Source organism: Sphaerodactylus townsendi, linkage group LG06 (assembly GCF_021028975.2).
Source record: "Sphaerodactylus townsendi isolate TG3544 linkage group LG06, MPM_Stown_v2.3, whole genome shotgun sequence".
Lineage (NCBI taxonomy): Eukaryota > Metazoa > Chordata > Lepidosauria > Squamata > Sphaerodactylidae > Sphaerodactylus > Sphaerodactylus townsendi.
In genome coordinates, this window is record NC_059430.1 from 61,762,574 (window position 1) to 61,906,752 (window position 144,179).

Genomic DNA, 144,179 nt, shown 5'->3' on the forward strand with positions numbered 1-144,179 from the left:
GAGAAAGGCTTGGGGTTGGCCTGCTCGGGCAACATGTCCCTGTGGCCAGTACATCCCTGTTTAAATGTTTATGTGGATAAAAGAAAGTCTGTTGGTAAGTGATAGCAACTAACATTTTGACCCTTTAAAATGAATTGGGAACTATCAAAAAGGTCTATCAAAATAATCAAAATCAAAATTGTGATTGCCTCACAAAAAGTGTGGAAAAGATTGTGAAGGCAGAATTGAAGATTATTAAGGCTGTAAGCCAAAGAAGGGCTGAAACTGCACTGGAAGCAGTCAGAGGGTTGCACCACCACCAGTGCCACCAGCACCACACAAAATGACACGGATGCTAACTTTGAGGACTTGCCACAATGGCAAGGTGCTGCATGTCTCTGTGGTGCAGGAACTTGGACATTTTCCTCCATGTCATTGGTTTTACACCACAGGGGGCTGTGCTATTGGGAGGGGGGCATTCCAGGGACATTCCTGGGATCAGCTGCCCAAGTATTTTTTCCCCCTTCAGCAGTGCTCAGGGTTAGAATCACTGCATGGCAATGTAAAGGATTGGAAAAAGTGAAGACTGTATCCAGGCTACAATCCCTTCCCTAACAGGAGACAGGTGCACATTACATTTTTGTTTATAATAAATACTCTATATTTCAATTCTCTGCTGATCTCTGTTGGCATCAAAGATTTGTTTGTATTGTGCACAGATTGAAAAATTTAACACATCATTTGTAAGTGTATTTAAACCCTAATTCCTATATAAATTCATTTGTGTGTATATATAATGTATAATGCTCATTTACTAGCATACAACTAATGAATCATCTTATGGAAAAAATGGTGCAAGGATACAAGAATGGTGCAAAATGAAAGAATTAGAGTATGATTTACATAAAGAAGAAGCAAAACCAAAATAGGAATTTTCAGATCAAAAAAAGAGGGATAAGGAATTCATTGCTTTTCCTATTTTGTTTGTTCAGATGAGATCTCCTACGTCAAGGAAGTTAATGCGTACTACTGTGTGAGCATAGAGGCTTTAAAAGGGGCTTGGACAGTTTTATGGAGGAGAAGTCGATCTATGGCTACCAATCTTGATCTGAGATTGAAAATGCCTTAGCAGACCAGGTGCTTGGGAGCAGCAGCAGCAGCAGGCCATTGCTTTCACATCCTGCATGTGAGCTCTCAAAGGTATCTGGTGGGCCACTGCGAGTAGCAGAATGCTGGACTAGATGGACTCTGGTCTGATACAGCAGGCTCTTTCTTATGTTCTTATGTTTTTATAGTGAGTGCTTTGGGCCAGTGCGTTAATTTTATACAACACAGATTATATGAAGCTAAAATAATTTTTGTTGGTGGTAAGATTTGTTTTTATAGACAAGCATTGATTATCTATAGTATAGTTTTATTCCTTCAATAAGCTCACATGATGTAAGAGTTCCCAGAATGGCTGTATAACAATGCATGCAACTGCAAAGAAGCCAGAGAATAATCTTGCCAAAACACTCTAATGAACCATGAGGCATTTAGAAGGTCACCCATTTTATATTGCTCCTAGATTGCTTGTGGTTATCATATCATAATAAAAATAAAGGCAATGTCCATGCAGTCCTTAATTTGACCATTGAGGAGGCACACCCTGTCACAATATTCTTTTAACATTATTGTCTTGTATTAGCAACATCATATTATGGCAGACATAATATTTAAAATGGTTCAAATTGCTCCAGGTGTGTATCTAACATGCAATTCCCTAAAGATGTAGCTGTCATACTTAATTCAGGTCCCCATTAACAGTGAATGCTTCTTCCACTATTCTCCCAGATCTGTAAGTTTTTTTTAGCACGAGCATATTTTGTTGCTGAAATAAATTTAATCAGGAAATGATCTAATGAGTAACACCTCCAGGGGATCCATTTCATATTCATATTTTATATCCTGAAGGTGAGAGAGAATTTTAATTGTAAATAGTCTGAAACCTTTCATTATACCTCTCATCCTACTCAGTCATTCTTCTAATATTGTATGATTTTGCTTTTATTTCCAGAGGATAATGAAAGAGGAATCATCTAACATGAATCCAGAAGACTGAATAAATATCCATTATTGCTAGTATTAATTTGGTATTATATATGTTTATTTTTTTACCTGTGAAATTATAAGTAGTAAAGTGACCCTGCATGTCAACTTCTAGAAATGTGCCTTGCCCATCTGTGAAGTGGACAAAATATATACCCCATCCCACAATCTCTCCACACCAGGGCAGAGTGAAGGGAACTGTGCCCCTACCCATCCCGCCCCAGAATGCCCCCGGAATGTCCCCACCACATCCCCGCACTGGCGCGTGCCCGGTGCATTGCACCCTACCCAGCCTCCTTGGCGCTATGCCACTACTGCACACTGTGTCACAAAGAGAAACATACCTTATCATGACATGCCTGTGAAAATGTTAGCCCTAGATACAGGTGAAACATTAGGAGCAAAAACTACCAGACCATGGCCACATAGCATGGACAACCCACAACAGCCAGTTGATTCCAGCAGTGAAAGCCTTCAACAATATAGTGGAAGGGAAGTACCTTTCTACACTTGGGAAATCACAAGAGCTGCTGCAGAAAAAGTTCCTTCAGTAAACGTAAGAAGCTTCTAAGAAAAGTCTACCTATTGCATCTGTATAAGGCACAATGTTTTCTCCAAGAACCAGCCACTGATTAAACACTACACCTGACAGTGACAGCACAAGCAGTTCTGTGGAATGAGCTGTCTAACATGGGAAGGCCTTTGGTCAGCCAGATTGATGAGGCCAATAGTGATGGCAATATTTGTCCTGAACAAAAAGGAGGGTCTGCCGGTAAGGATGGAAGATGTAGGAAGGTCACCACATGATTTTGGCAGTCACAAATCTAACAATATAGTGTGAGGAACATGGTTCATATAGGGCCGTGGTGGCGAACCTTTGGCACTCCAGATGTTATGGACTACAATTCCCATCAGCCCCTTCCAGCATGGCCAATTGGCTATGCTGGCAGGGGCTGATGGGAATTGTAGTCCATAACATCTGGAGTGCCAAAGGTTCGCTACCACTGATATAGGGAAAGATGGTCCTTCTGTTAGAATTCTCTTTTTCATATTTCCAGAACTTTTTTGTGAACACATATTCTTTAGTCATATTTTGGTTATGCCCACAGCTAACTTCTGTTCTTCTTTTCCTATCTGATCCTAAAAATAGTTGATGTAGACGAACAGTTCAATGCCCTGCACACTTGCATTTGTTAATTTTATTGGTATTCCTTGTACAGATCCATATTGCTGTAGAGTGTATGAATCCCCTAATTATTCTAATTTTATGACACACTTATTTAAAATTTAAGAATGCCATTGTGGTGTGGGAATAGGACCACTACATTCCCACTAGTCTTCCCATTCCTATTCAATCCATTCTCACTAGTCTTCCCATTCCTATTCAATCCATAAAATTCAATCCATCTTTAATCTAATGAAAAGTAGCAATCCTGTTACCTTTGGAAAGCCACAGGGAACTGGTTTTGGGAGACATTTTAACAATTTTATTAAAGAATGATACACAGACAGTTCTTGGCAAACACACACACACACAAGAGAGAGGGGGAGGGAGAGAGGGGGAGAGAGAGGGGAGAGAGTGTGTGTTTCAAGAAGCCTAGAGTTTAGACAGAGGTTAAAGATAGGTTTGGAATAGCACGTTGAAGGGAGGGTGATATTTTCCTAATCTAGAAGAGGAAGATTCAAGGAGACAGAGTACAATGCCTGTGTGGGTTCAGAGAAGAAGAGGGCAACATCAGGCACACCATACAACCAAACCAAAGGCACTTCAGAAAAAACTGGGCAAGGGACATTTTCACTGTCTGGAAATGCTAAGAGAGGTGTAACAAACTGAGTCCATACAATTCCATTCCAATCCCCTCTTTACAAGAGGCAATCTTCCTGTCCAAAGCAGAGTTCCATTCTCAGGAGAGAACAATACAGTGGACAATAGTTTAGATGAGTCAGAACTGGAGATGGCCCAGCTTTTGATTAGATTTAATTACAGCTGATGAACCTACAACTCAGGATATTCCAATTCAGAATTTATTTATTAATTTATTATTTAAATTTGGTAGACCACCCACTGCCGAAAGGGTCATATATAGATGTTAAATAACAGGGGGGATAGCAGAGCCCCTTGTGGCACTCCACAAACAAGTGGGCACCATTCAGAGGCCTCACTTACTGACTCTGGTCTCGAAGGAACAAGGTGACCCACTGTAAGGCCACACCTCAAACCCCAGAAACAGCCAGGCAGTGGATCAAAAGATCGTGATCGACCATATCAAATGCTGCAGTAAGGTCTAATAATACCAGCAGTGCCAATCCGCCCTGGTCAAGATGCTTGTGGAGTGTATCTGTGACAGCAGTTAGGACAGTCTCCATCCCATGCCCAGCATGAAAGTTGGACTGGAAGGGATCGAAAGCTGTTGTGTCATCCAGAAAGCCCTGAAGCTGCTCCAACACCACTCTCTCAATTACCTTCCTCAGAAATGAAAGGTTCGAAGCAGGGCAGTAACTGGCCAGATCACCAGGATCTGAACTTGGGTCTTTTCAAGAGTGGGCGAACCACCACCTTCTTCAACCCATCCGGAAACACTCCTTGTTCAAGGAAGCAATTGATGATATTCAACAGATGGGGTCGTAACTCTCCCTGGCAAGCTCGAATCAACCGGGAAGGGCATAGATCCAGAGGACAGGTCATAGGTCTAACAGCAGCTAGGATTCTGTCAACATCAGCTTTAGCAATCAGGAAAAACTGGTCCAAAACAGGACCCAAAGACAGCAACGTTCACTTATTGTTCACTTATTGTTTCAATTGTGGCAGGAAGGTTGTGGCGGAGCGACGTGACTTTCTCCATATAAAAGTTCATAAAAGCCTCACAACTATAAGCCAATTGAGTATTTTTGAACCCACATTCAGTGAGGACAAGGACCGAATAACATGAAATAATTGTGCTGGGCGAGAGCTAGCAGATGCAAGAGAAGATGAAAAGTAATCTCTTTTCACCCTCTTCATCACCACCTCATAGGCTTTCATAAACATCCTGTAAGGTGTTCACGTAGCCTTGTCACGAAACTTCCTTCACATTTGCTCTAGACCTCTGAGCTCCCATTTCATTCGGCGCAGCTTCTCGGTATACAAAGAAGTCAGCCGAGAATGAGGGCACAGAGGACGCCGGGGAGCAATCACCTCGATGGCATCAGAGAGCCTGGAGTTCTAGTCCTCCACTTACTCATCAAAGATGCCAGTGGGTTCGAATCCCACAGAGCATTCAGGAATCCCACAGGATCCATAAGTCTCCATGGGCGGGCAAAAATCAGCCAGTCACCTAGACAAGGTTAGTGCGGCAAGTCCATCCAAACTTTCAGGGCATGATGGTCAGACCATGGCACTCTGTCCACAGAGGATATGACCATATCAACTCCTGACCCAAAGACCACATCCTCATGGGTGGGGTCAGAATTTAAAAAGTGTCATGGATGACACTAGATCCACGGCCGCTGAACTTGAGGCGACTTCCACATTGAAATCCCCCAAGACAATAAGCCTGGGGAATCACAACGCCCAGTTGGCCATTGCCTCCAGCAGCTGTGGCAGGTTGTCCCCTGGTGTGCTATGTGACCGGTACACCGGGAACACAGCCAACCTCTCTAAGGTCTCCCACTCTAGCCCAGCACACTCAGTGATCCTTGGGATAGGGACAGCCCTGAAAGGGATCAGATCTCGGATGAACATTGCTAAGGTGCCCCCCCCCCGCTGGCCCTGTGTTTGAGATTGGTGGATACATGCAAAACCTGGGGACAAGACCTCACCCAGAGTAACCATCTCACCTTCATTAACCCAGGTTTTGGTGATGCATGCCAGGTTCATCTGTTGAGCTCCGAGATAGTCCCGGAGTGTCGCACTCTTGTTATTGATGGACCTGGCATTAATCAACACCAATGACAAAGCAGAGTATATTCTGAGCCCGCAACCCTCATCTTTAGGATGGAGGTCAGAGGAGGGCTGAGCAAACCCATTTCTCCATCCTCCTCTCTCATATGGCTGCCGCCTACCGTCATACATTCCCCGCCCCAACAAAACTGGGTTTTGAATAAGGTTTGATGGTCCTCTGGTAGTACGGGAAGGATGTGAAAGGATCAGATAGAGAAGAGAGGACTCAGGAAAGCTGATTGTGTTAAGGCTGAGTAGTGTTTGCATAATTTTTGTGGCTAGAGAATATGTGTATCTTTTTCAGGTCTGGGCTTTTGTTATCCAGATGGCAATGGGCAAAGTTGCAGGAATCGGTAGCTGCTATGCATATTGAATGGGGATGGAAATGCATGTTTAGGTAAAGCCTTACTCTTGGTATCAAAGTTCAAAATTAAGACTTGGCATCCATCTTAGTCTAAACTGTCTATGACACCAACAGAGGTGACTGTAAGGCATAGTTCAGAAAACACCCTTCCCCCATCTTCCCCCAGGAAATTGTGCATTTTCTAATGTCCTGTGCACATTGGTACCATTTTTCTTCCATCACCCCTCTGAGGCTGCAGTTTTTCCTGCTATGCCATTGAGAGGCTTTTTAAAGGATTTTTTTTAAAAAAATCTGTATTTGCTACAGTGCTATAATGCTATAGCAATTATCAATTCATTTTTTTAAGTCCTCAAAAAGCTTCCAGTAATGTGGCGGAGAAAAATGAAAATAGGTAAGCAGGAAAAAAGCACCTGAAACAATGGAGTGAATAAAGGGCAATGTTTAAGTCACTTTAAAGACCAATAATATTTCCAGTATGCAAGCTTTCAAGAGTTAAAGCTCTCTTCATCAGACACCAGTGAATAAAGCAGGACTTTATAGGATATAAAGGATATACTCTAAGAACTGAAAGTAGAAAACAATCTTTACAGGCCTGAAGCATCAGGTTAACAGTACAATCCTGAACAAATGTGGACCTTTCATTTTCTCAGTCCACTGGCTTGTGCTGACAAAAAATTTACACTGTAAGGAAGCTTTTTTTCTTTAAAAAATAACCATTGGGAAAAGATGACTCACGGGGATTTATTCCAATCAGAACTTTTAATGTTGTAATTTAATGGAATTTGAATGTCCACAGGTGAACTACACCTATTTATCACTTAGACAGAATGCTTAACAGGGAAGGGATTAACTACCTAATCCAGATGGGGGGACTGAACACTCACAGGGAGCAGTGTAAAATGGTGAAGTGTTTGGCCCCTCTGCCGGCACAAGGGACACCACCTGCCAGCAGAGGGGGGCAAAGATGCTAGTAGACAGTCACCCCTCAGTTCTGTGGCAGTGAAACCTGGGCGTCATGGTGGCCAAAGAATAGTGTCAACTTCTGCTTGAACACTGGCATGGGGGAGGGGCAGATTGGGGCATTCCAGTGGGGGGGGGGGGTAGCCAATGTTAGCTTCCACCAGCATTCCAGTCTGGGAACACCAGCTCTTGGACCTGCAGATAAATGTGCAGTGTAAGCCTATTTGACCTATAAGACAATTTGTGTGTGTGGTGGGGTTGTTTTTCCTCCCTTCTGCACTGCCTGAAGCCCCTTGGGCGCAGCCCAGTGCTGCCTTTGCCATGCCACCGCCAGCCAACATAGTGCTCCCCTGCAACTGGGTTGTCCTGTAAGCATTTGAGCCACTCCCCTGCTGACACTGTGACTGTATAAAACACAGAGATTTAGTTTTAAATGTGGCAGGTTTCTACATAGCCTGGTGGCCAGGATGGAAGGTGGATTTGCAGTCACATGCCACTCTTCCTGTGAGTTTTACTTGCAAATTGAAGGAACTAGCTATGATTTAGTAGTAACTTGGCATTCAGAAAGTCCCAGATGTAATCCCTGGAATTTTAAACTTAAAGGAGTAGTAGGTGATGTGAAAAACCTCTACCCGACAGAGCTGCTGCCAGCCTGAGTAGACAATACTGATTATAATTGACTAGTGGTCTGATTAAATATAGAGTAGATCACTCATTCAGTTTTCCCTGCAGCATTGTACACATTTAAAAATTATTTTTTATCTATTAGTCTTTTGTGGCTATAGGGAAACAGCCCTACTGTAATAATTATACAACATCATTACCAACTTTCTACTCTTTTATGCATGGTTATGAACATCAGCCAGAAACCCACTCATATAATTGTTTCTTCATCTGGCCTTTAACAAAACTGAAATTTGCACCAACAGTTTATTTCACTGTCTCCCTTCACACAGTTTTTGCCCATGTCCACAGAATAGCAAGGTTTCTTCCACACAACAAGGGGCCTCTCACTGCTGCTGTGAATTGTGAGTTTTTCCAGTATGCCACATCTGCCACTCTCCCTCTTTTCCTAGATGGCTTTGGAGGGGAGGAATTCTGAATCAGTCATTGAAACCATTATAGATCAATTAACATTTTTTAAAAAACCTAAAACAAAGGTAGAGAGTGGCAAGAGAGAAGAGCAGCCATAAGGGATTTGGATAGGGAAAATGGGGTTGATGCAGGTGCGGCCAGAAAAGACCTGAACTTTCCTTATGCGTAGCATCCATTCCAGCTTTGTTGGAATTTCTCCAAAACTATTGTAATAAAGCAGGTTTGGGAAAGATTGTAACAAAACTGAGGGGAAGCCAGAAGGTACACAAAATACAACATGATGCTGTGTAGCAGCAGGAGAGGAAAAAAAGACTTCAGATTCATAGTCAACCCAAACCAAAAACCTGGTGTGAAAGTAAGGTAGCCAACTTCTGGGCGGTAGATGGAGATCTCCTGGGATTACAATTGATCTCTAGGCAAGAGAGATCAGTTTGCCTGAGAAAATGGCCACTTTGGAAGGTGGACTCTGGCATAACTGTTCAGGCAGAGAAACATTAATAATCGTAATGGAAATAAGTTTAATTTACTGGAAACTTTTGAAAGAAACTGCTTTCATTCTATCTACAGATTCACCACATGTTAGGTACTTGTGGCTTGAAATATACTATCATTCTTTTCCCATGTTGTGACTTAGGCCCCTTCTGCACAGGCCAATAAACATGGGTGTAGGATGCAAAAAAAACCCGCACGGGGGGGGGGGATTTCACACAGATCCCGCCCCTAAAACGAGTCTGCCCCATGTTATTTCCCCTAAACTGGGTTTTTTGAGAATCGCATTATTAGCGAATCTTTTAAAAAATCCCACGTTGCAATCGCTTGCAAGCGAATGGCCAGGCAGGAGGAGCTTTATTTGATTCCATTTTCTTTTTTTTGTGTGTGTGGCTTACATCTGTATAACTATGCAGGTGCAGATGGTCATATTATGAGACATCAGCATACCTGTGTGGGTTCATTTGGGCATGCCTCCATGCGTAGGCGCGACAGCAACCCGAATTGTTTCTGTGGGCTCCAATCACTGCCTGCATGGATGCATATAAACACAAAAACAGGAAAATGGGTTACTTTATCCCGACTGCAACCCATTATACATTTGCTGTGCAGAAGGGCTCTTAAATTACCCATGACAGCCTGATCTCTTCAGATCTTGGAAGCTAAACAGGAACAGCCATGATTAATAATTGGATGGGAGACCACCAAGTGGATCTAGGTTTGCCACACAGAAAGGCAATGGCACACCACCTCCATTTGTCTCTAGCAAAAAACTATGGAGATGCCAGAAGTCAAGTGTGACTTGATTGCACTTCATCATCCATAGGACCGTATTTCTTCTACTACAATCTCCCAATGAGGAGTTTTTAAAATATGAATAGTAATATTGAAGAAAATTCCTATGCCAAAAAAATGTGGCACTGAGAACATTGACAGGATATCAGCTGTGATACAACTTGTCTATTTGTGGAGGATCCATTCCTAGGATCAGCATGAATGTGAAATCTACAAATACTGAGAGACAGGAAGTCTGCTGCCTTCTAGTAACAAAACAAGCATATGTTGACAAAATTCAGCAATATCAGATTATGATGATGGTGCAGTAGAAATAAGAGCAGGCAAGAGACCACATTGTGTGATCAGACTGTGGACCATGAACAATGAAAACACTTCTCATGAATCCAAGAATAGAAATGTGCAGGCTGGGTGGGGCTGGTTGCTGCCACAGCAACATACAATACTGAGGAGGCTCAGGGCTGGGCTGCTGGCAGTTCAGCAAAAAATAAAGTTCAAGGTTACCAAGTCCTTGGGAGACTCCAAAGAGAAGTCAACCAGGCCAGGAGTCAATTGCCAGGAATACATACAACAACCAGGAGAATCCAGGAATCAAAGTCAGAAACTGGTCTGTTGTCAGTCAGGTCTGAAGACAGCAGTGGTGTACAGATAAAGTCAGGTAAAATCCACTTTGCAACCACAACTACAGTTCCCGCCAAAGGCCTTTTATTCTCCAGAGCTACTTGTCTGGGACTGCTCCTGCAAAAGCTCTGGGTAATCCCTAGCCTGCAGTCTTGATGAGCGGGGCCTCTCCTTTAAGGCCACTCTCAATCATTGTCTGCGATGCCGACTTACATCTGGAGACCCAGAGCTCCTAGAACAGGGGTAGGGAACCTGCGGCTCGAGAGCTGCATGCGGCTCTTCTGCCCTTGCACTGTGGCTCCACAAGCCAAGCCACTGGCCCCATCCTTGCCCGCCCTGCAGGCAGCAGGGCAGGCACACCAACTGCCCACAGCCGGCTGGGCCACGCCGCGGGCTTCCCCTCTTGCCGGCCCCGTTGGAGCGGGGCGGGCGTTTTCCCAGCGGCCGGCGAGACCGAGCCACTGGCCCCATCGTTGCCCGCCCTGCAGGCAGCAGGGCAGACGCATCCATGCGCTTCTCAGAATGAGCGGAGTAAAAGGTAAAAAAACCCAATATATACAGTGTTATCTTTATTTTAAATGTCAAAAATTATTTGCGGCGCCAAGTGTTTTCTTTTCCCATTGAAAACGGGTCCAAATGGCTCTTTGAGTGTTAAAGGTTCCCTACCCCTGTCCTAGAATCTTCCTTAGCCCTGCTAATTTGCTCTGAGCCAGAAGCCTGTGCTGGTTCAAGCTCTGCTGATTCAGCTGGCATCTCTCTGCGAGGCTCAGTTAACTCTTCCTGGGATCAGCTGTCAGCTACAGCAGGAGGGGCCATGACAGGCAAAGCTTTCAGATAGAATTGTTACACTGAATCAAAATGTCACCTTGATATATTGGAATTTAAACACAGACTTCCCTTTGGTGCTCTCAAAAAGTTACCTGATGATATACTACGCCTCTTAAGATTGAAAGTGAAGCAGCTTTTTTCCATGTGACTCTTTTTTGTGACAGCATTTTCCTTTTCCTTGCTAAGATATATGATCATCCCACTGTCCTAATGGAAACTTTAATAGAGTAGTGTTAGTGTTGTTGTTCCCTATGTATTGTAGTTTAGTTATTAGAGTGTACTGTGTATTTTTTTTCAGTTAAAGTTAGCTTAGAAAATTGTTAGGAGGGGGTTAGGATGTTAGTTGTTAGGGTTTCAGTGGTGCTACCTAGGTTAGTAGTTAAACTGACTGGGTTACTATGATTAATTTGGACCATGCCCATCAGGAGGCCGAGAGCGGGTTGGGGATCCCCGTGTTACTGGGGCGTGGGAGATATGATGGTAGGTCCAGGCCATATCATAGACATCGAGTGAGATACGGGTATGTTTGCTCTTTGTCTGGTATTCCTTGTACAGATCCAGGGCTTTTACGGCCTTGGCCCCCGCGTGGTGGAACAGGCTCCCTAAGGAGGTTAGGGCCCTGCGGGACCTACAGGAATTTCGCAGGGCCTGTAAGACAACCTTGTTCCATCAAGCGTTTTCACCTGGCCAGCCGGGAAGATAAATAAGGTGGGGTCAGCTGTGGGAGTTGGTGCCGAGCGGTCGCTCTTCATTGAGCTCCTCCACCTTTTAAAGATAAGTTTTAAATTTCTCCTACCCATTGTAGTTTTATCTCTTAGTATTTAGCATTTTCTTTTAATTTAGAGTTTTCTGTTGCAATTTTGTTGAGACAGACTATAATAAAGAACCTTCTGAGTTGATATTTTAAAACCAGGCTAAAATCTACAATATTTTAATAATAGCAGTGCTGACTAATGAGTCTGTTTCCTTTTTGTTTTTAAAACAAGTTGTGTACTTCTGAAGCCTGGAGCTTCCCTATCATCAGGTGTGGTTGAACTGCTGGTTTTATTTTTATTTTCTTGGCTCAACCAGAGAGTTTGAGGGTTTTTTGCTGGCTCATTCCCTGACCAGCTGGTGTGGAGACGCCACAGCCCCAATTCTCAACTAAAAGCCCTGAGACTTCTACTAAAGTTTTTTTTTTTCAATTTACACATTAGCTGTTAAGGTTCTGTTTTATATTATATATTTTCAATGAACTTCTGAAGTTTAATGAACTTTTGAAGTTTGCTCTCAAGCCTTTTAGCTACTTAGTATTTTTTACCAGCCTTTGGTGTTTTAAGCGTCTGTTCTTAGCTTAGTGTAAATAATTGCTCCTGTGTGAATATTTTACTCATTGTCTGATTGTTTTACGGCTGCTATCTAAAATGAAGAACGGGAGGAAACGGTACCTTTCATCCCCACACTCTCCATGCCAGAAGTCTAGTAAACAGACTAAAATTGACCAGTTTTTAACCGACAATTCTCCAGTGGAGGCACTAATTGAGGGCTTAACACTATCAAATAGATTTGCTCCATTGGAAGCTAACCTGGAGCTGGAGGATATGTTTCCTAGCCCTGCAGAAGAAGTTTTTGCAACAAGCCCATCTCCAACTGGTTTAGGAAAACAGGATGCTTTAATTCCAAGTTTACAAAAGCCTCCAAATAAGAATAAAGAATTAACAACACATGACAATTTATACATTCGACAGGAACTTTTCTCTAATGAGTTGATTTTAATTTCAAAAACTCTTGACTTACTTTTAACAAATTTTACCACCCTGGGGGCTAAATTAGATTTGATCTCCCATCAAATTTTAAAGACACAAGCTTCAGGAAATGGATCTGACGTGGTAGCTCCCTTTTATTCAGACACTGCCTATTGGCCTTCAAGGCCTACGCCCACCTGGCAGCTAAAGCTAGATAATATGAATTCGTTAATTTTGCAAAAAGAGCGAGTGGTGTTGTATATTGGACATTCCAAGCTAAACCAAAATAGGTGGTCAAATTATAGTGCAATTAGGTTCTCTTTGAGCCAGTTGTTAAAGTGTGCTCCAAACAAGATTCAGTTGATTTCATATGAATACTTGCCCCCTGTGGATTACTATAAAAGAATTGCCCTAACTTTTAGTACATCTAAAATGCCTTCACTATTGTTGAAACATCGCCATTTTTTTTCCAGAAGGTATGATATTAAAATTATGCGTTTCTTTAGGAATACTACTATCCACACTCATTGAGGACACTCATGCTACACCTGACAAGAGGAATGCAAATTTAAAGGAGTTCAACAAATCGACTGCTGTTGGAAACCCTAACAAAACTGGACACTCTTCAGAAGCTTTTACCAAAGGAATCAAAGAACTAGTGGATGAGTGGAAGCAACTTGAGATGTCCCTGAATGAAATCCACTCTTCTCACCAACATATCCTTGAGGAAGTGGAGGATGTTTTGCAACTCAATTCTGCTCCCAATTCTGTTCCAGAGGCCTTGGGGGATGTATTATGCTCTGGAAATTCCCCTTCTTGCCCAACCTTACTTGCCTATAATCCTGTAATTCAAAGTTACTGTTCTCCAGATAACTCTCCTAATGAAGCAATTTGTGTGCCCATAAGTAAAGGGGGGAAAAAGTTGTCTGATAAGATGGGCACAATTGAGTTTGAAATTGACTTAAGATCTACTAAAGTGCTTCAAACTGACTCAACCACAAAGCCCAAAGAGAAAACGTGGGCGCAGGAGCTGGCTGAACTTTCAGCTCCAATGGATAATAATTGCCCCTCTGTGGATAGTTACAGTAAAGATCTTCAGGACTCTCCGGTGACCATGTCTCCTTCACTGATGCCACTGTCTCCTTCACTGATGCCAGCTAATTTAGTACAAGAGGCCCTTGCTGACTTCAGATTACTATCATCGGAGGAACAGAAAAATGTGGTTGACAGACTGGAAGGAACTAGATTACAATTCATTAATATCATGAAGGCTCCTGATGGGCTGAACTTAGATAAGGAAGTGTCTTGTTCAAACGCAAACCGGTCTCCAAGTTCATCAAATCCTCCTGCTGTCTCTCCAGATACTGTATTTAAGCTTCCAACAAAGGCTAGTGTCCACCATATGAGTAATGCTAGGCTTAACTCAGGGTATGCTGTTACTGACACCAACTGCTGCGTGTTCCATGATGTCACTCACTCTTTTGAGCTGGTCACAAAGCTGGACTGACGCCAGAAGCCTGGCAACTTCTCTTCTCAGCCCTTGAAGCTTTTATCCTGGAATGTGGCAGGTTGGAATCACAAGGCAAAAAATCCAGACTTTTCTGGATACCTTGCTCAGTTTGACATCATACTAGCACAGGAGACTTGGTCTCTATCTCCTCCCCAACTCCGTGGCTACAACACCCACTTTTTGCCTGCCTATAGAACGAGTACTATGGGACGTCATAAAGCTGGCCTGGCCATATTAATCCGCTCTAGTCTGAGATTCTCAGTCAAAGCCCTCCCGTCCTGTGATAATTTAGAACAAGCACTCATTTTGAACTGGGACTCCTATAGTTTAATGGTGATAAACGTGTATTTCCCCTTTTGTTCCCAACGTGAGTCACGCGATCTCTATCTGTCTCAACTGACGAAATTTATCACTGACCTCAAGACAGCGCTGGCAGCCCAGTGCACTGATGTTAGCTGGTGACTTTAATGCAAGGATTGGTAAAGATGAGTGCACCCTCCAGTCTTTGACTAATCTGGAGGCAGAATCTCTTCCATGGTATTTCTGCCTCCCAAGAGAACTTAAAGACAGCCAATCCAATCACGCTGGTGCCGATATTGCCAGGCTTTGTCTCCAGTTTGATCTCATTTTGCTCACTGTTTTGACGCACTTTCAAATCGCTGATGACTCCAACTACATCTCCCCACGTGGCTGTAGCACCATAGACTTTATGATGATCTCCCATTCCTGCCTTTCTAACATCAAAGCTTTCAAGATTGATTTTCAACCCTGGAGCGACCACCTGCCCCTCTCAATGTGTTTTGACAGGGGGAAGCCACGCTCAACTATGCATTCTCCACCCTCTCTATCCACTCCAAAAATTCTGTGGAACGATCGGTCTAGAACCAAGGCAACTGCACTATTTTCGGGGCCCACCTTACTTGAAATGAGATCAAAACTATTAGGAATCTCTCCGTCTGAAGAACTCATCAACAAATTTGAGATACTCTCTCAGGAGATTGTTGAGAACCTAGCTACCAGCCCTGAAGATCTTTCCTCTTTTAGAGTGAGTAAGGCTGACAAATGTTTTACAATAGACTGTAGACTCCTCAAAAGGCAAATGAGACAGATCTTCGCCAACTCCAGAAGCAACAATCTCCCCCACCTGCCACAAAGCTATTTTATTTTGAAACAAAACTTAATGCAAGCTCTCCAAGCAAATCAGAAAAAAGTCATCGAATCCAACTGGAAACCCTTGATTCAGACTGTCCTGAAAAATGACTCAAGGGGTTTCTGGCAGATTGTGGCTGGTGGTATGCGTACTTCTCCCACACCAACAACCACCATAGACCAACATCTATGGTTCTCTTACTTTCAAGAGGTGTTTGGTGACAACAGCAGAACTTCTGCCCCTGACACCTCACCCTCCACCTTCACCTTCCCTACATGGCCTCCAGTGCTCGCTGAAGAAATTAAACCTTTGATTGAACAAGTGAAGTCCCATAAAGCCCCCGGCCCAGACGTCCTTCCGCCTGATTTATTTAAAACATTCATTGACTGGTGGTCTCCGCTTCTAGCTTTGCTGTTTACTTCGGTTAATAACACTGGCATAGCCCCCTCTTCGTGGACCAATGCCATAGTAACACCAATATTTAAAAAAGGAGACCCTAATCAGCCAGTCAATTACAGGCCCATTAGCCTCCTATCAATAACTGGTAAGCTTTATGCTAAATACTTATTGAACAAACTCTCATCCTGGATTGACAGCAATAGGATATTGGGCTTAGAACAAATTGGTTTCAAAAAAGGGCATACTACAATAGATCACTGTATGGTTTTAAATATGGTCATCTCTAAATACACCAAGAGAAGTAAAGTTAACCTCTATACTGCCTTTATCGATCTAAAAGGGGCTTTTGATTCAGTCGTAAGAGAGCTCCTCTGGCAAAAACTGGAGGCACTGGAAATCGATCCCAAACTTTTAGCGCTTATAAAAGCCCTGCATACCAACAACACTTGTCAAGTGAAATGCCCGCCTCTTGGCCTATTGACCCCTAAAATTAGAGTAACCAAAGGAGTCAAACAAGGTTGCGTTATGGCCCCCTTCCTGTTCAATCTGTTTTTAAATGACCTTGCCCCTACTTTGAGAACAATTGACTCACACTGTCCCTTGTTAGGGAACGTGCCACTGCCAATTCTGCTTTATGCTGATGATGCGCTCTTACTATCTCGCTCCAAGGTTGGCCTATCTCGCCTCCTACATAAATGCAGTGAATATTGCAATAACAACCTGCTGTCAATTAACCCTCTCAAATCTAGGATCATGGTCTTTTCAAGTACCTTCAAGATTTCTAACTGGCACTTAGATAATGACTCTATTGAACAGGTTAAGTTCTTCAAATATTTGGGAATCAATTTCCATCACAAATCTAGTTGGGTCAAACATAGGGAAACTGTTGTCAAGAGCTGTCAAATCACCTCTGCTGCCATTGAAAGGTTTTTCTTTACTAAAGGTGGCAGATTTATTCCGGCTGCTCTAAGGGTATTTAATGCCAAGGTGTCCCAACAACTTCTCTATGGGGTTTCCCTATGGATCGAAGCCTGGCATATATCCTTGGAGCGAATACAATCTAAATTTTTATATAAGCTTTTCAGGGTTCCCCATTGTGTAACCCTATGTTGCCCTCTGCCTCGAGGCAGGATTACACCTCTTGGAAACAAAAGCATGGTGGGCCACCTTTAAATTTTGGATTCGGTTATGTTTCCTTAACAACCCTAATAGTCTCATTTACTGCACCCTCCACGAACTTCAATCTTCTACCTGGTGGGCTCATATCAAATCAAAGATTTCCTCCCTGGGTCTTTCTTGGGACCAGCTCCTTATGCTTTCTCCTAGTGAGATACAACGTTGTATCAAGGTACAGCTATTCGATCAGGAACACCAACATCTAGTTAGTAAAGCAAGGAGCTTGTTCTCTCCCCTCCATTTTAACATCATGCCCGGGAAATGCAAGACAGCTGCATATTTAAACATCTTGTCTGACCCTAAGCTGAGGTGGCTATTGACCAGAGCGAGAACCAACACATTTCCACTAACCTTTTCCCCAGAGAGATTCACGGTACCTTCACAGCAAAAGCGTACCTGTGAATACTGTCAAACCTCTGAGGAGTCATTGGAGCACATTTTATTAGTCTGTCCAAAATTTAACGATTTTAGACCAAACCTGTTTTTAGGGGATCCCTTACTGGTCCATCCAAGCCTTTTTAATCTTAAATTGAACTATCTTCTGAATACAGAGAACCCCAAGCAACTGGACATAGTGGCCAAATTCTTGCTCACTATTACGAAATGATTTCCTGGTCTCCTCTTTCGCTCTGATGTATGCATTTTTGAAACAGGAGTACCTGTTTTATCTTGTAAAACTGTATTTGGATTACTTAGTTCTGCTATGTTTTAATGCCTAATAAGGGTCTTTGAACTTGAACTTGAAATAAGATCACCTTGACTTTCCTATGGGTATGGAGGGGAGGTTTTGCCATCTGTTTTACTAATTGGAATGCTTTACTGGTTTTATGATTTTATGCTGTTTTAAAATGTTGTATGCTGCCCTGCGCCCTTCGGGGGAGGGCAGGTTATAAATAGAATGAATGAATGAATGAATAAAAATACAAAGATGGTTGTGCATCTCTTACAAAAGCAGCCTCCAAGTTTCTGAATAAATTTTTTCAACAGCAACTCTCTCTGCTTTGAACAGCAGCCATTCTGAAACACCACTTCAACGGCTTCTGCATGTTTGCCTCTTTTGTTGACATTCAAATAGATTCTGCCTTTTATTGTTCTCATTAATGAATTCTAAGTACAGTTTGCCAGCATGGCTTTATACTTACAACTGAGCTGTTTCACAGTGAACCTCAGCCTAGAGGTTACAGTTACCCATAAAACCAGGAATGTTGACATTCATGAATGATGAATTGCACCAACTTTTCATGTAGATAGCAAACACTTGTAGAGGAGAAATTAGATGAAATTATATATTAGATGAAGGATATTAGATGAAGGCAGAGAAAAATGAATGCAGTTGTTTACCAGGACTGGATTTTAAGAAATGAACCAGCTAAAAAGTCTGAATCCTTGACAAGCCTACACCACTAATTTCACCAATTGGCCATGCTGGCAGGGGCTGATGGGAATTGTAGTCCATAACATCTGGAGTGCCAAAGGTTTGCCGCACATCTGTGCCTTTCCTTGGGCTACAGATTCTGAGGCATTTGAATATTCATTCTAAGAGAGCTGATGGGAACATGGCTAGCAAGTTGCATTGAAATCATACAGTTGTTCCACTCTCTGCTTTAAGTATTGTTCAGTATCTGAACTATTAATGGAATTAAAACATTCAAAAAGACACAAAGACCTGGAGACAAAGCCTTGTAAAATGCTGAGCTAGTACAACATATGGCACATGTTAGTTGCCAAAGCAATGATTAGTAGGACCTGGAAATCGAAAAATAAAAATATCCAAAAATACTTGCAGAGACAACAGGACAAGAACTTTGTCTGGTTGAAATGGATGACTGCTGTCTAAGAACCACTTGGAAACAACATACTGGTAATCCACTAATTGTGAAACTCTAATATGAAAACTAAAATCAAATGCTTGCCCCTTTAATCAAAGAGAATACTATAAGTTTAAAAAAACTTAATTCAGTGGGATTCTGTATGCAGACTGGTTGATTGAAACATGGATTGAGATAAAAATGTGAGTTACAGAACCTCTTCATATTCTAACAAATTATAGTATTAGACTTGGAATATAAAAAAAATTAAAGGCTTCTGGGAAGTTTGGTTGGTAAATATTATTTTGCATAACTTGCTTTTGGGTAAACAGCAGCACAAGGAGATTAATTCAACTTATGTCCGGTTCTGCCTGTTTGCTTAGCCAGTCTCCAAGCATTTCAGCTGTCATATTAGAATTATATGTGTCTGGCAACTGGTGATATATATCACCTATACTCCCACTGGCTTTGACAAAACTTGTTTCTGTTCTAAAATACTGTGTAAATCTTTTAATAAAGCAAAAGAGTGTAAATGCCAGCAACTAGAAAGAGCCCAAAACCCACTGAAAGCAACATCACTTAAGATCACATCTCTGATTATTTAATTAACATATGATAGTAGATATATAGCTGGGTATATAAATATATTTGTTGAAAAACTATCAGTTTATGGTGTATCTGAATGAGAAATTTATGGAAAATGTAATTTAAAAAAATTGTGATAAGAAACTCTATAATGGAAAAAACACACAAAAGTCTAGCAAAGGCTTAAGTATATCCCTAGTGTCAGCATACATGTTTTTAAAAAGAGTAATGGATGTTGTTGAACAGACCTTGCTGTTCTGTGGGATCCTAAGAGAAGGAATTTCCTATTTCTGACTTGCAAACAAGGGAACATCATATTGTGTCAGAAGTGTCAGGTGGCATGCTATTTAAACAAAAATGAAACTACTCAGTACTCTGCACAAGAAAGGCAAACTCCTAGCAACTTGCCACTACAAGCAACTGCTCCAGCAAACACAAACAAGATTTGCAGTAAATGTAGAACTACAGACAGCCACACACAGCGTCCAGCTTTTGAAGCAATATGCTATAATTGTTCCGGGAAAAATCATTTTGCAAATGAATGCAGGCTGAAACAATGCAAAGACAGGGAAATAGCATGCTATTTATAAGTTATGAACATGCTGAGTTCTATTCTCTGTCTACTCAATAGCTTTCCAAGGACAGTGATCATTATAATCTATGATCCAGCACCATAACAGTTGCAGCCCTACCAATTTCTTCTAAATTGGACAGGGAAGCAGAAGCAAACATTATTCCAGCTGCAGCAGCCAAAACCCTGAAGGGTCAAGTGTGCTGTAATCAGAAGCAGGAGGTGCTTGCATCCAACCAAAGGGGACAGTTCTGGAAGATTGCACATCAGACCTTAAAGAAGCTGAACTGACCTGAAAATGACGTTTTCCCATTACTCAGGAGCAATGGATGTATTGCTCTAGATCAGTGATGGCGAACCTTTTCGAGACCGAGTGCTCAAACTGCAACCCAAAACCCACTTATTTATCACAAAGTGCCAACACGGCAATTTAACCTGAATACTGAGGTTTTAATTTAGAAAAAATGGTTGGCTCCGAGGTGCGCGTTACTCGGGAATAAGCTCAGTGGTAGTCGGTGACTTTGCTTTGAAGCAACCGTGCAACGTTTCGAATGAGTGAATCACAACCCTAGGAGAGTTTACTCAGAAGCAAGCCCCATTGCCAGCAACCGAGCTTACTTCCAGGTAAACGATTGCACTTTAGTTCTTCCCATGAAAATCAGTGGGGTTTAACAGCGCTTAACAGGGTTACCTACACTGCTTCCCCAAAACTTGGTCTTAGGTTTAATGCTAATAATCTCCCTGAAATAATTACACTATTATTACACTGGGGGCCTGGCGGGGGAAGGGGGAGGGGTGTGGGGGGAGAGGGAAGTAAAACTTTCACTTTCCGAAACCCAATAAACCTCCCATCACAAAATAGAAGTAAAAAGGCAGTCAAGGAAGGAATCCTAAACAAGAATGCCGTGCAAGGGGTGAGATAACTTCAGAAAAGCTGAATTGGTGGAGCAGCCATCTGATCTGCAGTTTTTTCTTCACATATCATCACGGCACTTGACTTACCACAAAAATGCAACAGGAACAGAAAAATAAAAGCAGTTCTAGCAAAGTGTGCTTTTAAAAAAATCCTAAATGCATCTCGGTTCCTCCTCCCTAGGCTTGAGCCCTCAGGGGGAGGGCGGTATATAAAACTAATAATAAATAAATAAATAAATTTGCCCAGGCGAGCGGCAAAAAACTTGGGTCTGAGCACTTCCCCGGTGTTTGGAAAGGCACATATTTTGTTTGTTCAACCCCTCAAGCAGCAGCAGCCAGCCTGCTCCAGCCCTCCAGCAGGTACTGCGTGCATCCGCAGCTCTACCCTGTGCTGCTCCAGCATCTCTGCCCCGCCCCACCCCTCTGCCTCCTCCCCATCCTCTCGAGCAGGAGCCAGCCTGCTCTAGCCTCCAGCAAGTCCCACACGCATCGCTCTGTGCCTCTCTAGCATCTCCACCTCCTCTGCCCCCCTCGGATAGCAGCCACCCGGAGCACAGGCCCGCCAGCCGAGTCTTCCCTGTTCGCTGTGGTGCGCGCACGTCATGCCCAGTGGCCCAGGCCAGCCTAGATGTGTATGTGTGTGGGGAGGGATTTTCCGCCCCCCCCACATGACGAACTCTGTGCACGCATGCCCACAGAGAGGACTCTGAGTGCCACCTCTGGCACGCATGCCATAGGTTCGCCACCACTGCTCTAGATTTACTTCAGTGATTCCATATGGTACATCTCATAGTACCTGCCAAGAGATGCAATTTTAAAACATTATGAAAATGTTTTTGAAGGATTGGGTCAGTTTCCTGGTACTTGCAGTATTTATGTGAACACAACAATATCCCTAATTGTCAATGAGTATAGGAAGATTCCCTACTCTTAACTGAAAAAAATAGTGATATTATTATTGAAGACATTGCAGATGTAACCACAATACAATAAACCATGCAATGTATGTGTTTAACTAGAAAAAATCTGCGCGTTGCACATCAGACCGCATTTATACAGTTTAATAAATATCATATAAATAAGCAATATTAACTCTCAGTTTGCATGACTTACAGTAATATACATATCAATGGGTATCAACTCAACCAATAATAAACTGCAAAGTCTCACAGTGCTGGTGGGTCGTCACCCTGCTCTGACACTAATGGCAAGTACAGTCCCAAACCTCATAAGAGTCCTGTAAGTAACACAATAGTTGTTGTTGTTGTTGTTGTTGTTGTTGTTGTTGTTGTTGTTGTTGTTATTATTATTATTATTATTATTATTATTATTATTATTATTATTATTATTATTAATTCAATTTCTATGCCGCCCGATCCCCAAAGGGCTCCGGGCGGTGAACAACATAATATATAAACAATAAGCAGGAGCAAATCCGGTACAATACAAACATAGGCTCCGTCAATAAAACATCTTAAAATACATAAAAACAGCGGCTAACAGTTAGTTGTTCTGCCTTGAACCCTCCGTCAGAGATCAAAAATACAGCAACAGAACAGGCTCACGTAACCTCAGTTTTCACAACTTCATCAGTGTGATGCACTCTTTACCAGCACTGTGAGACTTTGCAGTTTATTATTGGTTGAGTTGATACCCATTGATATGTATATTACTGTAAGTCATGCAAACTGAGAGTTAATATTGCTTATTTATAAGACATTGCAGATATCCCAATCATCACAAGTGACATGTTCATTAAGCAGCACCCAAAGAAAGACACTCTGCCATCTTGAAGTGTGTTCTTGACAAAGCATGATAAAGGGGTATTTACTAAGGACAAGATCCAGTTCTTCATGGAAAGTATCAAACATGTGGGCCATGCTTTCACCAAAAATGGTATCAGGCCTGATAAACAGAAAATGGAGACTACCAATCAGATGCCACCCCCACCCAAGGACAAGAAAGGTCTTCAGAGACTCCAGGGCACTATACAGTACCTGGCACAGTACATTCCAAGTGGATCAAGTGTGAGTGCACCCTTGTTTTCCCTGTTAAGAAATGACACTCTCTGGCCATGGGAACTGCAGAAAACCTGAACCTCTAACAGCCTATCAGAAGTGTTCCTTGCGACATTTTAATCCAGGAGATCAGCTGGAAATATTGGCAGACTCATTCAGAGCTTGATCAGGAGCATGCCTGTGACATCAGAAACAACCTATTGCTTATGCTGTAAGAGCAATGATGCAGGCTGAGCCTATGTGTAGATCAAAAAAGGAACTTTTAGCAATTGTGATTACTGTGATTAAATTCCACCATTATGTGTTTGGCAGTCAAGCGATAGTTCTGGTCAGACTATAAACCCTTCCAGGCAATCTTTTTTAATCCCAATGGAAAACATGTTGCTTACCTTCAAGGAAGACCTAAAGAAGGCTCGCATCTCATAGGACTCTATGTGCCCAGTTGCACAGGAAAAATTAAGTTTAAGTAAGTAAGCCTATGAAGAATGCTCCCACAACTTCATGAATATTTGGATTGTTTACACTAAGGGCAAGGATATGATAGTGGCAAATATACTTTACAGAGCTGCACCATATCCTATCATGACAAGGAAATAATTGACAATCTGCTGCACATGGAGCTTCTCAGTGTCTCATTATTAAAACAGCTGCAAGACCACACGAGGGATGATCATGAAAATCCTTAGAAGCCCTGCATGTCCCAGAATGCCCATGCAGAGGAAACAGGTTAAACTAGATCTTAGACTTTAACAGCCCTTCAGAGAACAAATCAGGATTTAAAATGAATTGCTTATGATTAAGTTCTAAAACGATTTTTCCTAAAGGGGCATGGTCTTACATACTGACCCTGCTTTACTCTGCCCTGACAAGTCATGTAGAGGTCAAAAGTATTCCCTTGAACTGAACACTGAGTACCATGCCAGGAACTTTGGCCTAGCAGCTGTAGAGAGCCAACACGTTTACACAAGATCCTAGGCTTGCCTTGGTTGAAACTGGCAGCTGATATTTTTAAACTCAGTGGCCAATCTTGTTTTAAAGTTGATGATTATAATATCCTACAGTTGCATTATTGTTGTATAAGACAAATACTTATTGGATATACCTCTGTATAGCTCCTGATGGAAAAGCTTTTACACCACTGTGCAACTCATGTTCCAATGAATATCAACTGGTAATCCAGGTGTCATGTTAGAAACAATGACACCTGGATTACCAGTTGATATTCATTGGAAGTTAATGAATCTCCAGTGTCAACAAAAGGATTTCTATGATAATATTGGCATATTTGGTTAATATAGCAGAGTTTGCCAAGTCATAGAAGCAGGATATTAAGTGCAGTGAAATAAATATCCCAAAAATTATATTGCAAAAGTCAAATTTCCATTTATTCAGTTCACATTCAAATTGCAGTCTAAAGAGTTCTTCCCTTCCCATAAGTGGGCAGTTAAATTCAACATCAGGGAAGTACAAGGGCATCTTTGGCTCTGGGTTCTAGATGGGAACTCTTTTCTTTTGGTGTATGAGCACAGGTCTTGGATCCAAATACTCTAAATACTCTAATGTGTCTGCACTTGGCTTCTTTTTTTTTTGCCATAACCCATAAGGGGTTTTCTCTGTGGCTTTGATTGGAAATCTGTTTTGCGAGTAAACTGTGGTTATTGCAGATTCTTCTTAGCGCCTGTAGGAAAGATCTGATTCAGTTAGCATGCATCTGACCTTATCCATTGCACTCAGCAACCCGATTTTTTCCTGGTGTGTAGGGTACAGGAAGTTTGTGTTGATTCCACACTCCTTTAGGAATGCCTGTGCTGATTTAGACTTGTCCTTACTCCCACAATCAGACTAGATGATTTTTCTATTGAACTTGTTAGAAACTATGGCAATATAGTCTGTCAGCGTCCGTTCAGTTGGCAATTTTTTTCCATCAAAAATAATATACTTTATATCTTGAAAAATCAACAAAAGGTAAGTGTTATCAAATAACAGGTGTTATTTCCAGTTGAAGCTAGTTTGATAAGCCCACATAAGTTAGTGTGAGTTGCTTAGAGCATCTTTGACTTCATTTGAGAATAGAAGGCTGAGTTTACTTTTCCTTTATATAATTTATACCTAATTAATTATCATTGGCACATTCACTTATATTGATACAGATTACTGTTAAACAAAAAGCTAAATCATGGACCATCAAAAGTTCCAGAAACAAAGCTTTATTGTTTGCCAGCAAGAGAAACATGGCTTGTGCCCACTAGGGCCCTTCCGCATGGGCCAATAAACAATGGTAAAAAAAATCTGTTTGGGGGGGAACTTTGCATGGATCTCGCCCCTACAGCGAGTTTACCCCATGTTATTTCCCCCAAACTGGCTTTGGTGGGAGGTAAATTAAAAAAAAGACACGCTTCCATGCGAAGATACGCCAGCAACCTGCATTGTTTCCGTGGGCTCCAATCGCTGCCTGCACAGAGGCATACGAACGTGAAAACAGGCAAGTGGGTTACTTTATCCTGACTGCAACCTGCTGTACATGCAGGGTTGGAGCGAGGGGGAACTGCGCCCAGGGGCACCCGTGCACCCTGTGCCCCTGCCATGCCTGCCATACCCCCACACAGACGCACCCCCACCTTCTTGGCGCTACATGTACTGTGCAGAAAGGGCCTAGATGTTTCTCTGTAGAACTCTGCCAAAAGCAAGGTGTTTTTAAAAAATGAAACAAACAAAAATCAGTCTATTCCAAATCAGCTTTCATATTGCCATACCCTAAATTCGTTAGTTCATTCACATTCCTATTGTACTGGACATGTCCAGTTCTTCTTGCAAGTTTTACAATCTTTTACTACATGTGTGCAGACATGACTGTCCAGCTTTGCATTTATAGATTCTTTAGCAAGCAAAGATTACAGAAGCTAAAGCCTTAATATATATTCATTAACTTTGATCCACATTATAAAATCCTTTGTGCTTGTAGTTTCAAGGTGGCTTCCAAGTTATAATGAGCAACTCTCCTATGCCACAGTTCCAGGGACTTCTGGTCAGTGATTGTCTTGGCTGTATAGGTCTTTCATTACTGGCAGTCCAGTTCAAAGACTCAATTTCTGACAGCTCCTGTGGAATATAGCTCACCTTGGCATGAGATGGAACATACATTATCCTCAAATCATTTTTCTGAGAGCGTGGGCATATTAGCAAACTTGCCTTCAAATTAAAAATGTATCAAATATCATCTGCAGTAGTCTGATATAATTTTTCATTTTATGTCTACTAGATCTCCATTGACTAGGTGAATTTTTCTTGCAGCATTTGTGTCCAGTTATGATTTCCATTAGTTTGTGCTGCATGAGAAACATGAAAATTAAATTGTTTTTATTGGGACAAATTCCTCTGTCATTGTGTTTAAGAATGAGATTGCTTGCTGGTACTGGTATTTCCATTTCTATTGGGCAAGCACTCCCTCTGAATGTTGCCTGGCTTGTTAGAACTGAACTAGTGAGAGACATTTCTTTAGTCCTTGAGTTTTCTGTGGTCAATTAGCTTAGTTCCTGCCTCCCTTTACCAGGCCTTGTGGATCATGTAATTTGAATCAGTTTTGCTTTACTTCTGCTCACAATATCTTACTTGTTTGCAAAACTCAGCTTTGATTAGCTCTAGAATAGCTTCCAATTTATAATATTTTGCATTAAACGTTGAAATGAGATGAGGAAGAAAGTAGGGTACTTAGGTACATTCTAATTACTCATCTAGCACTTTACAAGCAGTTGCAAGCTTGCCAGTTAGGTTTAATAATGTTTCTGTGTGGGTCTCTACATTTCCACTTTCTCTAAACAAATATTGCACTTCTTTCTCTGTTTCCCCCACCCCCCACCCCACCCCCACCCCCAGAGGTGGATGCAGACACATGCAGGATAGGTACTAGCATCAGTCATGGAGCACTGGATATACCAAGCCCCAGAGTATAATGCAGATGTAAAAGATATCTGAGAAAATATTGTTTCCTGGCACCAGCAGTACTTGTGACAACACCTGATGAGGCACGTCATAGGACTGGTTTCTGATGAAGTTCTGGATCAGCAAGAATACAGTCCAGGTATTCTTCCAAGTTCAAAGACTATAACGGAGTAGCAGTAGTTATATATTTATTTGTTTAAGTAAAGGCAAACTCCAATATTGAACCAAGTGCTAATAACATCTGGTTCTCTATCTTTGTAACGTTTGAACTATGCTGAGTCAGTATCCCAAAGTAAAGAAGGGAGATGTTGTATTGTGGAGATGGATCAGAATGTCTATAAATTGTATTTAATCAAGAAACATGGAAGTTGTCTGGACCTATTAATGCCTTATCTATTTCTGATTTCTGTTTATTAATACCCCATTTTTGAATATCTGATTTGAAGTAGCTTTCAATCTGGCAATAAGTATACCAGTGGCATTGTTGATTTTCCCAAATAATCTGTTCCCTTTTTTTTAATATAGGTTTGTCATTGTTCCACAAGATTATGTCTTGGTACCTTGGCCAAACATCTGTTGTCGCTCTAGTACCACCAAATTGTGATTCCAGTCTGGATACCCAGGTTGGAAGCTTGTTATAAAATATATTTCTGTATCTATTCCAAATCTTGATCAACGTATATCGAATAAAGTGGTTTTAATGACTCTCTGTCTCATTGTGAGTGGTTTTTTCTTTGTTCAGCCATAGGTATCAGCATGCCAGCCTCCCTTGGGCAGATTATATCCTTTCAAGTTCTAGCAGCTTATGATTTTTCCCAGTTTAGCCCATTCCTTAACCCAACCCAGTGCTGCTGCGTGGTGGTAGATCTGTAGGTCTGGCACAGCTAGACCCCCCTATGGTTCTTGTGTTGTATAAGATCTTTATATCGGACTCTGGGCTTTTTTCCCTCCCATATAAATTTATTTCTATTTTCTTTCCTCCATAATGTAAAGGTTAGATTTAGCTAGGCATCAAAAGGAATGTTCTTCCAAAAAGAAACATGAATTCTAGGAAGAATATTCATTTACCTAATTATGCTTATTCACCTTAGTAGTGAGGTTTGCTTTTCCCTGTTCAGTCCTGTAGTTTACTAAGTGGACCCACGTTAGACCATAGTTGATCATAGATTATTTTTACTAGGGTTTTTTTTATTATTATCTTCAAGGGTGAGATTCCCCAAATATTTTATTTTATTTTTCTACTTCTATATTTGTTATTTCTTGAAGTTTTCTTTTTTCTTTTTTGTTAAGTTGAATGCTAGCATCTTTGGGTTTTGTGAATATTAATGGTTTAATCCTGCCAAGAGCCCCCCATAACGCTCTTCTATGTACCTCTAGGACTTTGTTACCAATTTGTAATTGGGTCTTCGATAAAAAAAGGGACTAAGTCGCCTGCAAAATCCAAAATTTTTAAAGGAATATTTTTTTATTTTTTATACCTTTAAAAAAGTTCTGTTTTATGATGTCTCTTATTAATATCTCTAACGTATTTATAAATAACAGGGGTGATATTGGACATCCCTGCGCTTGTCCCTTTTTCTCGATCTTGAATTTTTTGGAATAGCTTCCGTTTATTATTTTACAATTGCAGCCTCTTTGATGTTTTATATATTTCGCTAATGGCATTGTTATAACTTTGATCTTGTATTCCCACTTTTCTTAATACGGCCAACATAGAATTCCCAATTAACCCCTATCGAAGGCTCTTTTACCGGCATCTAAAATATCATTGCAAATTGGAAGGTCGGGTCTACCATCATTAGAATGTATTCAATTAAATTTATGATTTTTTCTTAATGTTATGACTTGTCTGTCAGTCCTGGAAAAGAAATCCTGATTGTTTCTTCCTTTATATAATTGTTTAAAATTGGTTTTAGGCCTAGTTGCCTGATATATCTGGTAAAAATTTTATAATCAATATTCAAAAGGGATATTAGCGATAAAGTCTGTAAGATCCTAATATTGCCTTGGAAGTTTTTTTTGGAATCAGGAGTTATCGTGAGCTCATTGCTGCCAAGATCTGTGGTACAATACCACCCTTCAAGATCCTCAAGTTATATAATCTTTTCAGATGTTCTTTCCTAATTCCAATATGAAGGTTTTATAATAACATGCTGTGTTATGCCACTCAATACCTGGTGTGGATTTGATTTTGAGCATCTTTGATGGCATTCTCTATCCTCGGCTAGGGATATTTCTCTAAAGTTTTAGTTCTTTTGAATTGTTCTTGTTTTTACCATTGTTCTATTCCTTTGGTCTTTAAGGTATGGACTCTAGTCTCAATCTTCATCTATTTCCTTGTCTTCTTTTATATAGATCTGTGTAGAATTTCTCCAGGCTTCTCTTATCTTGATTGTCTCTGTTAACGTATTTTTTGTCCCTCTCTTTGGTACCTATTTGGTTTATGAATCTGTTTTGTTTCTCCTACTTTGCTCGCTTTTAGATCTATTAAGGCTAATCCACCTGCCAACTTCTTAGTTATCGAGGGTTACGTAGTATTTTGTTGTAAGTGGCATCCAACTCTTCGCTATTTGATCCTGTTACATAAATCTTTCTCTTAGGTTTGTTCTTTTTTATTAGCTTCTAATTTCTTTTAAGAGCTTTTTTATTATCTTTCCTTTTTTTGTAGTTTTTTTTCCATTTCCCCTAGTTTTTAACTTCCTAGATCTTGTTTTTTTTCTCTTTTCAATTTTTTTTGGTAGATTTCTTGACTTTGGATATGCCCCCTCATTTACACACGGCCTTTGTATGGAAGCATCCCATAGTGTAACTTTCTTTATCCACTTTGAACCATAATTTATTTCCCCAGTATCTCTCTTTAACTTCCCCTCTAACTCTTTTTTTTTCGGTAGTTTGGGGATTCCCCGTAGAACCCAATCTTTCATTCTCCATTGGGCTCTAGATTTTCCTGTTGTCATAATCCCATCTCTATGGGGTTAAGCCATGGTCCCAGACCACCCTTGGTTTTAATTTTCTTGAGACTTTTGTTGTATTTATTCCTAGAATTGCTTTGATACCCAAACTCATATCTATCCTGGTATGGGAGTGGAAACCTGTTGGAATAAAAAGAGTATGAAATCTTTGAGGGTTCCCTCCTTCATCTCTCCATACACTCATATAATTCTCAGGTCTTTCATTATTCTCAAAAAAACGTTCTTTGGCAATTTCCGTCTTTGCCTCATTTTATTCTTGTGTTTTTCTTTATTTTTTTTGTTAAGTTTTTACTTGTCAAGATTAGTATCCACTACTACCCCATTAAAGTTTCTCACCCATTATTAGTCCAGTTTTTGTGACTGGAATCCTGAGAGGTCTCCTGTTTTAAGTTCCTTGTGTGATAAAAAACCTTAAGCTTCATGTATAGAGTTAGTGCATAAATTCCTGTCACTATCATTATAAGTCTATGCTTGTCCACTGTTATTTCTACTCCCAGGAATCTCCCTTCTTTTGTCCTTAATTTTTTCCCTGGGTCTTCCATTTTTCTGGGATGCTTATAATGCCACTCCCTCTTCCTTCTTCTTTTTTATGTCCTCAAGATGAAATAATTAAATCCTCCAATTTCTTATTTGTAATCAACCTCTCCTCCCCACACTTGGGGTGTGGGGAGTGCAGAAAATGTTTTATATAATTACAAGCCAAATTGTGCCCCATTCTTAAGTGTGCCATAAACATGTGTAACCAATGCCATTTTAGCATTTTTGTTTTGTTTGGATCTTAGGGCCCAGGGGATAAGAGCTCACTGAGCATGTGCAATTGGTAAGCTTGCTTACTTATTACCAACTGCAAGAGCTCCACCCTCCTCAGTTGATCTGGCCTGCAGTAGAAGGAAGGCCTACATTTAAATTGAGAGAATTATTTATTTTGTTTACAGGCCCAAATTGAGGAAAGATCTGCAGCAGCTACATCAGATGCAGAAGGCCAGAGGAGAGAAAGAAGCCCTGCTTTATTGATAGTTTGGACTTTCTTGCTATTCTTTCATTATTGGACATTGTTAGTGGCAACTGTTCTGAGTGTTTTTTTTTCTTTAAAAAGCACTGAAGATTTTGTACAATTGAGTTGTGCTGCATATATATGTGTTCACTATGTGTTCACTATTATTTATCCTTAAATGATAGAAAGTTGTGTTAAGATTAAAGGTTTGTTAATTTGTTCAAGCAACTTCATGTTTGTTTGTTAAGCCACAGGGTGCTGTCATATATTATTTCCTAGGTCTCCAATGGAGATTGATGTGGCCAAAGTAGGCTACACATGCACCAAAGGAACAACCTTATCCATAAAACTGCATTTTCCCATTGTTAAATGTCACCATTTGTCCTAAAATATGAAATCAAATTGCATTTGTTGAGCTCATCTGAGAAGAATTATTCTTAGTTTATGGCCTTGAGTCCAAATAGTCCATTTCCAGTATTCACCTGTGTTGAATCACAGGACTGATGTGTTGTTTTTAAACTTCAGTCCCCAAGTACAAGCTCCTTGAGATGGTAGGGCTTTCTGGCAGCTACTTTTTGTTACCTTGGCAAGGTTCCAGGGGTCAACTTGGTGTTTCTGGAACCCTGGGTAAAGGCAAACATGAGGCCCCAGAATTCTCTTGCTCCAGAGCTAAGCAACAACTGGCCCTCTCCCTGTGCAAGTTGGCCAGGAGCTGCTGTTGCTGTCACAGGCCAGCTGCCTAAGCTGCCAAATTGGGCAAGTGCAAATGACGTCAGGAGCCTGCCTTTCCCTTCTTCCCATTCCTGAGTAAACAGGCTGCTGGCAGTAGGAAGCCTGGGGTTAAGACTGCCTGGGGTTAAGACTGCCACTGAAAAATTAAGAAATTGCAGAGGAAAAGTCCTCCTGCTTTTAGTCCAGTTACAGTACCCAGCCTGTGATCTGTGTATGTCAACAACTGAGAGGAAAAATTCATATAGAGTCTAAAAAGCACTGCTGCTTTGCAGCAGCTTTCACTGACAATCTAATTTTGTTAATGTTTTGAATATGCACAAGATGACAGAATTGGCCACATTGTGGTTTGACTATGCAGCCAATGAATATGATAGGAATGGCAGATAAAATAAGTAACTTAGGCCTAGCCTCTTTACCCCTTTCATAGAGTTGTTTTTATTTATAGAAAAGAAATGACAATATAGCCTCAAGCTGCAGCCATCTTGAATAGCATAAGCCAACTGTGATAGGTCTACAAGAATGATTTCGTACTGTAAGAAACAGGCAGAGGTTTCCTAAGGAGTCATTCCTCTCCTGCTTCTCCCCACGATTCACTGCACTATGACAGCTAGTGAGCCACTGCTCTTCTTTTGTATCTAAGACCCTGTGCAGCAAACACCTCTTGACACTTATGAGAATTCAAGGATTATTTTAGAATATCTGTAACCTCCTAAGAAAGAACTGGAAATTTCAGTATAGGAGCCTTTTAAAAATCAGGTGTTGGGCAAGGAACATCTGAAGACTAGTAAAAGTTGAAAGTAGTGGGAAAAGAGGGAGACCCAATATGACAGACCTGGGCATTATACGGCCCGCGGGCCACATCTGGCCCGCCGGATGACCCTCACTGGCCCGTATTCGCGGTGGCTACGTCTCAATATGATTAGCGTCGAAAGCTGTCGATCAAACCCACGGCTCCGTCGATTGGTAAGAATAGCTGAAGAAAGGCAGGCCCAACTCTTAGTTCCCGTGGTGGCTTCCAGCCAGGCAGACGACTCAGTTGGTTGGTGGCGGCTGATGGGCTGAGTGGGGCGTGCGCGCTTTCGCTCTCTCCCTCGGGGGTGTGGAGGGCCTGAGGCCTTGCGCTGCCGTTCCTGCTGGGAGGGGGTGGATTTGAGTCCTCTCCATGGCCAGACGTTTGAGCGCAGGGCAATAGACCTCCTTCTCGAGTCTCTCCCCTGTGGAGTTCTCGGCGCCGCATAAGGGGTGCATGCCTATGAGCCGAGTGTGGGACCCCCGGCGCCTCCTCTCGGAGGAAGGTAAATAAAGGGGAGCGGTGGGGTGGGGGGTGAGTGGCCGCGAGGGGAGGGGCGTTGGACCACAAGCCCCTTGGTGTGCATAAGGCAAGAGTTGTAGGAGGATTAGTTGCGACAGGATTAAGTGGATGGTCGTGTTCTGGGGGGGTCAAGTTCTGGGGGGATCAAGACCGTGTGCTGGTGTTGGGCAGCCTGGGGGCCAGGGTAACTTCCTGGGAATGAAAAATGTGAGACTGGAAAATTGAGCTTTTTGAGGAGTACAGACTGTCATGGAAGGGCATGGTCGCTAGGGTGAGGGAATCTTTTTTTTAGCTTGGTAACACTTGGGGTAAATTATTTCTCCCGTGTAATACTTATGCCAAGTGAAACTAATACCGTATCCTTTACAATAGGCATTGTCAAAGATGGACACATTGCTTGGGGGCTTAGGAGAAAGAGTGAGACAGCAGGAAGGAGGGGGATAATTTCTGTGTCTTACCTTTGCACCTCTTCCTCCTGCCCAAACCCTATTACTATCACCATTGCTGGGGCAAATAACACCATCTTACTGCTGACACATATCAAGCGGGAGGTACAACTGAGAATGCTGAACTTTTTCATTGCCTAACTTTAACATATACTAGTCTTGCCCGCTTGTCAAAACAATGCTATTTACTGCTTTTTTATATAAAGAAATACAATAAATATTATGCAGAATTGAGTTCAGCCTTTTGGCCTGGCCCTCCACAATATTTTCTGTTTCTTATGCGGCCCCGTGGAAAAAATAATTGCCCACCCCTGCAATATGAGATAGACTGACTTAATAAAGGAAGCCACAACCCCTGGTTTGCAAGACAAGGCTTTTAATGATATGATGTTTTGAGGTCATTAATTCACACTGTTGCTATAAGTTGGAAGCTCATTATTTCACACTATTGCTATAAGTTGGAAGCAACCTGACAGCACTTAACACATACATCCCAGGAGAAGCCAGGAATGAAAGAGATCAACAGACATAAGCATCACTACGTTGATACGATTTGGTATTAGAACATATAAGCAGGAACTGGCAAAAAGATCTCTTTTACCCTTCATCACAATTTATTCTTTCCCTTTCCTGAATTCCCCATATCATTTCCCCTTTTCCTGCTTCCACCTCTCCTTCCTACCCACCAGCCAATCTACCTTTGTCTTCATTAATATTTCGCCTCCTAGCCCTTTTCAGTCATTATGCTTTTGACACTCCCACTTCGCATACCAGGGGATACCAACAGAACATTTGATCCTTTTGATGCTCACAGTCACCATTTTGATTAGAGCAGCACACATATTGGTATAGTAATCAGACATGTATTCATGTGTACTAAAGCTGGAAAATATGCATGTATGTGTTCATGTGTATTAAAGTATGTGTTCATGTGTACTAAAGCTGGAAAATATGCATGTTATAAATATGCACATATAAAGTGGCAACTGCACATATTGAGAAGATCAAATGTAGTGTACGCTCCCATTTTGTGAAAGTAGGAGCAGCAAAATCATGACTGAAAAATGCTGTGAAAGTAAGTAAGCAAAAGTAAGTAAAAACTTCATCTATTGCCATCAGTTATTTGTGAACGCCCGAGATTCAGATCTCACTCCAACACATTAAGTTTGTCAGGTTTGTTCAACTCTGCAAAGCCTCCAGTAGGCTCCAATCTTTAGCCAATGATAGAATTGGTAAATGCAACACAGGGCAGAACTGGATGCTACTTTCCCTAGTCTCACCCCAGTGTCTAGATTGACAGACACAAAGAATTAGATTGTGGAGGCAGTCTTCTTCTTTTGATTTTTTTTCAGTCCGTTGTACTTTGACACCAGAAATTTAACAAATCTGTACAAGTAGAAATTTGCCTGGACAATTAGAAAACCAAGAATATACTGCAGTTATTGTTCAGAGCGTAGTTTGTCTTGGATTGAATCCAAGAGAATTTCAGAAAGTAAATGTCAAGGTAGCGGAGCTCATTTTTTGTATATGAATTTGTATAAGAAGTGATGCTAAAGAGTCCATCTTGGTTGGGACTGATTAACACAAACAGTTGTTAGATTCCTTTTCATTGTTTATACAGAAGTTTTCCTAGATTGAGTGCAAACATTATAAACTATTGTCTGACTGTTCACCAAAAGCTTATGTTGACCTTGTGAGATATCTGGAGTCATCGTGGGTCATTCAGCTGTTTTAAAAGCAACCCCCCCCCCCAAATATGAAAATACCACAGATACTTTATCAATGGACCATTATGCGTAATCATTAATAATAGTAAGCAATTGAATATCTCTTTCTGGTTGTGGACTGTTCAGGTAGTCATTCTGCAGTGGAAAGCATCAATACAGATTTAAACATGATCATATATGCACATAACAGTACAGCTGGGTCAGAGTAATGGTCTATCTAGCCCAAAAACCTGCCTCCACAGTGGCAAACCAGATGCCACATGGGTGGATTCTGCACGGGCCGTATACAGTGGTGTGCGGCCAGTAAAAACGCCATTGTGGGGGAGGACTTTGTGCAGCTGCCGCTGCTGGTGCAAAGCTGCAATGGTCTATTTTCCCCACAACGGCATTTTTGTGACTCGCTAAAAAAGTGAGTCTTTTTTAAAACAGCAACGTCCACCCAGTGCTGAGCAAATGGCACTGGGTGTAAGGTGCTGTTTTTTGGGCCATCATGCTTTTTTTCACTTACCTCCTTTTTCCTGCATAGCTCCGTGGGGACATGCCTCCAGCCGTCTGACTCCCGGGGCATTGCCAGGGCCACGGGGGCATGTCCCCTCATTCGGACACAGCTATGCAGGGAAGAGAAGGTACATTTTTTTAAAAAGCGGGCCATGGCAGATTCAGGGCCACCCGCACACAAGTGTGCGAAGGGCCTTGGGCCTGCACCAGTGTCAGGTACACTGGTGCCCTGCTGCTCCCTGGGCCCATGCAAAATCTGCCATGGACACACAAACATGAGCACAGAGGCCAAAGCCTTCATTTGTTACTCTTAAAAACTACAGGATCTTGTTTCAAATATCCTTGATCACCAGAAGATAAAAAATGAAATGTCAGAACTTTTTGGATGGGTAAAGGGAGCCATCTGCCTCAAAGAATATAGAAGAAGAGTTGGGTTCATATCCCCCTTTCTCTCCTGTAAGGAGACTCAAAGGGGCTGACAATCTTCTTTCCCTCCCCCCCGCCCACAACAAACACCCTGTGAGGTAGGTGGGGCTGAGAGAGCTCAGAAGAACTAGCCTAAGGTCACCCAGCTGGTGTGTGTTGGAGTGCACAGGTTAATCTGAATTCCCCAGATAAGCCTCCACAGCTCAAGTGGCAGAGTGGGGAATCAAACCCGGTTCCTCAAGATTAGAGTGCACCTGCTCTTAACCACCAAGCCACTGCTGCTCTCTACTGCAACATGAGTCTGGGATGCACCTGTTCTTATTCAATGCTCCTTTTAGGCAATCTATGTTTACAGTCTTCCATGTTTCAGGGATACAGTGGGCTTAAACTGGATATTTTATCTCCTAAAATATGTATATGCAGGTGGCATGGGAATAAGAGTCCCCCCACAAATTCTTACAATGCATATATTTTATTTGTTATATTGTATCACTTTCCCCCATCACAGACCTAGTAGCACATGTAGGGCTCCCAGGCCCAGAGGTATCCCATCCACCAATAAGTAGCTTCAGACACATTATCCAGGCTGCTATTTCACATATGCTCATGCCAGACTTCAGGAAAGTTGCTGCATCATGCAATATATCATAGCACTACTGGGTCTGTGGGGTCATTTTGGGTGAATTGCTTATTTAAAAGAGTCTGGCTTAAGTGAAACCCAGGCCTTTCCGCACGGGCCAATAACAGCGCCCTAGGGATGGTAAAAACGCTGTACCTAGGGAGCTGTTTTAATGGGGGGCGCAGCTGCATCGCAGCCGCGCCACACTCACTCCCCCCCAGCGGCGCGAAGCCGCTGTTTTCCAACCTCGCTCCCTGAGCGAGGTTTTTGGGAAACAGCAGCTTCCAACCCTGCCCTGCGACTTCCGAGCTGTCGCACAGGGCAGGGGGGGGCGTGTCCCCTGCCCTGTGCGACGCGCCGAAGGCTGGAGGACACGGTAAGGCGTTTGGGGGACAGCGCAGCCTGCGTGGAGGCTGCGCTGTCTTCCCCACCGCAACTGGGACAGTTCGTGCGAACGGTCCCGGAGGGGTTGGGTTGGCGTCATGTACGCTGACCCAACCCCCAGTGTGGCCGTGCGGAAACGGCCCCAGTTACACAAAAAAGTTCTACTGGCCCATTATGCATGGAATGCTTACCTCAGGGCTTTTCACTGTCCAGTGGGAACTGTAGTGGGGTCTCCTCACATTTCTCAGTTTACAAACAAGGAGGTCCACAGCCTGCCATGCTGCCACCAGATAAGAGAGAAGGGCTTGTTTTAAATAGGGTCTTGACTGAAATAAAGTCTGAAAAAACTCTCCCAATAATTGGAGAGGGCAGTAGAGTCAACTCTCTGTTGTTATTATTATGTTTTAAAACTGTTGTTCACCACCCTGAGCCCTTAGGGGGAGGGCAGTATTCAAAACTAATAATAAAAAATGTATATTGATACATCAGTATGAGAGCATTTAGAGAAGCACGAAGAACCTGGCAACATGGAAGAGGGGCTGGAATGGATGGCAATGTGAGGGAGTGGGAAGGCTGGCCCTGGGCAAAGGGATTATGTCCGGGCAAAGCTGTGCTCATTGGGAAAACTGCCCACTCTGACAGCAAAGCAAATTAAAAGTTGTGCTAGAAGTGGTCTTTCTTGCCATGGAGAGAACTGAAAGTAAAAGCAGGGCTCCAGAAAATACATCCGTACACGAAATCTTGCTCTGATTGACATTCGTCCCCATCGCGCACCAGACACCTTGTGTACAGCCACTGTTAGCCTCCCCAAAACCATGTAAAATAGATTAGACTGAGGCCTAGTGATGTGCACCACAACATCCAAAACTGCTTTATGGCTAAGCAGAGATGTTTCACCATATCCAGACCAAATATTATTAAAATCCCATATGGATATCTTCTGCTGTTTCTCCATACAAGTAAACAATTTTTTAAAAAGTATTTTGGTAAGCTGAAAAATCCATGCACTGTTAATACATTTAATTCTTGCTTTTTTGCAAGGTGTTATTAAAAACTGTTCAATTTATAGACGTCTTTTACAGCTTTTAGCTGGAGAAACTGTCAGCTTACTATTTATTTTTATAACCTAATTTTGCAATCATAAAATTAACAAAAATAACAGTTAACTATTTTATTTGAGAATTACAGAATCAAGAGAAATGCTGAGAGCAAAACAACAACTGAAGATCTAAGTTTTCCATGGGAATTTTATATTTCTTCAAAGCCAAACTCTTTATTAAGGGAACCCATTCCAGCCCTGAAACACAGGTCCTGAATCCTACTTGAAGGTATTCTGTAAAGACTCAGTATGGTCAAGGAACAATTATGGAGGAAGAGTTCAAATTCCAATTTGTGCCTTGAAGCTCAGTGCTGACCATAGGCCAGTTTCATCTTATCTTAACTCACGGGATTGCTGTGAAGATAAAAAGGGGAGAATATGAGTGCTGTGCTCATCTGTTTGGAGGACAGAGAGGATTCAAAACTGCACAAGAGTACAACCCTAAACTGTGCTACTCGAGTCTGTTCAGTGGGGCAGGAGTGACAGTATTTTTAGAACTTCAAAGTAACTTATTCAAAAAGTTATCTTCCCTATTTTTAGATTTGTTAGTGTAGTTTATAATCTTACCAGTCAAGGTCCATCTCTCTTCAGTTTCCTGCTCAGCCTAGTACACAGATGTTACCACTGTTACAGTGAAATCCTAGATAGATTTGTTCTAGACTTAAACCTATGCACATCATTGAGCTTAGAACAGGTATAGGACAAAAGAGCAATTACTGGATCAGAATAGTGGTCTGGAATAGATGTACTCCAGCATCCTCTTTCACACAATGGCCAGTCAGTTGCCTTGGAAAGTAAAACAAACAGGGCACAGAGTCCAAGGAATTCCCCTGATGCTGCCTCCTACCACTAGTATTTGGAGGTTTTCTGCTTCTGTAGATAGAAGGTGCCTTGAGTCACTATAACTAGCAGCTATTAATGGACTTCTTGTCCATGAATCCATCCTGTCCATGAATCCATTTAAAACTTTTTAAAACCATCTATGTTCATGGCTAAAACAACTATACTAAGGCTGTCATACTTTGGTCACATAATGAAAAGACAAGAGTCACTGGAAAAGACAATTCTGCTAGAGAAGGTTGAAGGCAGCAGGAAAAGAGGAAGACCCAATATGAGATGGATTGGTTCTATAGAAGAAGCCACAGTCCTCAGTTTCTATAAAAGAAGCCAAAGCCTGAGCAAGACTATTTTAGGTCCGTTCCACACAGAACAAATAAGACATCTGTGGGACATCTCAAAAAGAGGCGAATATCTCTTTTCACACCGCACACCCAAAATAAGACATCCGGGGGATGTCTTAAAAAGAGGTGGCTTCTGGGTGCTTTCCAGATAGCAAAGGTGTCGGAGGGGAAAAGAGGCTGTTTCCCGCCTGACCATTTCGCTCTCTGGTCAGTTTCACCTTCACCCTCAGCTCTGGTCAGTTTCACCTTCAGCTTGACATTTTGTGTGCAGCTGAAGAAATTCTCCCTGCTGCCATTTGCTGAAGGTTGTCCCAGGATGTTTGCTCTGCAGGTTCCAATCCTGGGTGCCTTTTCAGCCCCCAGAGTACATAGTTGTAGTCAGCTGGTCCTGCAAATTATGGCAACATATAGTTTTTCTTTTGGAGGATCTATCTTCTAAAAAAGCAGACACGCATTAGAGAATCTTGGCCATTTAGAGGAGTTCCACTGAAAAGCATTGGGATTGTGAAAGACAGGTCTAACGCCCATTGAAAAGCAATGCTTCTCAATGGGCAGTAGACCTGTTCTCTGCAGTCTCTCCAATGCTTTTCTCTCCAATGTTCTCTCCAATGCTTTTCAACGGGAGTCTTCCGAGCAGCTATGATTCTCTTATGTGCGTCTGCGTATCTTTGAAGATAGCTCCTCCAAAAGCAAAAAAAGAGAGGAAAACTATATATTGCCATAACTGGAAGGACCAGCTGAATACAACTATGTACTCTTTGGGCTGAAAAGGTACCCAGGATCGGAGCCTGCAGAGCAAACATCCTGGGGCAACCTTCAGCAAATGGTGGCAGGGACAATCCCTTCAGCTGCACATAAAATGTCGGGGGCAAGCTGAGGATGAAACTGACCAGAGGGCGAAATGGTTGGGTGTGAAAAATAAGATGCTTCCGCATTCTGCACAGCCAGAGGATGTCTTGCAGGCGGCTTAGGGAGAAAAGGTGCACTTTGAAGCATTCTCCCAGAAAGATGCCTTGAGCTAAAATAAGGCATCCTGAGGACATCTTGGGAAGAAAATTGTGCAGAGTGCCTTGCCAGGACACCTTTTTTTAGCATCCCCAGGATGCCTTATTTAGGCAGTGCACAATGGAGGAGGACATTGATTCATAGGGTCAACATGAGTTGGAAGCGACTTGGTGGCACTTAACACACACTTACATGCTCATGGCAATCTCCACCACTGGAACTGAATTCTGGAAAGTAGTATTTCCATTTGTATGTCCTGTATCTATCTTCCAGCAATCCTCTTGAACATCTCTGAGTTCTGGTACGATGCGAGAAGGATTAAAAAAACTCCCCAAATCCACTTTTTCTGCTTCATGCATCATTTTATAAACCTATATCATGTTTCCCCTTAGCTGTCTTTTTCTGAACTGAAAAGCCTCAGGCTTATAGGAAAGGTGCTCTAGGCTCCTAACCATTTATGTTGCTCGGCTTTGTACTTTTTCCAGCTCTGCAATATCCTTTTTGAGATATGATGGTCAGAGCTGCATACAGCATTGCAAATTAGGCCACACAGGGGGCATCATATTATACTAATATTGGCCAATTTATTTTCAGTCTCTTTCCTAATAATTCCTACCAAGGGATTTGCCTATTTCAACATTGCTGTACATTGGGTCCACATTTTCATAGAGCTTTCCACGACAACTCTATGATCTTTTACACTCTCATTTGGTTCAGATCCCATCAGCATATAATTTATGTATTACCTTGCCAATAAGCATCACCCTACAGTTATCCACACTGAACTTCATTAGCCATGTTGTGTCTCATGAACCCAATTTAGACATATTTTCCTGTAGCTTTTCATAGAATACCTTGTGATAGAATCTGCAAACTTGGTTATTACACTGCTGATCTACAACTCCATTCCTTTATGAACAAATTAAGTAGCAGCGGTCACAATACTGATCTTAAGAAACTCCATTGCTCACTTCCCACCATTAAGAAAACTGTTCATTTTTTCCTGCTGTCTGCTTTCTGCCATTAGCCAACTTTTAATCCATAAGAGGACACTATTTATATATACCACTATATTTACCACTATGAAGCTTACTTAGGAGTCTTTGGTGAGGTATCTTGTCCAAAGAAGCCTTTGGTGAGGTATCTTGTACCAAAGAAGCCTTTGGAAAGTCCAGTTACATGATGCCCATTAGATTGCCCTTATACGAAACACAAAACTAACAGAGGTTGGTGAAGTAGGACTTGCCTTTGCAGAAACCCTATTGATTTTCCCTCATCAGACTTGGTTCCTCAATATTTATTTATTTAATAACCACTTTTACTGATTTACTTGGAATAAATATTAGGCCAGCTGGCTTGTTATTTCTTAGATCTTCTCTGAACCCCGTCTTAAATACTGGGGTGACATTTGCTATTTTCCAATCATCTGGAATTAAGACCAATTTTAGGGACAATTTAATGTAGCAGTTAGTAGATGAACATTTCCACATTTGAGTTCTTTGAGAAACCTTGGGTATAGGGCATTTGGACCTGCAGACTTGTTAGTTATTAGTAGGCATAGAACTTCATCTCTCATCATCTCAATTTGATTTTCTGTTACCATTCCTTTTTTGCCATTCCTAACTTTGCCATCTCCCTAGCTTCCTTAAGGAATCCTTTTATTCCCAACGGCCTCCCTGGTTGGTTTCCTGTTTCTGAGAGACTTGAAGAAATACTTATTGTTTTCCATTTACTTTAAGTCACTCTGCACTAGAGGAATGCATGGTTAATATGCCTTGCAGAGTAAAAGTTATACAAGATACACCATCCCTAACCAGAAATCTTTGAATCTTATTTAGTTTTCCTTCTTTTTTTTACTGGACATATCCCGAAAGCTAGTAGAGATAAGGGTAAATAATATTCAACATTTGGCCAGAAGTCTAATGGAGGAACCAGGTGAAGCTGACCAAATGGGAGGTGCCACCACTGAAAAAGCCTCCTTTCTGGTTGCAACACATCTCACCTCTGGGGGGTGGGCACAGAAAGCAGAAAAAAATCTTAACCAGCAGGCTGGGCCATATAGCAAGAGGCAGTCCTTGACAAGCTGTACAGAGCTGTACAGATAAGAACTAATATTTAAAATTGTACCTAGAAACAAATGGGCAGCCAGTGCAAATATTTCAGTACATGGGTAATGTCATCTTTGTATTGAGCCCCATTTAGCCCCATCCCACCCAGCCCTCCCCAGCCTGGCAAATTTTAAATCAGTTACTCCAACTTGGTTGAGATCAGACCATTGATCTCCATGGACAGAGCACTTTTCACGGCTATTAGCTGGTGAACCTGGGAATGCAGATAAAAGGTACCAGGTGAGGTACCAAAAGGTACCAAAGAGGCCTAAGCTTCTAACCTCCCCAAGATCCAGCAACTTTGAGCAGTTTTGTCATTGGCCAATTCCATCTTCAGTTTACTGGCCCTTATTCCATTAATTATCTTCTCCAGGAGAGCAAAACACGACCATCTTACAGGAACAACTACTGAAAACATGGCAGGAGGAATACCCAGTCATCCAAAGAACTGCCTTCAAACTGGACCTTTTGAGATTTTTCCTAGTCCATCTATCTATCCATCCATCCACCTCTACTCATGAATTTCGGTGATGGGCAGGGAAAAAAATACATATATACATACATCACTTCCCGTCCCTTTTAAGCCTAAGGCTAAGCACACACCTATGTTATTGAAAAGGAACTAGTTATCTCTCCGGAAAAAAGGCAGACTCTGAAAACCTTCCTCCAAGGGGCGGTTCCTTTTTTCCTTCCTCCCCTTCCTCTCACGCCCCGCCCCTTGCTAGTTTCTTTTCGAAACGTTGCCACAATGACCATCCCCGCCGGGGACGAAGAAAGGTGAGTCCCTGCCGCAAGATCCTCGGGGCTGATCCCACTGGCAGGCCGGCCGGCCGCTGCAGGACGTTCTATGGCAGGCGGAGAGCCGAGCCTGATCAGTATCACATGATGCAACGGCAGTGGCCGCAGCAGTAAGAGCCGCGCAAGGCTGGGTCGAACTGGAGGGAGGGAAAGAGAAGCCAGGCAGGCTGGTGCGCCGCTGCCGCAGCATGCGCAATGAGCGCGCCACGGTAGCAGAAGCCCCAGCTCGTGGCTCCAGGGATCGGCCGCTGCTCCTGTCGGTGCCCGTGCCGGCCGCTCGCTCCATGTCTCCCCTTCCCTGCGGAAGTGTGCTTGCTCGAGGGGCAGCCTCCCACTGAACCGTCGCCCTGTGCGCCTGCTTGCCCTCCCGCCGCGCCCTGGATGGTGCTTCTCCCGCTGGTGGTGCCGGCAGCGGCGGGGGCAGTAATATGCTCACGCGGGTGAAGTCTGCCGTGGCCAATTTCATGGGCGGCATCATGGCTGGCAACTCGGGCTCGGAGCACAGCGGCGGCGCCTCGGATCTGCCCCTGCGCTTTCCCTACGGCAGACCCGAGTTCTTGGGGCTCTCTCCGGACGAGGTCGAGTGCTCCGCCGACCACATCGCCCGGCCCATCCTTATCCTCAACAAGGAGACCAAGCGCCTGCCTTGGACCACAGGATACGCCGAGTGAGTAGCCTGGCCCGCAGCGGAGGAGGGGGCGGCGGGCGGGCCGGGGTTGGGGTACGGTGGGGAATCTGGCCTTGCGTGTGACCGACTTGGGCAGGAGGGGCTCGACAGCAACGCTGCTGCAGGAGCGGCGATGAGGGCCGGGTCACCTGCGAAAGACGACCGGGAGAAGTTGCAGGGAGCTTAGGGGGAAGGGCTGTCAGCGAGCGCTCTCGAGTGCTCAACTTCCAGGCTATTTGCTCTGGAGGCGGGATTTGAACGGCAAGTAGGACGACGGATGGAGTTTGACAGCAGGTAACTAGGTATCTGAGCATATGCAGGATGCCTTCCGGGAACTCTAAGCAGTTAAGTAATTTTCAAGGGAAGAACTTACTGGCTGCCTTATTGAAAGGTATTTGCTGCCAACCAGTAATTTTTTTCCATAGGAGAATGCTTTCCTACTTTGAATTACAGGGGTGTACTCTGTACATGCTCAGATACATATTTGCTAAATTCTGCAGCTAAACATTGGCTCTTGTTAGCCTTTATTTCCCTCCCGTCTTAAAGTTTCTTCCAGAATGGATTGTCGACATCAACTAGATGTAGTTAGCCCATAGTTAAGCTGACTTAGCGTATAACATAGTAAACTCATGCCCAACTTGTCCACTTCAACTGGTGGGACCTACCTCCTGTTCCTGTTCTTATTTCTTCAGAAGTCAGCTATGCTGTGTTCAGTGGCCATACTCCCTGAGTGTGTAGTGTTAAAGCTTCGTATCTTGATCCTATGCATGTTTGTTTGGAAGTAAGCCTCCTGGAATTCAGTGAAGCACATGCAAACACAGTGAAGCACATTCAAACACTATAGTTATAAAGCATGTACTTTTGTGCATGAACCAGCCAGGTCTGTTTTGTAACTCCATGTCTGCCAACCTGGGTAAATCTGCTGATTCAGGTCTAGAAATGCTATTGGGGTTCAGAAAGTGAAGGGCAAGGAAGTCTGGCCGTTGTATCATGGAAATGGGATCCTTCAGGTGAAGGGCCTTTTGCTTTTTGAATTCCCCTTTCCCATGCTGTTGATCACCCACCATTTTCTGCCAGTTTAATCCCTTATTCTTCCTCTGGATTGGCTTGAGGGAGAAGGGGAGACTCTGGATTGTGTCTTGTTAACGATGAATGGAGGAAGAGGTTGGGTAACAATTATGAAACTCTTTGGGGATTTTTAGCCAATTCTAGAAGCCTACATCTCCTTGAGTTATTTGGAATAGCCAAGGTCTTTCCTCTTACTGTTAATAGGGAACTGAGCTTGAGAACACCCCCCTCCCCCCCCTCCCCGGCCTTGTGCTGCAAACCTGGCTGCCGGAGTGCTTCCATGGATCAATCCCCTTCTCCAATTTTTTCAATGCTTTCAGCAAGCTTACTCACTGTGAAAGGTGGAATGAAGGAGACTACAGTAGTTTTGTGGTGCCTTTCCCTGCACCGCTGACTTCCCTCTTAATACCCTCTTTATTGCTTTTGCTACGTTTAATACTTGCCTGAACTGAAGGTTTCAAGTGATGAAGTTCTTCACTAGATTCAGTCTTTGTAATGATCACTGGTGTGGATGTTTAACAACATGGAGTGATGTACCGCTTTAGAAATAGAAGGAAATGCTCCCCTCCCCTCATGTTTTGACCATATTAAGTTTACTGCAGTTCTGAAGCAAGTTCTGATCTACTGCAGTTCTGATCCTAAACTCTTCTCAATATCTGTGGCTTGAGGTTTTGTAAGGCGCTGGTAACAAGGAAGCATCTCTGGCCAACTGTCCTGTAGCTCTGGTTACACCATCTAGATTTCACTGAATCTACATGATATGTGCCTGTGCATTTTTATATTCATAAGAGAAATGAGGCTTTTGAATGAAAAGCTAGTGGTAAGCAGAATATATCATCATAGTCCATTCAGCAATTTAAGAGGAGTGCAATAACTAATGAAATTAACAGTCATGCATTGATGCAGGCTAAGGACCCAACCGTTTTTTGACCACCTTGGAAGCTGCTTGAAGCTAATTACATTGTGTCATGTCACTGCTGTTTACTTTGAAGCATTTAATTGTGGCTGCTGGCTGAAAGCTGCTAGCAGCATTATTTAAGGTTGGGCAACTTCTTAAGCTCCATTTTGTTAAAATATCTTATTTATTTATGAAGGTTTTGTTTCCATTTTTATATAGGATTGCAGATTTAAACATTAAAAAGGCAGTAATTTGATCTCTTAAGGGAATCAGTTATGTGCTACAAGTTGTGTGCTGCAAGTGTACATGTGTTAACTCTGGAAAAGCCTTGGTCCAGTTCCTTCCTGACTACACTGCGGAGTGACAATTCTTAAGGACACTTAACGTAGAAGTCTAGCCCCACTTTAGTGCACTGTAGATATTTTTCCACTGTTCTGTGTGTTGATTTGATATCACAGGGAACCAGTGAGCATTCATCTTTAACCCAGGTTATACATGTAGCTGCTTTACATTTCATACCCCTGGTTTATCAAGACCCATATGAACAACACTCATGTTTACTGTGACTAGCAATCACTGGATCTTTGGGCTCTTAGGTGGAGTTGTCTGATCTTTAACTGATCTCTCTGTCTTTATCTTTTTAACTGGAGACACTGGGGATTGAACCTGCAACCTTTGTTTTATATATTAGTTTAAAACATTTTTATGCCGCTTTCCACCCAGGGCCCCCAAAGTGATAAACAATTATGTGTAACAATTAGTTTTTCTCAAAAATAAAAATAAAGATACAACTTTTCTTTGTAGCGTATGTATAACTTGGCTTAAACTTTCTTCACTGGTGGCACCAATGGAAAAGCTTGTAAGGTCCAACCTTAGAAGATGTCACAGCATGAAATAGGTTTTTTTTTCCGGAACAGGAGCAGGGCTCAATACAGGGATGTAGTTTTCATTAGCATCAACCCTACATTACCCCCAGCTAGAATAGTTCTATTCATTAGGATTGATTCCTCTCTAGCATGGTGATTTATTCTAAAATTGCTTAATGTTTTCAGACTTACCATTCCTTTATGTATTTTGGTGCAGTTAATGACTTTAATATATTTTGTTCATTTAGCTATGCAAATATTTGTTTGAGCTGATGTCTTTGAACAAACCTTCTGTCCTTCTTATTTTCAAATCAAGTTTTTTGAGAAATGAGCAAAATAAAATTATTTAATGTGCATAGCCGCTTGATTTATCTTTGTTGATTGAACACCCAATATTTTTTTACAAGATTTTTTTTACCAAGAATGTACATTCTGTGTGCATTCATATTTCAAGGTCTGCTGAGTGGGTACCATCATTCATATACAAGTGAAATCTGCTGTCACTTGTCTTGCTAACTTTTAACAAGAAACTGTTATCTTGCATTAGGCATAAGAAATTTGTACATGCTACTTCATTATATACTGAAGATTTTTGTCTTAGAGACCCTGTTCTACTTGTTATGTCAGCCAGATGAACTGAAGTCTGTTGAGCTTTGACAGGCTGTCCACCCCTTTCTGTACAGTCACACAAAGCAAAGGTTATTACCTGCTGCCAGACACTGTTTTTGTTTAAAAGATAATTTATAATGTTTATCCAATTTTGTATATCAGAAATTTGAAAAAGCTTTGTTCCAAATCCATGCTGTTGTCTTGGGAAGGTGTCCATTTAAACAGGATAACTAATTTTTGGAAGACTCCTTCCAAATGCCTTCCTTTTGAAGGTCATCTGATTATTTTCTTATCCTGAAGACTATGCTCGTTTCTTGCTACATGAGTATATTTTTGTCCTGGGTCTTAAGTGAATGCCATTGCTAATAGGGTTTTTTTGTTTTTGTTTTTTTTAACCTCTTAGGACTTAGTCTGAGGCATGCTTACTGAGTGGTAAATCCAATTAAAATCGGTGAGACCTACTTGAGACCTACTGTACTTTTAGGATTATCACATCAATGTATACTTGATGCCCATCATATATTATTCACTGACATTGGGCATCTTGCATTGGTCTCTAAAACATGCTATCATCTATCTGCTACATTAAAAAATTGCTAGTGAAGAATGATGTGGGCAGTGGCGTAACTAGGCAAACTGGAGCCCTGGGCAAAACCTGAGTTTGATGCCCCCCCCCGGCGCGTGCCCAATGCAACGCGCACCCCCCCCCTTGTAGCTATGCCCAGTGGCGTATCTAGGCAAACTGGAGTTTGGTGCCCCCCATGGGCAGCCACCCTCCCCCACTGTGACCAAGCAATGATTTTTTACACCAGGTTGTTTCAAAGTCACCATCACATTATAGAACATGCCCCAACTCACAAATCTGAGTAGCACAGCAATGGCCATGCCACACAGCAGAAATAATTTTTTGAGAAACATTCTTTATGGTGCTTGTGTCCAGTCCCCCCTTAAATTGGGAAACAGCACTCACCTTTCAATTGTTTTCCAGTAAGGGCTCTGTTAAACACCATTGAAAATGATGGTGTTTGGGGGTGGATTCCAGCATCACTTGTTTAAACTAGGGAGCCCAGATTCTCCATTTAAATCTACCTTAAAGGGAGAATCTGGGGTTCCCAGTTTAAACTAACATACTGGAGAGTGATGCTATTTTGGGGTTGATTCTCCCCCCACCCTGGAAAACAGCATCACTTGAAATGTTTAAACTGGGGACCTCAGATTCTCCCTTTAAATCCCATAAGTCAAAGAGGCCAGGGGGGGAGTTAAAAGGGAAAATCTAGAAATTTGGGAGGTGCCTGGCTGTCAGGAGATTTTGCAATTGTTAAGCTATGCAGCACCAAACTTTCCAGGGTATATTTAGGGAGACTCCCCTAATGAGTACCACCCAGGTTTGGTGAAGTTTGAGTTCCTAGGGGGGGGGTCTTTTCAGTTATGGACTCCTCAAAGGTGTAGTCCCCTATCTTCTGTTAGCTCCCATTTGGAAACAATGGATTGATGGGGCAACCTTTGGGAGTCCATAGCTTTGGAATCCCCTGGACCCAACTCCCTTCTTTACAAAACCTGGGTGGTATCAGTAAAAGATTCTCACTGATGATACCTCCCAGGATTGGTGAAGTTTGGTTCAGGGGGGTCCAAAGTTATCGACCCTCAAAGGTGTAGCCTCATCTCCTATTAGCTCCCATTGGAAACAATGGGGGATGGGGCACCCCCTTTGGGAGTCCATAACTTTGGACTCCCTGAACTAAACCTCACCAAACCTGGGTCATATCATCAGGAGAGTCCCCCAAACAATCCCTGGTGCTGCTAGCCTAAAAACTGCGCCCTCTGCAGGCCAAAAATGGAAAAACACTGAAAAAACAAAAAATCCCACAAACAAACCCATAAGCCCCCCACAGGGCTGGGCGCCATAGGCAATCTGCACCCACTTTCGGCCTAAATGTGGGAGGGAAATCAGCATCTGGATGTGGAGGCAGCCCATTAGTGCATCCTGATTAACTCCTGAGTGGCCAGAGTTGATGATCCCCATCTGAATTCATATAAGGACAGTGCCTTTTTGTGTCTCTTAGGAAGTTACTGTTACTTGGTACTGTGGTTGTCTTGTTGAGGCATTTGGAGGTACAAAATTGGGATTATGAGACATGCAATTTGAATGAGTTTAAATAATTCCTTGTGGGCAGGGCTCACAAGGGTTGTTCTTAGAAACCAATTTAATTGGTGTGGACCTTATCTGGTGGAGTCGTATCTTCCATACATGTTGTATGTAATATCCTCAGGGGATATCATTTCTCATTTTGGAGCACGCCATCATCAATATACTGTTGACACCCAACTGTCTGCTTTTTTATTGAAGTTCAAGTTCAACCTTTATTAGGCATAGATTTCAAAACAATTGACAGAACAATGTCACATTTGACAAAGGCATCTTAAAATTCTCTGGATGAGAGCACCTGCAATAAATAATGTGCTGTATTCCCTAAAATCTCAACATCATTACTATTTAGTAATTTTATTATACAATCTTTGGGGGAGATGATGCACATAAATTGTGATAACAGAGCTTCTCTCAAAAGGTTATAATTTGGACAAGAACATAAAATATGTTCCAGTGTTTCAACCTGGGATGGACAATGTGGACATACCCTATCTGAAAGGGACAGATTCCTGAATCGCCCTTGAATAAGCGCAGGGGAAAAGACATTACATCTGGCTCTTGTAAGAACCCAACGTTGCCTGGGCTCATCAATCAGTAATAAATATGAGGCCATCTTTCCAGCCACAAGATTGATGCCAAGGGATAAGAGGGAACATACCGATCTTGCTTGACTAATTAAATATTGCTGTTCTTTGTCAAGCAATCTGGTTTTAATTGTCCAAAATATTTCTTTTGATTCCCTCATCACTAGGTCCTCTAGGGCTAGACCCAATGAAGCAATTTTTCCTATAATTATGTTCCACCATTCAGAACCGCTTTTATTTAAGTTTTCAGATGATGATGCAGAGGTCATGAGCCAATACTTTACTGCCGTGTTACATAACTTAGGTTGAACCAGTCGAAACTGAATTTCGACAAGATGGAGGTAGTGTCTGTTGGCAAGTCCAAGGTCTTGAAGAACGTTTGTCCCATTTTTGATGGGGTCCAGCTGATACTCGCTTCTCCAGCAATATCTAGTATAACTCCTAGGCTCTTAGCTGAGTCTGCAAGTTAAAGCCGCTGCAAAGAATGCATTCTTAAAGCTTCATTTAGCCTATAAAATGGTCCTTACATTTACTTGGCTGATATGTCCACATGGACCCATTCTAATATAATGCACTCTCAATCTGCCCTGACAATTTGGAAATTCCAGTTGGTACTAAACAGCCTTAGGCCAACTGCTGTTGTGTTCCATATGGAACATGCACGTTACACAATTCTGCAGACACTTCACTGGGTACTGTTAATTTGCCAGGTTCAATTCAAGGTTCTGGTAATCACTTAAAAGCCCCTGATGGCCTTGAAACCATACAGACCTGTAGGAATGCTTCTCTTGGTATGCACTGATGTGATAGCTTCACTCTTCTGAATTAAGCCTTCTGAAGGTACAATGCTGTAAACGTCTAAGATGGGCAGCTATCTGTTTACCTATGGTTTCTCCTCTCTTGTGGAATAGCCTTGTGGAATAGGAAGGCTCGCACATTTCTATTATTTCACAGGATGTGTAAAACAGGAGGGCATTTTTATTGGATCACTAGCTTTGGAGCCTTTTCAATCTGACTTTAAGTCATCTTCTGAAAATAAGACAAAGTAGAGGTTTTGCTGAAGTGCTAAATATAAGGCCTCCCCCGAAAGTAAGACATAGCAACATTTTTGTTTGGAAGCATGCCTGGCGAACAGAACACCACGAAAAATAAGTCATCCCCTGAAAATAAGACAAAGCGCCTCTTTGGGGGCAAAAATTGATATAAGACACTGTCTTATTTTCGGGGAAACACGGTAACTACAAAACTGGTAAACGATACTTCTGGTTACAGCTATCACCTACTTATCCAGCAGTAAGCCTGGATCTAAGAGCACCCCAGACTACAAACCTGCTCTTTGAAGAGGAGTGAGGGTATTTGTCTGTCATGTATCCGATTATGCACTTGTGATTTGTCCCGCAGAAAGCACATATTTCTGTAGGGGCAAAGTTTTGTTTGCAGGCAGCTTTCCCCCTCTCCTGGATTCACTGAACCACAAATTTCATAAGCCCTGGATTTTGCGACAGTGGGCAAAGGGGGCAGGAAGAGCATAGCAGTGAGCATCTGTTAAGCTTCCTTTGGGTCTTCCAATCCTCCCCAATTCCTCCCATCTCCTCTTCTGTAGGCAGGCCACTGCAGTGCAAGCTTGGAGGTTGGTCCTGGCCAGGACATGGAGCAAAACTAGAGAGAAGGTAACTAGAGAGAAGGTTACCCAAAGTGAGTGAGAGAGAAAAAGGCTGCTTAGGCATCAGCACTGGCAACTCTCGTCTGCTGCCACAGGTTCCAGCCTCTCTCTCTCTCCCACTCTCTCTCTGACACAGAGGAGTTGTTGGACAGAGTGGGAGGTGAGGGGGACACTGTCTTATCTCAAGATTGAAAGAAGGAAGTGGTGGGCTGTAGTTATATCTCTGGAGCAACAGACTCTCTAATCTCATGATCTATTACTATATTTAACACAGAAGCATCCAAAAGGGATCAAAATGGTGGCTCAGGACCCTTCACAGTGGGCTGGCTGATCAGGTAAGAATAGAAAGCCACAGGGAAATCCCACTGCAAAGCAACCAGCTACGGGTCAAGTAGAGCCTGCATAATAGGCTTGGTCTGTTTATTTGATAATGAGCATATCTAGAGCAAACCAAAGAGGCTTTCTCAGTGTCTTTGCAAGGCCAAAGATGTTTATTCAGTGAGTGTAGAAGGATGGCTGAGAACTTGAGAGACAGGAGTTGAAACCTACAGACGTTTCTGAAAGCTTTTCTTCATAGTAATCTGAAAGTGACTTTTCTTAACACAGGCGATTGCATCAGTGAAACTGTCTTGAGTATTATTTATAATCGAAAGATAGATTATCAGTCTTAACAAATAGGTTAGTTCAGTGGTTGGCAACATTTTTGGCTTTCTTACAACATCTACCAGAATGTGGGCGTGCTAGCAAACAAAATGGCGGGGAGCTGATAGTTATCCTTTGCCAGATACACTGAGAGAAAGTTGACCCTCAGTGGCTCTGCTGGTGCTTGACATAGTCCTTTGCAAAGGAAACTGGCCTTGTATGGGAAGCCTTATTTAGACTTACCTTAAATAGAACTGCTTGTTGCATGTGTCTATAAAATTGTGGTAATATACCTATGGAAGTGATATTATAAGAAAAACAAATATTACTCTCTGAACTTTGATTTTTGTATGATATATACTGGCCCGTAAAGCATCAAGATGTTAAAAATATATCCTAGATTTGTAGCATACTGCTTTTTTTTAATGGCCACTTAAGCAATGCTTTAAGATGGGAAGGGCTACCTTGCCAGCAATGCTGCTTTGTCATTCTCTCTCTGCTATAATGTATGTTACACAAGGATAGCTCTACCATCTGTCAGCTAGGGGAGGTTATGTAAGTGTGGCTGCTGAATTTGATTAACTCAGGAAGATCTTCCACTGAATTCCCTTTGCTAAAATGTGCAGAAGACCAATTTAATGCCACCTCATTAAGGAAGTAGGATAAAAGTAATCAATATAATTTGAAGAAAGCCAGATATCACTTGCTTCCAAGTACTTAAGTTAAGATTAGGTTGCAATTTTTTTTGCCACATAGTAAATATTCATATAAATGATCACTTATGAAGCACCATAGTTTGCCAAGATTGTGCTTAACAGAAGATTGTGCTTAGTAAGATTCTTCTCTGGTTTTGCCAACTTTGGCTTTGAAGAACATACAGCACATCTAAGCTTCAGGTGACTCAGGAGAAACCTTTACAAAATAACTGATATTTGAAACTTATTATTGTGGAAAAAATTGGGTATGTCCACAGAAAAATATTCTTATGTGAACAGTAGATCCTGCATTGTACTTTCAGTCACAAATTGCCATTTGAAATATTTTTCTGCAGCACAAACACTGGAAGGATGGAATAAAAAATTACAATTATGCATGTGCAGTCCTGTGTGTTCATCTTTGTGGTTCATCAGGACCCTATTGTAAGTATTTTGAAGATAAAATTGTACAGCCTCTTCAAAATACCATATGGAAAAAAGAAAAGATTCCAGAGTCATGGAAAGAGGCCAGTATAACTTTATTACCAAAAGTAGAAGACTTAACTTTGACTTAACGCTATACTCTGTTCACATAAAGCTGATAGTAGATTGTATATTCCTCCGCCACAGAACAAAGCATTCTGAGCCTTCTTTGTTGTAGAATGCTCCACCTAGGTCCTAGTGCCTACCTAGTCCTGCTCCCCCATCTGTTTGAAAGGAAAAAGTATATTTTGGCATAAATGCTTTTGTATCAAAGTACCGTGTACATTAATGCACAAAATAATGGTTTTGACACAGGCAGTGTGTAAAAATGAATGATAATTCTCATATTCATTCAGAACTATATTCTAATGTGGAAAGATATAATTTTCTCAATCACTGTACCAAAGCTGCCCATACTAACATTTTTCTGTGGAACAATATCATTGTTGAATAACACCTATTAATTTGTTTACAACTATTTTAGTACATGGATTGTACTAAAATTCGTTAAGATCAGTGTAGATTTTGTCCTAGAAGACTGCTAAAGAACATTGTTAGACCTGTATTGGATACTTTGGAACATTTGGAGAAAAACAATGAAAACAAGTTGCTTTGATTTTTTTAGATTCAGCGAAAGTGTTGGACAATTTGAACTGGCTTAAGGTTTTATAAATTAAGTTTAAGGTTTTAGAAATTATGGACTTTGGAGAGAATTTAATAAAATGGGTGAAATTGATTTATACTTCAGTTGACCTAAATAGTTTTATAATTAATAAAACCACATACGATACAGAAAGGAACAAGTCAAGGATGTCTACCATATCCTCTCTTGTTTATACTAGCTCTTGTAATATTAGATAAAGATATAAGACAAGATGAGAAGATTAGTGGCATAAAAATTAAAGAGCAATAAATTAAGAGCCTTTGCAGATGACTTGGTGCTGGTTTGGAAATTTTTAATGTCAAAACTGAAAGGGTTTGATGCATTACTAGGTTTTAAAGTTAATAAACGAAAAATAAAGGTTTTAACAAAAATATGGATTTATAGGATCAAATAGAGTTGATGGGGAAAACTCAAATAGAGTTGATGAATACAACAGGATTTAAGGTTAAAAAAAATAAAATATCTGGGCATTATTCTGCTAAATGTGAATTGTGTGTTACTTCAAAATAATGTAGTCAAAAAGATATATTAAGGTGGAACAAACTTCAGCTATTATTGTTGAAGAGAATTTCTGTGATTAAGTTGAACGTTTTACCCAGAATGTAATCTGCGTTTCAAATAATATTGGTGTTAGCAAACGATATCCCATTTAAACAATGGCAAAAGGATATGCTAAACTTTGTTTCGGCATGGGAAGAAACCTTGGATTAATTATAAAATTCTCCAAGAGGCAAGGTAAAGAGGAGGATTAGGTTTTTCTGACTTGAAATTTTATTTTTCACCTTGTTGCCTGGTTTGGTTGAAAGAATTATACTTTGTCCAAGGGAAAGATGACAGTGTGGTTGTTCATTGCATGGCGGAAGTGAAAGGAACCTGTTTCCTCTGGGGAAAATGGTGCAGATTCTCTTTTAGCATTAGAGAATCTTATTTAAGAACCACTTTTTTCAAATCATTATTGCCTGCACTGATAAACATCAACCTTTGATAAAAGAGCATTTATATTGCCCCAGATGGCTATTAGCAAGACTTGCCTTTTTGTATGCTGGCACAACTTTATAAAAAGACAGGTCTTGCTAATGGCCGTCCTGTGCAATATAAATGCTCTTTTTTCAAAGTTCAATGTTTAGCAGTGCAGGCAATAATGGTTTTGGTGAAAATGGTGCTTAAATAAGTCTTTCTAAGACCAAAACAGAATCAGAAGGCTGGAAGGCAGTCAATAGAACCTCACGGATCATTTAAACACAAGGAAGGTTCGAGAATATGTAGCAGATTAATTAACACATCTCCTGGCAGAGGCAGGAATATAGTTTTGTTGAGAAATAGGGCGCTGTTGGAATTAGAGGGATGTGATATGAGATTCAGATGGCATACCTGTTTATGATTAAGCAAAGTCAAAATTAATAAGGATTAAAAAAATTATTCTATTAGATATGCCATTCAGATCATAGGGAAAAACAAGCCAGGTAGCCCAATCCTATGGGAAAAGGGCTAAATGGTCTCTTGGAGCCAACATGGAGCCGTGCTGGTATGTGCCTACCCCATCAGCATTAGCAGTACTTTGGATGGCAGAGAGGGCAAACTGGGAGGCTGAGGATGTTGACTGCAGCCAACCCCGAAGAGAGCCCAGCCCTCAGAACTGCGTCCAGGAGGATACTGGTGTAGCTGGGGACTTTCTGGGGTGTTCCTGGGGATGGAGCTGACTTCAGTCAGCTTTCACCCAAGTTTGAAGCCAGGACTGCTACAGAGGACTTTCAAGCAGCCAGGGAGTTTCAGATGTTTCAGTTCAAATAGAACTACAGCCAATATTGAGATGTTATCCTCTGAGAATAGCAGCATTCAGGAAAGGATGAAATATATTTAAAAATCTGTCTGTTAATGCTTTGGTTTGAAATGACAGCAGGCAGTATTGTATTCAATTAGAGGCTTGTGCCAGTGAATGTCGGCAGTTGTTGATTATTGCTTTTCACACAGCTATGGAATTGCTAGCTTGCAGTCTATCAATCAATGCAGTGATGGACAGGACAGCTGTGTTTATGTCTAGGTCTTTGCACAGCATGGCTGTTGGGACTTAGTCAGTGAAACATTTATAATTAGCTACAGAGATGTTCTGTATGTTCAGTCTTTTTTAAAAAAATCACTCTAAATGGGGCTATATTTAAATATGAAACTTATTTGATTGAAAGTAGTGCAAGAAAAATGCCTATTCTTTAAAAATGAGGCTATATTACCTAGATGACAACTGTTTTTATAACTTAAGCTGAAAACCATTATTGAGGCATTGATTGTGATGCTCAAATCTATCCTGCCCTGACTTGTGAGGGATCTCAAGAGTGGCATTAGTCTTCCATTTTCAAATGTGACAACTATTAGATTGTCCTACACTGTTTTTAGAAATATGTAGGTGACTTGAAGTCTAGGGACTCTTGAATATCCCAGAGTTTGCTTCACTGCTCTGAGCTGAAGTCTTTTTTATTTGACATATTTAAGCATCCACTTCAAAATGCAAAAATGTTATTGCAACAAACATGTTTGTCATGTATGTTAATCTTGCCATCAAACTAGCATATACTGACTGAATACAAACAGAGGCAATGGACTTTCTATTACCAACTTACTTGGAGTTCAGTCAGTAGGACATAGTCTTTCATGTTTAAAGTTTCCTTCTGTTGCTTTATCTAGACCAGCAGTTCTCAACTTTTTTGCAATAGTGATACACAAATCCAAATTTACTTGTTATGGTTTCCCACTTAAAAAACAAAACAAAAAAAGAACATGTATAAATCAAGAAAACTGCAAAAGTTTCTGACCCACTTTCACAGCCTTTGCAACCCATTTTTGGATCAAAACCCGCAGGTTGGGAAACACGGATAGTTTATCATTACACAGTGAAGATGCTTGTGTGGCGATGGCAGCCGCTGCCCCAAAGCAAGTCTTTTTTGCAGGTCTGCAAGCTCAGCTGGACAGAAGTCCCACCTGCTTTCCAAAAACACGGGTGGGGGCTGAGAAAGGTGCTGGCAGTGACTGCACCCCAGGGCACCCTGTGTGTGTGTGTGGGGTGGGGTGGAATTCCTGCCACCATGGACTCCAATGGTGCGGATTTCCCAATGAGTATGGCTCCCTAGCATTCATGGAGTATTCTGGCCTGAACAAAAATTCTGTAACATATACATTTAACATTCACAACTATTCACTGATTATTCACTGTGAATGAAGCTACTGGCCACCTGTAATGCGAAGCAACAGCCCAAGGCTTACCTGGGAGCTGCCTTTGTGTCCACATAGCAGGGAGCAGGTGCAGAAAAACACCCTCAGCTCCCAGTCTTTTTTCGCTCGCCACCCGTTCCCCCCACCCGCTCACCACCTGTTCACTCGTGTATTAATGTGCTGAAAAAGTAGACTTCTAAGCGAGTATATAAGGTAGTTACTTCTGATGTATTAAGAGTAATATTTTTAGTAAAACTAAGTCACTGTGGAGCAAGGTTTAGATTCTGGGAAATCCAGCTTTGTTCAAATTCCTAGCCTGCAACTGGTGCTCATTGGGCGACCTTGGGGCCAGCCACACTTTCTCAGCATCACTAGATTGCTGTAAGGTTAAAATGAAGGAGGCAGATTTATGCCACCCTGAGCTTTTTGGAGGGAAGGCAGGCTAACAAATACACTAAACAAATAAATTGTAGGATTCAGCTGTTTCTCATGTTCTGTGCATCTTTCTGTGGATAATGCTCTTGACTTTCCATTTGTTAACATTTAGTAAAGGTTTTTTTTTTAAAAAAATTAAGCTGGATTGTAGAAATGATTACTCTCTTTCAAATGCATTCCCTCTGCCTGTCTCTCATGGCATCACTGTATGGCTATAAATCTATTTCCCTTCATTTGTATGAATTCTGGAGGATTAAATGAAGGTTTTGTAATCATAAATGTGAGTAGGAAGGGAACTGGATTCCATTCTGACGAGCTATCTGTAGATTGCAGTAAAGGAGGATGACAAAACACGCACACATACCTTTTGTACTTTGAGTGTTATGATGCTTCAATTAATGGGGTATTCTGGTTATGACAGTGACATATTGCACAGGTACCAGAATGATCATTTAAGTCCTGCAAATGACAGCATCGTGATAGCTCGAGGGGAGGCATATGTACTCTCTTACTTTCTGGCCATTGTCCTAAAATGTGATGGTAAAAATCTTTCAGGACTATGCTTTTAATTATTTATTTACGCCTTAATTTTTTAGATGTTTCTCAAAGTAATATTGCATCCATGCTCACCTTTTCGAAGGCTGTTGTTACTAGTATGTGTAAAGCCAGGTGGCTTTCGATTTTCCTTTCAAAATTTTACCTGCACCTTCTAATCTTCAGCAGTTGATGACTGACAGCTCTGGTTCCTGAAAAAGGATTAAGATTTGCTTTGTGCTATCTTTGCTGGCAGGCATGGAGTCCTCTCTGCATTTGGCATGGGCAGGTCGGCTGGCTCTTAGTATCTGCAGAATCAATGGGAAGTGCTTTTCCTTTTGGAGTAATGTTCATAGTGTGTTCTGTGCATGCAGAGTTTTTTTTAAAAAAAACAACAAAGCACAATCAGGATTCTAGTAACTTGATATGCAGAGTTGTCCTGGAGAAGATTACACAGTGGGGCAGTGGATTAAGAAGTACAATCATAACACAAAGTGTTATGACACAGATTTTCTTCTGCACAGCAAATTTATTTTTCATGGTTCAGTTGTTGCTCATCCTATTTTGTGTCCCTTGGCTATTGATGCCAAAGCCTTTCCTCATAAAGCAAAATCTTAACTACTGGCAGTTCACTAAGGAAATAGAAACAGAACTTCAAAGCATTTAGTGGAGAGCAGTAAAAATTAATAAATTATATGGAATTATGAAAATTGTCTGCCCAAGGAAGTGCACATGACTCAAGCTAAATTTCAGATTCACTTTCTTTGCATGCATACATTTGGATGCATAAAAGCTGATCTGAATATAAGGGTATGTTTCCTAAAAAGAAAAACAGTATAGATTAATCAATGACCCTGAATTTAAAAAAAAAATCAGCTGCAAGTCAGCTGATAGAGAAAGGCGTCTGTATCATTGCCTGTTCTTCTTTTGGCTGAGCCAGAAGATGTGGAGGCAGAGTGCTACCAGCCTAGCAATCTAGCTGATGTGTTCAGGGTGCTTACATCTCTGCCTCCATGCCTGCTGGCTTTTCCCCTTTAGCCTCTCTTGTTATGCATACTTGCAAATAAGTCCCCTTGAACACAATGGAACTTGCAAAAAATGTAAATAGAAATTGGATGTAAATGTGCAATGTAAAATTCTCTTTGTCTTTGTAATGGTTTATTTGTTTTCTGCCAGTACAGTCAGGTAGCCTGTCATAATTTTGAGAGGAGGAAAGTGGAGGAACAATTTGGCATTTATAGGAGACTGTAGTGTGCCAACTTGGATTCTTGGCTGTCCTTACTGATTATACCCCATGATCTCATTGTGTCGCATAATGTGGGTGAAAGAGCCTGACAGTGTTGGTAATGCTTTTTGTGCATTTTGAAAATAAGTCTTCCTCATATTGGGCAATGTGACAAAAACAGTACAGAGTTTGACTAGTAAGGTAGGTGGAGGTACATGCAGCGTAATACAAATTTAATTTAAAGACGATCAACATGTTCAATAAAAATATGTGGAACAGTAACCCTGTAGAATACAGGCATCATTTCAATAATAGTAGGTAACTGTGTAGCGCAAATTTGACCCTGAGATGCTCCATTCAGAACTCATATTTGTCTGGCAGGAATCCTTGTTTTTTTTCTGGATTGGGTGGAGAATGGGTCACTTGGTATTGGTTACTGAAATGTTTATACAATCTTCTGAGGTCAATTGTATATGTTAGCTGGAACTGTCAAAGGCCAGCCTTGTTTTCCAGGAAGAATGTGTGTCTGGCTACCATAGCAGCAGGGATTGGGTACCACCATAGTTTGTGGGTCATCATGAAACGTCTACCTGGCCATTATAGCTAGTCAGGCTGTTAAGGAACCCTGAGAGAAGTGAGACTGAAGAATGTGTCAAACAGTCTGGCCAGGAATTCCAAACAAAATATGTATTTAATTTTTTTGCTTTTTTAAAAAAAGGGTGATCAATGCAGGGAAAAGTACGCACAATGAAGACCAGGCCAGTTGTGAAGTGATTTCTGTAAAGAAGAAAACAGGAGTAACGAATTCTACGCCAAACAAAAATGTATCTACCAAGCGCCGGTCATCATTGCCAAACGGGGAAGGGTTGCAACTAAAAGAGAATTCAGTAAGTAACCTTTTCCTTTTGTAATCATCTGTCCAGAAGGCTGGTTCAGTCCTAGCACACTTGTTATGTACAGGCAGTCAATTCTAATGGTAATGTTCACTATTGAAGCATAAATGTTTGTACTGTAGCTGTGGGCAATGATTTCCACAGTTTGAGTAGCTGTCCTTCCAGCATTTGTGTCTTGCAGTTGATTATATCTGGGATTACCTAGTTTGCTGATTATATTTGTCTGTAACCAAAAAGAAACTGAACTGGAGACAAGTGCAAAAATAAGACTACACTTGCTGTTCTTAAAAATAAAAATTTGGATGGAAAAAATCATTGTAGAAATAGCAGGCTTCAAGGGCTGTTACATTCTTTGCATCTACTGGGTAATTGAGATGTCTAGCTTGTTTTGGCTAATTTGCCACAAGCAGAAGTTTGAAATTCTGCATGCCTTTACAGGTTACTGTAATTTTCATTAAGTAGCAGTATTTGAAATTGCAGCTTTTGCTCCTGGTAAAGGAGTCATAAAGACCCTTGGTCAAAGAGGCATCACAGCTAATTAACTTAATTTAAACCCACCTTTCTCGCCAGTGGGTTGTTTATTCTTTCATAATGCTCTTCTCCTATATTTTATCCCCACAACAAGTTAGGTTCAGCTAAGTATCTGTAACAGGGTGAAGTTGACGTTGGACCTCCCAGATTCTGGTACAACTACTAAACCACACTGGCTCTCAGAAGCTGCTTTGTTGGTGTTGATCTTAAGCCATTTGATTATTTCTCTTTGGCCTTTTTTTGGAAGGAGCCATTGTCTCTGAAGGAAAGAGTAGTAGTGGTGGTGGGGATGGGATGGTTTTATACCCCACTTTTATCTACCTTTGAGGGGTCTCAAAGCAACTTACATCGCCTTCCTCTCCCCACAACAGGCACCTTGTGAGGTAGGTGAGAGAGTTCTGAGAGAACTTTGACTAGCCCAAGGTCACCAAGCAGGCTTCATTTGGAGAAATGGGGTAACAAACCCCCACTGCTCATGTGAAGGAGTGCGAAATTCAACCCAGTTCTCCATTAGAGTTCGTCACTCTTATGCTATGATACTATGATGTATTTCTGTTACTGTGTTTCTGATATTTTTGTTTTGTGAGAGCTGTGTCTGAAACCTGGGCAGTGGTTCAGTACGCAGTTGAAGCACACCTGATCTATATGTCTCAATTCATTTAGCATTCATATATCCAAAAAGATTTTTTTTAAACCAAAATATGGAAAATATTGATAGAAAACATTTGCTACTAGAGGGCACTCTTACTCTAGAAGCAATACTGAAATTATGGCTGAAACTATTAAGCAAGATAAAATATACTGCCTATTGTTACGTAGCACCAAGCTAATTCTAGTAAGTTCCTTCCCCCCTCCCCCCTCACTTCACAAAAGCATTATTGTCTCCAATAGACACGATGATCAGGACCTTTCTGTGTGCCACACTAATAAGGACAGATGGTTTTGGACATATGCTTTGCTGAGGAATTATTACAGGAAAGGGATTAAATGACAGCATTGTAGTCAATCATGGGTAATTTCCCAGTATTCTCTAAAATCGTTGAAAAACACTCTGAGAGCACTTCAAAGGGAGCTATATTACTTATTAAATAACTACTAATTATGTAATGCTATGTACTATTAATATATTTTTAAAAGCCACTCATACCAAAGGGGGAAAAACAGAAAACTGTGACATTTTAAAGACAAATTAACTTACTAGAAATTTAGTGAAAATCTGCTTGACCTATGAGACTTTTAGTATTCTGAATTTTGTTTTGTTAAGGTGTTTTTAAAATGTTTGTTGTAATAAATTGTAGTTCATGTTTTATAAATCAGTATATTGTTGAAAGGGATTTGAAGGGAAAGCAGCACATAAATTTATCAATATAAAATAAATAAAATTATGAAACGGACTGTCATAGTCAAGAATGTACTTGGTATATGAAATTGACAGAAATGCTGGTATTAGCTCTGTTCAAGTTACAGTGAGCGCATATAAAATCTGTATTTATAGTGCACACTTTATTGTCCTTTGAATGTGCGTTGACTAATTCTCATGTTATAGCAAACAAATATATAGCTGAACATGAGCTACAACCTCCACATTTATCCAGCTACTAGTCCCCACTTCATTCATTCATAATGTGTACAGGTATTAACTTTTTTTTACACATAAGCATATTTAGGCTGGATGTAGTGGTAGCTTTGTGGATTGTCCCTAAATGAAAACAGTCCATTTTCTCCAGCTTAAAGGTGAGGAATACCAAGGAATACCAAATAACTAGATTTGTGATTTTCAGGTACATTGGCCTTAAAAGCTTCAACAAGAGATAAGTCTTTTCAGCTAATGGGAAATAGGATTTATTTATTTATATAAGTTTTGTATGGCCTCAAATGCTATACTTTTTAAAAATGTTCCATACATTTGCGCTAATGTTCCATGCACTTGCACTTTGCTCTCTTTCAGCTTGAACCTGGCATTTGGAAGTGCATTGAAACCAAAATTAAACAAGTGCAGCCCTGGCAAAAGCTTGCTCTAATACAGTTCTATAGTTCCTGCCCCTCACAAAAAGTTGGCCATTGATGTTCAATCTAGTGTTCGTGCGGATCCTTAATCCGGTACCATGCTAAGCCAGATTGAACCAAGGCCCTTTTAAAATCTTGGTCGTTAATGTTGTATGATCACTGGGAATCAGTCTGGCACCATGCCAAAACAACAAAAACATCACTAGCTGCTGGTTAAAATCCATGGCACAACAGTTAAAAATGCCTTTAAAATTGTAGAGCAACATGGTCTTGGGCCAGTCCAGTGCCCTAGTGCTGTGGAGCTACAACATAAACGATAATGGGTTCAGAAACTGTGATTGGGCTTTTCAATAGTGACAGTTATTATTGTTAGTTGCCAGCTATTTTTCTTTTCTACAAACCTCCCATGGAAAAGTGTTCAGGAGGGTATGCATATTGTTCTGCAGTAGAAGAGCTAGCTATGAGTCCAGTAGCACTTGAGAGAACAACATTTTGAGAGTCAAATCTAGCTAGTTACTTCTAGTTCATATTTCAAATGAAACCTGATCAAAGAAGTATTCAGTGCATTCAAAGCAAAAATGCCACAGCAGATACAGTTATTACAGTGTTGTCCCAGAATACATCAACTCTGTTTTTGTGCTAGAAATGATAGCATCCACCGACATGGTAACTGCTTTACTGTCTGGAATTTGAACAGGTTTCTTCCTCAGCAGGTGGATTCTTCGGCAAATGACAAACGGATTGGATAAATTGCCTGGATTTTATGAGGAATAGAATTTTCAGAAACCATAATGTTAGGCTGCATGCTTTCTTGTTTGGTTTCAATTGTGGAGAGGCTTCTGCTGCTCCATTATGGTTTATTTATTTATTTATTTATTTGTTCCACTTATATACCGCCCTCCCCCGAGGGGTTGTAAGTCTGATTGTAAGAAGGAAGAAAGCTCACTTTTAAATCTTCTGTTATTGGTGGGGTGAAGGTGGGGGTGTTAGGTATTCTGAGTAAATTATTATAGAATGAAAAAATTGTCTTCGAGCTATTCTCAGTTAGGCATACTGATTAGACCATAGAATCTTTATTTGAGGATTCTATGTTGAGAAATGTATTTCTTTGGAAATGTGTTGATTTATTTGTTTATATATAAATACTTCCTTAATCAGGAATCAGACGGCCTCTCTTTCTACTACTGGTCATTATTTGATGGACACGCAGGATCTGGAGCAGCTGTTGTAGCATCGAAGGTGCTTCAGCACCACATTGCGGAACAACTCCAGGAAATTGTGGACATTTTAAAAAACTCTGCTGTCTTGCCCCCAACCTGCTTGGGGGAGGAGCCAGAGAACATGAATACTAACAGCAGAACTCTAACTAGAGCTGCCTCCTTACGTGGGAACGTTGGAGCTCCAGGCTCACCTGGCACCCCACCAACACGTTTCTTTACAGAAAAGAAAATCTCTCACGAGTGCCTCATTATAGGAGCCATTGAAACAGCATTCAGGGAAATGGTAGGTATTTTCTCTCTCTTATAAAAGAAGAAGAAATCAGATGTGTTTTGGGTTTTTGTTGTCAGACTGTTAGCAGAAACCATGTCATGGATTACATATTAAGAATGAGACAGGGAAGTATTTTTGGCCACCTAAAATGTCTCTCTGCAACTTGTATCATAGATAAGTTCCAGACATACAGAAGGGAGCACACAATACTAGTTCAGTTTTTGCTCTTCACATGTTATCAGTGATGTGGGTTTTCTGAGAAGAAACTAGAATTGGAAAATTTTCTAGCAAAGTTTCTGAAAAATTATCTCATGACCTTGGTACAATGTGATCTGGTATAACATGTTTATTTTGACTTATTTACTAAACAGAATATAAGAAGTATCCCTTGTTAATTTTATGTTTGAATAGCAACAACTATTTGAGCAGAAATATTTTGAGTGAAATCACTGTGGTTTTAAATGTTATATTCAGACAACTTTCAGGATTTATGTAGAAATATTTTTATTGCAATAACACTTAAAGATATCTGAAGGGGTGTGTGTGTCTTAGTGTTTAAGTTAAGGAAAAAAGAATGGCATTGGAAACTGGACACAATTATTTTAGTCCATTCAAAGAATCCTGCAGGACACACCATGGGTGTTTTAACTTTTCCACGGAGGTCACTGGGACACCTTGTTTTTTCTGTCACACTCATTACTGATGCATCAGGTTGGGGATTTGACCAGCTTAATCTACCTGATTAATTCATAACTTGCTTTTATAAATTAGTATTTTTATATGTTTTTATATGTTTTTATCCTTCACCACTTGTTTAAAAATAAATAAAATATACATGCACTTGTCACAAGTCATTGGCGATAATCCACTGAACAACTTTCACTTTGAAACTGCCAAAATTGTTTAATATGCTGTTGGAATTGGCATCTGACCAACAGCGACCCTGGTAGGGTTTTTGAAGCAAGAGATGTTCAGAGGTGATTCGTCATTGCCTGCTTTTGTGTTTTCAGTCCAGTATTCCTTAGAGGTCTCCCATCCAAATACTTGAAAGGGTCAACCTTGCTTAACTTCTGAGATCTGACCAGGTTAGATTAGCTTGAGCTATCCAGGTCAGGGTAATGGTATGTGCTTATCACTAATTTTGTGAAATAATGAATGTTTAGAATTTGATAAAAGATTGTGGAAAAACCAAAGCACTGGAAGTGTTTCCTAATTTTTATCCCCGTATCTCTAGAGAGCATACAGATGTCATAATAATATTGTATTCTGGTGTATGATTGTAAATGTGTGTTATTTCTGACCTATAATGGACATCACCTTCAGAGATCCTATCTTAGTAACAGAACAGCAGTAGTGCTTGTAGAGCAGAACTTTACCAATCCCACTGTTTGAAATGCAACATGGGGGGGGGGTGCAGAGGCGAAGCTAGGGAAAATGGAGCCTGGGTTTTGCGCCCCCCCCCCTTATGGGCGGCCACCCCCCCCCCCACAACTAAAGAATTATTTTTTTACCAGGTCATCTCAAAGCCACCATCACATTATTGAACATGCCCCAACTCACAAATCCGAACACACCCAGGGCTCCTTGGTTAAACAACATTGAAAGTGATGCTGGTTTTTTGGGGGGGAGGGGAATCCACCTTAGACTAGAGACCTCTGATTCTCCTTTTAAATCCACCTTAAAGGGAGCCTCTGGGCTCCCTAGTTTAAACAACATTGAAAGTGATGCTGTTGGGAGGGGGGGTCCACCCCGAAACAGCATCATTTTCAATGTTGTTTAAACTAGGGAGCCCAGATTCTTCTTTCAGATCCCCCTTAAAGGGAGAATCCACCCTGAAACAGCATCACTTTCAATGTTTTTTATACTAGAGAGCCCAGATTCTCCTTTTAAATCCACCATAAAGGGAGAAGCTGGGCTCTCTAGTTTAAACAACATTGAAAGTGATGCTATTTTAGGGTGGATTCCTCCCACCGCACCCACCCCAAACAGCATCACCTTCAATGTTGTTTAAACTAGAGAGCCCAGGTTCTCCTTTTAAATCCACATTAAAGGGAGAATCTTGGCTCCCTAGTTTAAACAGCATTGAAAATGATGCTGTTTCAGGGTAGATTCCCCCTCCCCAACCCCAAACAGCATCACTTTCAATGTTGGTTGTTGTGGGTTTTCCGGGCTGCGTGGCTGTGGTCTGGTAGATCTTGTTCCTAAAGTTTCGCCTGCATCTGTGACTGGAATCTTCAGAGGTGTATCACAGAGAGAAGTTCATAACTTTGGACCCCCAAACCAAACTTCACCAAACCTGGGAGACTGTCCTGATGATACCACTCAGGTTTGGTGAAGTTTGGTTCAGGCGGTCTAAAGTTAAGGACCCTCAAAAGGGTAGCCCCAGCTACTATTAGCTCCCATTGGAAACAATGGAGGATAGGATCACCCCCTTTGGGGGTCCATAACTTTGGATCCCCCAAACCAAACTTCACCAAACCTGGGTGGTATCATCAGGAGTGTCACTTGAGGATAGCCTTAAAACTCTGCCCCCTGCTGGCCGACAAAGTAAAAACACTAAAATATTTTGAAAAATACAAACTAGCCCAAGCTTTTCTGTGCCTCCCACATGATCAAATTGGGGGGGGCGCCCCTGGGGGGGTTGAAATTAGGATTCTTTGGGATTTGGTGGTGAAGGATAATTGATAGAAACCACATGTCTGCACATGAATGGAAGTACAGCTAGTGAATAGGAGCTAGGATTTGATCCAGTAATGCCAAAGTTTCTGTCAGGCAACAAATACATTCTCTTTTCTGACCCAGTCTTAGCCCACAAATTGGCAGACAGCCCTGTGAATATGTGTTCTCTCTCCTTAGTATCTCATCTAGAGCTATTTTCACCATTCTTCCCTTCCTGATATTTGTGATTTTGCATTATGTGTGCACTGATACAAACCTTGATTCTTTTGTAAACTTATTCTTTGAAGGATATGTGTGAGCCAGGATTATGAGGGAGGTTTTTTTTTTTTTTTTTTTAAAACCTTTGTAAGCACCTCTATTAATATTGATAAATCACTGACACTTTCTGAGTACTATTTGAAGTAGGTTACCAAGTGGAAGAAAATCTACATGCTGAGGAGAGATCGGGGTTGTATTTATGAAAAATACATTAATTAAGTGGAGACTAGTGATAGGGTGGGAACTAACTTCTGTCTATACAGACTTGGCATTCTTCCTCCTCTGTGGGCTCAGATTTCAGTCTGCTGAGGACAGAAGATTATCAGATAGAGGTGATCCCCATCTCTGTAGATGACATCCTTTGTGGTGCTATCATCTTTGATATTACTGCAGTGCCCTCAAGGAGGCCCTGTTAAAAATAATTGAGGCCAAAAGCATTGATTTATCCTATATGATTAAAGTTTGTTTTAAATAATGTATATTAATTGGTAGCCCTTGACTTGAATAGGCAAGTCACAATAATTTAGAGACATAGTGGAGTTTTCGAGTACTTGTCAGTTTCCTTATAGAGTCTAATATCCTTCCTCATCCATTTGGTGGCTTTACAGAGGATAAATAATAAAAACTTAAAAGTAAGATTAAAAATAAACTAAGCAGTGCCTGAATGTCTGTGAAAAATTTCTAATTTGTTTAAAAAATAATTCGGTATATATATATTTGAGTATAGGCAGATTTTTACAGCTAGGCATAGAACAATGCCTAGCTGTAAAAATCTGCCTATACTCAAATATGTATACCATAGAACAAGTTAACCAGTTCAAATATTTGGGCATAACTCTTATTAGCAACCTTAATTGGGCAGTACATAGGAAATTAGCACTCGCTGCAGCTAACAACAGTGCCCTAGCAATTCAGCGTTTCTTTTTCACTGTGGGCCACCAGTATATACCATCCGCATTGAAGGTGTTCAATGCTAACAAAGTGCTCTCAGCTCCTCTATGGAGCACCTATTTGGATCGGAGCTATAAACAAAATATAAACACAGCCCAGTCCCGCTTCTTCCACAAAATTATGGGCTTACCAAATTGTAAGCTTCATATGCAGCCCTATGTTTAGAACTCGGGCAAATATCATATGCCACAATGGCCTGGCTGAGAACTGTCAGATACTGGCTAATGTGATCCACTCATTTGCAGGATCACTCCAGTTTGTTACACCTCATGCTTTCTCCGACTATGCAAATTCTAGGTGGCTGAAACTAGTTGAGGGAAAAATCAACACTCTTGGCTTTTCATTAGAGCTCTAGTCCCTCTTTCCTATCAGAAGCATATAGCTGCTTGAAAAACTAAGTTTATTATAACAAGAGTATCGGGATATGATAACAGCTGCAAGGAAAACGTGTTCCACCCTGACCCTGTTTATTCCAATTGAACAAGGACACATGGCCAATTATTTACAGTGGATCACCAACCCTAAATTAAGAAGAGCTTTAACACTGGCCAGATTCAATCTAATGCCTTCTATGCTGCTCTATGGCAGATATCAACAAATTGATAAACAGAGGAGGCTATGTCCATGCAATATGGGTCAGGTGGAGACACCTCGATCATACCCTCTTTCATTGTGTAAGGTTTGCAAAATCAGAATGTCACAATCTGCACTTATCCCATTTCTGTATAACAATCTAACTGATGCTCTTAAGATACCTATGCTTTTGAACAACATGGATCCCACAGTGTGTGAGAATGTAGCAAAATTTCTGCTAACAATAATAGAGACGTAAGTCTAGATGAATACCAACCAATGTCTATGTATTATGACCACATATAGCCAGCAGTAATTTTTTCTAGCTTCTGTCAGTATCCCGATGACGTTTAAGTGAGTTAACTTAGCTGGAAGGAATGTCCTATAGTTACAGAAGGACCATGTATATATCTTAGTATTTAGTATTTTAGTACCAGTGTCTATAATTGTGAGCAATAATGGGCAAATTTTGTATGCTGATTTTGTATGTTTATTTTATGCCAAAGGCTGTGATTTCTGATACAGCTAGGCATGAAATATTCACAACTATAAAATTTTTTTTGAACAGTTAGTATATAAACTGTGTACAGAAGAGGAATTGGCTTCCAAATCAGTATATGATCTGCTACTTAATGCAGTCTCTTCTGTAATCCAGTCCAAATTTAATAATATGGGCCAAATATGTTCAGTTATAAATGGTACATGCACTTAGCAAACTCTGCCTTATCAAAGTTACTTAGGATAATTTGGGCATAGATTTGAGAGCATTCTTTATATAACTCTTGAGTGCAAATGCCAACATTCAGATAGGATAGAATGGATATTATTATTCTTTTGAAGAATTATTCTAAAACTAGCCAGCCAGTGACATCCACCATTTGGGAGACCCATTTTTCAAATCTATACCCTAAACTATCAATACTAGAAATGATTAGCAGCTGTGTGATTCATGCATGAGCCAGAAGGTGGCCTCATTGGGCAGGTCAGCACTTGCTTTAGCTGAATGAGAAACTATCGGTAAGTAGTCAGAGCTGGAATAGATTGAGAACACAGTATTGAGCTGTGTAGAACCTTATTTACAGTGGACACAATTACTATTGAAATGTATATCCTGGCCTCAGTTCACCAAGGAAATACTGCCAAGTCCTTTTGAAACTTCCTGTTTCTCCATTTTCCTTTCTATAGGATTTTAAAATTGATTGCAGAGCTTGACTGTTAATAGAAATTGGGTGTCTAATTCTCTTAGTTTCTATTTCTACAGACTTTTGTCTTAGATGAATTTAATTGTGATAAGAGTAAAAAATATGTATAAAAGGGAAAATTAGAGCTGATTCTTATAGGGTAACTAAAATGAATATATTAACAGACAGGGAACAAGATTTTTAGACTGCTCTGTATTATGTGTCTGAAGTTGATTACAATTGTTAATTGGCTAATGATTCAGTCTTCCATAAATTACATAAAGCAAGGGACCCACAAGGGCTTGAGGGGTTGGAGGCATCTCATTTAATTTTTGTAGACTGTTTCATCTTTCCCTTTCCTGCTTCTTTCCCCTTTTCCTGCTTCCTTTCTTCTTCATTTACTTCAAAAACCTGCTTTTAACTGATCTCATCTTCTATTTTCTCTCCTTCCTTCCCAGTTCCACATTAGGAAACCTGCATCTCCTCCTGTATCTTCCCACATTGTTTTCTTTTCTCCTAGCAACGTCCATATTGTCACATTTCCCTCTTCCTTTCTCTCCTCTCACCCACCAACTAACTTGCCTTTTATTTTGTTCCCTATTTTTATCCATGCTTCCTTATCTCCTCCTGGCAGCTTCCCTTCTAGGAAAATGACTGGCCAAGATGTATTATGTGCTGATTTGCATGGTGGAGAGCCTGCAAGGACATGTGTGGGACACCTCATTCTGTATTACCCTTCCCATATTATTTCCTCCTCTTTCTTGGCAGACCCATATCTTCAATGTTAATTGCTTCCTTTTCTCCTTCCTATTCATACAGCCTCTTCATCTCAAGCTATATTTTATTTTACAATCACACCAGTGAACTTCCACAAAAGAATATGGATTCATACTCTGCTTCTAGCATCCTAATCTGAACCTGTCATCATTTAACCACTATGGTTATTAGGGAATGGGTAACTGTTGAACAGTAGCAAGCAGTGAGGCTTGGGTGAATCATAGTTGCAAATTGCCCAGTGGTTGCTGCTAGGCCTGGTCCCAATAGGATCATTAAAGGCCAAAACATCATCGTTAAGAAACCAGGATTTGAAGACTGGCACATTGTTCCTGTTGCCTAGCAAAGGCCACTGAGGGAATTTGTTTCTTAAAGCTACAAGCACAACTTCTGTCATGTTAAGCATTTTAACACTGCAGTGTATTTTTTAAACATTTCAGTTTTTCTGTGAACCTGTAGCTTTTATCTGGTTTGTGTATAAAGATCTGTTTTGGCTTGTCCACGCACAAGTCTCTTGATTTTATCATTGAAAATTAGATGTATTGATTGTGTATAAAATGCACATAAGCTGTGTTTAATTGAAATCAGCATGACTAAACACAGTAATTTTTTCAAGAAGCTAAGAAAAAAGTCTTCCTACGGCCAATTCCTAGTCCCTTCTTTTCATAGTGAACCATTTGGCTTGTTCATTTCTGCCCCATTAACATTTATCTTAATTAACGAAAGTGTTTACAGCTGGTCTTGGCTTATTTTATTTTAAATACTCAGGTTCCTGCAGTTAATAATGCACAGTGTGGCAAACAGGACTGTAAAATGTATCAGTGAAAAGACCAGCAAACAAACACAACAATTTAATCAGCAATGTACAATATAAACAGCCTTATCTATATAATGAAATAGCAAATAATATATTTTAAGATCAAAATGAGAGCACACTGAAGAACAGAAGATAGAATAAATTGGTAGGAAAGGAGGAAATATTCACATTTGTGACTTTGTCTTCAACAAAATATCTAGATAAATAACGCTTTTATGTGGTGCATTAAGTTCTATAAGAACATAAGAGCCTGCTGGATCAGACCAGAGTCCATCTATCCAGCTTCTGCTACTGCGAGTGGCTCCAATTAGATACCTTTGGGAGCTCACATGCAGGATTTGAAAGCAATGACCTCCTCCTGCTGCTGCTGCCCTGGGAGCACCTGGTCTGCTAAGGCATTTGCAATCTGAGATCAAGGAGGATCAAGATTGGTAGCCATAGATCGACTTCTCCCCATCAATCTGTCCAAGCCCATTTTAAAGCTATCAAGGTTAGTGACCATCACCACCTCCTGTGGCAGCATATTCCAAATCACGCTACATGAAGAAATGTTTCCTTTATTAGTCCTAGTTCTTCCCTGCAGCATTTTCAATGTATGACCCTGGTTCTAGTATAGGAGAAAGAGAGAAAAATTTCTCTCTGATAACATTTTCTATCTCCATGCATAATTTTATAGACTTCAGTCATATCTCCCTCAGACTGCTCCTCCAAACCAAAGAGTCCCAAATGCTGCAGCCTCTCCTCATGAGGAAGGGTGTTCCAATCCCTCAATCATCATCGCGTCTTCTTGCACTCTTTTTCTATCTGTCTCATATCCTTTTGAGATGTGGCAATCAGGAACTGAACACAGTACCTTAAGTAAGTGCTGCACCACTGCTTTATATAAGGGCATGACAATAAACTACAAATAACAGCAGAAACGATGGGTCACAGCAGAAAACCTGACTGTAGTTACGATTACCTCTGAAGGCTCACAGAACAGAGCCCATGTAGAAGGTTTTGAAGTGATGAGCTTAGGGTTTTATGGTAAAAAAAATAGCATATTGAATTGGCAGCCACCTTACGCTTTCAACATGTGAGATCTTTTCTCCAATAGAGTCTTGTCCATAATCCCTTGCAGGTGAAGTATCTGAACTGTTTTGGAAAGATAGTCTCCCTTAGGGCACATTGCAAAAAGTAATCTAATATAGATGAGTATGACAGGCTATGCATGATCTTTGACAAAAGGCAGCAGTTGTGGCTCCAGCCAGAACTAGTCATTAGTAAAACAGGCTTACAGAGCTGTATAGTTCATGAACTGGAAAAGGTTCCAAACTGGATCATAATGTGTCTGGATAATCCATCTCTTCCAAGAAGTTGATCAGCTACTATCTGTTTGAGCACATTGTCCTAAAAGAGCCATTTCCACTGCATGGAGGTGATTCAAATTTTGGGGGGTCCACATATGGCTTTTCCAGATTGGGTTTCACACCACCTGCTGGCACTGATAATTAATTTCTTTAGTTAAATATTTGGACCACCAGGCAATCCCTTCCAGTCATATGCCAAGGTAGGCAAAATTTGAGCATAGATGTGGCACCTCCTTGGTTCCTCAAATAACAGTCACTTCAAAGCTTGCACACTGTGACTCATCTAAGCTCTGAAAATATTCAGAGTCCAAAGTGCCAGAAGTGCTTCTCTACTCTACCAAAAATTCATTCATGTATCTGTAGTGTAAAAAATTCATTCATGTGATTATCTGTGTAAGGTTTGTTTCCTACAAGATTTCCAAGCTTAACAACATAGAAACAAAATAGCTCTCAGGATGGCTCTTTAATTGGTAGTATTCCCAGATCCACAAAGTATTCCATGCTTCAGGATAATGTTTTTAATTCTCTGCTCGTATAATTTGCTAGGCTCCTGCCCGAACAGCCCAGGCTAATCAAATCTTGAATCTAAGCAGGGTCCAGCCCTGGTCAATATTTGGTTGGGAGACCACCAAGGAATACCAATGTCACTGCAGAGGCAGGCTATAGTAAACCATTCTGTTTCTGTTTCTTGTCTTGAAAACTACATAGGTGGTTATCATAAGTTGTCTGGACTGGATGGCACTTTACACCCACAATACTGTCATGCTACATTTGCTTTTAAAAATGAAGTTGTTCTCTTTGTGAGTATTCTACAATGATATCTTGTCTGGCAGAAAATATGCGTGTGCCTGGTTTACACTGAAGTAGAAATGAAATGATAGAACTCTCAGTTATACCAGTTCAGATTGTTGGGGACAGGAGAAGGGTGGAAATCAAATTAACCTTTTTTCTTTGATGTATGCATTTGTACTCTGTGCTCTGTCTACAACAAAATTAACTTTTAAACATCCAATAGGAGCTGGAAATATTAAAGCATTATAAAATAAATCCAGTTAATATTTAAGATTAGTGGCTCTATGTAATACCCTTTTAAAAAAAGCTCTCCTCCTTTTTTTTTGGACTAAAAGAGATTTCTCACTGGTAGAACAGGAAATCGTATTCCTCCCTCCTTGGGATCAAGAGATCAAATGAACTTGTCCAGTTGAACACCTTTAGGATTTTACCCCATGCTCTGCTGTATATGCAGGCCTGGATTTTCTCTTGCTTGTAAAGGAGGAAATCTTTTTGCTAGTTTGTTTTTTCTCTTCTACCAAACTTTCTGTCAATATTTTGCTTCTTTCTCAGTAGATTTATTTTTCTATGTAGGTAACATTCTTTTCCAGTCAGCAGCATTGAGAAACTCGATATATTGATACACAGATTCAAGGAAAGGGGGAACAGTAGCTTTGAAAATATTTTCTAAATCTTGTTTTTTGTTCCTTTCCCCGCCAGGATTTACAGATAGAGCGAGAAAGAACTGTGTACAATATATCTGGTGGTTGCACAGCCCTTATTGTGGTGTACTTACTAGGAAAGCTCTATGTATAATGCTGGGATAGCAGGTAAGCCAAGTTCATGGGATGCTCCACTTAGACTTAGTAAGGATGAACCATTTTAAAGAGCAGTCACAATAACAGCCCTGCCAAGATTAATGCTGGTATCAGAATTTGAATGGATCTCAAATTTATTTTATGATTTTTTTCATGACATACCCTGCCTCCCAGAAGCAATATTTCAGAAGACATTTGGGCTGTACCAGGAGTTGACGGAGTTGTGCTCCAGAAATCTGTCAATCAGTAGATATGTTCCTGTCAGGGTGATTTGAGATGTATTCCTAACTCAGTGTAACTGTTTAAAACTACAAATCAATACTGCTACAAGTATATGTAACCAGCCTGCTTTATGTTGCCACTGCCATCTGGAGCATTCTTTCCATGATCTATACTTTGTGACTTTACATGCTTTGTAGATAACTAGACTTTCCCTGACACCCTAGTCTCATGAGAAACAGTGTTGTATCTGTTATCTTGTGTGGGCAGGAAGCCAGGTGGCTTTCTGTTACTATCTGTCACCGACCTTGGGGTGCCTTAGCTTCGTGGACTGTTTTTCGCAACTTCTTGGGAAAGTGGGAGGGAGAACTTGCAACAGGATAAAGGGGATGGTAAAAGCCAGGTGTAAAGATGAGAACAGACTTCTTGTTTTGGGAACTGGTAAACACATGTTTTTGCTTTTGCAACTGTATGTTATCTGCTGCTGGCTGGCATACTTCCCGGAATGGTTTGGTGAGACTGTTAAGGTCGAGGGGGGTGGTTGAGTGCTTGCTTAGAAAAAGTTCTGTAGTTTTTATCTCATTCCTAGCAAGTCCTTGGATAGAGCTCACTCCTCACCGTGGAGGAACATGAGGTGAGGCAAGTTTTGAGGGCTGTGAATCCAAGAAAGGCTGCTGGACCGGATGGTATTCCCGGTCGGGTGTTAAAGGAATGCGCTAACCAACTGGCTGGTGTTTTTACTGGGATCTTTAATCGATCTTTATCCCAGTCCACCATTCCATCTTGTTTGAAGGCTTCCATCATTGTTCCACTACCAAAGAGATTTCCTGCTGACAATCTTCAGGATTATAGACCAGTGGCACTCACCCCCATCATCATGAAGTGTTTTGAAAAACTGGTCCATAGGCATATTAGTTCTTGCCTTCCAGATACATTTGATAAACATCAGTTCGCATATCGGACAAACAGATCTACGGAGGACGCCATTGCCATTTGTCTCTACACTGCTTTGACGATCTGAAACAACAGGGGAATTATATGCAATGCTCTTTTAAGTGGACTTTAGTTCCAAGATTTAATACAATCTTGCCACAAAGACTGGTGACAAAACTAGATCTTGACTCACATTCAATCTGTTTGTGGATTAGGGACTTCTTTGTCTGATCGCTCCTTAGAGGATTAGACTGGGAAATCGGGTTTAATCAGTTCTTACTCTAAATATGGGAACGCCACAGGGCTGTGTGTTGAGTCCTTTATTGTTCACCCTTTATACATATGATTGTACTCCTGTCTATCATAGTAACACCATTATCAAATTTGCCGATGACACAACGGTGGTGGGGCTCATCTCTGGAGGGGATGAGTCTGCCTATTGGAGTGAGGTGGACCGACTGCTCTCATGGTGCAGGGAAAATAACCTGGTTCTTAATACTAACAAGACAAAGGAGCTTATAGCCTGTGAATCTTAGCCCCCGACATAAATGGAGATCAAGTAGAGCGGTGGCTAGTTTTCAATTTCTACAGCATGGATTAAAGAGGACTTGACCTGGGGCGCATAGACTGCCGTGGTGGTTAAGAAGGCCCAGCAAAGACTGGGTACTATCTGAGACTTTTAAGGAAGCAAATAACTGGATGGAAAACTCCTGGTGTCCTTTACCGCTGTGCTATAGAGAGTGTCTTAAACTCACTGCAGCTGTGTATGGTTCTCCAGTTGCACAGTGGCAGATAGGAAGGTGCTCCAAAGGGTGATCACTACTGCACAAAGGATTATCGGCTGCCCTCTCTCCTTGGAAGAACTCTATAATTCCCGAAGCCTTAAAAAAGCCCAAAATATTCTGAGGGACCCGTCTCATCCAGCACACTCTCTTTTTGAACTGTTACCATCTGGCAGACGATACAGGTCTATCAAAACTAGGACAAAGAGGCTTAGAGACAGCTTCTACTCTAGAGCTGTGGCTATGCTAAACTCCGCGGCTTTGTGTTGATGTGTTTGGGGCTGTGTAGGGATGGGTGGAGGAAGGGGAAAGTGAGGATGATGTATGAGTCTGAAATTGGGTGCATCGAGGAATGCTGCTGTAAATTTCGTTGTGCGTGCACAATGACAATAAAAATGCTTATGCTTAGAGCTTCAGCCTGCAAAAAACATCCTATTTTTCAATGGTGATCCCCACATGAACTGCCCAAGTGGTGCCTGTGGCAGGGTGAGTCATTGTGTTTGCCCACAGTGCCATTTTAGGCAGTTATACCCTTGGATTTAGATTCAGTACTGCATCACCAGGAGACTTGGGTAAGGATATATGGAGCTGGATATCGAGCCTACATCAGAATCAGGTTTTCCGAGGCCTAGGAATTCACTCCCATCAGCCCCTACCAGCATGGCCAATTGGCCATGCTGACAGAGGCTGATGGGAATTGTAGTTCCTGAACATCTGGAGAGCCGCAGGTTCCCTACCCCTGCTTTAGACTATCATCACTATCACTTGATGAACTCCTGTCTGCTTGAATACTGTCTCCCTCCCCATCATAACTCAGTTTAAAGCCCTTCTGATCAGGTTTGTGAGCCTCCTGGCAAAGATGTTTCTACCTTCAGGTGTGAGGTGCAATTAGTAAATGATTGCCATCCAGGTGCATCCCAACTTTCAAGGATAATTCATAATCTAGGAAAGAGCATGAGGTCAAAATGAAGTCAATAGCACTGTTCAGACCTGTTCAGACCAGTATGTGAATTCTCCAGATATATTGCCCTGGGTTAGTTCATTAAGAAGGTCTAGCTTATATGCCAGTTGGACAAGATGCCAACCTTTCCTATTTAGTTTAGCATCTTCGGAAAGTCTGGGTGGTAAAATTCTTAATGATTCATAGTCTGGAAGGGTAAAATTAAAATGATCAAATAAATCTTCATCAGAGGAGCCAGGTTTGCATTAAAAGCACCAGCAGTTATAACTAGAGCATCTGAAAAAGCAGTAACAGGTTATTCAAGTATTCCCCAAAAAGACAGCAGATGTCTTCAACTTCACAGATTGTGCCCTGAGAGAGCAGGTGTACATTAACTACCAGGAATCTATGGTGGTTGAATGAGCCCACAGGATGGATGAGTTAAGGGCAGTAGAAAAAGCACAAAGTTTTGCAGACAAAAGAAGAGCCAAATGTCCCTCGGCTCTGCCCTTTCCTCCCCCAGGAATAGCTGGGAGGCTAAATGTATCAAAACTGTCATTGTGGAGGGATACTTGGCACCTTATCTCTTATAGGCAGATAATATCTTGTTGAATTAGACAGAAATCAAAGGAGGTATCAGCTGAATTAAATAGCCACGCTGCGATATTCCATATTAGGAACTTGAGTTTTCTAGAGGATCTTCATTTAAAGGGCTCCAGGTAAAGTCTTCCTCTATTCAAAGGTTTGAAATTTTGTCAGTAGTTTTGTTTTGTGGGCATACTGTCTGTGGGAAAGGATGTTTCTTCTGTAGGCTAAAGTGGGAATCCAGTGCTGGGGAATGTGATAGAACCAAATTCTAGGCCATTGTATTAACACAAATAAATATTTCTAACTGGTTAATCTGCTTTGTCTCCTCCATAGTCTCCTTCATAGGGGGATGTGTTCAAGTTGGTTGTAGGACATTCTCTGGAGCACTGGTAATTATACTAGAAATTTTAGGATGCAGTTGTTGCCCTTGGATTTCCAGACCTGATAGTTTGTCATTATGCAAGGCCATTGAACTATGTCCTTGGGTAGAGCTGGTACTGAGAAACAAAAGGTCCTCTATTGTCAAAGGCTTTCACGGCCGGATTCAACTGGTTCTGGTGGGTTTTCCAGGCTGTGTGGCCGTGGTCTGGTGGATTTTGTTCCTAACATTTTGCTTGCATCTGTGGCTGGCATCTTCAGAGGTGTATCACAGAGAAAAGTCTGTTTCACACTGTGTCATTTTCTCTGTGATACACCTCTGAAGATGCCAGTCACAGATGCAGGCGAAGTGTTAGGAACAAAATCTACCAGACCACAGCCACACAGCCTGGAAAACCCACCAGAATCAAAAGGTCCTATGGTTGTAAGAATTTGGACTCTATCTTGGAACATAAGTTGCCCAGTGATCACTTTAGTTCATTAAAGGTGGTGTCCATTCTTATACATTTTCCAGACTATAAAGTTCTTAACAAATTAAAAGTCTGAATATCTGAGGTTAAATTATTCTTGTGTCAGGGACTGTTTTAATTTTAGTTCCTATCCTGCCAACTATGTGGGACGTAGTCTGAAGCTTAACATTTGGCCTTCCTGCTGATATTGCCTCTGGATTAGGAGGTGGAATTAATGAAAAGATAGATTCATTAGCAAAAACTCTTAACTGATATTTGAAAAATTGCAAGAAATTTACTCATACTAAGCCGCATTATCAGAATTATGGGGCAGTTGAAGGTTAGAATAATGTGCTGCCCATATGGTGTTTTAGTTAGTTTCTCAATTTTTTTCAAGATCAATCGATATACTCTACCTCCGATCTTAGTAATTGGCTCAGAGAGAGCTTAATGGCATGACTATTTGTCTTTCAGCCTCTGCTGAAGTGATTTTCAGTTATATATAAGGCTACTTGATTTTTTGGATGCCTCCATGCAGGACCGGATTTAATCAACAATCTCGTTGGCATACTTTTGTGTTTTAGAAAAGAAGCCATTGCAGTCATGGCAGACATTCAGCAAATGTTTTATTCCTTTTGGGTCAAAGGAGACCATAGAGTTTATCTCCGTTTCCTGTGGTTTAAGGATCCACATCAGATATCTGAAGTGCAAGAATATAGCATGTGCATGCATGTTTTTAGAAACAGTCCCTCGCCAGCCATTGCAAACTATGGACTCAAGAAAACAGCACAGTTCTTAGATCACCAATATGGGCCAGAGGTATGTCGATTTGTTTGCAGAGACTTTTATGTAGATTATGCATTAAAATCTACACCCACACCACAAGAAGCAATTGATCTTCTCAGAAACATGCATCAGATGTTAGCCACAGCCAACATAAGATTATATAAGATTGTTTCAAACAGCCCAGAAATGTTGCAAGCCTTTCCCAAAGAAGACAGAGCAAAGGGAATGGAAACCTTAGAATTAGGACAAGAATTTGAACTAATACAGAGAAGCCTAGGTTTATGTTGGAATGTTGTGCAAGACAAATTTCCTTTTCGAGTTCCAGATACACAGAAAAGCTTCATACAAAGAGGAGTGTTATCTACTGTTCACAGTATCTGTGACCATCTTGGATTTGCTGCACCAGTTGTTATCCAAGGAAAGTGTTTGTTGAGAGAGTTAACTCATGACATAAAGGACTGGGATCAACCTCTGTCAGATCTTGAAAAGTCCAGATGGGAAAACTGGAAATCAGCACTTGCAGCCTTGGAACAAGTCAACAAACAAGGAGATATGTTGGGTGCTGTGTGGTTTCCGGGCTGTATGGCCGTGTTCTAGCCATACAGCCCGGAAACCACACAGCACCCAAGTGATTCCGGCCGAGAAAGCCTTCGACAATACAAGGAGATATGTATTTATCTCGCCCAGCTCATGGATTCCCAATGGTTGAGAGAGCTAGATTTTTTGAGAAATCCAGAATACTCTTCAGTGGCTCGTGCAGTTGAATTCTGCAATCAAGTTTGTTAGTTGGAATAGTTGATGTTAGGTATTAGTGATAGATAAGTAATTAATAGATGTAAAACTTCCATAAGAAGTTTTAGACGGGGAGTGTCATGCCCCCAGAGAAGTTCTTGCTATTTTCTTATTACACCTCAGTTGTCCCTATAGTTTATTTTATTTTATTAATTTTGTATACTGCTCTCCCCTTAAGGGCTCAGGGTGGTGAACAATAGTTTTAAAACATACATAAAAACATAATTTAAAACATCATAACAAAAACCCATAAAAAGAACCCATAAAATGCAGATGGCATCTGACTGCTCTCCCCTTCCCAACCCCTGTGCCCACAGGAGGCCAGATTGAAAGGTAGATGTATTTAACCAGGCTGGCCAAATGCCTGGCGGAACAGGTCCGTCTTACAGGCCTTCAAAAACTCTGCAAGTCCCACAGGGCCCTGATCTTCTTAGGGAGCCTGTTCCACCAGGTAGGGGCCAGGGCTGAAAAAGCTCTGGCCCTCATAGAGGCCAGTCTGATCTTTTTTGGGGCCAGGGATCACGATTAGGTCCTCCTCCAAGGAGCAGAGGGGCCTGACAGGGAAATATGGGGAGAGGCGGTCCCTCAGGTATGTAGGTCCGAGGCCATGAATGGCCTTAAAGGTCAAGACCAACACTTTAAACACAATCTGGAACTCGATCGGCAGCCAGTGCAGATAGTATAGGATTGGTGTAATCTGCTCCCTGCTCGAATTAGCTGTAAGCAGTCTGGCTGCCGCATTCTGGATGAGTTTTAATTTCCAGATCATGGCTAAAGGCAAGCCCGCGTAGAGCGAGTTACAATAGTCTAACCTGGAGGTGACTGTTGTGTGGATCACAGTGGCTAGATCAGGACGGGAGAGGTACAGGGCCAGTTGCCGTGCCTGCTGCAGATGGTAGAAAGCCATCTGGGCCATCCGGGTGACCTGGGCCTCCAGCGATAAAGCCGGGTCTAGAATCACCCCTAGGCTTTTGGCAGATGAGGCAAGCTGTAAACCTCACCATGCAGCATTGGCAGGCCAAAGGATGCTGGACATTCTCCCTGACCCAGCCACAGGACCTTCGTCTTTGTAGGATTTAACTTCAGCCAACTTGCACTCAACCAACCAGCAATAGCGTCTAAACAATGCTGGAGAGCATCAGTGGCTGAAGACACGTGGCTCTCCATCTGCGTACTGTTGGCACTGCAGCCCAAAACTCCAGACTAAAGCTGCCAGTGGGTGCATGTAGATGTTAAAAAGCATCAGGGAGAGAATCGCTCCCTGCGGCACCCCACATGTTATGGGATGACACCTGGAGTTCTCTCCCCCCGATGCCCCTGCAGTCCCCAGCCTTGGAAAAATGAAGCCAGTCAGCACAAGGCTCCCCTGAACTCCAATACCGGTTAGGCGGTAGACCAAAAGGTCATGATCTACCACATTGAACGAGTGAGATCTAACAACACCAGCAGTGCTGAACTTCCTCTATCCAAGTGAAGCCGGAGTTCATCCATGATGGCAACCAACACCGTCTCAGTCCCATAAGCTGTGCGGAAGCCGGACTGGAAAGGATCCAATACATTTGCATCATCCAGGAACTGCTTTAGCTGATCCGCCACCACTCGCTCAATTACCTTACCCAGAAACGGAAGATTTGAAACTGGGCGGTAATTGGCCAGATCCCAAGGATCTAACAGTGGTCTTTTCAGGAGCGGGCGGACCACCGACTCTTTAAGCTAACCTGGGAAAAGGCCTTTGTCAAGGGAGTTGTTGACAATATCCAACAGGTGGCTCTGTAGCTCCCCCTGCTAGCTTTCACCAACCAGGAAGGGCATGGGTCAAAAGGACAAGTGGTAGATTGTGCAGCGTACAGCGTCCTGTCCACATCCATCTGGTCAAGTGGGCTGAAGTGGTCCAAACAAGGACCCAAAGACAGTTAGTATGGGTTTAGTTCCTTTTGTATAGTGTTCTAACTGTAGTTAGACCCTGTCCCTTTAAGAAGCCCCCTAGAGGCAACAGCCTCACAGTTTTCCTTATTACCCAGAAGTGCTCCAGTTCAGTTAATTTAGTCTAAGGTGCCAGTGGTGCTGGAAGGCTGCAATATCTCTTACGTCTAAGATGTATAAGGAGTATAAAAATGTAAGATGTAGTGTGTATGAAGAGCATTAAGTTTAAGGTGATACAGAAAGGAACCAAGAGAAAGCACAGACAAAGTGGACTTTCTTGAAAGAAGTCAAGAAAGAATCAAAGTCTCAAGCTTCAAGTTGTTCCAGTCAAACAAGTACTTTATTTTAGTCAGACCCTGGGAGGAGTTAGGGTCTCAATTCTTCTATGGGAGAAGTGCTGGCTTCTCTTACTCTCTCTCTCTCCTTGGACCACTTCACTTCTGGAATGGTAAATATCACTTCATCGCTGTCCTGCCCAGCCTACATTTACGCTTCGCAGAGCCCCAGCCCCTGTGCCCCCGGCTGCTTCCAAGACCCCTTACGCTCACAGATGTCGCTTAGGGCTGTGTTTGTTTTGCGGAGAGTCAGGTCATCTCACTGTGGTCTGCCCCACCAAACCTCCACCTGCAAAACCACCTACCAAAGCTCCCCCAGCGCCCAAAACGTCCACGGCGAAGCTGCCTAGGCCGAAGAAAGGTGCTACAAAGTTGGCTCTTTCACCGGATCCTATTCTAGCATATTCCGAAGAGGAAGCTTCCGGTACTGGTCTCATCGCCATCCCCGTGCCTCCACCCACTGTGCGACTGTCCGGAGAATGGGTGAGTGATGGGGAAACCATTAGAACTTACCATGGCTTTGCCTAACCCCCTGAAAAATACCAGGATGTTTGTCCAAGCCTTGATTGACTCATGGAGTTATCATTGACTCATGCATCCCACTGTAGTGGAAGGGCTGGGTTCAGAAACAATTCCACTACGCCAACCCATCCACTTCTCCCAGAAGGACGGGAGCCCACTTGGAGGTACAGCTGCAATGTATAAAACTGAGAAGGTGTTACTCCAGTGTGCCCAGCATTGTAGTCCCTATTCCCAAACATCCAATAGTTTTGGACATGTCATGGCTACAGGATCATGACCCTACCATTAAATGGGTTGATCGCATTGTCTGTTTCACGGCCTCTTCTTGTGGAGAGCATGCATGAATTGATCCTCCACTACCACCCACAGCTGATGTTCCTCCACAGGTGCAGAGTGTGGAGGGTTTTGCTATCCCCACTCCTTATTGAGATTTGCACCGTGTCTTTGAGGAAACTGAATGTAACACCTCCCTCCTCATAGACCCACTGACTGTAAGACTGACCTGATCCCAGGTGCCAAATTGCCCAAAGGTAGACTGTATCCTATGAGCCGACTTGAAGACACAGCCCAACGGGACTTTCTTGAAAAAAAATTGGCTTGTAATTTCATATGGCTACTTTGCGGCGCTGGCTGGAGGGCGCCACCCTCCCTCCCGTTCGAGGTCTGGATAGATCACAAGAACCTATTGGCCCTTAGTATTCCTGGTAGATTGTCAGCAAAGCAGTTGCATTGGGCTGATTTCTTTTCCCGCTTTAAGTTTATGGTTCATTTTTTCTGGGGCTCGCTGACGCTCTCTCGTGCCTCCCGGTTGAGGCGGGTGAGGGTGTGGAATTACGTTCTGAACCCTGTACCATACTCACACCCACCTAGCTTGGATTGGCTGTCACTCATGCCCAGACCCGCCTGCAGCACGAGTCGTCACCTCCTGCACTCCCCATGGCTCCATCCTCCTTGCTCTCCTCCTTCTTGGAGGTGGGAAAACAGCCCGTTTCACCACAGGAAGGTGGTACATCTCTGATACTTTGTGACTGTTTATGGAGGAAGGGCGACTGTTTGTCCCGCCCCCGCTGCGCAACCTCATAATCCACAGGGGCACGATTCATTTTGACTTTTTGAAGACATGGCACCTCCTAAGGAGACAGTTTTGGTGGCGTACATTGAGGCTTATTATCGGGGTTGTTCTGTTTGCGCTACTGCCAAATCTGCTTTGGGGAAACCCCATGGACTCTTGCACCCTATCTCAGCACCAGATGGCCCTTGGTGGGTGATCTCTATGGATTTTATCACTGATCTCCCTGACAGCCATAGGAAAACCATGATTTGAATGGTGGTGGACCTGTTTTCGAAACAGGCTTGTTTGATCCCTTCCGCCTCCATTCTCTCTGTTCCCCAGTTGGCCAAGTTGTTCATTCAGCATTCAGCAGGTTGCATTCTGCTCCTGAGAAAATAATCTCAGACTGGGGCCCCCAATTCGTGTCAAAGTTTTGGAAATTGTTTCTTCACCTGTTGGGTGTTGACCAGGGTCTGACATCACCATACCACGCTCAATCAGATGGCCAGTCGGAGCCAGACTCTGGAACAATACCTCAGGTGCTATAGTAACTACCACCAGGATAATTGGGTAGATTTCTTGCCCTATGCAGAATAAGCTTACAATAATGCGGTTCACAGTAGCACGGGCAAGACCCGCTTTGAGGTGGTTACTGGACGGTCTGCAAAACCTCTTCCCTTTCTTGGTCAATCGCCAGTAGACCCCCCCGGATCAACAGAATTGGATACAAAACATTGTTGATGGCTGGGACGCTATTTTGCGTGCCCTGCAGAAAGCTAAAGACAACAGGCTGATAAACACTGGCAGCCCATGTCCTTACATGTGAGGGATTGGGTGAATTTGTCTACCAAGAACTTACGTGACATTCATAAGTACACTAAATAAGGCCATAAATGTATTGATCCTTTTCAGATTGTAAAGTTTATTAACAATGTTACTGCTCGGTTGGCATTGCCTAAGGCATTAAGCAAAATATACCGTTTTTCATTGCAGTTTGCTAAAAAAGGCTCGCGCTTCTGATGTCTGGCATTCCCTGCCTCCCTGACCAGCTCCTCGGATGATTGACAGGGCCAAACACTATGACGTGGAAGAAATCCTTGATTCCCGCCTCTATTGAAACCGCCTACAATATCTGATTTCATGGGTGGGGTTTTCAAAACATTGATGGGAGAAGGGACAGCCAGATCCTCCACCCTTTGGTGCTTGGAAAGCACAGTCAGGGGAAGGAACAGTTAGATCCTTAATGCTGTGCTGAGCAAACTCAGGGCTGCGTGGAGGTTCTTTTCCCCACCCAAGCCGTATGGAAAAGCGTGGGTGGGTGAATGGACACCAAGATCCTTCATGTGGCACTGAACAACTCTGTGCCACTTGAAGAATTTTTCCCTGCCTGTTCTTTCCAAGCCCTTTGAGACTCAGAAAGCATGGGGAAGGGACAGCCAGATCCTCCATGTGATGCTAAATATAATCAGTGCCATATGATGGATCTGTTCCCTGCTGAAGCTTTCCAAGCCCTCTGGACAGGGGCACTGCTAACAGGGGCAGTTCTCTCTCTCTCCCTCCCCCCCCCCCCGCCCCTGTTTTGCAAGCCTCCTAGGGTTTGGGAAACAGAGGGGGAGAACTGAACAATTGTGGGTTTAATTTTTTTTAACCCAAATATTTTTCAGTAATAGCTGAACAAAGTTGGTAGATATTGGCTTTATTTGACTTTATAGAAAAATTTTGGGTTAAAAAACACAAACCCAAAATTTACTGATAATTTTTATTAGTGCTGCTGCCTAGTCTTGTACCTTCAGAACAATATAGTAACAGTCAAATCAGCTACACCTAGAGGCCTCTTGATAGTTTTTAGGGAAATTTCTCATTTGATAAGCGGATCTCTGGAATTTGTTCGATTAACTTCTTGGAAATCAATAATAGTATTATCTATAATCAGTTGACTATATGCATCTAAATTGTTGAAGAAGTTACTTTCCATAAGTCATGCAACATTATGTTCAAAAATTAAAGCGTCTAAACATCTGTTTCAATCCAAGTAGGAAAAAATCTGGATTATGAAGTTTCTAAAGTAGAGATATATCGTTACATGCAGTTTAACTTTTTCAATTTCCCTTGGATTTAGAGAAAATCTGATAAAAATGTTATACCAATGGTGCTTGTCACAGCATCAATTACCTAAAATCTACAGAGATGAACATGATACTGTTGAGAAAACCAGAGACTGTTGAGAAAACCATGATACTGTTGAGAAAACCAGAGACTGTTGAGAAAACTCAGCAATGAAGGAATAAGAGGGGAAGTCCTCCTATGGATTAAAAACTGGTTGAGAAACAGGAAACAAAGAGTGGGTGTAAATGGGAAGTTCTCACAATGGAGAGATGTCGGGAGTGGTGTCCCCCAAGGATCCGTTTTGGGACCAGTGCTCTTTAACCTATTCATAAATGACCTGGAAGTAGGGGTGGGTAGCGTGGTGGCCAAGTTTGCAGATTATACCAAATTATGTAGGGTGGTGAGAACCACAAAGGATTGCGAAGAGCTCCAAGTAAACCTTGATAAATTAGGTGAGTGGGCTCAGAAATGGCAAATGCAGTTCAATGTAGCAAAATGTAAAGTGATGCACATAGGGGCAAAAAATCCAAACTTCACATACACGCTACAGGGGTCAGTGCTATCAGTCACAGACCAGGAAAGGGATTTAGGCGTCTTAGTTGATAGTTCCATGGGAATGTCAACTCAATGCATGGCAGCTGTAAAAAAAAGGCAAACTCTATGCTGGGGATCATTAGAAAAGGAATTGATAATAAAACTGCAAAGATTGTCATGCCCTTATATAAAGCAGTGGTGCGACCGCACTTGGAGTACTGTGTCCAGTTCTGGTCGCCACATCTCAAAAAGGATATTGAGGAGATAGAAAAAGTGCAGAGAAGGGCAACAAGGATGATTGAAGGATTGGAGCACCTTCCTTATGAGGAGAGGCTGCAGCGTTTGGGACTCTTTCTTTTGGAGAGGAGGCGGCTGAGGGGGGATATGATTGAAGTCTACAAAATTATGCATGGGGTAGAAAATGTTGACAGAGAGACATTTCTCTCTCTTTCTCACAATACTAGAACCAGGGGGCATTCATTGAAAATGCTGGGGGGAAGAATTAGGACTAATAAAAGGAAACACTTCTTCACGCAACGTGTGATTGGTGTTTGGAATATGCTGCCACAGGAGGTGGTGATGGCCACTAACCTGGATAGCTTTAAAAAGGGCTTGGACAGATTTATGGAGGAGAAGTCGATCTATGGCTACCAATCTTGATCCTCCTTGATCTGAGATTGCAAATGCCTTAACAGACCAGGTGATCGGGAGCAACAGCCGCAGAAGGCCATTGTGTTCACATCCTACATGTGAGCTCCCAAAGGCACCTGGTGGGCCACTGCGAGTAGCAGAGAGCTGGACTAGATGGACTCTGGTCTGATCCAGCTGGCTTGTTCTTATGTTCTTATGATATATGATGGTACTATAAATCACCTAATGCAGATTGCTTACTCTTGTGGTGGACAATGTGACAGAGCAAACATTTATTGATTCTCTGTCATAGATTATTTGAAAAAGGGTTTTGGTATAGACTTCCTTGTTTCAGCTGAAGTTACCGTATATTGTCAAGCTATATTGCTATGATAAGCGTAATCTAATTTCCCTTATGTTGACAGTTGCTAGTGTAGTAATTGCACATTATTGGAAATCTGATTTAAACCTCACAGTTGAAGAGTGGACTGTGGACTTGCATTTCCTTGAATCAAAGCCTTTCTTTGAATCATTCTGACTAATTTAAAAACAGTTTATGATGGGTTGCAACAACAGAAAATTTGGAAACTTTTCTTGTAATGTATAACTATAACATTAATATAATGAATTAAACTAAAAAACTATTGCATTTTGCAAAAATAAAAATAATCTCTCTCTCTGTATATATATTTCATTTAAAATCATCCTTTCCTGCTGGGTAGATCTAAAATAGTATAGATCCAAAGCTCCCACAGAAAATTTGGTCAACGTTTCTTGTAAAAACTTTATAATGTGTAACTATAATGTTAACGTAATGGATTATTTAAGCTACAACAAACTGTCTATTTTGCAAAAATAAAATAAAAGTTGTGTGTTTGTGTATGTATATCATTTATAACCATCTTTCCCTCCAGTGTAGATTCAAAGCAGTTTACAGTGTTTTCCTCTTCTCCATTTTATGAGTGTAATTGATATCCCCTTTGGTAGATTCCAAGTAACGCTGGTATTTAAAATGGGTTTTACTCTATCATCTCCATTTGCTGCAAGAATGGGTATATTCTGACATGACAGGAAAGCAGATTTCATGAAATATTTGAAAATACGTTAGAGGTCATCATATACCACTGGGATAATCGTTGCCATGAGATTCAATCACCTTTGTTAGACATTCTTTTTTTCCCTTTGGAAAAGGCAATTTTAACAAACTGGAACAGCTAGAGAAGCTATGGGTGTGCCATCTCTGCTTTGCCAGAAATCATTAACAGTTCATTAAAAAGGTATGTTCATCAGAATTGAATTTCAGTTCAATCACAATGTATTCTGGATATTACAGGGCCATAATAATCCGAAATGGAGAAATTATTCCAGTGTCTTCAGAATTCACTCCAGAAACAGAACGTCAGCGTCTGCAGTATCTGGTAAGAGCCATAAAAATTAGAAATTTATCTGAAATTTATTGTACCTTTTATCTGGAATTTATTTTACCTTTAACACCATTCTGAATATTGGGTTGGATCCAACCAGTTTTTCTGTGTCTGAAAATGGGAGGAAAAAAGAAAAGAAAATGAAAAAAGCTATTCTGAGGCACTTGGGACTTCCATGGACAAAATCTAAATCTGTCAGGACTGTAGTAAGGAGGAGAATTAAGTGAGATTAAATTTTAAAAAATGGCTGGATTCAACACATTCAGAGAAATAGAGTCTTCTAATCTTGAGTAGCAACCAGGTTTCTGGCAACTCATTAAGATACCATAATCCACAGGCACACCATCATTTGGAAGATGTAAGTTCAGATGTTTGTTTATTTCAAAATTGTTGGTGCAGAAACCACTGTATAATCCTATATAACTACTGTATAATCCTATACAATTCTGTTTGTCTTCCAACTAATTTGATGCAGAGATTTTCATAGGAATTATTGTGCTAAAATGACACTGATGCTTTTCGGAAAAAAAAATCCTGAAAATAATTTCTCGTTCTGCCATAGCCATGGGTGAATGCACTGAGGAGTAGTTTGGTTAGATATGTGAAACTCTTCTGAAGCCATGTGATCCTTCTGAAGTTCATTCCTTCTTTGAAATCTATGTTAGAAGAATGGAATATTTCACTTTGAAGAGGCACAGTATTTGTATTCATCCATTTTTTGCGAATACTTTCAAGTTGAGTAAATATTTTGTATGTATTGGGTATTGTAATATTAAATTTTGTTTAAAGGAAAGCTGGCAATTGGGAATATCTGAACAATATACAATTATACATCACTGATCTTGACATAGAGCTGCTGTATTGGTGAATATTAGACAAATTGCCAATGGCTGGACTCACAGTGGACTAACCTGTTGCATAGATGCCCCTAAAACTATTTTTTTCTCAAGCAACCACATTGAATATGTACGCTCTGAGTAAATCTAGAATGTAGATCAAAGAGGAAACTAGAGCAAGAATTCTCAGGGATCACTTGACCTTCGTTGTCCAAGTTCTCAAAGCCAAGACTACTTCCACATGTATCAAATACTGGATATATTGAGAACTACTCTTAAATGAAATTCTTTAACCATCCAGAAGTGAAAACCAACTTGCTTGGCAGGTGCTGGAAGGCCCATATGTTGATGGTAATTGCTATGTTTTCAATTTATCATGGGATTAAAGGGTTTGAAAAACCCCTGAAGTGAAATCCCTTTGTCCAGTCATGGCATCTGGCAGATCTGGCCTGTAATTTAAATCCTGACAAAGCACTGGCACCTTAGACACATACCACAAAAAAGGCTGTTACTGGAGTTAGGGGTTTCCAGGCTGTATGGCCATGTTCTAGTAGCATTTTCTCCTGACGTTTTGCCTGCATCTGTGGCTGGCATCTTCAGAGGTCTGATGGTAGTAAAGCAAGTGGAGTATATATACCTGTGGAATGTCCAGGGTGAGAGAAAGAACCATTTGCATTGGTTAACAAGTGTAAAGGGTGCAGTTAGCAAGTGTGATTTGCATGTGTTGAGTGGAATCTGCCCATTTTAGCATATGTAAGTAACAATGAAGCTGCATAATTAGTTAGTGTGGGCATCTGCATAGTAGTTGCCTAGCATTTTAATGTCTTTGATTGCTTCCTGCCTGGAGACATCCTGGGTGGGGTTCACTAACCATTGTCTTGATTCTAGTGTTTTTAAGTACTGGTAGCCAAACTTTGCTCATTTTCATGGTCCATGTGCTTGTGGATTTCAATGGCTCCCCTGTGTAGTCCGACGTAGTGGTTGTCAAAGTGGTCCAGAATTTCTGTGTTTTCAAATAACATTCTGTCTCCAGCTTGGTTTATCATGTGTTCTGCTATTGATGATTTTTCCAGCTAAATTAGTCTGCAGTACAATGCCTTTCATTTTCTTTGATTCTTATCTTGGCGCTGCATTTTGTAGTCCCTATGTAGACTTGTCCACAGCTGCATGGTACACACGGTACATGGTAGATTCCTGCAGAGGTTAGAGGATCCCTCTTATCCTTTGCTTAACGTAGCATTTGTTGAATTTTCTTAGTGGGTCTGTTGATTGTTTGGAGGTTATGTTTCTTCATCAGCTTCCCTATATGATCAGTGATACCCTTGATGTATGGTAAGAACATCTGCCCTCTGGGTGACTGTTTATCTTCATTCCTGTGGTTTGTTCTTGGTATTGCAGCTCTTCTGATGTCTGTAGTAGAGTAACCATTAGCCTGTAGAGCCCGGTTTAGGTTATTAACTTTGTCTTGAAGGAGGTAGGGTTCACAGATTCTTTTTGCTCGATCTTCCAGAGTTTTTATTGTGCTCCTTTTTTGTCCTGGGTGGTGATTGGAGTTTTTATGTAGATATCTATCAATGTGTATAGGTTTTCTGTATGGCCCAATTGTTGGTTCGGTTTGCGGATGACTAAGACATCTAAAAATGGTAGTTTTCCCTTGTTTTCTTTTTTCATAATAAATTGGGTGTTAGGGTGGATATTATTAATATGGTCCAGAAACTTTAGTTCTTCTCAGTGGCTCCACAAAATGAAACAATATAGGGGGCTTTTTTGGTGCTATTTCCAGGTCTTGTTTTTCAAAGTGTTCCATGTAAAGTTTTGCTATTACAGGGCTAAGAGGGCTACCCATGGCTACCCCATCTCTCTGTTACTGTCAGTCTCTAAAATCCAAGTTTTAAATGAGCATGTTGTCATTACTACTCTATCTGTGTAGAGAGGCTGATTGGGGCAGTTTTGTGAAGACCAGATGGCCTTTTCCTTCACAGAAATGCTTACTCCAAGTGTAACATTATTTGGCTGGCTATAAATATCAAAAACAGGCTATGGAGGGAGAGTCTATAGTACTATTCTGTATGCAGACTTTATTGCTACTCAGCTATATTGCCTGAGTCTCAGGAAGAACTACTTTAGGGGGTATTTATATGCACAGAGCTGAATACAAAGCAACTGCAATAAATATTTATACTTGCCTGCATTTGAAATAATTTGTTTGCCTTTTAAATTAAAACTGGGAGTTGGGCATTGCTTGAAGAAAGCAGAGATGAGGATCTGTGAGGATCTGTTTTTTGCTTTATTTTTTTGATGTCCTTTCTGGTTAGATTTGAAAATAGCAACTGATTTGAAAAACAGTTTTTACCATTTTCACTCCTTAGCTTTGTTTGTTTGTTTCATCTTGATATGTAGCAAATGTGTTTGGGCTATTGAGATCATCATGTTCAAAGAAAATACATAGAAGGTACCGGAAGCATGAAACCACATTAGAAAGACTGTTTTCAAATGCCCTGGGCATACACAGTGCCTAACAACACTAACAGTAGGGGTGGGTAGCGTGGTAGTCAAGTTTGCAGATGATACCAAATTATGTAGGGTGATGAGAACCACAAAGGATTGCGAAGAGCTCCAAGCGGACCTTGATAAATTAGGTGATTGGGCTGAGAAATGGCAAATGCAGTTCAATGTAGCAAAATGCAAAGTGATGCACATAGGGGCAAAAAATCCAAACTTCACATACAAGAGTCAATGCTATCAGTCACAGACCAGGAAAGGGATTTGGGCATCTTAGCTGATAGTTCCATGGGAATGTCAACTCAATGCATGGCAGCTGTGAAGCAAACTCTATGCTGGGGATAATTAGGAAAGGAGTTGATAATAAAACTACAAGGATTGTCATGCCCTTATATAAAGCCGTGGTGGGACCGCACTTGGAGTACTGTGTTCAGTTCTGGTCGCCACATCTCAAAAAGGATATCGAAGAGATAGAAAAGTGCACAGAAGGGCAACGAGGATGATTGAAGGATTGGAGCACCTTCCTTATGAGGAGAGGCTGCAGCGTTTGGGACTCTTTAGTTTGGAGAAGAGACGTCTGAGGGGGGATATGATTGAAGTCTACAAAATTATGCATGGGGTAGAAAATGTTGACAGAGAGAAGTTTTTCTCTCTTTCTCACAATACTAGAACCAGGGGGCATTCATTGAAAATGCTGGGGGGAAGAATAAGGACTAATAAAAGGAAACACTTCTTCACACAACGTGTGATTGGTGTTTGGAATATGCTGCCACAGGAGGTGGTGATGGCCACTAACCTGGATAGCTTTAAAAAGGGCTTGGACAGATTTATGGAGGAGAAGTCGATCTATGGCTACCAATCTTGATCCTCCTTGATCTGAGATTGCAAATGCCTTAGCAGACCAAGTGGTCAGGAGCAGCAGCAGCAGCAGAAGGCCACTGCTTTCACATCCTGCATGTGAGCTCCCTAAGGCACCTGGTGGGCCACTGCGAGTAGCAGAGTGCTGGACTAGATGGACTCTGATCTGATCCAGCTGGCTAGTTCTTATGTTCTTAACAGTGATGTCCATACCTTAGGGGTATGGACCTCGAATACAAATTAAGATACGCACTACATCTCAAAAGTTTGGTTAGGTTCTAGATTGACAACACTTCTTGGATATTATTCCAATCATGTTTAACTAACTTCTGAGTGCATGACATAGTTGTTGCTTAGTTAAACTGCAAGGTGAACAGCGCCCTAACTGTTTCATTTTGCCCTCAATTGCTCTATGCCGTCTTAACCAGCCATGCTCCCGCATTACTAATACTGTAAAAGCAGTTCATTCTTTGCACTAGACAAGTGTTGTTTATAATTTACAACAGTTTTCCATATCAATGTTGAAATTTTAGGAAGGGCAAGCTTGAATTATATTACATCAGAAGCAATACATGATGGGAGGGCCAGTAATTTACGAAAAAGGTGAATTGTGATTTTTCAAGTGGCTCTACTAGACCCTGAAACCAAATATGGGAACCATATACACTGTGTGGTAATATTAAGGTGTTGTATGCTTTCAAAAGTACTGAGCACCTTTAACATAAAAAAACTTTAAAGCCAATTGTGTTAAATCCACTTTCTGTTTAAGATTTTTAAACCACTGCAGATTTGATTGGAAAACTATTTCTAAGTATCTAAATTCATTTACTTGTTGGAATTTATGTACACCAATTGTCCAGTTTTTATTTGGTTTTATAATAGACTTGGAGAAAAGAATAATTTTGGATGTATCATCATTTAATTCTAGCAGTTCAATTTTAGGATAATCTGTGATAGAATATTTGAGTCCAGTCTTAGTTCTTGACAAGACAAGATCGTCTGCGTATAATAATGCTGGTCTTAATCGGTTTCCCAAATATGGTTTATAAGTGGATATGCTCTGTAAGGTTGGTACAAAATCATTTAAATGCAAATTAAATAAATGTGGTGCAATAACATGGCCTTGCTGAATTCCTTTGTATTTCTATTTGTTTCATCAAATGTTTTCTCAGATATGAAGAGCTTTGGATTCAAAATATCTAAAAATTGGAGTTTACCCTTAGGTTTGCCTTATATGCAGCAGCTGTTTCAAGATTAAGCAAACATAGTTGCCTTAATTGACAGAGGAGATGGAATGGGATATCAATAGACAGCTGTTTCCTTTTATTAGTCCTTATTCTTCCCCCCAGCATTTTCAATGTATGCCCCCTGGTTCTAGTATTGTGAGAAAGAGAGAAAAACTTCTCTCTGTCAACATTTTCTACCCCATGCATAATTTTATAGACTTTAATCATTTTCCCCCTCAGACGTCTCTTCTCCAAACTAAAGAGTCCCAAACGCTGCAGCCTCTCCTCATAGGGAAGGTGCTCCTCTACATCTATGACATCATGTTGATGTTGGAAAACAGAATATCTGTGTTCTATCCTTGTATGGTACAGCTTCACAGAATTGCCCTTTGCTAAGCATGTAAGAGGGTGTTAGAGAATAGAATGATGATGGAATGGTGAGCTTTGCATCCAGTGCTAAAGGTCTCACATGCAGTTATTCATCCTGGAATGGGGCTTTGTTCAGTGCACCTAACAGAGATGGATTGATTTTGCCAATCGTCTCTTTGAATGATCAGGTGGGACTGAATCTAGACAATCCTTCTCACTTCATAGCAGATACACCCTATCTAGAAAAGCAGGCAGCATTGACTAGGATAGCACTGATTTTCTGCTCTTCATATCATATGTGTGTCATGGTGCAAGACATAAGGCAATGTGGATTCAGTCCAGCATGAAGTGAAGAGCTGCACTGTGTTACCTATAATATATCCAAGTCCATGGAGTGTGAAATTATAAATTACCAAAAATTGGTAAAGAATGAACTAACACAACATAGTAACTGCTCTAGCAAAGAAGAGAAAAAGGGATAAATGTGGAATGTCACTTGCAGTAGTTTAAAAGTGAGTGAAAAGTTGACTTCTGAGTTTGATTTATTGGTGAATTGACATTATTTGTAGGTAGCACCTTTTATGAAAATTACGTCGATAGAAATGGAAGGTTTGTCTACAAAACTTTTTGTGTGTCATTATCATCTGTGGCTTTGTTTCTTCTGTTTTGCACTTGCAGGCGTACATGCAGCCCCATCTGTTGGGAAATGAGTTTACACACTTTGAGTTTCCAAGGAGGCTTCAGCGTAAGGAAGTTGGAAAAAGAATGCTTTACAGAGATTTTAATATGACTGGCTGGTAAGTAAATATGCTTTTTGATAACCTGAAAGAACCTTTTTTGGGGGGAGGAATTGACCCTTCATGACTGAACCATTAAGCACAACAATTTTCGAACAAGGGTGTGGGTAGAGACAGTGTCTGCATGCACACTCTTGAGTTTAGAGGGGCCTCACCTGGTCACAGCAGTGGAGGTATTTGGGTTCTCTGCAGAGTGGACTGCAGAGCTCTGCTTGGAAAAAGCAAGAGTGTTTTGGGCCTGAACCCCCCCAGAAGATTGTAAAGAAAGCTTAGAGGCCATATAATAGCTGAACAGTGGATTCGACCCAAATATTCCACTGGTTTCTGTGGCAGGTCTCAACACTGCCTAGTTCTGGAGTTGATTAGGACGAGCAATTGCATCCATTAAGGCAGGGGTGTCCAACTTTGGCACTTCAGATGTTTACGGACTACAATTCCCATCAGCCCCTGCTAGCATGGCCAATTGGCCATGCTGCAGGGTCTGATGGGAATTGTAGTCCACGAACATTTGAAGTGTCAGAGTTGGACACCCCTGCATTAAGGCTTCTTGATCATTCAGTTGCCCTGCAGTAATTCCATAACTGACTCCAGAAATTCTGACTTTAACTAGTAAATTCTGCTACTTTTAGCAGTGGTTATAAGTGCAGTGTATATGTGAGAGCACGGGGGAGGATGCTGTACTTTTGACTGCCAGTGGATTGTTTCCAGTGAGCAGAAATGTGGGCAATCTTGGCACTAACCCATGTAAGTATCCTAGTCTCTTTTCTTAAATTTAATTGACTCAAATAATAAAGCAGTTTCTCTCATCATCTACTGCAAATCCAAGAAAATGGAAGAAATAATTCCTGCCAGAATCCTTTGAAATCTTTGATTTGCTGTCTGTGATTTGATTGGTAAAGGTTTTTTTTTTCCGGTATATGCACATAGTGGTATATTTAAACAGAAACAAAATGCTACATTTAATTACAGAATCTAACTGTACCACTGAATTTTGTATGTTCTAGCCTGGGTCAAAACAGTGTATGTGTTAAGATGCTGTTGGATCTTTTGAACATGTTTTCTTCTTGTATGTTCTGGACTGTTCCAGAGGCCTAGCAACTGACTGTTGACATACTTGGTTGAAGTCTCATAGTGGTTTCTGGGATTGTTGTAACATAGTTGGCTTTCCTCCCATATTTTTTCTTCAATAGCTTGGCTCCTGATTCCTCCCTGCTGCTAGTGAAACTTTCCCAAGGGTATCGAGCAGAGACCCAGCTATCAGTGCAACTACCTCACTGGTTCAAGGCTGCCATTTTTGATTTGAGGGTCTCTTAGTCACCTTTCTTCTGTCTGTGGTGTTCTGCAGAACAACCATTTTAGGTGGGAGATTAATACCTGGTATCCTTTGTGCCCTCTTTTGTGTTGACTTGGAAAGTTTGTTTGTGACACACTATGTGACAGCCTATATCTATAAAATTCTCGTTCCTTCAGTTGCAGAATCGAAGCTCTCAGCTAAAATTTGCTGGCTAATGCTTATGTCACATTGTCCAAGTTCATTTTCCACTATTGGGTGCTTGGGACTGTTAAAGAAGCATACATTCCAGCTCTCCTAAGAGAGGTTTTAGAATACAGCTATATGGGTGCTGTCTTTGACCTCTTTGGGGAAAGGCTTAAACTGTTGCAGACTCTGATCCAAAACAAAACTGAAATGTTAATAGAAGACCTTACAAACCTGTTCTTTCTGGTGTGCCAGCTTTCTATGTGGAAAAGTCAGACATTGTATTCCCTTCCTGCATTCCAAGATATCATAGACTTATGAGGATTGTTTCTCGTTATGCTGTTTTTAAAACTTCTAATTACAAAATATTTAAGAAATCTGACTTCTTTTGAGGTAACAAAATCTTCTTTTATATCCTTGTGGGGACACCGAAGTAGCAGTATGCTTCCCCACCCCATTTGAACCTGCAACAGCTTCTCAAGTAGCTGTGGTGAAGGTAGCAGCACACACCAGAGGAAGATGGTAATTATCTAAGGGTACAGGAGGAGGGTTTGCAAAAGGCAAACAACTTCAGCCCTGTCAGCTTAATTTTACACAAGCAAGGAGGCTTAGTTGTCTCTCGTAGTTCTATTCATGCTATTACATTCTACTCATGATACTTTGTGTGTGTTGGGGGGGGGGGGAGATGAGGAATTCTAATTTCAAGGAAAATTTAAGACTTCAGAAAACTTTCACTTGTATGGTCAGCTACATTCAAAGGGTTAAAAGCCAGGTCCACAGCAGGTATCAGCTGAACCAATGTGTTGTGTGTTTTGTCCCTAGTGGCTTTGCTATTTGAAGATGTGTGCTGTAAGGTTTTGTTGCCATGGGATGCAATTAGCTGCAATAGGTCTCATACACTGTGTATTTATTCCAGACTAAAAAGGCAGGAATGCTAACAATAGGCAAACATTTTGTTTAAAAGCATCATCTATCTTTACTACCTTTCAGTCCATTTTGTGTCCTTTCTTTCTACTACAGATGGTCTCAGTCTCTAAGCATTTGATTTTCAAAACAGAAAAGAAAAAAGAGGCTAGAATGGAGTTGTTTGTAGTCTCATGTGACTGTTGTGTTTCCTTGTAACCAATTTCAAGTCTAGTTTTGAGATTCCAGTTCACAAAATTATGTCCTTGTATGGGGAAGGGAGAAGCCATGAAATGAGGCAAATGTGTGTGACTTTCTTTTGTGTGACACATCAGTTGTGCTTAAAAAATGCTGTAGCTGTGGGCATTCTTGTATTCTTTATTGTTCTGTTTGACAGCGCAGTCAGACAGTCTGACAGAGAATGGGATAAGTAGATTGAGAAATGCCACAAAATGCTTTATGAAGCCAACACCAGGTGCACACTGCCCCCTTTCCTTTCCTCCCTCCCCTTTAGTATAAATTGATTTATTGAATCAAGCACAGGAGCCCTATAACAGAACCCCTGGGCTTTATCTTCCAGAGAACTACCTAATAAAAGAGGCCCAACTGACAGCCCTCATTAGCTTTGCCACAGATCCCAAGGCAGTATTTAAAGTGGCAGTGCCCCTAATCTGGATCTGAATTTATTTCCAAGCAAAGGCCAGTGGGTCTAATTAGTGTGGTCTTTGTTTTCAAGTAAGTGGTCTCCAGGCTGGACCCCAGGTTTTGTTGGGCAATGAGAAGTCATCACACCGTTTTTTTCACCAGCTCTGTTGCTGTTCGTTCTCAAATTCATGTAATTCAGATGCATTTCCCTTTCCAAAGATATATGGTTTTGCCTAGTGGATTCTTGACCAGGGTGGTAGTTTTATTCTCTTGCTTTAGATCTCAATCTCTACCTTTTTTGCACAGATCTGCAAGGCAGAGATTAATTCTATCATTAATTTTCTCTTGTATGAGTTTCTTATTTAATTACATTTTCTTAATTTTATAAGTATGGGTACTCTGTGTGTGTGTGGGAGGTGTGCTTGGTATAATCAGAGCAATCCTTTAGCATCTGTTGACAAATAAAGAGAACATTACAGAAAATAGCAAGGGATTCAGATTTATTTATGCTGCTTTGAAAGGCATTCTTTCTAGTCCCCAACCCTGTGTATGCAGACAAGACATCATCCGGCAATATGCTGTCTGGAGTACAGCCCACTGATGATAAATGGCTACTTGCAACATGCATGTTCTGAATCTTTTCAAGATTTGCAGCTTTAGCTGAAGGAACAGCAGGGAAAAAGGTCTGACCTGCTGCGCATAGCAGATCTCATGGCAGTGACAAATTACTCCTCTTTTCACAAGTGTACAAAATCCAGAGATACAAAATCCAGAGAGTCTGTAGGTCACGAAGAGCTGAAAACACAACTAAAGAAACCCTGTAGTGTCTCCCCCTGCCCTTACTGCAGTTGTCCATGACTTGTCTGGCAGGCTGCCCATGTTTGAGCATCTTTGTACTGAATTATCATTAGAAGTTATTTTTTTTCTACATGTAAAGTATAAACATATTTTGACTATTTTTTCCATAGCTTGACACACACTCAACAGACTTTGAAATAAGTCATTTTAATTAGTGTCTGAACATGATTTTATAGTAACTCTGCAATATTATGTGTGAGTTTGTGTGGTGCAATGGCTAAAGAGCTAGGCTTGACAGTCTACTTTCAGGATCTCTCAGCTGGGTAGAGCAGTGGTTCTCAACCTTCCTAATGCTGCGACCCTTTAATACAGTTCCTCATGTTGTGGTGACCCCCAATCCTAACATTTATCCATTTTACAGATGGAAAACACTGATACAGAGAGTCTTAGGTGACCCCTGTGAAAGGGTCATTCGACCCCCAAAGGGGTCGCGACCCACAGGTTGAAAACCACTGGGGTAGAGTCTCTTCTCTGTCTCTCTCCCCCTCCCCCTCTTGTTCTTCCATGCTTAGGTAGTTTTTTAAAAGCCTGTAACTTTTCAGACTTTTTGCTAACTCCTACATTTCTTGTTTATATGTTGTGCCTGCATTATAATTTAACTGGTAGAACTGGACTCTAGGCCAGGGGTAGGGAACCTGCGGCTCTCCAGATGTTCAGGAACTACAATTCCCATCAACCCCTACCATTGGCCAGTGGGCATGACTGACAAGCGACTGATGGGAATTGTAGTTCCCTGAATTTATCTAGGCTCTGACTTACAAATACTCTAAACTTGACATTTAGAACTGGACCTTCAACCTGTACCAACTCTTATCTTTTCCAAGATGGTGCCACCTTCCCTTTGTTTTGAGTTGAACCATATGTTCCTGTTACATTATTTTCTGCATGCTTTGTTTGCATCAGTTTCTTTTAAAATATCTCTTTGTCAGAAATATCACTTTAAAACAATAAAAATAGCTAAAACAATAGTTCAACAAAATACAGACTGACTCTTAATCCTACTAATGAATGTGCTTCATTCTAACAATGAAGTGGCATCAGTGTTGCTCCCAAACAGGATACCTGTGTGAAGATGGAGGAGGCTAAAATCATATCAAACAAGGAATCCTGTGGAGTAGGTGGTCAGTAGGGGCTGGAAAGGGCAACACTGTTTTGGAGTTAAGAAGAGTCTTTAGAGTTCATGCAACACAGATGTGGCTGGTCTTTCTGCCCCCTGCCCAGGTTTCCTTGGAGTATCAGTTGCTATTATACTGCTTCTTAATTGTGATATTAGTCTGAAGTTTTGCTTCTGTCTCCAAGCCAATTTTTTTTACTACTTTCAGCTTGAGTGTTGAATCCAAATGCGGGATTCCACATATAATTGGCATTAAATGAGTAATGACCCTTTGCAAATGCTCAGGGAGAAGGAAGTACAGGAAACAGCAAGTTTAGAAAGTTCAGCATTTGGTATATATGAGACTGCATTTGATTTTTAAAAGCCTATCTGTTGTGGAGGGCACTGATAGATTTACAGCAGCTCAAAGCCACAAGCTGTACTACACCTTCACTCTAACAATGGCTTCTGTCATTCTTTGGCAGGGGCTGGCTTTCTCGGGGAGGCTGGGGTTAGGACAAGAAGAAGAAAACAGTAAAGTTTCCATTTAGCTGCAATTTTATTGTTTGTTGCTGTCAGGGGCATATCTGCAATGGGAACATGGGGAGACAAATGTCCCCGGCGCCCCTCATTAGGTCGTGGGGGGCCCCACAAAAATTCAGGTTTGTTTGTGGTTTTTTTGTATTTTTAGTGTTTTCCAGTTTTTGGCCTGCAGAGGGCGCAGTTTTTAGGCTAGCAGCACCACAGTTTCAGGGAATTTTGTCGGGAGACTCTCCTGATGATACCAGCCAGGTTTGGTTCAGGGGGTCCAAAGTTATGGATTCCCAAAGGGGGTGCCCCATCCCCCATTGTTTCCAGTGGGAGCTAATAGGAGATGCGGGCTACATCATTGAGAGTCCATAACTTTGGACCCCCTGAACCAAACTTCACCAAACCTGGGTAGTATCATCAGGAGAGTCCCCTGAAGGTACCCTGAAAGTTTGGTGCTGCTAGATTAACAATTGCACTCCTGACAGCAGGCATCTTCCAAATTTCCCTAGATTCTCCTTTTAAATCCACCTCCTTCGGCATGGACTTAAAGGGAGAATCTGAGGTCCCAGTTTAAAGAGTAGGGGAGAATCCACCCCAAAACAGCATCACTTCCAATGTTGTTTTAACTGGGGACCCCAGATTCACCCTTTAAGGTTGATTCATAAGAAAAATCTGGGCTCCCTAGTTTAAACACCATTGAAAGTGATGCTGTTTGGAGGTGGATTCCACTGGAGGTGTTTTGTGAGAAATGCTGCTGACATTTGTTTGGTAAATGTTTTGTGAGAGATTAGTGAGAGATTTACATGCTTTACCCAGTTGCACTGGCTTAGAGTTTTTTCTCAGGCTAACAACCTACCTCATAGGATTGGTGTGAGGACAAAATTAGGAAAGAGAGTTGGTGGGGAGAGAGCCATGTATGTTTTGCTGGTGTTTTGTGAGCTGGTGCAAAAAATTATTGTTTGGTAATGGTGGGGGAGGGTGGCCGCCCATACGGGGGGGGGGGCGCCAAATTCAGGTTTTGTCCCCGGGCTCCAGTTTAACTAGATACGCCTGGTTGCTGTTGGATTAAGCAGATCTCTCAATAGGTCTTATAATGACATGCTTTAAAAGGATCTTACTATTCTTTTTATGAGAAGGCAGCACTGGTGTGTTATGTTTTTACACACAATGCACTTATAAATGTTACAGACAGTGTAAACATGCTTTTTATTGCTTAAAAGTAAGTGAAGTAATCCAGAAGTTTGTAGTTGTGTAAGATAAATATAGAGCCCATGTGTGAGACATTTCAAGGCATATCTATTTTTCACTGCTTATTTGACCTCTCTTTCTACAGCCCCAGACTGACTAGTGGGAAAAAGAGCTGCTTTCTCTTCTTTGACAGTTTTAGTGATGTCTTAGGATAGGAATGAATATCCTTTTCAGGAGTGGTGGGATGGTTCATCAAAGGAAAGGCCCATCAGGTGTGGGCCAGTCCATAGGACTGGTCATATCAGTTTCATCCAGAGTAACCTTTGGTCAGTGATTGGATTTTCCCTGTGCCATCTCCTCACAGAGAGCTAGTGCAGTGACTATCGCTGCTTCACAAAGAGGTGAGGAGAATGGGGCAACTGCTGTGACTACCTCTTAGTATAATGTACTGATTTTACTAGCTTCACTAGTGAGGTAGCAGGCTAGCCTGATCTCGTCAGAGCTTGGAAGTTAAGTAGGGTGGGTACTTGGATGGGAGACCACCAAGAAAGACAAAGGCAGCTATTCAGAGGAATGGCAAAAATCATGGGGTCACTATGAGTGGATTGTGACTCGGTAGCACACTTTATTTACTTCAGTAGTGAGGTGGTGGTAGCTGGTAAATTGAGAAGGTCGCCTCTCCCTTTACAAGCAGTAGCCTGGGGTGTTTATTTTTAGGGAGGAAGGGGAACAGTGGCTGCTACCAGGTACCAATGGTAGCAGCTGCTACAAGACTGATTGCTATCTCTTTGCTGGCTGCTGGTTGCCAACACCTGTCCTACTTGCTGAACCATTAGGCAGACCCATTAATCCAGAACCCCACCTTAATATTCCACAAAAGTTGTTTGAAATAATGAGGGGGGGGATGTTTTTTCTTCAAGAAATTCTGTAACACCTTAGTAGCCCTCAGATATTTGAGAAGTGGTAGGAAAAGATGTCAGGGATGATTTCTGGCAGCTTGGAAGTCATGAGGCAAGTGGGCTTTAACAAAAGATTAGCCATATCTTGAATCTTTCTTTAATGTTCTTTATCTTTTAGACCTGGTTGTTGCTGTTTTGAGCTAGAAACTCTTTTATTTTTAATAGCTTCCAAATAATAATGTTACTTTCTCCTTTCCTCTCCTGATAATATATCGCTGTACCTGGATCTAGAAGCCTTTGGTATTTCCACCATTTACTTTCATTCTTTTTAAAAAGTCACATGTCATCTTCTCTTTCTGCAAAATCACATTACATAATTTGTAAGGGGAAACACCAACTGGTAGAAATCAAGAGCATATTGTAAAGGAGTACAGATGTCAGAACAAAATAAAAATGCACTCACCAGTGTCAGGCCACTGGATACAAGCTTTATAAAATGGTGTTTATTCTCTTGCAGGGCATACAAAACCATTGAAGAAGATGACTTGAAATTTCCCCTTATATATGGAGAAGGCAAGAAGGTAGGCATAAGTGTTTTGTCCAGATGAGCCTCTCACAGTTAGTCCAGTGTTTTCTACTCTTCCTCTTTATTTTTTCACTCTGACCGTTTGAAGGAATATTGTGTCTGCATATTCAAAAAAGCCATTTAATAGCATCTACTACAGAATTCCCTTACATCAGCTACTCAATTGATTTTTTTTGAGAAATTGGGAAAATCTGAGAATAATTTGTTTGATTTGCAAACCACTCCACAATCTGATTGTAAAAATAAATATTTGGCCAATAAGATATAAGCTAAGAAACTGGAAAAAGTCAAAGGCACTGTTTGGATGCAATTTATTTTTGTTTGTGGCAAACGTATTCCTAGTGAGCTTCACTCTCTGTTTAATTCATTTTTAGCAATAAAATTCCTTTTTAGAAATGGGGGAAGAGTGCTGTGCAATAACCAATTGAAGAAGCAACATGTTGCCACTACTTAATTAGGAATAACAAGCTTATCAGTATTGATCCTAGGAAGCCTGAGACATGTAGCTCTTGGATCCAAAGGATACTGAGGTCTCACATCTTTGGCCTTGGCATATTCACTGTGTTCCTAAGCAGCTGTTACCCAATGGTTTTCAGTGCTTATCTGAATTTGTAAAATAGCCTGTCTTCAGACTTAATCTAGTTATGCAAGACTTGAACCCTCTGTGGCTTGGCAATATATGTTGATAAGGTTTTTTGTTTTCAAAGCATTTGCTTGCCTGAAAGGGATCTTGGGATGGTAGTAGATATCTTGACGAAAATGTCAACTGCAGTTGCAGTGAAAAAGGCAAATTCCATGTTGGCTGTAATTAGACAAAGAATACTGCTATAATACTGCCTTTATAATAATGCCCTCCCTTGCATGCCACCCCTCCTTCCCTCCCCGTCCTCCCTCCGCTTCCCTCTCTTTCCTCTCCGTCCACTAGGGTGGGTGGGCCAAGTCCAGATGCTGGGGCCCCTCCCTCCCTTCCCTTGCATGCTACCCCTCCCTCCCCTCCCTTGCATGCCACCACTCCCTCCCTCCCTTCCCTCTCCCTCTGCTAGAGTGGGTGGGCCATGTCCAGATGCCGGTCCCCCTCACTCCCTTCCCTTGCATGCTACCCCTCCCTCCCCTGATACAAATATGTGGCGAGACCACACTTGGAATAATGTGTATAGTTCTGGTTACTATCCCTAAAAAGGATTTTGCAGAGCTTGGGAAGGTGCAGAAAAGAGCAACCAAAATTATCAGGCCATAGCAATTGCCCTATGAGGAGCGGTTAAAACGCTTGGGGCTGTTTGGCTTAGAAAAAAAGGCAAATAAGGAGAAACTTGATAGAGGTCTGTAAAATAATGCATGATGTGCACAGAGTGAAGAAGCTTTTCTCCCTCTCTTGAAATACTTGAATGTGAGGTTACCTGTTGAAGCTGAAGGGTGAGAGATTCAAAACAAAGGAAGTATTTCTTCACACAATTAAATTGTGGAACACCCCAGGATGTGGTGATGGCTGTCAACTTGGAAGGCTTTAACAGGAAAGTGAACATGTTCATGGAGGTGGCTATTAATCAAAATTGATATTAGTCAAGATGCATTCATATTCGCTTCAATATCAGAGGATAATGTTTCTATTAGGTACTGTGGAACACAGGCAGGATAATACTGCTGTCGTTATCTTGTTTATGGCCTTCTTAGAAGCACCTGGTTGGCCATTGTGGGAACAGACTGTTGGACTTGAAGGGCCTCGGTCTGGTCTAATACGGCTTTTCTTATGAGTATGGTTCAAGTACTGACATGTTATAACTGTACTTGTCAGACCCATGGTGAGTCTGAAGTCTTGATTAATTCAAGGTAGCTGATATGCCATTGAAAAGTATTGCAGGAAGAATATGCAACTGTCGCTGGCCAGGATAAAACATATAACAGAACTAGTTGTGCATGTCCAAGGAACCTATGAAACTGCTTTTCAAACAGTAGCTTTCCATGCTGCCTGACGTCCCTCTGGACGCTAAGCAGAGTTTCAAAAGTAGTTTGTGGTGTTGTCTAGGGGTCTGTCATTCAATGGAAGTCCCACTGGGCATGTCCTGCTAGAAGAGTGTTTTTAATCCCAACCAGCCCCTTATTAAGGCAAAAGAAGATGAAGAAAACAGAGCAGAAACTGTGGTTTTGTTCAGTTTCCTATACTAGCAACAATAGGTTGAAACACAGTTAATCTGTTAGATACACAAAAGAGGTGCATATCATCTTCTGAAAGTCATTGTCAATGTTGCAGTATTACTTCTGTTGGTCTGGTCAATGAATGTGATTGCTAGTGCTACTTGATAACTCTTTAACAAATACCTTTCAGAAATACCTTTGTTTTTGTTTTAATTGGTGTGTATCCTCATTCCTAGGCTCGTGTCATGGCAACTATTGGGGTTACAAGAGGTCTTGGAGATCACGACCTGAAGGTGCATGACTCAAACATCTACATCAAGCCTTTTTTGTCTTCATCTCCAGAGGTAGAACATTCATGTCTTCATTATGGTCGCAGGAGGAGGGAAGTGTCTAACGTTCTGAAGCACAGGCATAAACAACTATGTGCTGGGTTGAATGAAGGAAGTTGTAATAACGTAAGGAAAAAATGGTTGAAATTCATTCCTCTGTGGCTAAGTCTGCTAGACAATGGAAGCTCAATTGATGGCTATCTACTGCTATCTAGATAGCTCGTAAAGCATTTGACACCACATTTATATAAAATATATGGAACATAAGTGGAAACTTGGCACGCTACGCTGGAAATTGGATACAGGGCAGGAAAGAAGAAACATTGTTTGGGTTTTTTTCCCTCCCTTCCCCCCCCCCCCCCAAAAAAAAAAAAATTCTTAAAAGGAGGTTAATTGGTAAGTGCTGCAGATAATATTGCCTGGAGCATTTTTTAATTATTGTCATATAAATTACTTGGATTATATTGAAAGACATTTCCATATTTGCCAGCAAAACAGAATTGTAATGTTTGACATAATAAACAACAATGCAGTTAAGAGGGCATTTATTTTATTGCTGTAGATTTGATGATCGATAGTGAAGTAGCTAAGTGCAGAATGCTGCCTGAGTTGACAGTTTTTCTTTAATTCTATGGAAGGGGATAGGCTGCTTCAGAACATAGCATATTATGTCTTGTGTTGTTTGTAAAATGTGTTGTCTCAGAAATTACTTTATCAATTTTATTTATTTAAAACTGTATGTACCACATTGCTGTCACAATGAAAATATCAGTGCAAAAATATCAAACCCACTAGCAACCATAGTACCAAGGGGGAAAAACCTGAGTAACTCCAAGATAATTTTGTGTGGTCATTTTTTAAGAAGAACCACTTGGTTCCCCAGTTTGCAGGGGTGATAATGAGCAACGGAATGTTTTATGGCAAATTTGGTTAGATGTGTGTTTCTACTAGAATATAGTATAAAGGGAAATTACTGGTATCCATACCTAAAATGAACCAAAATGACAACTGTCTGTGCTCTTGATTGTGTGCTATATCATATAGCCAAGAATTCAGGGAGTAGTCTAGGAAAAGACATATTTATAAGATAGTGCAAATGCAAGATGCATTCTATAGATAGGAGAGCTAGACAAGCATATCCTCTGCTAAACTGGCAGGCATAGTGGAAAACCAACATAAATATCCTGTGTTGTGTGGAACATGGGACATCTGATACCCTGAGGTAGTGCCTTAAAACATCCCTTAAGTAAGCAGAATGGATGTAATTGTATTTGATGCAGAAGGTTGTGGCAGGTTTGTTGTTACTGGCTTCCTGTTGGTACCACACCTACCACTTTTCCTGTTGGAAGGCTGAGAACGTACCATAGACTTACGTGCTTCCTCACTCCTTCAGACAGTAATTCTAAGGTAGTTTTATGTGTTCATTTAACTTCTATATGGACATTATTATATTTTGTAACTATTCTTAAAACGAATATTTAAATCCAGTGCTTTCATTTCTCCATGCTTGCTACTCCATAGTTACCCTACCTGTATTCTGCTTTCCTGCTTTCTTCATAAGCCACAAATTAAGCATGAAATTAGTCCTCCTCATAATTTTCTGTGTTAATTTTTTGATGGACTCTGAATTCAGCCACTTTGGGGCAAGGGAAAAAGCAGAGGCATATTGGGAGAAATGGTGCCCGGGAACAACACCTGCTCTGGCCGCCCCCTTGCACTTGGGGGCAGGACTTGGGGTGGGGGCAACTTGGATCGGCACCGCAGTGCCAAAGCGCCCATCTGAGCTGTCCCCCTGAGCTGCCCTGCCCTGGGGAGGGCAGAAGCCGGCTGCAGGAAGGCAGGCGGCCCAGAAGGCGGGCTGCTGCCATGGTGCCCATCCGAGCCTCCTCTGCCCCCACCTCTGAGCCCTCCCCTAAGGGCCTGGGGAGAGGAGGAGGTGGCTCGGGCAGGTGCTGCGTACGTACTGCCCACAGGGACAAGGGGGTCAAATGACCTCCTGGTCAGCGGGGGAAGGAGTGGGGTGCACCCCCTGCCAGTGCACCACCCTGCCAGTGCACCTGTGGTCATTTGTCCCCTCCCTGTCTCCCGAGAATAAGTGGTACTCTTGTTTCTCTCCAGTTCACAGATAAAACATAATTTAACCTGTTGGCCATGTATTACATCTAATTTCCTGTATAAATGTGAAAGGTATAAGTACTCTTCAAGTCAATATATATTCCTTTTATATCTGTCTGTCTGTCTGTCTGTCTTTATAGATATAGATATATGACTATACACACTGTCTGGAATACTATATGAAGGAGATTAGGCCTGGAATCAGGATGTTCTCTGTTGATTAGTGAAAGAATGAAATTATTAGCACTGATTTAGTTTGTCACAGTTATCATTCTTTGCTACTGTAATGTCTGTTGGTTTCTGGAAGGTGTAAGTTATGGTGTGTCCTTTGGTAGAGGACTTGCCGGTTAACTGAGGCGGCCCAGGCGGCCTAACTATTTTTGGTTAGTTTAGATGAGGAGTACACAATTAAATGTCAGGTTAGTTGCATCTTTCACTACCCTTAGCAAATAACATTAGAATCATTAGTTTACTCCAGTTTTCTTTACAAATTACAGGAAAATAGAAATTTTGCATTGGGAGTGTAACTCCATGAAGAGGTCTCTCTCTGTATTTTCTACTCCTGGGTTTCTAAGAATAGCAAAACAGAGGGGAGAGTTGATAAACAGCTTCATCTAGCAATGCTGTGGTATATTCTGAGCATATCAGTAGAGCATTGACCTCGTCAGCCACAAGATAATGTAGCTTTACAGGCCAGGTGTACCTTTTCCAAATCTTCATCCAGATAATAATTTCTTCTTGTCACCTGTGACAAGGTTGCTTCATTTCTTTTAAAGTACAGTCATGGCGGGAGTAATTAAAGTGCTCGGTTAGTGGTTCAGAAGGACTCCTGAAGGTTTTGCTTTCAAAATTCAAGGCCAGGTGGTTTGACAATGGGAAGCTGAATGCCGGCAACTAGACCTCTCAGAAGGGGCATAATTGAAAAACATAACTTTAGTTGGCATGCTGCTTCAATGAAACTTAGCAATTTAGCTGAGGAGTATATTATAGATACTGCATTCAACAAGCTCTGAGTGTCAAAGATCAGACAAAGGCTGCATGTCTGCATTGGTGACTATGAAAAATATTGTGATTTGTGAGAATGTTTTCAGCTACTTCATATTTTGGCAAAGGACCTGAGAATGCTGTGAAATGTACAAACAGGATTGGGTCCAACCAACTTTTTCACTCAATCTTACTCAATTCCTATTACTACTACAGCGCCTGCCACAAATTGGTTTTTTTTTTGTCTATGCCCTATCCATAATCCCTCCATACTTAAGATTAAGGGGAAAGTACACACACAATAATTATAAGAGAAAATTTGTACCCAAATGTGAGGCGAGAGGCATAAGAAAAAACAGTTTTGCAGAGCGCGACCCCTACGTGATTATAGTTAGAGCATTGTGAAAAAAATTCCTGTTTTTTGCTTAACAGCCTTGAAGTTTTTCACGAGGCCAGTAATCATTTAGATTCTGGCTAGCTGTTGCTGTTATTGTGTTGAAATTTGCTGTGTGCCTGTGTGCTTGATTGTACAAATTTATTTTGAAATAATTCTTAAACATTGCCATGATGTTATAAAATACCTTGTGACTTTTTAGTCTTCAGCCTGGTTGGGTACAAGTTCTCTCTTATCACTATCCATAATCCCTAGCATAGCACTGTTGGATGTCAAAAGGAACCCAAACTTCCTCTCAACAAAAATAAAAGCTGGCTGGGTCCAGCCGATAGGTATTTTCTGGTTAAATAAACAAGTCCAGTGGCATCTTAAAGACCATTACAATTGTTAAGTTTACTTCATACAATCTGGCCACTCCTTTGCTGTTATTTTTTGGTTTGCTACATAGGAACTGTGCCGGTGTTTTTTTCTTGGTTGTCATGTAGCTGATCTTCCTTGCCATTAGAGGAGGGAGGAGGAGGACTACTGAAGAACTCCTAACTTCTAAAATTATACAGACTTTTGTTGGGTTAGAGAAGTTGCTGCCACAAGTGACCTTGCAGGCAGCCAAGCAGCAGCACTGTTTGCTAGAACCTCAGTTCTTAAATTTCTTCATGTGAATGTCTTACATTGTATAGAGTTGTTTTTCTGCCCACATTTGATACAACTTGTTATGGGTTTTCTAGTCTTAGAAATGCCCCTTCAGCAAATGCTGTTGCCTTTTTTATTTCATTTGCTTTCAGGTGAGAGTGTATGATCTTCTTCAGCATGAACATGGCCCAGACGATGTCCTGATCTTAGCCACAGATGGCCTCTGGGATGTACTATTAAATGAAGAAGTGGCAGAAGCTGTAACTAACTTCCTACCAAACTGTGACCCTGATGACCCCCACAGGTTCGTAGTTTTGCCTGTTGATATTTTTTTATCAATGAAGTATTCCTGCCATCCCTAGAATAAGCATTATCTTTAATTAAAGTTTTTTTAGTTTTTAGAAGACAGCAATAAACTAAAAGAACACGAAGGTACTCATATAATTCTTCAGGCATATCTATTTTTCCCTGTACTATGAAGTTTATGTTTCATGAAATATTATGTCTGTATTCAAAACACATATGCTACATAGTTTGAATTAGAGGATAGTTTGAATTAGAGGATCCAAAGGTAGTAGATTCATTCAAACATTTTTGTTTTCTTCATGAGTTTTCAAAATCATTCCATGGTGAAATCCATGACTGGATTTTGCATCTAGATTTGGTATGTTTTTAGCTTCCCACCACCACATGAATGGTATTGTTGTTAGGAAGGAAGTATAATTAAACAGGTAGGACCACCAGAGTGGGTGAATAGTCTATAGGCCCATCAAATAGTAAATATTCTTGAATTCCCAGTGTGAGAAATGAAAGCTTCTCTTCTGAGTCGACACTGTTTCAGCAATGCAGACTGTGATCAAATTGGGCATAATCTGCCTTCTGAAAAGTTTAAGGTAAGTGGCATTACCTAGAGGCCAAGCTAACAGAGCATATGTACTTTTTTTTCTTGTGCAATAACAGTAATCAATACAGATGTGAGGAACCTGAAAAGTTGGAAAGTGTTGGAGAATTTTCTTCTCCCCTCTCAGGGTTGCCTTTTTCCAGGTAGGGCTGTAGATCTTCTGGAATTTCGTGTGATCTCCAGACAATAGAGATCTGTTCCTTTGGAGAAAATGGCTGCTTTGGCATTTTACTCTTATGGGGTCCTTCCTCTCCCCAAACCCTGCTCCCCCTCAGGCATCCCCTCAGATGTCCAGGAATTTTCCAGCTTGTAGTTGGAAACCCCATCCCATTTTGAGTAAAAGCTCATTCCAAAACAGGGAAAATATCTGAGTTTTGTGTGGGTGTATGTGCTGTATATTCAGAAAAATTGAAAAAAGCTCTCAAATTCTTTCATGATATTCTTTTTTAGAGACTGATTTCATTTAGTCCATAGGATTTTTGTTCAGTGCTCCCCAAAATCTCCCTTTTTAACATTATTATTATTATTATTATTATTATTATTATTATTATTATTATTATTATTATTATTATTATTATTATTATTATTATTATTATTATTTAGGTTATATACCGCCCTCCCCCAAAGGGCTCAGGGCGGTGAACAGTATAAAAGAGCACAATCAGATTAAAATACAGTATAAATATAAGTTAAGTTAAGATGGTTCTAATAAAAATAAACCTTACCCCATTAAAATGCAGCATTAATTAATTAATTAATTAATTAATTAGCTCAAGATGGTGCCTGCTATCAATTCCTACAGAAAATCCCAGAGGGGGTTAGTGGTAGGATCTTCGTGATGTCAAAGAAAACAAGAAGGGAGGGAGGGGGCCCTATCAACAGCTAGTCTCCTCAAAAGCCCGGTGGAACAGCTCAGTCTTACAGGCCCTGCGGAACTCAACGAGATCCCGCAGGGCCCAGACAGCTGGAGGAAGAGCGTTCCACCAGGCGGGGGCCAGAGCTGTAAAGGCTCTGGCCCGGGTGGAGGCCAGCCGTATCATGGAGGGGCCAGGGATCACCAGTAAATTGGCCTCTGCCGAACGCAGAGACCGATTCGGGACATATGGGGTAAGACGGTCCCGCAGGTACGGAGGTCCCAGGCCGTGCAAGGCCTTAAAGGTTAACACCAACACCTTGAAAATGATTCGGTATTCAATTGGTAACCAATGCAAGTGGCGAAGCACAGGTGTAATATGTTCTCTCATGGCACCTCCTGTCAGCATACGTGCCGCTGCATTCTGAACCATTTTTAATCTCCGAATCAGACGCAAGGGAAGGCCCAAGGCAGAGCAATAGTCTAACCTGGAGGTGACCGCTGCATGGACCACTAAGTGGCCAGGTCAGCTTGTGAGAGGAAGGGCCAGCCGTCGGGCTCGGTCTTAAGATGGTAAACACATCTAACCCGGGTTACATGGGCCATCTGGGTCTCCATTGAAAGAGATGAATCCAGGTGGACCCCCAGGTCGCGAACAGAGGGGGCTGGTGCCAATATAGCCCCCTCCCACACCGGCGGCTGGAAATCCCCAACCCCTCCCTCACGCCTCAGCCAAAGGATCTCCGTCTTCGATGGATTCAGTTTCAGCCTGCTCTGTTTCAACCAACCAGCCACGGCCACCAAACAATGCTGGAGAGCCGCAGGGATGGCGGCCGTTCCCCCCCTCCATCAGCAGAATAAGCTGGGTGTCATCAGCATATTGATGACACGTCAGCCCAAAGCTCCGCACCAACTGAGCAAGGGGTCGCTTATAGATGTTAAATAACAGCGGGGACAACAGCGCTCCCTGAGGCACCCCACAATAAAGTGAGCACCTCCGGGATGCTTGGTCCCCACACCACACTTGCTGCGACCGGTCCTGGAGAATGAGGCAATCCATTCAAGGACAGTGCCACGCACCCCGGAAGCGGCCAGGCAGTGGGTCAAAAGGTCGCGGGTCGCACTCCGCCATCAAACGCTATGTGTTGGGGGGTCTAACAAAACCAGGTAGCTGATCCGGCTTTCGTCTAGTTGTAAGCGGAGCAAATCTGTGACGGGCGAATTTGCAGAACAGTTCTTCTGTCCCATGCCTCCAGCCTCGAAACTGACTGGAAGGGATCAAAAGCCATGTGTCCCTCCAGGAAACCTCGAAGCTGCTCCAACACCACTCTCTCAATTACCTTCCCCAGAAACGAAAGATTCGAGACGGGGCGGTAATTGGCCAGATCGCCAGGATCTAATGATGGTCTTTTTAAGAGTGGGCGGACCATTGCCTCCTTCAACCCACCAGGAAAAACTCCTTGCTCAAGGGAGCTATTGATGATACTCAACAGGTGGGGTCGTAACTCTGCCTGGCATGCTTTAACAAGGCAGGAGGGGCACGGATCCAGAGGACAGGTAGTAGGTCTAATAGCAGCCAGGGCCCTGTCAACAGCGGCTTCCGAGAGCAGGGAGAACTGGGCCAAGCAAGGGCCAGAAGACGGCAAGGGAGCCTCCAGTTCGCTTATTGTCTCTAAGGTGGCAGGTAGATCTTGGCGGAGCGACATGACTTTATCTGCAAAAAAGCTCATAAATGCCTCACAGCTAATAGCCAATTGACAATTTGTAGACCCCCTCAGACAATGAGGTTAAGAAAATCATTGATGATAATACATTATTAAAGAGTTCACTGTTCTCAGTTTTACCACGTTTAACTTAATATTTAGATATGCTGGTCATCCTGCCTGTTGTTCTCTAATGTAAGTCTTTTTTTCCTCTAGATGGCAAAAATTAAAATATGTGTTGAGGTAGCACAGGGTAGCATAGAAAGTTTGCAACACTTTCAGAAGCAATAGGAATATGTGCAATCTTTCTTACAGGAAATCAAGAAATTGTGTAATATGCTGTTATAAATGATTCATTTTAAATTCTTAAATCAGTAATATTAATTTAAATTTGATAGGATAGTGAGTATTGTATATATTTCAATTTCTCCCCAGAAAAAAAAAAGAAAAACCATAGCATTTTTTCAGTGACTTGAAAATGTTAAGAAATCTTACACATGGACAGGATTTCAAGTCAGTACAGTATAGCAGTTAACTCAGAATACTTTATAAGGATAGAACAATATTTCCTTGTAAGCTGTCTCAGTTCTAGTGCCTTACAGTGACTTAAACGAAGAACAGAAACCTCATTCCATAGTAGAGCTATATCCATTTGTGCAGCTATATTCCATTTGTGCAGCTATATCACTAACCTTCCCTTCTCCCCTTCCTTTCCTCCTTTACTATTTGGATTGCACCAGAGGTGTAGCAAGAGGGGAAAACGCCTGGTGCAGTGGTGCCTGCCTTTCTCTGTCTCCCTTGCTCCCAACCTCCAGAACGCTTCTCTCTGCTCCTCGCCTCTGGCAAAGGGGCATCATCGCGGTTGCATCGCGCAAGACTCCCCTTGGAGCTACGCCTCTGGATGGCACAGTAATCATTCTTATCTTAGAAAGGCTATAAATGAAAGAACTGGCAGAGTTTGCGGGGGTGGGACGCTGAACTGAGGAAACTTCCACTACCCCAGTGGGGGGGAGGGGGGCAGTGGATTCTGGGGGGGGGGGATCCTCAGAATCCTGAGGATTGCTCCACCCAGACTTTGCTGCCCCAGAGTGGCCTGCACAAGGAGTTGGAGTTGGGAGGAGCCTTCTAATCTTTGGCTGTTCAGGGTTTTCTGGTCTGTGTGGCTGACTTCTGGTAGTTTTTTCTCCTAACATTTTGCCCACATCTGTGGCTGGCATCTTCAAAGGTATGTCACAGTGAGATCTTTATCTTTTTAAGATTTTGGATTGTTCTGCAGACCTTTGAAGAATGCCTTTATTTCCCCTACCTGGTCCAACTGTGTGGATTTCCTAAATAAATGTTTCCATTTATGATCTGGGGTCAACTTAGAAATGAGGTAAAGAATAAAAATGTATTTCTTCGTGTTCGTTTTCTGATGGATATAAAACAGTCTCTTAGGCTTTCTACTATTGAGTACAAACTTTGGCCGATCTCTCCCAGTCCCTCATGAAAAGAATATTCAAGGAATGAATCTTTTGTACATGTCCCTGTTAATGTTAACCAGCTTTTTTTGCTATTGACTCTGGATCTTCTCTCTCATTTCTTGCCAAGCAGCTTATGTTAGTTAATAATTACAGGTAAGGGACATAGAGAAGTAGGGACAGGTCAATTGCTCAGATTTGCAGTTTGGGTTATTGTTAGTTATTATGTATTGTCAATAACTCTACTTGGCATGAAGTGTTATTCTTTTTATCAAAGTCAGAGCTGGTTCACACTGACATATTGTTGCATGTGACTATAAGGTGGGTTGTTGAAGCAGAGAACTAGTAGTTTGTTCTGCAATCACTGCTGTACATGTCCAACATCTGTAAACACTCCATTAAGCCTAGCAACTGTTGCTTAGATTGCCCAGAGAATTTCCCTGAATGGAAGTACAGGAAATATTTTAATTGATTTTCTATACAGACCTCTGAATCATTCTTCATGGTATACCTGGGGGTTCCCTGAAGGTCTGTTAATTTCAGAATGGGAAATTCCTGCAGATTTGATGTTTGGAGCCTGGGGAGTGTACATTTTCATCAAGGGAGGTACTTCAGTAGAGTATAGTGCACTGGAGCCCACCCTCCAAATCAGCTGTTTTCTCCACTGAAGATCAGTTGTAATTCCAAAGAAACACCAGACTGTTCCTGGAGGTTGGCAACCTTGATCCCCCGCCCCAATAGAATTATTTTGGGCTGTAATACAATGCGGTAGACGAAGTCATGCTCTGCTGATGGAAATTCCTTTCATCTGTGGAAATTACTGGAGGATCCAAGCTATTAACACATATTTCTGGTGCAGCATATAGTGTCATATATATTGAGGAGCACCCTATTGGGTCTTCATGATGACTTTTGATAAGTCATTTAGAAACAATTCAAAATGTTTATGTTAATGTTAAAAGGCTGGTATTGCACACAACATATTGAAAAGACTTTGTTTTCACATATCCTAATATAACTGATAAGATCAGCCTAAGAGCCTTTTGATGGCAGTCTTATCAAGTATAAGCAGAAAAGGCTCATGGAAGAGAGTTTATGATGGCTGTGCCTATGTTCTAGAAACTCTCTGTAAGTATGTATATCTGTCATCTTCTTAACTACTCAATTGAACTGTAAAGAGAAAACATGTGGAATGGTGTCACTCTAATATGATAAAGCATTACTTTTGTACAATGTCTCTGATCTGTGACTTTTAAAAAATAACTTGTAGGTACACGTTAGCAGCTCAGGATCTGGTGATGCGAGCCAGGGGAGTGCTGAAAGACCGAGGCTGGAGAATATCCAATGACAGACTGGGTTCAGGAGATGACATTTCTGTTTACGTCATCCCTTTAGTACATGGAAACAAACTGCCATAAAAGATGCACCGATACCTGTTGTGGGCAAAATGTACTTTTTAGTAAGGACCTTTGGAAAAGGCAGGCTGCTAAGAAATAAGAATGCTGGTTTTAGATATATTCTATTCGAAATTTGGCTGGACTGGACAACTTTTCTACCTTGATTGTAGGGGCTGGGTGGCAGATGATTAAACGTATCTTGTTGCAGCTTCCCTATGTTAATGTCATTTGGTGTATATCAGGGCCAGGACTTCAATGTTACTAGCATTATTAGTGATTCCTTTTTTGATGTCCTCCTGGTGAGGACCTATTGTAATCTAATAAATTCCCCTGTCTTTTCCAGTTCATTGTAGCCTGAAAATGTTACTTGGATTTGAAGTGGAAACTGGTAAAGTAGCCAGTCTTCACCCAAATTAATTTTACTTTAGAACAAATAAATGTAGAACATATTATGGTGAAAAAAAGAACTGATCTGTCAAGTATAAGATGCAATTTTTTTAAAAAACTCATATTTTAGTGGAGAACTAAAGCAATCTATTTATGAACATGAATACAAGCTTTTTTTCCTCTTGTAGCTTATCTTTCAATTCTTGGAACTTTGCAGTTCATTTTATATATTTGGGTGGTAAGGCAATTTTCCTGCTCTGAACGTAAGTCTAATTTATAAAAGCTGTTAGCAAAGTTGCCTAAGAAAAGAACAAAAAATTATTTGATTTGGAAATATTCTTGTATTTTTTTGTTTCCCTGTTGGGATTTTTGTGTCTGTAACTATGATGTAGCAGACTGGGAGAAACCTTACTTTAGAAAGATTTTCCCAGAAGTAAACATTTTTTTTGGCACCAGACATTTTCATTCATTGAATGCTTCTGTCTGTTGAACATATATCCTGTTGAAAGGATCATTACATACATACTGTATAATCATCTCTTGTATGTTTCCAAGTATATTCTTTATCTAATAGTAGAGGGTTTTGAAGCTATCCTACTGAACAAATCTTTCCATCTTTTCTTACTAAGCTACTTCAGCTTTAGTTTCTTTTGCTGTTCATGTAATCACAGGTGAGATATTGTCTTGAAAGGTAGTGGCACTTGATAGTGTTAACTTAGAAGACAGAGAAAAGAGCCTTTCATAAAGGCAACATGTATTGGCTTGTTTGTTGTTCTTCTGCTTACTGTGCTTTCATGTCTTCACATATGAGAAAACAAATAAGTAAAAGAATTATATTTATCTGCACAACATCTTTATCCTACAATGGGATTTCTATGTAGCTTTACCATCACTTAAAATAGTTAAAAGTGGCTAGGTTCCCCATATATACTTCCAAAACCAAGCAGTTTACCATTAAAGTCTAGACTATCCATTAAGCGTAAGGAGTGGCTTGTACATTGGCAAGAAGAGAATGCTTGAAATAAAACTTATTGAGAAACTGAGTTGGTATATTTTTAGGGATACTATTTAGCAGATGACCTGTCTCAAGTGTTCTTCCTAGGGAAGTTGCTAATTTTAAGCAAATAGTGAATGTTCCCCCAACCCATTTAAGTGCTTTCCTAAACAGAGTAGGTTTGGAAATAATAATTTGCTTAAACAAAAAATCATATTTTCTCCTGTAACAGATGTTTAATTTAAGCTGCTATGTAAGTCACATTCAGAGACAAAGGCCTCTTCCAACATGCTACTTCATTAAGCTTCAATCTGAACTGGAACTGTTCAGAAGATGATAATTGACTTCTGACATGAATTAAAACTCACTGTTATCAGAGAACTGTGTGTTGGACTTGGTTATGTCTGGTGTATAACATTTTTATAGGAAGCAGATGTTTCATTAACCAGAACCATTTGACAATACAGTAATGAAGTTATTTTCAGTATATTACTTCTGTACTTCCTTCCATTTGCTCAGATCACTTTCTATTACCATTGCCTCAAGAGATATGGGTGTGGTATAGTTTAGAATTCACATCTCTAAAAACTCTTTCTCTGGATAATCATTCACTTTGGGCATTCCCATGCAGTAGATCTTTGACTTGCATACTTATGTTTTCCACCAATTTTGAATGTGTTCTGAAAACAATTTGTAGACCTTACTATCATTCCTTATTCTGTGATAACTGGAAGTATATTTTTGAACAGGCTCACCCAGAACAAAAATATTTTTGCCATTGCAGGAACACTACTGACAGTATTTTAATTTCACTCTAATTGCAAGAATGTATACATTTTAAAGTAGTCTTGATTACAGCTCTGAAAGAGAACTAAAATATTATCTAGATTGTTATCTTCAACCACATTATAGTAAATGGCACTTATCTGAAACATCCTTCATTTCCAGTGTTGTATGTTTTTACATTACTTTAGATTTAATGGTGAAGTTGCAAGCACGATTTTATTTACCTAATTTTCAATGGACAAATATATATCCTTCTACTCGCACCATCTTCAAAGTAATTCTAGTAATGACAGTTGTTTTCCAGGAAGCAGCAGGAAAATGCTTAAATCAATTTTTTTCTTTAAAGAACCACAAATATGGCTGCTGGTCAGATAAAATTTCACGAATGAATAGTTAATATAAAGTGTAATACATTTGGGTTCTTTGTCTTCAATTTACTTGCACAAAATCTCACCCAGTTTAGTGACTTTGCCTACATAAAGTTGTATTGGCTGTAAAAAGCTTCTGAGAGAGACTCATAGTTCTTAAAGAAAATGTAGATGTTTGTGTTTAGAACAAAGTGATGACATTTGCACTCTTAAAACAAACTCAGCAATGATTCTGAAACTTTTATACTGATCTTCTCCAAAAGGCCCAGTGAAGCCATGGTTCTCACATACTTTTAGAGCTCCCTTAGGTCACTAATATCTCCCTATATCAAAACATTTTAGATTATGCTCCAAAGAATGATACTTCTGAGACAATAATGTACTTTCCAGATAAACATATTTTATAGAGCCTGTGTATTTTACTATGTTACAATCCCAAACATTTGTGAAAGTGAACAGAAAGCTATGCAAACCATATTGCCAAAAACAAGTTCAATTATGACAGCAAAGCTCTATCCCTATTTCCCTAACAAGCATATCAGTAACGTGCACAGTAATACTTAATAATTTTTATTAATCATAGCATTGAGTTAGTACTATATGTAAATAATCAAGCTTTGTTCGTGCTGCTGTTGATACTTCAATGGTTTTATAATTCTAAACACTGCTGAAAATTGTTAAAATGTAATTGGGTCACAGTGTGTGCAACATTGTGGTTATGGGATATTATGGGATCCCAGTTAATATCCCAGTTATACGATATTAAAGGCCTCTTAGACATGCATAAAAGAGAAAACAAAAGTAATGGCAGATTAGACAACTGTCATTGTATCATAATACATTTTTAACAGTATTGGTCATTAATCACTAAAAAAATCTCAAAAGGAAACTTGGGTGAATCTAATTTCTTATATTGCATGTCTTTAAAAGGCCAGGTTTAGAAGAACATTAGGCAAGTATGCATTGATTGGTTAAAGGTGGTAGAAGTTTATCTGCATTATGGAGAATTTAGACAATAAGATGATCTTTGTAGGCTGGTAAATTCTAAAATCTGCCAATGCTAAGGCTTCTTGTAATTGACCAAATTACCAAGTACAGAAATTGTACATGAGAAACCTCATTAAATAACTCCACTCACCTACTTCTCATTCCAAACAAAGGGCATTTATTCATTTAGCAACAAAAACAAAATAAAATACAACTTCTTAGAGAATTTTACAATTATGATTGGATGCCAACTACTGTAGCCCAAAATTTCTTTTGCTAAGAAATTTATTTTGTAAAGAATCTTTAAATGATCATTGTCACAATTAAGATATCATTATAATGTTATAGAATCTAAGACTTCCCTCCTTTTGAATGTTCTTACAATGGCCCTTGAGAAAGGATGCATCTTAACTGAACTTTCAAACCATCAGTATAAATTACCGGTACTTAAACAAGTAGTAATCGTCAGTCAATAAGAAACTTTAAAGGGTGCTATTAACAGGAAGGTTCTTGAGATGGCTGCTGGCTTCGTTAAGTAAGCTGACATCATTAAGTGAAATACTTTACATGTCCTTTCTTTTGAACATCGATGTTTTGTCCACATTTACCATACAATACAAAATTGCCAAATGCCAAATGGTTCTCTTGCCCTTTGCATATGTACTTTTGTGGTTTGTATCTCATGTTCTGAACTATGTGAAATCTGCATGCACTTTCTCTTGTAACTTTGTTTCCTGTTATATGAAAATGATGTTGTGTATATCATGTAGGCAGTGCCCAAATACCTCTTTAACTATTCAACCATTCTGCCAAAACAATATACTTGAAGGAGGCTTATCCCTGTCACTTTTTTGTTCATGCATTATATTTCAGTTTAAATTAAGCAGCTGCCATATTTTTCATTCCCATTTTGGTACAGTGACTGTATGTAAGGAATGTATTATTTTTTAGGTTCAGCATTCCAAACAATGAAAAGAATCTGTTGGATTAAAAATGGTTTGGATCAATGTACTAAAACATTGTGACTGAAAATATCAAAACTTTTTGTAATCAGAGAACAAAAGATGTTTAGTAAAGGGATATTTTTATGTGTGTTGAAACTTCCAAGTGCAATGGAAAAGGAAGGAATGGGAAAAATGTATGCACAACAGTGTTTTAAAAATGAAATTGTAAAAAATAAACATAAAAACTTATTTTGGCTCTTTACTTTGGGCAATATAGAGGTGAGCTTTGTTTCTTGGCTTGATAGCCAGGTGGGAAAAGCATTGAAATCTGACAGTGAAATGTTCAAAATCAGCAAGATTTTTATGGTCTTCACTGTCACTTCATAAGCTTTCATAAGTGTCTTATGAGATGTGTTATCACTTCCTTACGAGTTCTCTGCTAAACCCGCTCTAGTTGTTTCAGCTCCTGCTTTTTCATCCCTAGCTACAACAAATACCAACAGCTAATTTGGAGTGGGAACAGAGAGAATGTTGGGAAGCAATCTCATCGATGACAACAAAGAAACAGCTATGTCAGTCCTCTGTCAGCTCATACAACAAGTTGCTGGGAAGCCTTGGATCTCATAAAGTGTTCTAGAAATGAATGGGATCCACCAGTGTCCACAGATTTCTAATTGTCTAAGCTCTTGCTTCATCCTCCGTAGCTTCAAGGTATACCACTGAGCTAGTTTGGAGCGGGGAATGAGAGGGCATTGGGGAGCAATCTTGTTGATGGTTTCAGAGAGACGTCTATGCCAGTTCTCCACAAGCTCATCCAATGAGTCACCAGAAGGTGTTGGATCCCACAGAGCATTCTAGAAACCAGCAGGATCCATACATCTCCATGGGTGAGCATAAACCAGCTCTCTGTCTATACAGGGCAGGGCTGGGATGCTAGATGGTCCTTCAGAGCAAAGTGGTTTGACCATGTCACACTATTCATGGATATTGGGCTACATTCACCCCCAGAGATCAAATCCAGAGTATGGTCTGCTTGATGTGTGGGGCCTGAAACAAATTGGGACATCCCATCATTGAAGAAGCAGAAGCATTTATTGTCGTTGTGCACACACAACGGAATTTACAAGCATTCCCCAATGCACACTATTTCAGATCTCACACCCCATGCTCACATTCCCCTTCCTCCAACCATCACTACACAGATCCAACCACATCAGCACGAATCCATGGAGTTTAGCATAGCCACAGCTCTAGAATAGAAGCTGTCTTTGAGCCTATTTGTCCTTGTTTTCATAATCCTATATCGTCTGCCAGATGATAGTTCAAAAAGAGAGTATGCCGGATGAGATGGGTCCTTCAGAATATTCTGAACTTTCTTTAGGCAGTGCGAATTACAGTATCTGCTGGGCCTTCTTAACCACTGCGGCAGTCTGAACGCCCCAGGTCAAGTCCTCTTTAATCATAACAACCAGAAACTTAAAACTGGCCACCCGCTCTACTCGACCCCATTTATAACCAAACACTGAATTTCTAAGCTATTCTAGTAGTATAGCAGGTGTAAGGAACTCAGGATGTTTCCAGAACTATATTCCCATCAGTTCTTCTGTCAGCATGGCCAATTGGCCATGCTGGTAGGGTCCCCCCCCCACCCCCCCCCCCCCCCACCCCCCCCCCCCCCCACCCCCCCCCCCCCCCACCCCCCCCCCCCCCCACCCCCCCCCCCCCCCACCCCCCCCCCCCCCCACCCCCCCCCCCCCCCACCCCCCCCCCCCCCCACCCCCCCCCCCCCCCACCCCCCCCCCCCCCCACCCCCCCCCCCCCCCACCCCCCCCCCCCCCCACCCCCCCCCCCCCCCACCCCCCCCCCCCCCCACCCCCCCCCCCCCCCACCCCCCCCCCCCCCCACCCCCCCCCCCCCCCACCCCCCCCCCCCCCCACCCCCCCCCCCCCCCACCCCCCCCCCCCCCCACCCCCCCCCCCCCCCACCCCCCCCCCCCCCCACCCCCCCCCCCCCCCACCCCCCCCCCCCCCCACCCCCCCCCCCCCCCACCCCCCCCCCCCCCCACCCCCCCCCCCCCCCACCCCCCCCCCCCCCCACCCCCCCCCCCCCCCACCCCCCCCCCCCCCCACCCCCCCCCCCCCCCACCCCCCCCCCCCCCCACCCCCCCCCCCCCCCACCCCCCCCCCCCCCCACCCCCCCCCCCCCCCACCCCCCCCCCCCCCCACCCCCCCCCCCCCCCACCCCCCCCCCCCCCCACCCCCCCCCCCCCCCACCCCCCCCCCCCCCCACCCCCCCCCCCCCCCACCCCCCCCCCCCCCCACCCCCCCCCCCCCCCACCCCCCCCCCCCCCCACCCCCCCCCCCCCCCACCCCCCCCCCCCCCCACCCCCCCCCCCCCCCACCCCCCCCCCCCCCCACCCCCCCCCCCCCCCACCCCCCCCCCCCCCCACCCCCCCCCCCCCCCACCCCCCCCCCCCCCCACCCCCCCCCCCCCCCACCCCCCCCCCCCCCCACCCCCCCCCCCCCCCACCCCCCCCCCCCCCCACCCCCCCCCCCCCCCACCCCCCCCCCCCCCCACCCCCCCCCCCCCCCACCCCCCCCCCCCCCCACCCCCCCCCCCCCCCACCCCCCCCCCCCCCCACCCCCCCCCCCCCCCACCCCCCCCCCCCCCCACCCCCCCCCCCCCCCACCCCCCCCCCCCCCCACCCCCCCCCCCCCCCACCCCCCCCCCCCCCCACCCCCCCCCCCCCCCACCCCCCCCCCCCCCCACCCCCCCCCCCCCCCACCCCCCCCCCCCCCCACCCCCCCCCCCCCCCACCCCCCCCCCCCCCCACCCCCCCCCCCCCCCACCCCCCCCCCCCCCCACCCCCCCCCCCCCCCACCCCCCCCCCCCCCCACCCCCCCCCCCCCCCACCCCCCCCCCCCCCCACCCCCCCCCCCCCCCACCCCCCCCCCCCCCCACCCCCCCCCCCCCCCACCCCCCCCCCCCCCCACCCCCCCCCCCCCCCACCCCCCCCCCCCCCCACCCCCCCCCCCCCCCACCCCCCCCCCCCCCCACCCCCCCCCCCCCCCACCCCCCCCCCCCCCCACCCCCCCCCCCCCCCACCCCCCCCCCCCCCCACCCCCCCCCCCCCCCACCCCCCCCCCCCCCCACCCCCCCCCCCCCCCACCCCCCCCCCCCCCCACCCCCCCCCCCCCCCACCCCCCCCCCCCCCCACCCCCCCCCCCCCCCACCCCCCCCCCCCCCCACCCCCCCCCCCCCCCACCCCCCCCCCCCCCCACCCCCCCCCCCCCCCACCCCCCCCCCCCCCCACCCCCCCCCCCCCCCACCCCCCCCCCCCCCCACCCCCCCCCCCCCCCACCCCCCCCCCCCCCCACCCCCCCCCCCCCCCACCCCCCCCCCCCCCCACCCCCCCCCCCCCCCACCCCCCCCCCCCCCCACCCCCCCCCCCCCCCACCCCCCCCCCCCCCCACCCCCCCCCCCCCCCACCCCCCCCCCCCCCCACCCCCCCCCCCCCCCACCCCCCCCCCCCCCCACCCCCCCCCCCCCCCACCCCCCCCCCCCCCCACCCCCCCCCCCCCCCACCCCCCCCCCCCCCCACCCCCCCCCCCCCCCACCCCCCCCCCCCCCCACCCCCCCCCCCCCCCACCCCCCCCCCCCCCCACCCCCCCCCCCCCCCACCCCCCCCCCCCCCCACCCCCCCCCCCCCCCACCCCCCCCCCCCCCCACCCCCCCCCCCCCCCACCCCCCCCCCCCCCCACCCCCCCCCCCCCCCACCCCCCCCCCCCCCCACCCCCCCCCCCCCCCACCCCCCCCCCCCCCCACCCCCCCCCCCCCCCACCCCCCCCCCCCCCCACCCCCCCCCCCCCCCACCCCCCCCCCCCCCCACCCCCCCCCCCCCCCACCCCCCCCCCCCCCCACCCCCCCCCCCCCCCACCCCCCCCCCCCCCCACCCCCCCCCCCCCCCACCCCCCCCCCCCCCCACCCCCCCCCCCCCCCACCCCCCCCCCCCCCCACCCCCCCCCCCCCCCACCCCCCCCCCCCCCCACCCCCCCCCCCCCCCACCCCCCCCCCCCCCCACCCCCCCCCCCCCCCACCCCCCCCCCCCCCCACCCCCCCCCCCCCCCACCCCCCCCCCCCCCCACCCCCCCCCCCCCCCACCCCCCCCCCCCCCCACCCCCCCCCCCCCCCACCCCCCCCCCCCCCCACCCCCCCCCCCCCCCACCCCCCCCCCCCCCCACCCCCCCCCCCCCCCACCCCCCCCCCCCCCCACCCCCCCCCCCCCCCACCCCCCCCCCCCCCCACCCCCCCCCCCCCCCACCCCCCCCCCCCCCCACCCCCCCCCCCCCCCACCCCCCCCCCCCCCCACCCCCCCCCCCCCCCACCCCCCCCCCCCCCCACCCCCCCCCCCCCCCACCCCCCCCCCCCCCCACCCCCCCCCCCCCCCACCCCCCCCCCCCCCCACCCCCCCCCCCCCCCACCCCCCCCCCCCCCCACCCCCCCCCCCCCCCACCCCCCCCCCCCCCCACCCCCCCCCCCCCCCACCCCCCCCCCCCCCCACCCCCCCCCCCCCCCACCCCCCCCCCCCCCCACCCCCCCCCCCCCCCACCCCCCCCCCCCCCCACCCCCCCCCCCCCCCACCCCCCCCCCCCCCCACCCCCCCCCCCCCCCACCCCCCCCCCCCCCCACCCCCCCCCCCCCCCACCCCCCCCCCCCCCCACCCCCCCCCCCCCCCACCCCCCCCCCCCCCCACCCCCCCCCCCCCCCACCCCCCCCCCCCCCCACCCCCCCCCCCCCCCACCCCCCCCCCCCCCCACCCCCCCCCCCCCCCACCCCCCCCCCCCCCCACCCCCCCCCCCCCCCACCCCCCCCCCCCCCCACCCCCCCCCCCCCCCACCCCCCCCCCCCCCCACCCCCCCCCCCCCCCACCCCCCCCCCCCCCCACCCCCCCCCCCCCCCACCCCCCCCCCCCCCCACCCCCCCCCCCCCCCACCCCCCCCCCCCCCCACCCCCCCCCCCCCCCACCCCCCCCCCCCCCCACCCCCCCCCCCCCCCACCCCCCCCCCCCCCCACCCCCCCCCCCCCCCACCCCCCCCCCCCCCCACCCCCCCCCCCCCCCACCCCCCCCCCCCCCCACCCCCCCCCCCCCCCACCCCCCCCCCCCCCCACCCCCCCCCCCCCCCACCCCCCCCCCCCCCCACCCCCCCCCCCCCCCACCCCCCCCCCCCCCCACCCCCCCCCCCCCCCACCCCCCCCCCCCCCCACCCCCCCCCCCCCCCACCCCCCCCCCCCCCCACCCCCCCCCCCCCCCACCCCCCCCCCCCCCCACCCCCCCCCCCCCCCACCCCCCCCCCCCCCCACCCCCCCCCCCCCCCACCCCCCCCCCCCCCCACCCCCCCCCCCCCCCACCCCCCCCCCCCCCCACCCCCCCCCCCCCCCACCCCCCCCCCCCCCCACCCCCCCCCCCCCCCACCCCCCCCCCCCCCCACCCCCCCCCCCCCCCACCCCCCCCCCCCCCCACCCCCCCCCCCCCCCACCCCCCCCCCCCCCCACCCCCCCCCCCCCCCACCCCCCCCCCCCCCCACCCCCCCCCCCCCCCACCCCCCCCCCCCCCCACCCCCCCCCCCCCCCACCCCCCCCCCCCCCCACCCCCCCCCCCCCCCACCCCCCCCCCCCCCCACCCCCCCCCCCCCCCACCCCCCCCCCCCCCCACCCCCCCCCCCCCCCACCCCCCCCCCCCCCCACCCCCCCCCCCCCCCACCCCCCCCCCCCCCCACCCCCCCCCCCCCCCACCCCCCCCCCCCCCCACCCCCCCCCCCCCCCACCCCCCCCCCCCCCCACCCCCCCCCCCCCCCACCCCCCCCCCCCCCCACCCCCCCCCCCCCCCACCCCCCCCCCCCCCCACCCCCCCCCCCCCCCACCCCCCCCCCCCCCCACCCCCCCCCCCCCCCACCCCCCCCCCCCCCCACCCCCCCCCCCCCCCACCCCCCCCCCCCCCCACCCCCCCCCCCCCCCACCCCCCCCCCCCCCCACCCCCCCCCCCCCCCACCCCCCCCCCCCCCCACCCCCCCCCCCCCCCACCCCCCCCCCCCCCCACCCCCCCCCCCCCCCACCCCCCCCCCCCCCCACCCCCCCCCCCCCCCACCCCCCCCCCCCCCCACCCCCCCCCCCCCCCACCCCCCCCCCCCCCCACCCCCCCCCCCCCCCACCCCCCCCCCCCCCCACCCCCCCCCCCCCCCACCCCCCCCCCCCCCCACCCCCCCCCCCCCCCACCCCCCCCCCCCCCCACCCCCCCCCCCCCCCACCCCCCCCCCCCCCCACCCCCCCCCCCCCCCACCCCCCCCCCCCCCCACCCCCCCCCCCCCCCACCCCCCCCCCCCCCCACCCCCCCCCCCCCCCACCCCCCCCCCCCCCCACCCCCCCCCCCCCCCACCCCCCCCCCCCCCCACCCCCCCCCCCCCCCACCCCCCCCCCCCCCCACCCCCCCCCCCCCCCACCCCCCCCCCCCCCCACCCCCCCCCCCCCCCACCCCCCCCCCCCCCCACCCCCCCCCCCCCCCACCCCCCCCCCCCCCCACCCCCCCCCCCCCCCACCCCCCCCCCCCCCCACCCCCCCCCCCCCCCACCCCCCCCCCCCCCCACCCCCCCCCCCCCCCACCCCCCCCCCCCCCCACCCCCCCCCCCCCCCACCCCCCCCCCCCCCCACCCCCCCCCCCCCCCACCCCCCCCCCCCCCCACCCCCCCCCCCCCCCACCCCCCCCCCCCCCCACCCCCCCCCCCCCCCACCCCCCCCCCCCCCCACCCCCCCCCCCCCCCACCCCCCCCCCCCCCCACCCCCCCCCCCCCCCACCCCCCCCCCCCCCCACCCCCCCCCCCCCCCACCCCCCCCCCCCCCCACCCCCCCCCCCCCCCACCCCCCCCCCCCCCCACCCCCCCCCCCCCCCACCCCCCCCCCCCCCCACCCCCCCCCCCCCCCACCCCCCCCCCCCCCCACCCCCCCCCCCCCCCACCCCCCCCCCCCCCCACCCCCCCCCCCCCCCACCCCCCCCCCCCCCCACCCCCCCCCCCCCCCACCCCCCCCCCCCCCCACCCCCCCCCCCCCCCACCCCCCCCCCCCCCCACCCCCCCCCCCCCCCACCCCCCCCCCCCCCCACCCCCCCCCCCCCCCACCCCCCCCCCCCCCCACCCCCCCCCCCCCCCACCCCCCCCCCCCCCCACCCCCCCCCCCCCCCACCCCCCCCCCCCCCCACCCCCCCCCCCCCCCACCCCCCCCCCCCCCCACCCCCCCCCCCCCCCACCCCCCCCCCCCCCCACCCCCCCCCCCCCCCACCCCCCCCCCCCCCCACCCCCCCCCCCCCCCACCCCCCCCCCCCCCCACCCCCCCCCCCCCCCACCCCCCCCCCCCCCCACCCCCCCCCCCCCCCACCCCCCCCCCCCCCCACCCCCCCCCCCCCCCACCCCCCCCCCCCCCCACCCCCCCCCCCCCCCACCCCCCCCCCCCCCCACCCCCCCCCCCCCCCACCCCCCCCCCCCCCCACCCCCCCCCCCCCCCACCCCCCCCCCCCCCCACCCCCCCCCCCCCCCACCCCCCCCCCCCCCCACCCCCCCCCCCCCCCACCCCCCCCCCCCCCCACCCCCCCCCCCCCCCACCCCCCCCCCCCCCCACCCCCCCCCCCCCCCACCCCCCCCCCCCCCCACCCCCCCCCCCCCCCACCCCCCCCCCCCCCCACCCCCCCCCCCCCCCACCCCCCCCCCCCCCCACCCCCCCCCCCCCCCACCCCCCCCCCCCCCCACCCCCCCCCCCCCCCACCCCCCCCCCCCCCCACCCCCCCCCCCCCCCACCCCCCCCCCCCCCCACCCCCCCCCCCCCCCACCCCCCCCCCCCCCCACCCCCCCCCCCCCCCACCCCCCCCCCCCCCCACCCCCCCCCCCCCCCACCCCCCCCCCCCCCCACCCCCCCCCCCCCCCACCCCCCCCCCCCCCCACCCCCCCCCCCCCCCACCCCCCCCCCCCCCCACCCCCCCCCCCCCCCACCCCCCCCCCCCCCCACCCCCCCCCCCCCCCACCCCCCCCCCCCCCCACCCCCCCCCCCCCCCACCCCCCCCCCCCCCCACCCCCCCCCCCCCCCACCCCCCCCCCCCCCCACCCCCCCCCCCCCCCACCCCCCCCCCCCCCCACCCCCCCCCCCCCCCACCCCCCCCCCCCCCCACCCCCCCCCCCCCCCACCCCCCCCCCCCCCCACCCCCCCCCCCCCCCACCCCCCCCCCCCCCCACCCCCCCCCCCCCCCACCCCCCCCCCCCCCCACCCCCCCCCCCCCCCACCCCCCCCCCCCCCCACCCCCCCCCCCCCCCACCCCCCCCCCCCCCCACCCCCCCCCCCCCCCACCCCCCCCCCCCCCCACCCCCCCCCCCCCCCACCCCCCCCCCCCCCCACCCCCCCCCCCCCCCACCCCCCCCCCCCCCCACCCCCCCCCCCCCCCACCCCCCCCCCCCCCCACCCCCCCCCCCCCCCACCCCCCCCCCCCCCCACCCCCCCCCCCCCCCACCCCCCCCCCCCCCCACCCCCCCCCCCCCCCACCCCCCCCCCCCCCCACCCCCCCCCCCCCCCACCCCCCCCCCCCCCCACCCCCCCCCCCCCCCACCCCCCCCCCCCCCCACCCCCCCCCCCCCCCACCCCCCCCCCCCCCCACCCCCCCCCCCCCCCACCCCCCCCCCCCCCCACCCCCCCCCCCCCCCACCCCCCCCCCCCCCCACCCCCCCCCCCCCCCACCCCCCCCCCCCCCCACCCCCCCCCCCCCCCACCCCCCCCCCCCCCCACCCCCCCCCCCCCCCACCCCCCCCCCCCCCCACCCCCCCCCCCCCCCACCCCCCCCCCCCCCCACCCCCCCCCCCCCCCACCCCCCCCCCCCCCCACCCCCCCCCCCCCCCACCCCCCCCCCCCCCCACCCCCCCCCCCCCCCACCCCCCCCCCCCCCCACCCCCCCCCCCCCCCACCCCCCCCCCCCCCCACCCCCCCCCCCCCCCACCCCCCCCCCCCCCCACCCCCCCCCCCCCCCACCCCCCCCCCCCCCCACCCCCCCCCCCCCCCACCCCCCCCCCCCCCCACCCCCCCCCCCCCCCACCCCCCCCCCCCCCCACCCCCCCCCCCCCCCACCCCCCCCCCCCCCCACCCCCCCCCCCCCCCACCCCCCCCCCCCCCCACCCCCCCCCCCCCCCACCCCCCCCCCCCCCCACCCCCCCCCCCCCCCACCCCCCCCCCCCCCCACCCCCCCCCCCCCCCACCCCCCCCCCCCCCCACCCCCCCCCCCCCCCACCCCCCCCCCCCCCCACCCCCCCCCCCCCCCACCCCCCCCCCCCCCCACCCCCCCCCCCCCCCACCCCCCCCCCCCCCCACCCCCCCCCCCCCCCACCCCCCCCCCCCCCCACCCCCCCCCCCCCCCACCCCCCCCCCCCCCCACCCCCCCCCCCCCCCACCCCCCCCCCCCCCCACCCCCCCCCCCCCCCACCCCCCCCCCCCCCCACCCCCCCCCCCCCCCACCCCCCCCCCCCCCCACCCCCCCCCCCCCCCACCCCCCCCCCCCCCCACCCCCCCCCCCCCCCACCCCCCCCCCCCCCCACCCCCCCCCCCCCCCACCCCCCCCCCCCCCCACCCCCCCCCCCCCCCACCCCCCCCCCCCCCCACCCCCCCCCCCCCCCACCCCCCCCCCCCCCCACCCCCCCCCCCCCCCACCCCCCCCCCCCCCCACCCCCCCCCCCCCCCACCCCCCCCCCCCCCCACCCCCCCCCCCCCCCACCCCCCCCCCCCCCCACCCCCCCCCCCCCCCACCCCCCCCCCCCCCCACCCCCCCCCCCCCCCACCCCCCCCCCCCCCCACCCCCCCCCCCCCCCACCCCCCCCCCCCCCCACCCCCCCCCCCCCCCACCCCCCCCCCCCCCCACCCCCCCCCCCCCCCACCCCCCCCCCCCCCCACCCCCCCCCCCCCCCACCCCCCCCCCCCCCCACCCCCCCCCCCCCCCACCCCCCCCCCCCCCCACCCCCCCCCCCCCCCACCCCCCCCCCCCCCCACCCCCCCCCCCCCCCACCCCCCCCCCCCCCCACCCCCCCCCCCCCCCACCCCCCCCCCCCCCCACCCCCCCCCCCCCCCACCCCCCCCCCCCCCCACCCCCCCCCCCCCCCACCCCCCCCCCCCCCCACCCCCCCCCCCCCCCACCCCCCCCCCCCCCCACCCCCCCCCCCCCCCACCCCCCCCCCCCCCCACCCCCCCCCCCCCCCACCCCCCCCCCCCCCCACCCCCCCCCCCCCCCACCCCCCCCCCCCCCCACCCCCCCCCCCCCCCACCCCCCCCCCCCCCCACCCCCCCCCCCCCCCACCCCCCCCCCCCCCCACCCCCCCCCCCCCCCACCCCCCCCCCCCCCCACCCCCCCCCCCCCCCACCCCCCCCCCCCCCCACCCCCCCCCCCCCCCACCCCCCCCCCCCCCCACCCCCCCCCCCCCCCACCCCCCCCCCCCCCCACCCCCCCCCCCCCCCACCCCCCCCCCCCCCCACCCCCCCCCCCCCCCACCCCCCCCCCCCCCCACCCCCCCCCCCCCCCACCCCCCCCCCCCCCCACCCCCCCCCCCCCCCACCCCCCCCCCCCCCCACCCCCCCCCCCCCCCACCCCCCCCCCCCCCCACCCCCCCCCCCCCCCACCCCCCCCCCCCCCCACCCCCCCCCCCCCCCACCCCCCCCCCCCCCCACCCCCCCCCCCCCCCACCCCCCCCCCCCCCCACCCCCCCCCCCCCCCACCCCCCCCCCCCCCCACCCCCCCCCCCCCCCACCCCCCCCCCCCCCCACCCCCCCCCCCCCCCACCCCCCCCCCCCCCCACCCCCCCCCCCCCCCACCCCCCCCCCCCCCCACCCCCCCCCCCCCCCACCCCCCCCCCCCCCCACCCCCCCCCCCCCCCACCCCCCCCCCCCCCCACCCCCCCCCCCCCCCACCCCCCCCCCCCCCCACCCCCCCCCCCCCCCACCCCCCCCCCCCCCCACCCCCCCCCCCCCCCACCCCCCCCCCCCCCCACCCCCCCCCCCCCCCACCCCCCCCCCCCCCCACCCCCCCCCCCCCCCACCCCCCCCCCCCCCCACCCCCCCCCCCCCCCACCCCCCCCCCCCCCCACCCCCCCCCCCCCCCACCCCCCCCCCCCCCCACCCCCCCCCCCCCCCACCCCCCCCCCCCCCCACCCCCCCCCCCCCCCACCCCCCCCCCCCCCCACCCCCCCCCCCCCCCACCCCCCCCCCCCCCCACCCCCCCCCCCCCCCACCCCCCCCCCCCCCCACCCCCCCCCCCCCCCACCCCCCCCCCCCCCCACCCCCCCCCCCCCCCACCCCCCCCCCCCCCCACCCCCCCCCCCCCCCACCCCCCCCCCCCCCCACCCCCCCCCCCCCCCACCCCCCCCCCCCCCCACCCCCCCCCCCCCCCACCCCCCCCCCCCCCCACCCCCCCCCCCCCCCACCCCCCCCCCCCCCCACCCCCCCCCCCCCCCACCCCCCCCCCCCCCCACCCCCCCCCCCCCCCACCCCCCCCCCCCCCCACCCCCCCCCCCCCCCACCCCCCCCCCCCCCCACCCCCCCCCCCCCCCACCCCCCCCCCCCCCCACCCCCCCCCCCCCCCACCCCCCCCCCCCCCCACCCCCCCCCCCCCCCACCCCCCCCCCCCCCCACCCCCCCCCCCCCCCACCCCCCCCCCCCCCCACCCCCCCCCCCCCCCACCCCCCCCCCCCCCCACCCCCCCCCCCCCCCACCCCCCCCCCCCCCCACCCCCCCCCCCCCCCACCCCCCCCCCCCCCCACCCCCCCCCCCCCCCACCCCCCCCCCCCCCCACCCCCCCCCCCCCCCACCCCCCCCCCCCCCCACCCCCCCCCCCCCCCACCCCCCCCCCCCCCCACCCCCCCCCCCCCCCACCCCCCCCCCCCCCCACCCCCCCCCCCCCCCACCCCCCCCCCCCCCCACCCCCCCCCCCCCCCACCCCCCCCCCCCCCCACCCCCCCCCCCCCCCACCCCCCCCCCCCCCCACCCCCCCCCCCCCCCACCCCCCCCCCCCCCCACCCCCCCCCCCCCCCACCCCCCCCCCCCCCCACCCCCCCCCCCCCCCACCCCCCCCCCCCCCCACCCCCCCCCCCCCCCACCCCCCCCCCCCCCCACCCCCCCCCCCCCCCACCCCCCCCCCCCCCCACCCCCCCCCCCCCCCACCCCCCCCCCCCCCCACCCCCCCCCCCCCCCACCCCCCCCCCCCCCCACCCCCCCCCCCCCCCACCCCCCCCCCCCCCCACCCCCCCCCCCCCCCACCCCCCCCCCCCCCCACCCCCCCCCCCCCCCACCCCCCCCCCCCCCCACCCCCCCCCCCCCCCACCCCCCCCCCCCCCCACCCCCCCCCCCCCCCACCCCCCCCCCCCCCCACCCCCCCCCCCCCCCACCCCCCCCCCCCCCCACCCCCCCCCCCCCCCACCCCCCCCCCCCCCCACCCCCCCCCCCCCCCACCCCCCCCCCCCCCCACCCCCCCCCCCCCCCACCCCCCCCCCCCCCCACCCCCCCCCCCCCCCACCCCCCCCCCCCCCCACCCCCCCCCCCCCCCACCCCCCCCCCCCCCCACCCCCCCCCCCCCCCACCCCCCCCCCCCCCCACCCCCCCCCCCCCCCACCCCCCCCCCCCCCCACCCCCCCCCCCCCCCACCCCCCCCCCCCCCCACCCCCCCCCCCCCCCACCCCCCCCCCCCCCCACCCCCCCCCCCCCCCACCCCCCCCCCCCCCCACCCCCCCCCCCCCCCACCCCCCCCCCCCCCCACCCCCCCCCCCCCCCACCCCCCCCCCCCCCCACCCCCCCCCCCCCCCACCCCCCCCCCCCCCCACCCCCCCCCCCCCCCACCCCCCCCCCCCCCCACCCCCCCCCCCCCCCACCCCCCCCCCCCCCCACCCCCCCCCCCCCCCACCCCCCCCCCCCCCCACCCCCCCCCCCCCCCACCCCCCCCCCCCCCCACCCCCCCCCCCCCCCACCCCCCCCCCCCCCCACCCCCCCCCCCCCCCACCCCCCCCCCCCCCCACCCCCCCCCCCCCCCACCCCCCCCCCCCCCCACCCCCCCCCCCCCCCACCCCCCCCCCCCCCCACCCCCCCCCCCCCCCACCCCCCCCCCCCCCCACCCCCCCCCCCCCCCACCCCCCCCCCCCCCCACCCCCCCCCCCCCCCACCCCCCCCCCCCCCCACCCCCCCCCCCCCCCACCCCCCCCCCCCCCCACCCCCCCCCCCCCCCACCCCCCCCCCCCCCCACCCCCCCCCCCCCCCACCCCCCCCCCCCCCCACCCCCCCCCCCCCCCACCCCCCCCCCCCCCCACCCCCCCCCCCCCCCACCCCCCCCCCCCCCCACCCCCCCCCCCCCCCACCCCCCCCCCCCCCCACCCCCCCCCCCCCCCACCCCCCCCCCCCCCCACCCCCCCCCCCCCCCACCCCCCCCCCCCCCCACCCCCCCCCCCCCCCACCCCCCCCCCCCCCCACCCCCCCCCCCCCCCACCCCCCCCCCCCCCCACCCCCCCCCCCCCCCACCCCCCCCCCCCCCCACCCCCCCCCCCCCCCACCCCCCCCCCCCCCCACCCCCCCCCCCCCCCACCCCCCCCCCCCCCCACCCCCCCCCCCCCCCACCCCCCCCCCCCCCCACCCCCCCCCCCCCCCACCCCCCCCCCCCCCCACCCCCCCCCCCCCCCACCCCCCCCCCCCCCCACCCCCCCCCCCCCCCACCCCCCCCCCCCCCCACCCCCCCCCCCCCCCACCCCCCCCCCCCCCCACCCCCCCCCCCCCCCACCCCCCCCCCCCCCCACCCCCCCCCCCCCCCACCCCCCCCCCCCCCCACCCCCCCCCCCCCCCACCCCCCCCCCCCCCCACCCCCCCCCCCCCCCACCCCCCCCCCCCCCCACCCCCCCCCCCCCCCACCCCCCCCCCCCCCCACCCCCCCCCCCCCCCACCCCCCCCCCCCCCCACCCCCCCCCCCCCCCACCCCCCCCCCCCCCCACCCCCCCCCCCCCCCACCCCCCCCCCCCCCCACCCCCCCCCCCCCCCACCCCCCCCCCCCCCCACCCCCCCCCCCCCCCACCCCCCCCCCCCCCCACCCCCCCCCCCCCCCACCCCCCCCCCCCCCCACCCCCCCCCCCCCCCACCCCCCCCCCCCCCCACCCCCCCCCCCCCCCACCCCCCCCCCCCCCCACCCCCCCCCCCCCCCACCCCCCCCCCCCCCCACCCCCCCCCCCCCCCACCCCCCCCCCCCCCCACCCCCCCCCCCCCCCACCCCCCCCCCCCCCCACCCCCCCCCCCCCCCACCCCCCCCCCCCCCCACCCCCCCCCCCCCCCACCCCCCCCCCCCCCCACCCCCCCCCCCCCCCACCCCCCCCCCCCCCCACCCCCCCCCCCCCCCACCCCCCCCCCCCCCCACCCCCCCCCCCCCCCACCCCCCCCCCCCCCCACCCCCCCCCCCCCCCACCCCCCCCCCCCCCCACCCCCCCCCCCCCCCACCCCCCCCCCCCCCCACCCCCCCCCCCCCCCACCCCCCCCCCCCCCCACCCCCCCCCCCCCCCACCCCCCCCCCCCCCCACCCCCCCCCCCCCCCACCCCCCCCCCCCCCCACCCCCCCCCCCCCCCACCCCCCCCCCCCCCCACCCCCCCCCCCCCCCACCCCCCCCCCCCCCCACCCCCCCCCCCCCCCACCCCCCCCCCCCCCCACCCCCCCCCCCCCCCACCCCCCCCCCCCCCCACCCCCCCCCCCCCCCACCCCCCCCCCCCCCCACCCCCCCCCCCCCCCACCCCCCCCCCCCCCCACCCCCCCCCCCCCCCACCCCCCCCCCCCCCCACCCCCCCCCCCCCCCACCCCCCCCCCCCCCCACCCCCCCCCCCCCCCACCCCCCCCCCCCCCCACCCCCCCCCCCCCCCACCCCCCCCCCCCCCCACCCCCCCCCCCCCCCACCCCCCCCCCCCCCCACCCCCCCCCCCCCCCACCCCCCCCCCCCCCCACCCCCCCCCCCCCCCACCCCCCCCCCCCCCCACCCCCCCCCCCCCCCACCCCCCCCCCCCCCCACCCCCCCCCCCCCCCACCCCCCCCCCCCCCCACCCCCCCCCCCCCCCACCCCCCCCCCCCCCCACCCCCCCCCCCCCCCACCCCCCCCCCCCCCCACCCCCCCCCCCCCCCACCCCCCCCCCCCCCCACCCCCCCCCCCCCCCACCCCCCCCCCCCCCCACCCCCCCCCCCCCCCACCCCCCCCCCCCCCCACCCCCCCCCCCCCCCACCCCCCCCCCCCCCCACCCCCCCCCCCCCCCACCCCCCCCCCCCCCCACCCCCCCCCCCCCCCACCCCCCCCCCCCCCCACCCCCCCCCCCCCCCACCCCCCCCCCCCCCCACCCCCCCCCCCCCCCACCCCCCCCCCCCCCCACCCCCCCCCCCCCCCACCCCCCCCCCCCCCCACCCCCCCCCCCCCCCACCCCCCCCCCCCCCCACCCCCCCCCCCCCCCACCCCCCCCCCCCCCCACCCCCCCCCCCCCCCACCCCCCCCCCCCCCCACCCCCCCCCCCCCCCACCCCCCCCCCCCCCCACCCCCCCCCCCCCCCACCCCCCCCCCCCCCCACCCCCCCCCCCCCCCACCCCCCCCCCCCCCCACCCCCCCCCCCCCCCACCCCCCCCCCCCCCCACCCCCCCCCCCCCCCACCCCCCCCCCCCCCCACCCCCCCCCCCCCCCACCCCCCCCCCCCCCCACCCCCCCCCCCCCCCACCCCCCCCCCCCCCCACCCCCCCCCCCCCCCACCCCCCCCCCCCCCCACCCCCCCCCCCCCCCACCCCCCCCCCCCCCCACCCCCCCCCCCCCCCACCCCCCCCCCCCCCCACCCCCCCCCCCCCCCACCCCCCCCCCCCCCCACCCCCCCCCCCCCCCACCCCCCCCCCCCCCCACCCCCCCCCCCCCCCACCCCCCCCCCCCCCCACCCCCCCCCCCCCCCACCCCCCCCCCCCCCCACCCCCCCCCCCCCCCACCCCCCCCCCCCCCCACCCCCCCCCCCCCCCACCCCCCCCCCCCCCCACCCCCCCCCCCCCCCACCCCCCCCCCCCCCCACCCCCCCCCCCCCCCACCCCCCCCCCCCCCCACCCCCCCCCCCCCCCACCCCCCCCCCCCCCCACCCCCCCCCCCCCCCACCCCCCCCCCCCCCCACCCCCCCCCCCCCCCACCCCCCCCCCCCCCCACCCCCCCCCCCCCCCACCCCCCCCCCCCCCCACCCCCCCCCCCCCCCACCCCCCCCCCCCCCCACCCCCCCCCCCCCCCACCCCCCCCCCCCCCCACCCCCCCCCCCCCCCACCCCCCCCCCCCCCCACCCCCCCCCCCCCCCACCCCCCCCCCCCCCCACCCCCCCCCCCCCCCACCCCCCCCCCCCCCCACCCCCCCCCCCCCCCACCCCCCCCCCCCCCCACCCCCCCCCCCCCCCACCCCCCCCCCCCCCCACCCCCCCCCCCCCCCACCCCCCCCCCCCCCCACCCCCCCCCCCCCCCACCCCCCCCCCCCCCCACCCCCCCCCCCCCCCACCCCCCCCCCCCCCCACCCCCCCCCCCCCCCACCCCCCCCCCCCCCCACCCCCCCCCCCCCCCACCCCCCCCCCCCCCCACCCCCCCCCCCCCCCACCCCCCCCCCCCCCCACCCCCCCCCCCCCCCACCCCCCCCCCCCCCCACCCCCCCCCCCCCCCACCCCCCCCCCCCCCCACCCCCCCCCCCCCCCACCCCCCCCCCCCCCCACCCCCCCCCCCCCCCACCCCCCCCCCCCCCCACCCCCCCCCCCCCCCACCCCCCCCCCCCCCCACCCCCCCCCCCCCCCACCCCCCCCCCCCCCCACCCCCCCCCCCCCCCACCCCCCCCCCCCCCCACCCCCCCCCCCCCCCACCCCCCCCCCCCCCCACCCCCCCCCCCCCCCACCCCCCCCCCCCCCCACCCCCCCCCCCCCCCACCCCCCCCCCCCCCCACCCCCCCCCCCCCCCACCCCCCCCCCCCCCCACCCCCCCCCCCCCCCACCCCCCCCCCCCCCCACCCCCCCCCCCCCCCACCCCCCCCCCCCCCCACCCCCCCCCCCCCCCACCCCCCCCCCCCCCCACCCCCCCCCCCCCCCACCCCCCCCCCCCCCCACCCCCCCCCCCCCCCACCCCCCCCCCCCCCCACCCCCCCCCCCCCCCACCCCCCCCCCCCCCCACCCCCCCCCCCCCCCACCCCCCCCCCCCCCCACCCCCCCCCCCCCCCACCCCCCCCCCCCCCCACCCCCCCCCCCCCCCACCCCCCCCCCCCCCCACCCCCCCCCCCCCCCACCCCCCCCCCCCCCCACCCCCCCCCCCCCCCACCCCCCCCCCCCCCCACCCCCCCCCCCCCCCACCCCCCCCCCCCCCCACCCCCCCCCCCCCCCACCCCCCCCCCCCCCCACCCCCCCCCCCCCCCACCCCCCCCCCCCCCCACCCCCCCCCCCCCCCACCCCCCCCCCCCCCCACCCCCCCCCCCCCCCACCCCCCCCCCCCCCCACCCCCCCCCCCCCCCACCCCCCCCCCCCCCCACCCCCCCCCCCCCCCACCCCCCCCCCCCCCCACCCCCCCCCCCCCCCACCCCCCCCCCCCCCCACCCCCCCCCCCCCCCACCCCCCCCCCCCCCCACCCCCCCCCCCCCCCACCCCCCCCCCCCCCCACCCCCCCCCCCCCCCACCCCCCCCCCCCCCCACCCCCCCCCCCCCCCACCCCCCCCCCCCCCCACCCCCCCCCCCCCCCACCCCCCCCCCCCCCCACCCCCCCCCCCCCCCACCCCCCCCCCCCCCCACCCCCCCCCCCCCCCACCCCCCCCCCCCCCCACCCCCCCCCCCCCCCACCCCCCCCCCCCCCCACCCCCCCCCCCCCCCACCCCCCCCCCCCCCCACCCCCCCCCCCCCCCACCCCCCCCCCCCCCCACCCCCCCCCCCCCCCACCCCCCCCCCCCCCCACCCCCCCCCCCCCCCACCCCCCCCCCCCCCCACCCCCCCCCCCCCCCACCCCCCCCCCCCCCCACCCCCCCCCCCCCCCACCCCCCCCCCCCCCCACCCCCCCCCCCCCCCACCCCCCCCCCCCCCCACCCCCCCCCCCCCCCACCCCCCCCCCCCCCCACCCCCCCCCCCCCCCACCCCCCCCCCCCCCCACCCCCCCCCCCCCCCACCCCCCCCCCCCCCCACCCCCCCCCCCCCCCACCCCCCCCCCCCCCCACCCCCCCCCCCCCCCACCCCCCCCCCCCCCCACCCCCCCCCCCCCCCACCCCCCCCCCCCCCCACCCCCCCCCCCCCCCACCCCCCCCCCCCCCCACCCCCCCCCCCCCCCACCCCCCCCCCCCCCCACCCCCCCCCCCCCCCACCCCCCCCCCCCCCCACCCCCCCCCCCCCCCACCCCCCCCCCCCCCCACCCCCCCCCCCCCCCACCCCCCCCCCCCCCCACCCCCCCCCCCCCCCACCCCCCCCCCCCCCCACCCCCCCCCCCCCCCACCCCCCCCCCCCCCCACCCCCCCCCCCCCCCACCCCCCCCCCCCCCCACCCCCCCCCCCCCCCACCCCCCCCCCCCCCCACCCCCCCCCCCCCCCACCCCCCCCCCCCCCCACCCCCCCCCCCCCCCACCCCCCCCCCCCCCCACCCCCCCCCCCCCCCACCCCCCCCCCCCCCCACCCCCCCCCCCCCCCACCCCCCCCCCCCCCCACCCCCCCCCCCCCCCACCCCCCCCCCCCCCCACCCCCCCCCCCCCCCACCCCCCCCCCCCCCCACCCCCCCCCCCCCCCACCCCCCCCCCCCCCCACCCCCCCCCCCCCCCACCCCCCCCCCCCCCCACCCCCCCCCCCCCCCACCCCCCCCCCCCCCCACCCCCCCCCCCCCCCACCCCCCCCCCCCCCCACCCCCCCCCCCCCCCACCCCCCCCCCCCCCCACCCCCCCCCCCCCCCACCCCCCCCCCCCCCCACCCCCCCCCCCCCCCACCCCCCCCCCCCCCCACCCCCCCCCCCCCCCACCCCCCCCCCCCCCCACCCCCCCCCCCCCCCACCCCCCCCCCCCCCCACCCCCCCCCCCCCCCACCCCCCCCCCCCCCCACCCCCCCCCCCCCCCACCCCCCCCCCCCCCCACCCCCCCCCCCCCCCACCCCCCCCCCCCCCCACCCCCCCCCCCCCCCACCCCCCCCCCCCCCCACCCCCCCCCCCCCCCACCCCCCCCCCCCCCCACCCCCCCCCCCCCCCACCCCCCCCCCCCCCCACCCCCCCCCCCCCCCACCCCCCCCCCCCCCCACCCCCCCCCCCCCCCACCCCCCCCCCCCCCCACCCCCCCCCCCCCCCACCCCCCCCCCCCCCCACCCCCCCCCCCCCCCACCCCCCCCCCCCCCCACCCCCCCCCCCCCCCACCCCCCCCCCCCCCCACCCCCCCCCCCCCCCACCCCCCCCCCCCCCCACCCCCCCCCCCCCCCACCCCCCCCCCCCCCCACCCCCCCCCCCCCCCACCCCCCCCCCCCCCCACCCCCCCCCCCCCCCACCCCCCCCCCCCCCCACCCCCCCCCCCCCCCACCCCCCCCCCCCCCCACCCCCCCCCCCCCCCACCCCCCCCCCCCCCCACCCCCCCCCCCCCCCACCCCCCCCCCCCCCCACCCCCCCCCCCCCCCACCCCCCCCCCCCCCCACCCCCCCCCCCCCCCACCCCCCCCCCCCCCCACCCCCCCCCCCCCCCACCCCCCCCCCCCCCCACCCCCCCCCCCCCCCACCCCCCCCCCCCCCCACCCCCCCCCCCCCCCACCCCCCCCCCCCCCCACCCCCCCCCCCCCCCACCCCCCCCCCCCCCCACCCCCCCCCCCCCCCACCCCCCCCCCCCCCCACCCCCCCCCCCCCCCACCCCCCCCCCCCCCCACCCCCCCCCCCCCCCACCCCCCCCCCCCCCCACCCCCCCCCCCCCCCACCCCCCCCCCCCCCCACCCCCCCCCCCCCCCACCCCCCCCCCCCCCCACCCCCCCCCCCCCCCACCCCCCCCCCCCCCCACCCCCCCCCCCCCCCACCCCCCCCCCCCCCCACCCCCCCCCCCCCCCACCCCCCCCCCCCCCCACCCCCCCCCCCCCCCACCCCCCCCCCCCCCCACCCCCCCCCCCCCCCACCCCCCCCCCCCCCCACCCCCCCCCCCCCCCACCCCCCCCCCCCCCCACCCCCCCCCCCCCCCACCCCCCCCCCCCCCCACCCCCCCCCCCCCCCACCCCCCCCCCCCCCCACCCCCCCCCCCCCCCACCCCCCCCCCCCCCCACCCCCCCCCCCCCCCACCCCCCCCCCCCCCCACCCCCCCCCCCCCCCACCCCCCCCCCCCCCCACCCCCCCCCCCCCCCACCCCCCCCCCCCCCCACCCCCCCCCCCCCCCACCCCCCCCCCCCCCCACCCCCCCCCCCCCCCACCCCCCCCCCCCCCCACCCCCCCCCCCCCCCACCCCCCCCCCCCCCCACCCCCCCCCCCCCCCACCCCCCCCCCCCCCCACCCCCCCCCCCCCCCACCCCCCCCCCCCCCCACCCCCCCCCCCCCCCACCCCCCCCCCCCCCCACCCCCCCCCCCCCCCACCCCCCCCCCCCCCCACCCCCCCCCCCCCCCACCCCCCCCCCCCCCCACCCCCCCCCCCCCCCACCCCCCCCCCCCCCCACCCCCCCCCCCCCCCACCCCCCCCCCCCCCCACCCCCCCCCCCCCCCACCCCCCCCCCCCCCCACCCCCCCCCCCCCCCACCCCCCCCCCCCCCCACCCCCCCCCCCCCCCACCCCCCCCCCCCCCCACCCCCCCCCCCCCCCACCCCCCCCCCCCCCCACCCCCCCCCCCCCCCACCCCCCCCCCCCCCCACCCCCCCCCCCCCCCACCCCCCCCCCCCCCCACCCCCCCCCCCCCCCACCCCCCCCCCCCCCCACCCCCCCCCCCCCCCACCCCCCCCCCCCCCCACCCCCCCCCCCCCCCACCCCCCCCCCCCCCCACCCCCCCCCCCCCCCACCCCCCCCCCCCCCCACCCCCCCCCCCCCCCACCCCCCCCCCCCCCCACCCCCCCCCCCCCCCACCCCCCCCCCCCCCCACCCCCCCCCCCCCCCACCCCCCCCCCCCCCCACCCCCCCCCCCCCCCACCCCCCCCCCCCCCCACCCCCCCCCCCCCCCACCCCCCCCCCCCCCCACCCCCCCCCCCCCCCACCCCCCCCCCCCCCCACCCCCCCCCCCCCCCACCCCCCCCCCCCCCCACCCCCCCCCCCCCCCACCCCCCCCCCCCCCCACCCCCCCCCCCCCCCACCCCCCCCCCCCCCCACCCCCCCCCCCCCCCACCCCCCCCCCCCCCCACCCCCCCCCCCCCCCACCCCCCCCCCCCCCCACCCCCCCCCCCCCCCACCCCCCCCGCCCCCCACCCCCCCCACCCCCCCCCCCCCCCCCCCCCACCCCCCCCACCCCCCCCCCCCCCCCCCCACCCCCCCCCACCCCCCCACACCCACCCCCCCCCACCCCCCCCCCCCCCCCCCCCCCCCCCCCCCCACCCCCCCCCCCCCCCCCCCCCCCACCCCCCCACCCGCCCCCCCCCCCCCCCCCCCCCCCACCCCAGGCCCCAAACCCCCCCCACCCCCAATGCCTAGCTGTAAAAATCTGCCTATACTCAAATATGTATACCATAGAACAAGTTAACCAGTTCAAATATTTGGGCATAACTCTTATTAGCAACCTTAATTGGGCAGTACATAGGAAATTAGCACTCGCTGCAGCTAACAACAGTGCCCTAGCAATTCAGCGTTTCTTTTTCACTGTGGGCCACCAGTATATACCATCCGCATTGAAGGTGTTCAATGCTAAATGCGGCTCTCAGCTCCTCTATGGAGCACCTATTTGGATCGGAGCTATAAACAAAAATATAAACACAGCCCAGTCCCGTTTCTTCCACAAAATTATGGGCTTACCAAATTGTGCTTCATATGCAGCCCTATGTTTAGAACTCGGGCAAATATCATATGCCACAATGGCCTGGCTGAGAACTGTCAGATACTGGCTACGTATCCACTATTTGCAGGATCACTCCAGTTTGTTACACCTCATGCTTTCCGACTATGCAAATTCTAGGTGGCTGAAACTAGTTGAGGGAAAAATCAACACTCTTGGCTTTTCATTAGAGTCGTTAGTCCCTCTTTCCCTATCAGAAGCATATAGCTGCTTGAAAACTAAGCTATTAGAACAAGAGTATCGGGATATGATAACAGCTGCGAGGAAAACGTGTTCCCCCCTGACCCTGCTTATTCCAATTGAACAAGGACACATGGCCAATTATTTACAGTGGATCACCAACCCTAAATTAAGAAGAGCTTTAACACTGGCCAGATTCAATCTAATGCCTTCTATGCTGCTCTATGGCAGATATCAACAAATTGATAAACAGAGGAGGCTATGTCCATGCAATATGGGTCAGGTGGAGACACTCGATCATACCCTCTTTCATTGTGTAAGGTTTGCAAAAATCAGAATGTCACAATCTGCACTTATCCCATTTCTGTATAACAATCTAACTGATGCTCTTAAGATACCTATGCTTTTGAACAACATGGATCCCACAGTGTGTGAGAATGTAGCAAAATTTCTGCTAACAATAATAGACGTAAGTCTAGATGAATACCAACCAATGTCTATGTATTATGACCACATATAGCCAGCAGTAATTTTTCTAGCTTCTGTCAGTATCCGATGACGTTTAAGTGAGTTAACTTAGCTGAAGGAATGTCCTATAGTTACAGAAGGACCATGTATATATTTTAGTATTTAGTATTTTAGTACCAGTGTCTATAATTGTGAGCAATAATGGGCAAATTTTGTATGCTGATTTTGTATGTTTATTTTATGCCAATAAAGGCTTGTGATTTCTGATACAGCTAGGCATGAAATATT

General features: G+C 48.4%; 1 protein-coding gene across 1 annotated transcript; it reads left to right on the forward strand.

Annotated features, from left to right (window-relative positions):
• The first annotated feature begins 43,172 nt into the window (after positions 1-43,172).
• On the forward strand, positions 43,173-121,487 carry PPM1H (protein phosphatase, Mg2+/Mn2+ dependent 1H). Its single transcript, XM_048501574.1, is given in 10 exon segments — positions 43,173-43,901; positions 60,339-60,507; positions 64,210-64,554; positions 74,616-74,725; positions 89,015-89,099; positions 95,575-95,693; positions 103,805-103,868; positions 106,243-106,350; positions 110,611-110,762; positions 116,646-121,487. Coding segments are annotated over 10 exon segments (1,539 nt in total). The 5' UTR covers positions 43,173-43,662; the 3' UTR covers positions 116,794-121,487.
• Positions 121,488-144,179: the final 22,692 nt, after the last annotated feature.